The sequence below is a fragment of the Aotus nancymaae genome, unplaced genomic scaffold (genome assembly GCF_030222135.1).
Source record: "Aotus nancymaae isolate 86718 unplaced genomic scaffold, 86718_ANA_hifiasm-v0.15.2.pri h1tg000020l, whole genome shotgun sequence".
NCBI lineage: Eukaryota > Metazoa > Chordata > Mammalia > Primates > Aotidae > Aotus > Aotus nancymaae.
The window spans coordinates 35970015-36114193 of NW_026988432.1; positions in this window are offsets into that span (position 1 = coordinate 35970015).

Sequence of the window (144179 nt, forward strand, 5' to 3'; positions counted from 1 at the left end):
TACTGTAGATCCCAAAAAGTTTATCATCTCCGTCTGTGACTACCTCAGCCTGGATTTTATTGTCCATATCGCTTTGCAGCTTTGCAGGGTACAGCCTCCTACCCAGATGTTTTCAAGGGTTGGCATTGAGTCTCACCTGTGGCTTTTCCAGGTGCACGATGCAAGCTGTTGGTGGCTTTACCATTCTGGGGTCTGGAGAATGGTGGCCCTCTTCTCACAACTCAACTACGCAGTGCCCCTTTAGGGACTCTGTGTGGGGGCTCTGACCCCACATTTTCCTTCTGCACTGCTCTAGCAGAGGTTCTCCATGAGAGCCTCACCACTGTGGCAAACTTCTGCCTGGGAATCTAGGCATTTCCATACATCTTATGAAATCTAGGTGGAGGTTCTCAAACCTCAATTCTTGACTTCTGTGCACCTGCAGGCTCAACACCACATGGGAGCCACCAAGCCTTGGGATTTGCACCATTTGAAGCCATGGCCCAAGCTCTACATTGGTCTTTTTCAGCCATGGCTGGAGTGACTGGGACATAGGGCACCAAGTCCCTAGACTGGATATAGCTCAGGGACCCTAGGCCTGGCCCATGAAACCACTTTTTCCTCCTAGGCCTTTGGGCCTGTGATGGGAGGGGCTACCTTGAAGACCTCTGACATGGTCTGGAGACATTTATTTTCCCCATTGTCTTGGGGATTAACATTTGGCTTCTCATTACTTATGCAAATTTCTGCAGCTGGCTTCAATTTCTCCTCAGAAAATGGGATTTTCTTTTCCATCACATATTCAGTGTGTAAATTTTCCAAGCTTTTATGCTCTGCTTCCCTTTAAAAACTGAATGTTTTTAACAGCACTCAAATTACTTTTTGAATGCTTTACTGATTAGAAATTTCTTCTGCAAAATGCTCTAAATCATCTCTCTCAAGTTCAAAGTTCCAGAAATCTCTAGGGCAGGGTCAAAATGCTACCAGTCTCTTTGCTAAAGCATAATAAGAGTCTCCTTACCTCCAGTTCCTAACAAGCATCTCATCTCCATCTGAGACCACCTCAGCCTGGACCTTATTGTCCATATCACTATCAGCATTTTGGTCAAAGCCATTCAGAAAGTCTCTAAGAAGTTACAAACATTCCCACATTTTCCTATCTTCTTCTGAGCCCTCAGAACTGTTCCAACCTCGCCTGTTACCCAGTTCCAAAGTCACTTTCACTTTTCCGGTGTCTTTTATGCAATGCTCTACTCTACTGGTACCAATTTACTGTATTAGTCCATTTTCACACTGCTAAGAAAGACATACCCAAGACTGGGCAATTTACAAAAGAAAGAGGTTTAATTGGACTTAGAGTTTCATGTGGCTGGGGAAGGTCACAATCATAGCAGAAGGCAAGAAGGAGCAAATTTCATCTTACATGAATGGCAGCAGACAAAGAGATAATGAGAAACAGAAGTAGAAACCCCTGATAAACACATCAGATCTCATGATACTTGTTCACTATCACAAGAACAATGTGGAGGAAACCACCTCCATGATTTGATTATCTCCCACTGGGTCCCTCCCACAGCATGTGGGAATTATGGGAGTACAATTCAGGATGAGATTTGGGTACAAACACAGAGCCAAACAGCATCAGGTGGTGAGGTGGAATTTCAAAGTACAGATCATCTATGTCTACCTGAAATAGACTTGATACCTGCTACGTAGAATTGTACCCATCATGTTCATCACATTTTGCCCCATTCAAACCCATCTCCTGCAAAAGCAGTCTCTGATCACACTAATTACCTACATTTTCTCTGCATTTTATAAACTCCCAAGTAAATAATTTAAGATAATAAGCAATGGCAGTGAGTGTGTTCCTAGTAAAAATAGTAATAATTAACATTTATGAGCATGTACTACATTTCAGATACTGCATTAAGTATGCATTATTTCATCTAATCTTCCTCACAATTCTATGGGATAGGCATTATTATTTTCTTTATTTTTTAAAACTAACAAAAAATCTTAAGGAGTATATTTAAGGAGATTTTGTAACCTCTCCAGGGTCACAGATCTACAAAATCATAGCACTAGGAATTTAGGGTTGTTATATTTAATTCTAGACCACAAATCTTCTTGCTATAGAATTATATAAAAATATGATCATTGGATTCTTAACGTGTTGGAATTTCTTTAAGCTAGTATTCACAGTCTGCCTTAGTCTATTTCACCTAACATTCGATGCTTTTTGAGTCACAGAACACAATCAAACTCTTCTATTTATCAACTCCAGAACATAACCTTATTGCATATTCCAATATACATTTGTTTTCAGATGCTGTTTTCCTTACTTGAGATTTTCTTGCTCACCTTGCCTATTTACCTTACGTTTACCTGCTCCTCAATATTTAACTCTGTTTTCATATCCACATGGAAACTTCCTCTGACTTCTTAAGCCCAGAATGACCAGTTTATCAGAAGTAGCTTTAAATCTGCCCATCTGCCACGATCTCTCCAGCAACAGCCACAGTCCATGTTGCCAACATTTCTTATCTAGACCACTTTAAAATTCCTTAATTGGATACACTGTTCACAGTGTCTCCTCTCATTCTGATATATCTGGATTTTTTTTTTCCTGAAGTGATATTTTCAAACTGCATCGCCCAAACTGCATCCATATTCTAACGGTCTTTCGGAAAAAGATTTGTATCATTAACATAGGCTATATCATTTGGTTCCTGATGAACCTACTGGGTTCAGCTGTGCTAGCCTTAACCTCTCACTTTTAGTTCCTTCCTTCTTTGAATCTTCCCTGTCCTTCTCTCTCTTGTTTCCCCCCAGACACTCCACAGACCATTCCTTCTCCCTGTGGCCACCTCACGTCTGCCAAGTTTACTCTTGTGCATCCTTCAAATTCAGAAGTCATTGAATATAAAAATAAATTCAACAACCTCCAAGTCACATACTAAATTTTGGCCAAACTAAAGCCTGTGGTAACACTGAATTTTTTTTCTAATGTGTGTTAAATTAATCATCACTTTGAGTAAACTGCTCAATATTTAAGAGAGAGAACAGAGTATTGGCAGCTTTCTTCCTCCCTGGATGGATTCATAGACCAGAGCTCTTAAGACTTAGGGTACATTGCCCAGTTTCTTATTCTCCATGCCTACACACCTAGGATATGTTGCCTACCACCATAAGACCATCGAATATGCTCTTCTTACCTTGGCATTCCTCCCATTTGATAGATACACTTCATTGATCACAGGCACAGTTATGTGACTGCTTTGACCAATTGAGTATGGTGGAAGTGAAAGTGATGTTCTGTGACATTAAATCAATCAAACATCTCTGTTTATTAGCTTCAAAACATGACCTTAGCACACAAGTAAATGACACACACCTTCCTTATGCTCTTTTAGGATGCTCACTCCTGGAATCCAGTTGTCATTGCTATGAATAGGCCGATAGAAATGTTATATGGAGAAGCCATAGTAGGAGTTCCAGCTTTCAGTCCAGCTTATGTTCCTGCTAACAGTCAATCAACTGCCACATTTATAAGTAAGAATGTACCAAGTGATTCCAGCCTCAAGTTATTGAGTAACCTACCAACATAATCGGGCAGAGATAGGCAAGTGAGCTCTGCCTGAATTTATGAGCATAACAAGATGGTGGTTTTACATCAATAATTTTTGGACAGGCTTGTTATGTAACAATAACAACTAGAATGACATCTTAAATTTTAATGGTAATCCTTGAATGCACTGCTCTCTTTCAAACAGAAAAAATCCCCAAGACTTCTAAAAAGCACCTTACTGATCCAAAGAAATGTCTGCTTCCAGTTCCATACTCTCCTTTAAAATATATACATATATATTCCTTTTTCTAATCTGTAGAGTATTTTCTATGTAGCCTGCTATTAGTAGAGACCTAAGGCCAAGGTCCGTTTTGAAAGTCTTGGCAGGCTCATGCTGGGGTCCAGGAAAAAGCAGCATAGCTTTGGTGTCTTAAAAAAGCTTAGCTTTAGAGAAGAAAGTTAATTTTTTTTGGACATTTTCTTTCCTTCTATTTACCATAAAAATGATTATTTTTAAATTCAGCTTTTTGTTAGTTAAGTGACTATAGTTAGCCTGCTTAGAAGTTTCAGAGAGAATTGTTAGCCAATATTCAGGCTAGGATTAGAATGTTTATTTGTCTGGAATATTGTTTCTTATATAAACTCCTCTGAAACCTGCAATCAAGATGGGCAGATAGACCTTACCTGATTAAGGATCTAGAGAATCTGTTTTCTTTTTTCTTAAAGACATGTTTAAAATTATCCTGTTCTTTTTCTTTGCTTTTGCACACAGCTACTACCCTTGTTTAAGTCTTATTTAAGCTTTCTCTCCAGGATACTGGAAACAAAAAAACAAACCAAACAGGTTCCAATCTCTACTCACCTCATTACATTCTGCTCTATGATATAATTCAAACCCATTAATGAAATAATTAAAAGATTAGGAGTAAGGATACCCAAGGTAAAGTCCCAAAGCAGGTAAAATCATCTATCCCTTATAAGGTAGATAACTTAATTTCTTAACTACACTAAGCCTAAGCTTTATTATTTGTAATAAGGGGTTAAAAATAGTGCTAACCTATAGAGTTGTTGGGAGGATTATATAAACCAATGCATGTAAGTCACTTAGAAAACTACTTAATATGCAGTAAAAGAGGATGAGTTATATAGTAAAACTAAGATGTGTGGAGGTCAAGCCATGAGAATACAAGAGGGACATTTGTAAAAGAGTAAGAATTAGGTCAATATACATAAAACACCTGCTCTAATCCAGGAACTATGGTAGAAATATATAAAAAAAAAAATGTATAATGATCCTATCCATTAAGCCTCAAAAGTTGCAATCCTCAGACAGAGTCAATGGTGTACATGCAGGAGTTCATTCCAGGGAAAGATGACTTTAGGTTTGAACATTTTGACTTGAGGTCTGATTGTTTCATCTACACAGAATTGTGAAGAATTGGAAATTTCCTATTACTGATTGCTGGAGTTTCCCTGCTTCTTGTCACTGGAAAATTAATTGTTTATTTAACTATTAAATATGCATTGCACTAATTAAAAAATTATGTTGTTCTGTGCTTGATTCTTGTTTTACTTTACAAACTAGATTGAGAATGCCTTGAGGACTATGCTTTCTTTGGTGCATCTGCTATATAATCTTTTCTTTTTTTTTAATTTGGTAAATTCTTGTGTCAAGAAAAGTTTTCCAAAGCTTAGAATTAAAGCAACAAAGAAAAGAATCTGTTGTTTCAACATCATACTGGGGCATCATTTAAACGGCTCACACAGGACCATTTAATTCTCTTGGAGAATGCAGCTGTATTTAGCTTTGCTTTAATTAAAGCCCAAACATTTTGAAGTAATATATTTACTTATAACTTCCATATAAATAGAAAAGGCAATTTCAAAGATTATTACCTTTGAGGACATTAACCAATTTTGTACTTAATCTAGCAATTTTATTCCTAACACTCATATCATAAAATGCTTATATTACTCAGTTTATCAAATGCTCTTGGAGCCATCTATATGAGATTATTGGTTTCCTCATTAACAACATAGGAAATCTTTGGCATATATTCATTATATATTTTCATTGAAGTGATATTTTTAATTTTTGAAAACGATATTCTGACTCTTGTTAGCTCTGTGTGAACCAAAAATTAGAAAGTTATTGTGGATCTTTGAATACAGCCTTATACTTATGGCAATAAGTTTCCCTGTAAGCACATTTTTAGATGTATCCCGGATATCTGAGTTACAGAATTTTCATTATCATTCATATGCAAATATATTCTATTTTTCATTTTGATTTATTCAATAAAACTGTGGGTTTAAGAGCACATTTTTAGGTTTCTGAACATATAATAATTTTCTAGTTGTTTTTATTATTAATATCTAACTAAACTGCATTGTGTCAGCTCTGCAAGATGTCACGTATTTTAATTTTGATGAGATTGGCTTTATGGCCTAGGACACATTTTAATTTTAGAATTAGTTCATGTATACATAAAATGTAAACTCTATAGTTACAGATTATAAATTTAAATTGCATCTGTATTTTAAACTTGAAAGTAATGATTATTATTGCTTTCTGCAGTAAATATTTATTACAAGTCAGTAGTTTCCTTGTTCTTGCATTTCCAACACTCTACTTGGGATGATTTTTTTTTTTTTTGTCTAAAGAATACTCTTCAGCATTTCTTTTAGTGCAAATCTGATGATCATCTTTTATTTTTGCTTTTTAGCATTTTCCTCCTTGTTTTCATTTTTTTCTGGAAAAGTGAGTTTTTCTAGATTTAGAAATCTAAGTTGGAAATTGGTTTAGTCTTCTAATGGCATTTCATTATATTTTGCCTTCTACTATATTTGTGTTGAGTTCAATTGCCAGTTTAATTGACACTGTGTGGAAAGTGTTTTTTCTTGTTTCCAAATGGTTCTAATATTTTTATTTGTTTTTAGTTTTTGCCAATTGAAATATAATGGGCTTGGATATGAACTGATATCTTTGTTAGGATTTTCAGAGCATTTTTTGTGTGTGGCTTATTGATTTTCATTAGTTTAGAAATTAAAGCTGTTACATCCTTAATTATTTCTTTTGCCCCCTTTATCTCTCTCCTTTTCTTATAGAATTCCAAGCACAAATAAGTAAGACTTTCTGCTGTATTCTCTATTTATTTTGTATTATAATATTGATTTTTTCTCTATATACTTTATTTTAGATATTATCTTCTAGTTTACTAATTATTCCCTTCAGCTACTTTCAATATGTTGTTAAACTCATTCAGTAGGTTTCTGTTTTAAGTCATTGCATTTGTAAGTTCTAGGATTTCAATTTTTTAATTGCATTTTCAATTCTCTAAAAAAAAAAAAACTCTATCTTCCTAATGGTAGAAACAGATATTTTAAAGGCCATGACTAACTATTCTAATATGTGCAGACTTGGGAGATATTTTATATAGTGTTTCTTTTAGGAATTTTTTATAAATATAAAAAGTTTTCATCCTATTTTTAAATATCCAAGTGAGTACTATTATTGTATATTATATGTTGAATATGGCAAGAGGAAAATTTGCTCCATTGTTCCAAAGACGATTTACCTTTGTTCCTACTAGGCACCTGGATGTGCTAGAATTTTAGATAGTCTTTGCTCATTTGGGGAGGTGATATGTATGAAGCTGGGCTGCAGGCTTCACCAGCCTTTCTATTTTCTGAGTTCACCCTTATTGCTCTGATGCTGCTATTCTGGAGGGTCCTGATTCAAAAGAGGCTTTATCACCGTCCTTGAAGTGCCTTGATATCAATATTTATATCGCTAGCATTTCTGGAATATTAAAAGTGCTCACCTACCTCCCAGGTTCCGCCTTCTGGATTTGACAGTCTCCCATTATAAAAGCAGTCACAAATGCTAAAATAAAATTCCTAAGCCACTTCCATTCTCCTGTGGTACCAGGTTAGGAATGTCTCATGATTTTGTTAGCTCTCCACTGCTACACACACACACACACACACACACACACACACACACACACAGAGCATTTCTAGTTTCCAGTTACAGGTAGTTGGAATATTGGCCTGAGTTACTTAGTCTACTCTCACCAGAAAATAAAATCTCTCCTCCTATCTTTCCCACGTATCTCTTATATGATCAATTGAAGTTTTTAAAAATCAGAAACTGAATACTAATGTCTTTAAGAATCCAGAGTAAATATCACAAAGTGTACGTACTCATTTCTTTGATTCATAGTAGATTAACCTAGGACAATGATTCAAAGATTATTTACTCTAATTTAATTACACACCTCTGTAACAAATTTTCAATCTGATTTTCTATTCTATGAAACATTGCAACAATGAATTCTGCGAGGGGGTAGGAATAAGAAGTAAAGTGACTTTGTTGGAGGTAAGCATATTAACTACAGCCAAAGTAATAGTTGTCAAGGCAGAGTTCGTCAAAATGTGAAATAACAGATAAATTCAAAAGAATATAGCAATGAAAGGAAAAACAGTCCCGTCTACCTCAATACCATCTAAGAGCATTAACATGTAGTAATGAATATTTATAATGATGGCTCCATGCCCTGCATAAAAATACCAAATGTAGCATAGTGAGCTCTACCTTTAAAAGGTATTGAGGTTGGTGATATATTTTAGTGTGAATTTCTTTATTAATTCTTAAGCTTAGATTTGTAAATTTCAATTGTATCTTTTATAAGCAGCTCCTTTTATGATTGCCACTGCAAGAGTTTTCTTTTAGGAAAAAGAAATAAGTAAAAATTACCTTCTTATATGGCCAATAGTAACTAATCTTTTAAATCAATCCTTGTTTCTGTATTGATTGTAAAAAATTATTTTCTATTTTCAGAAAGAATGTATCTTAAATCTTTAACTGTTCTTGAACTTGGAATACACTTTTCAAGGCCATTTTTTTTTTTAACTTTATACCAAATAGCACTGGGCTGTTTTAAGTACAGAAAGAAGAAACAAAATATTGCTAGTACAGCAAATTTCTTTTTTTTTGCTGAGTCTTATCCATTTTGGCCAGTGGTACATATTGGAGTCTTTAAATTATGATTTTTCTGTTTATATAACTATGATGTATAATAAATTGAACATCAAGCTGAGTAGACACACTTTATTTATTTATTTACTTTGATCATGAAACTAAACCAATCTAGCACCTTATCTGACCTCAGCTAAATTCCCAGGGAACTGGATGTATTTCCAAAGAGATGGGAATTTGGCCAAGAAACATTCTTTGATCTGTTCTGCCAAGCAAATTGTATGCACTTATATATAAAAATGTAAAAGAGAAAAAGAAAGCAAGAATAATATTTGCAAGCCCAGCATATTTTGCTAACATAGCCCACTAGTCATCCATGCCTCAAGGAGTTGGTCTTAGCAGTGGTGCGTCACCTTTTCTTCCTATTAGGAAAGGTCATCTTTTTATTGTGATTGACTAGACACTGTTGCTGGAAATAATAGTGTGTAATACAGCTGTAGTTACCTTGAAAAGACCCTTGAGATTTATATCTTTCGCTTATATTTTATTGAGTATAGAAACACAAGTATTTGAGAAACTTAAGTGAGCCTATTCTCCTAGTTAAAATGCTAAGTGTTTAAAAAAGGCTATTAAATATATCTAACCCCCATTCCCAATACCTAAATACTATATATTATCTTAAAATACATATATATTTGAAGTCAGAAAGGTAGACAATTTCAAAGTATCTACTATGAGAAATGACTGATAATTCCTCCTGGTCTTTAATATCCAGGTGTCGAAGATGTTGATCATTCCACAATGTGCATGACAGTCACTCTTAGGAAAAAAAAAAAAACAATTGAATAAACCCAGAAATGCCAAGTGATGGAACACAGTTTTTGATAAAAATAATTCAGGAGGAAGAAAATTCAAGAACTTTAAATCATGGAATCTATGGGGGAAAAGTGTGAACATCAAAATATCTTGAACACTCAGGAGACAAAGCAAGGGCCCTGAGTTTCTGGAGGTTTAAATATTGAGAAAAAGGAAGAGATATGAACCTTGAGGGTGAAGACAAGATAATCTGTCCCAGGCTGATTTTGCTTCCTGGAAATTGAAAAGAGACTAACAAGTTGGAATTTAAAAGGTTTTCTGCCAAACAACAAAATTAAAATGAGAAACTGCATGAAGTCTAAGTAAAATTACTACTTACGGACAATGGCTCTGAGAGTGTGGTACACTCTAATTTTGGATAAACTCTTGGGGAAATTTGTGCCTACAGATAATTCAGTGTTTTCTCCTACGTCATTAATTTATTATATGGTCCCTTAAACAAGATATCCTTATCCTAAGGGATTGAGTCTGGTTCCTGGAACTCCTAGCATCAGAATTCTATGAAACTCAGTGTCTTATAAATGTAATCTAGGGAACGCCTCTTCCAGCAATAGCAGACCAGATTATTTTGAACTACGTTTCTCACTGAGGATGATTAGAGATACTGAACAAAATATTAAAAGTAGAAGTGTAAGAAAATATTAAAGTTCGAACATCCAAGAGAGTAACAATCTGGGGAGCCAATATCTTGGAAAAAGTAAAACCCAGAAAGACAAGCTCAGTTATTAGCATTGCTTTTCTCCTTCAGCCATTTCCTTATTCCTAAAGTGAGTGGATCAGGAAGCCGAACAGTCTTTTCTGCCGTCTTGCAAGGAAAAAAACTGTAATTCAGGCACTTTCAAGGTGTCACTTTTTAAAATAATCTGTCATATTTTCTGACTATTTGATTGTTTTCAGTTGGATTGGAAGCATGTAAAATTATGCAATTTCAGAAAGTTTCTTCTTGTTTAATCCTGTGTTAAGAAATAGCAAAGAGAGCCAAACTGTTTCCATGTAAGTTCTCACACTACAACCTCTTTCTGAAACTGATTAAGCCTATTTCTCCTCATGTTTTCACTCTTCTGTTGTTAACCAGTTTTTTTTTTTTTTCACTTAATTCCCACTATAATTAATGGGAACGAACATCTGACCTAGTACCTTCACAATATTCCTAAATTTCTTCATTAAATTTCACTAAATGTTAAGCTAATAGAGGCCTATGATTTTTATGGTAGGGTTTTTTGTTTGTTTGTTTTTGTTTTTGTTTTTGTTTTGAGACAGAGTTTCACTCTTTTCACAAGGCTGGAGTGCAATGGTATGTTCTTGGCTCACTGCGACCTCTGCCTTCCGGGTTCAAGTGATACTCCTGCCTCAGCCTCCTGAGTAGCTGGGATTATAGGTACCCATCACCACACCTGCCTAACTTTTTCATATTTTTAGTAGAGACGGGGTTTCACCACATTGGCCAGGCTGGTCTCGAACTCCTGACCTCAGGTAATCTGCCTGCTGTGGCTTCCCAAAGTGCTGGGACTACAGGAATGAGCCACTGCGCCCAGTTAGTAGTGTTTTTAATAGGCCTAGTGACTTATACACGGCTGAGTGCCACATAAGTCATGAATAAATGTTTCTTTAATTTTTAATTAGTTGACCCTATACAACTTACCGTCTATATCATTTATTCCAGCATCAGATCACATGGTTCCTTAAATTTTCTTATTCAACACACACTTCATGAACTCCTCCTGCATTCCAGGCACTGTGCCATGATCTGGATGTACAAAATACAAAAGACAAACAGTCTTCAAGAAGCTGATAGCCTAGGGAAGAAGGAAAACATACAAATATCATCTAGGCATACTTAAATTACTTAAATTACCCTGAAGAAATGAATATAAAAATGCCCACAAAATATAGTAAGGTAGTTCTTTTAGAAGCAGAACGTTAAAAATAGAAAATGGAAAACATTAGTGGTAGACACATGGTATCCATAATAGATCCAAACAGCATAAATCATCAAATCATCAAAGTTAATGTATACCGAATATGCTATTCTTTAAATTGCTAAAAGGATTGAACAATGTGGAACTGAGAAATAACCTGTTTGCCCCCATGAAAACCCCCAAAATACTGACAACAAACATATAAAGTAAATGTTTTGTGGGTAGCAAAGTGTAGGATTTGGAACACAGGGCTGAGAAATATTTCACACAGTTTACCTGGGCTTACAATTTTTTTTTAGGAGAAATACAGATAGTTATTTAGAAATGGCATACCACATCATAGCCCTTCCACGGTCTTACTTCTGAATTTCCCCATCCGTCACATCCACTTTAGAATAGTTGTCAATAACAAGTCTCTAGAAGTTGCTTGAATAGGACATTCTCTTATGTTACATGATTTTGCATCTTCTTTTGTGTAGAATCTTTTCTCCTCATCTTCATTCCACTGTCAATCCCCTCTCTCAGCTCGCTCCATGTTATCAGTCAAAACTCAGCATCTCCAGGAATTTTTTCTTTATTCACCCGTCCTGGACACATATCTAATAGTTTCCTTTGTTTGGATGATAGAGAGTGGATGAGAGTGTGCTAAAAGATAAACCTGGAGGGACAGGACGCACCTGGATGATGGATAGCTTTTTAAGTCATTTTAACAATTTGAACTCTACCTTTAAGCAATGGGAAGACATGAGTTTTAGGCAAGTAGTGAATACTATAGTTAATTGTTCTCCACCCTCCTGTTAAATTATCCTGATCAAATTCATATTTGCCTAAAATGCTAGTGAGAATATTTCGAAGGCTGGAATTCAAAGCCTATTTAAGTTCAATTACATATTCTTTATTGCTAATCTCTCATCTGAGTTTTAATCTCTCATTTATATTTGTTTGTGGGCAATTTCCAATTAAATATTTTTCACATAAAAATACACCCATGTAATGTAAGCTCATTAGCAATGTCTTTGTATGACCTTATTTTAGTTAAAAAGGATTTCCTATTTCTACTATTCTAGAATTAAATTTGTTGTTGTTGTTGAAGTGTAGAAAAATTGTGAGCTAATGTAGAATTGTTGTCTTGCTATGCAGGCAAATTGTTTAGACCTCTGAACCTCACTACTTTATTTATTATTTTTTTTAGATGGAATTTTGCTCTTATTGCCCTGGCTGGAGTGCAATGGTGCGATCTCAGCTCACTGCAACCTTTGCTTCCTGGTTCAAGTGATTCTCCTGGATCAGCCTCCTGAGTAGCTGGGATTACAGGTGTACGCCACCATGCCCAGCTAATTTTGTATTTTCAGTAGAGACAGGGTTTCTTCATGTTGGTCAGGCTGGTCTCAAACTCTTGATCTCAGGTGATCTGCCCGCCTTGGCTTCCCAGAGTGCTGGGATTACAGGTGTGAGCCACTGTGCCCGGCCTAAACCTCACTATTATCATCTACATAACAAAAAATTGAAATAAAAGACATACCATGACTACATTCAGTGCAAAATTTTTCATTTTTTAATTAGTTTTTTCACCCTAATTCAATCCCCTTAGCTTTTTTTTTTTTTTTAATCAGTTCAATGAATATCTAATACATGCTTGTTTTTTCATTCTCATTGCTACTGGTCCCTGCCTACAACCCTGACTTCCCATGATTCTACCCTCTGTTAAAATTAACACTATTTTATCACATCTTTGAGTAATCATACAAGGTTCTACACCGGATTCTCTTAGCCTCTGTCTTCTTAGCCTCTGTCTCTTTCAAACCAGCTGTGTACCGTACGTTACTGCTCTTGTCAAAAAGTTTACCTTGCTTATATGATAAAATTAAGACCTATAAATTAGCATCCAAGTCCTTCTAAGGTGTATTGTTCTCCATACTTTTCCTAATGTTTGTATATAAACCTTTGGTCTAACCCCAAAGAAACCCAGATGCTTTTCTTACGTTTTATAAAAATATTACCTCCCTCTCCCTGCAAAATTGTTCTTTCCATTGCTTAAAGGGTAATCCCTAAATATCTGGGGAAATCGTCACTGATGAAGAACTCCATCCAGGAAGGCTATTTGTGTCCCTTGAACACTTAAGGCAGTGTTTCTATCTTCCCCTAGCCCCACATTGTTTTGTTAATCTACAGAAAAAAACTCATATCTAGTATGATCTCCAAACACGTAACGCTGATGATGTGGGTTTTGAGAGTTGACAAAGGCAAAATAAGGAGTCGACCATTAATGTCTCAATAGCTCCCAACTACATACTGGACTATAGATTACAACAGTGTAGATTTTGTTTATACAATATACTTTACTTAATGTATTACCCTATTTTTGTGATGGGGAAGATGCTGTTATTTCTATTATTTAAAAACAAGACAAAACTGTGCTTTAGAGAGTTTATGTGGCTTGCCTGAGGATTTACAGCTGGAATAGTTGAGCCAGTGCTTGGACAGATCTCCTGACATGTAAGTTCAGGACTTTCATGGTAATCAGTCTGTATGTGCATAAAGTAACTTGTCACATTGTATGCAAGTAATTTTTAAGGTCAGAGAATATACCTTAATCATTATATGCCAGACTGTATCAACAATGTTGTAATGTCAAGAGACATTTCCACTAGCTGTTGGAATTCTTTGTCTTATATTAGTGCCACTTCCCTGAGTCCCAATGCTTTCTTTAAATGACCAGAATTATAAAGCTGAACCCAAGCTATCACTTGTCTCAAACATCTCATTACCTTCTCCCTTCCATCCACACTCTACCTGTGGAATTTCTTTCTGAGGAAGCTGGTATTAGCTAGTTCTGTTGGAAAGAACTGAACTTCAATCACATAAAGTATTAATTGCTGATTAGGCTTACAGTGTTTCAGTTTTCAGAGAAATTTCCAATTTAACTAGAAACAGTCCTGTAACCTGAAGGGACAAATTTCTAATGGAATGAGACCAGATAATTTGGTAAAGAGAGAGGGAAGATGTTTATGAGTGAGAATTTCTTTAAACTACATGCATAGTGATTGCCTAGTTGGCCTCAATCTAAAGTCAGACATGGTTTCAATGTTACCTGTTTTTTTTCCTGTTTGCTAACAGTTGTCTCTACATTGTGCACAATGATAAAGTAGTTGGAATTTTAAAAGCTTTCAGAAAGAGACAGGCTGGTTATATTCTTAGATGGTTTTGGACATTCTTGAATAATTTTGTTTCAGCAGAAGCAGTCAGTAAATACCCATTAATCCAACATTTGCAGAGGGTGAGGGAGTATTTTCCCCTTGTTCAACTTTGCCTGCTACCAGAGCATCATTCTTTTTCTTTCTTTGTTGTTCACTCTTAAAATATATAGCTATTTGGGAATAGTTGAATGCATATTTGTAAACAGATGTAGGTAGAGAGTATTCACATGTTAAGTGGAGCTTATGAATTATTTAAAGGTAAATACAAATGAGTTTATTAGATCTCTTTATTACAGCAAGTTTTGAAGGAGCAGCTACAAAGCACCAGAACAGGCAGAAGGGGGTGGTTTAATGAAATAGAATAAAGAATTTAGGAAGGAAGATAAAATGGGAAATGCTAGAAGAGAATCTTTGCTTTAGCCTTGAGCTGGCAAAATTTCACCACTGACAATACAAAATGGTACCATGAAACCATGAAATCGAGAGGGTGACCCAGACAAATCTTCTTGTCAAATGGTATGTTTTTCCTGTTCAATAGATCATCTCTGGTTCTTTATTTTTTCTGAAATAAATTCTCTCGGAGAAAACACACATTCTAGAAAATAAAATGTTCAAGCTACAAAATGACATCTCAATTACTTGCACATTCAATCATTCTTACAAGTAAAATAAAATTGATCAATAATGTTTGCTGTAGTGTGCCCCATTAAGCAGCTTTTCTTCCTACTATATCTCCATAAAGCTTTCTATTCTCAGAAGGACAAGGATTGAAAGAATAACAACAAATATATCATGAGGAAGAAAAGTATACGGCATGTTATATCTGTTTATGCTAATTCTAATTTATCACCTCCAAAATGAGTAACACTGAATTCTGAAATCATCCACTTCTCATTCATGAACTTGCTTCGTACTCTAGAAGTTGTCTTTCCTGAAGTACATTTGTAAGAAACCATAGTTATTGACCTGATTCCCTAAATGTTCAATTTGCTTTTGATTTCTGTGGCCTTATTCTATTAATTTTGACTTGTCATCTTGACTGTTTCTTAATCTACATAATTTAAAGTTTCCCATTCCCTTGCCCCTCCTTCGTAATATATTTTGCTGCAGTTTTAGCAATGGTTTTGCATGTGTATCAGGAAATGAATTTAAACAACCTGGCAAACTAAAAATAATGTTATTATCCTTTCCCTTTTTCCTTCCCTTTGCCATTTAGGTTTAAACATATTCTTTTATACAATGGCAAATAGACAACAAAATAGCAATGGATAACCTTTTAATTGATTTTTGTAACTCTGATGAATAGGAAGAGAAAGTAATATTATCATATATTTATTCTCATTTCATCATTACCTTTTGGTTCTTTTTCTCTTCCATTCTCTTTCTCATCTCCTCTGGGACTATAGACTTCTAAAGCCTCTGATGGCAGTGCCAGACCTGTAGAACCCGGGAAAACTTTGTATTTTTATGTTTAAATTCTATGAAGAGTGGACAGTTGTGTAGAAGTATGATGGGGCAAAAAGGGCACAATTAAATGGTAATTAACTGGAAGTTGTAGGGTGTGTTAGCAAGAAATTACTGTTGAATCAAGAAATAAGCTATATACTATAACACCTCATCTTCTCCATGAGCATTGGTTCATAACCAGTATTAGCCTTTTTCTATGTCTTATAAATTTGCTAATCTCTGTGACATTATATTCAATACGATTTATATTTATTGGGCACAAATTATGTGCCAGGTACTGAGCATAATTAACAAAACAATTAATAATCTTAGTTATTTTAGTGCTTTCATTCCAGTGAGAAAAGAGAGCAAGTAATTAAAATTAACAAATACAATACACTTTATGTACATTGAATATAAATGTGGATGAGAAAAGCAAGGGAAATCAATAGGGACACTGAAGGGGGCTTCAATTTAGAGATAGTGAAATCCTCACTAACAAGGCACTATTTGCAAAATGGCTTGAAGTAGATGAAGGAATGAACTATGTCTGTAATGAGGAATACAGCAAACTCAAAGGTGCCTGAAGCATTCAAGGAAGACCAAAAGCACTGACATGGCTGGAGTAAAGAAAGCACAGGAGAATGTAGTTGATGACTGGATCATGCCATTATCTTTTTCTCAGTGACAAAGCCTTTCTTGGTCTGCTTGGGCTGCCATAACAAAATACCCTGTACTGGAGTTCTGGATGCTGGGAAGTTTAAGATCAAGGTGCTGGCAGATTCACTTGCTGGTGTGGGCTCTCTTCCTGGTTTGCAGACAGCCTCCTTCTCACTGTGTCCTCACATGACAGAGAGATTGAGAGGGAGCTCACTGGTGTTTATTCTTACCAGCCTTCCAGTTTATTATACCAGGATCTTACTCTTTGAACTCAGTTAGCTTTAATAACCTCCTTATAGACTTTGTCTCTAAATGTAATCAAATTGGCTGTTAGAGCTTCAACATATAAATTTGGCAGGGAGGGGTTGGGGGGGTGGGGCACATTTCATGCATAGAAAAGCCCAAAGGAGGAATGAAAAGCCACTCTGAGAGACTCTGGAGTCCTATCCCTTGAAGTTTTCTGTGCACTAGGCAAATAGCTACTGAATTGTACCTGTTGCCCCAAAGACCAAGAGGCTGGAGGGCACTTGGTGTCTGTCCTCAGTAATTTATAAGGAGTTATTTGTACATCTGTGTATTCACTCACAAATCTTCTACTCTCTATTACTTATTACAATGTTTGTATTGCTCTATCTAGGATGTACTTGTGTATATCTTGATCCTCCCTGTGAAAGAGCATATAAAGGAAAGAAAGTAATACCCTTTTCTCACCCATTTCAGGGGTCATATAATAAGACAGATTAACAAAAGAAAAGTATAACAAATTAATTTAAGCAAATTTTTACGTGACATGGGAGACTTAGAAATAAAGACTTTGAATCTTTGACAAAGATTCAAACCATAGCACTGCCATAACAAGGACCTTCAGGAGTGGTTCTCTCTTTCCCACTCTTCTACTATGTGTAAATGCAACAATCTCCTCCTCTCCAAATGAGGCAGTGGTCAAGTTGCTATCTTGGAAGTAGAGAAACTGGGTCATCATCTGCAGTAAACATAAAAATCTGCATAAACATAAAAAAAGTTGTATTTTTATGTTTAAAATCTACGAAGGGTGGACAGTTGTGTAGAAGTATGATGGGGCAAAAAGGGCATGATTTAATGGTAATTAGCTGGAAGTTGTAAGGTGTGTCAACAAGGTTTGTGTGTTCAGATATTTCTTGTCTTCCAGATGGAGGTTAAGATCCAACCGACCTATGATCTACTTTAAGCTAAGTTAGTCAGATAACTGCTTTATGGCCAGCTCTCACACAGAAAGGCAGAGGAAGGTAAGACTGATCTTCTTGTTTCTATGGTTTTCTCGATTGTCAATTTGCCCGTATTTGAGAGTATTATATTGTGAGCCCTAACACGCGCAATCTTGAAGAATCATCTTTTCTACTTTTCCTAACCACAGTGCCCAGATCAGGGCTGAGGTCACTGTGGAAAGTCGATTAATACCTTTATTACAGTGATTTTTTTTTCTTTTTCATTAGGAAAGCTTTCATAGCCATGGTATAGTAAAATATTCATAAAATACAATTAGAGCTCTAAATATGTTTTTAATCTCATATATGCATATTCATATGTGTATTTGTGTGCACGTATAACACAACAGCTATGACAGAAGCAAACATTTATATATAAGATCATTTTGCTGTCCAAGATAACATGGTGATCATTCCAAAATTGTGTTTTCCCAAGGATAAGTTTGGATAAATAAAAACGCTCCATGAATATTCAGCTGTGGTTTTGGATTGAGATTTCTACTGTTCTGAATAAATTCCAAGAGCATTTCTACATTTAAGGTTCTATTACTTCTTGAAAGGCTAGCTCACTGTAGAAAAGAGAGTTTCATTTGCTGATGCTTTTAAGGAAGGCTTCTGAGCTCAGTCAAAGGTATCAGCTACAGAAATGGTTGTGTTGTAGGTATGTTTTATGCCTTTAGGCATTTCTACACAGTTAAAACTTTTTACTTTTAAAATATGAGATAATCATTCTTATCAATTTTGCAATCAATTAAATATAGCATACAAACATAAATATGTTTTATCATTTATGAAATACATATCATTTGCTAGCTTTCAACTTTAAAATATTTTTGAAAAACCCAATAATGAAACTATCAAACTGGTTCTCAAAAGAAAATGATAATAAATGACTGCTCATTAACATAAGCAAAGATGTAAGAGATCATTTGCTTTGAATATAGGACGTATATCTGTGTTCTATTTCTATCACAGTCCAGTTTAGTGACTTTGGTAAAGTCATTTTTTTTGTTTCCTTGAAATGTTTATTTGGAAAGAAAATGAGAATTACTATCAATTTGATGATGTTTTGGAGAAGATTCAATAACATAATGCAATGTGTGAAATAATGTTAGGAAGCTGAACAACACTATTCAAATCTAAGGTAGTTTTTAAACCATCTAAAGTAGAAATCTTACCTTCAATGACTTTGGAAAAGTTTCTCCTCTTACTGTGGAAAAGATAGATAATTCAAATGTGTTATTTAAATATAGATCCTGAAAATGAAAGGCTGCACATACTAGAATATGAGAGGTTCAAATTGCTCTTTCTCTCTTTCAAAATTGGCTACCAGTAGAGGAAGTCATCACGCATCAAAAATTTTTACCTAAAATTTCCTTTTTTAGTTTCAGAATGTCCCTTGGGCACGACGATTGGGACCAGACAGACATCTGGAATCACCCATTATCCTGGCTATGATTTGGCATCCCCCAGGAGGGTCCATATTAACATATCCCTGGATAGCAGAAGTTATCATATGCCTTCATAGCATAACTTGTGCATTTTGGAAAGCATTTCTGAGAACAGATTTTTTCGACAATGAACACGCCAAAGGCTTGACATGAAAAGTACTTATGCCTAATGTCTGTCATTCTCTCTCTGCCAGTTCATCTTTCCTGGGCTGGCCCTCTGCCACACTGGCACCTGAAATGTAGCAAACAATGTTGCTGGATGCTGAAGGTGTGACTGTAAGTTGCTGTTACCTTCCAAGCAATTACCATATGGTGTGCAATTCAGCTCTTCATCTCCCTGTTCGTTGAGAGAATAATAACAATGACAATAATTCTATTTAATAATGTATTTTATCTTTACGGCCTATTTCATTCCAATATTTCTGTGCCTTTGAATAAATTGATGCAGGGAACCTTTGGTAACATTAAAGTTGAGTCACCTCTGCAGAGTAGAAGGCTATTGTATATAAAACAATTCTAAAGCAGGCTTGATGAAGGAATGAGGAGGATTAGCATATTGAAACAGGATTAGGGTAAAATTTTTTTTGGAAATTACCAAGTGAAGCATGCCTTTATACAAAGCAGGCGCCATGTTCTTGTTTCTGCTTCTCAATATTATTCCTAAGAAATATTCTGTTATGTGTCTACATTAACTTATTTGTTTTGGAGATATCTTTTGCAAAATGTACCATGCTTTCCTAACTATTCCTTGGGTTTTCTACTAGGCCTTTATGAGAGTTTCTATAATGCTGTCATAAATATTACTTGGGTTTTCTACTAGGCCTCAGATTCAAGGTATGTGACTATTGATTTTACAAAACTGAACCACAGACTTTACAAAATTACAAACTAGAAGATTACTATTTTAAACTTTATAAGAAATTGGGTAATAACTGAGATATGCTTTAAAGTTTATTCAGCCAATCAATATTTACTGAATAATACTGTGTAAAAGATTCAATGATTGTCTAAGTTTTAATCCTGGCAAACAAAGTCTTTGCATCATCATAATGGAGACTGAAAATTAAATCAAAGATCGTGATCTAGGTTGAGAGGGGCTATGGTAGATCATAGAGTAAGTTTGAGTATCTGTGAAATATTTCTGGAGAAGATGCTCACTGTGCCTTATTTTATAGGGGAAAGTAGAATTAATATAAAAGAGAAGAATGTGTCTCACGTCAGAAACCATGCACACACTTATGGAGGCCTAACCTCTACTACTTATTCAGGAAACTAAAAAACATAGATGAGGTTAATGTATGATGTGTTTTTAAATATATCATCCCTTTTGATTTTCAAAATAATCATATCAAATTGAAAGCACAGGCATTCTTTTTTCCCATTTTATGGAAGAGGACATGACTCTTCCACAGTTGAACTTAGACCACTATGTTACTTGACCAAATTTTAAACTATAATGACAAAAAACATATAGCCTTGAGATTTTTCATTTTGTACACTGTATCATGCACTACCTTGCCCTAATTGATATTCCATGAGGAAGATGGACTGTAATAAAGAGACACAGGATGAGTAATCCACAGAATGGGAAGAGACTTTTGAGAAATCTCCAGAGGACAATGTGCAGCCACTTTTCTTACTGCAATCTACCGAGAGTTTCTTTCTGGCCCCATAGCCACTGTTTATTTGTATTTTTCGATTTGCTACATAGAATTAATCAATGAAACCTTTCACATATTTAAGTACTCAATAGCCTTTTCTTCCAAGTGATACAAATATAACATTGAATATAATTTCAGAAATTATTGTTGGATAACTTCCATGTACAAAATACTTTGGAATTCCTAAGAAAGTATGTGGAAGGTTAGAAATATGAGTGTGAAACTTTCCATTCCTGTAGTAGACACCAGTATAATAAGGGATACTGACTGGAAGAGCTCTAATTGAATAGGTACAAACAGCACAAATATACACTGGGAATTTGAAAAAAAAAATTCTAAATTCATTGTGAGATTACATGGAAGATTTATTGGAGGAGGGAGAGTTGGACTGAAATTTAGAGAAAGCCATGACTTCAGTAGATGTTATGAGATCAGAGTGGTTACAGAGACAGGGTACAACATGAAGGGAGAAAGGGATCAAAAAATCCTAGGACACATTTTATAAATAGAGTAATTAAGACTGTTATTATGGTGAAAGATATAATTGGAAAGCTTAGAAACTATAGACCTATTTATATTGCAGATAATTAGTAGGAATTAAAAATTGTAGTTGTATTAAAATTGATTTATTTTCCTCTGAATATATAGATTATTTATGTGTATTTGTAGGTAGATCTATGACATAATGATATAGATATATGGTATAATTATATATAGTCATAAATATCAAACATTGAAAGCATTTTAATCTCAATTTCATCATTTATAGATAAAAAAACTGGTGTCTGAAAAATTATGAGGCTTATACAAAGTTATGAAGATAATTAGCAACGAAAACAGGCTATAAACCAAGTGTGAATTATCAAGCCTCTAGGATGACATTGTGCGCACACACACACAAAAGTTTTTTAAATGGCATAGAAGAGCTTCCTAATCTATTCAGAATTTACATTTCTGGTTTCATTTCTGTCAGCATACTTCAACCAATTCTTACATGTAGTCACACTGTTCTTGAGCTCACAGCCTATTTTCCAAACCTTAAAGCATTGCAAATGCTGGTCTTTCTTCATAAAGTTCTTTTTTCATATGGATACTCACGTATATCTACCCAATTGTTTGAGGAAAAACAGCTGTGATATGAAGACAATGCTGACCCTAACTTCACACAATGGGATGGGATTGATATAGGCAACCTTGAACTAGATGATATCTGAATGCTACTATGAGACTTATTTATTTATGTAGTTATAATTTATAACCTGCTTACTTCCAGAAAGGATTTGCATCAGTTAGCTAAAAGTTAAAATACTTGGAAAAATCCTATTTTGAAGCTCTTTGATGTGAAAATTATCCTGCACGAGTTGGCACGCCGAGAGTTTCTCCTCTGATTTCTGCCTCCATGTCTGATCCATTTCAGCCCTGCAATTGCTTGATGAATTTTTTTTAAGGAAATTTAACTGAACAACTCACACTCTTGGAAATGCTTTGATTTTACTTTGGTTTGTGCTTAGGGCAAAGATTTTGGCTCTGCCTTTCCCATCCACAATTGTGAATTCACTTTAAATAAAATGCAAAAGGAAATCAATGTCCAGCGTCTTGGCTGAAAAATAAATGAAAACAAACATACAGGATAAACTAATTATCCAGGCTTCTGTAACTAACCTCATTCCAAAAAAAACAAAACAAATGTGATGAACATAGAGGACTCTATGTCTCTCTGTTTGCAAATGCTCAAGGGCTACCAGTTAGCGAGCTAAGATACTCTTCCTCTTCTTGCTGGTCCTAACATTTTGTGCATGAGGTAGTAGAACTTAAATTTTTCTTTAAGCATTTATCTGCCTATTGGTTGTTTTGTGATACCTTAAAGCTCTCTCTTCATACTCCCCTCTCCCTTCTTTTCTCCTTTCTTACTCTTGAATTTGGGTTAAGGTTATTGAAAGGCCCTCTTGATATAATATGCTGTTACAGCAATGGGACTTATAATGCATTATAATGAAGCAAATTAAAACATAGACCCATTTTCATACTAAATTCTGTAACAGTTTAGTGATTCAACTTAAAATGTTTTCTTTTTTTGTGAAATCATAAGCAGAAAGCATAGTTTTGAGGTACATCCAAAAGCTGCAATAATAAGTAAGTAATCTGTGGCTGTCGTATTTAAAAAGAAAAACATTCAGATGGAAAGAAGAGCTTAAGAATGATTCCCTTCTAACATGCTCACAAGGGCAATAAAAATAACCAACCTCAGTTGAAAAATTAAATATCAATTTGGAATTTTAGAGCTTGTCAAAGGAAGAGGTGAGAACTCTATAAGACATCTGAGAGAAAGATACAAGAGTAAGAGATGAAACCTCAGAAGACTAAAATGAGCCGTAAAAGAATCACTTGAATCTGAACGTGACTTGAAATAATGAATCCTGCTAATCATTCTTTGGTTCTTGATTTCTGGTTTTTTTAAAATATAAAATATTCTTCTGAGTTCCTGCCTAATTTAATCATATACTCTGGCTTTCCCTGGGACAGGCAGTGGGTTCTAATTCACTTCCAAATGTCCAAGCCAGACTAGCAAAAATATACCATTACTGAACAAAACTTATGCCTTTAAATTTTCACTTATTTGACAATTTGTTTCATATATGTCTGTGTATTCACAGCTTTTCTTCTTCCAACTTCTAAGAATTCTGAAAAAACAAATAGAAAATGCTTAGAAAAGCTGTGTTGGTTTAGATGAGAAAGAATCAGGAGAATAAAAAGGCCTTAGACTGGAATAGAAAATAAATAAGAGATTTAGAAAAAGTCAATTGTAATAGGGTGTAAGAGAACGATGAAAAGGGTTTTGGAGTATTGATAAAGTCAAAGAATTTGACTCCCTTTTATATGCCTTCAAGAGACCGCCACAAAAATTTACATTGTATTTTGGCATTGTTGGAAGTCATATTTTGTGTTTTATTACTACGTTACCATACAGGTCTAATAAGGCTGAGGAGATGACACACAGTACCTGCACTCGTGAAATTTGAGGTGCAAATGGTAAGGACCACCCCCGCCACAATATTGACAAAGTGTCATTAAATTTATATTTATTATCTCATTGAATATTTTTTGTGACTTATCTTATTATCGTATAGACTTGTACAGAGGCTCCTTGACTTACAACACTTTAATTTATGATTTTGAGGGTTTACAATGGTACTCATACAATAATTCCCTTTCAGTACAGTAGTCAATAAATTATATGAGATATGTAACACTACTATAAAATAGGCTTTGGGTTAGATGATTTTGCTCTACTGTTGCCCAATGTAAGTGGTTCTAAGCACTTTTAAGGGAGGTTAGGTTAAGCTATGATGTTCTGGAGGTTAGGTATATTAAATGCATTTTCAACTTACGTTAGGTTTATCAGGTTGTAACCCCATTATAAATAGAGGAATAGCTGTGTTGTCTTTAAGGCTTTGACTAACCAGAGGGAAGTACTCATGGACAGGGTTAGGGAGGGTCAATCCTCTCTATCTCCATCACACTTTGCCCTGTATCATGTCTGTGTTCCATGAAAATAAAAAGATTTGAAAATTTGAAGACAAACCATCTTGATTTCAACTTTTGAATTTTTATCTTAACTTCCAGGGTTAAGACACCTACTTTAGTGCATGACATTAATTATTATTTAGATTTGTCCACAGCTGTTAAGTAAATTATCCATAGCGTTAGAAAACCACATAAAAATATAAAGAATTACTCTTCCTGGTCATATAGCATGGATTTTACAAACTATATTTGACTGTTACATTAGGCATGACCTGATTCTCAACAGCCATGGCTTCAAACAAATGTCATGTGCTTCCTAACGCTTGCTAATTGATAGTGATAACTGACTAGACTAGAATACTTAGTATGTGCCAAGCCTCAGTATGAGTATCATCAATATATTAACACATTGAATCCTCCATAAATCCCTGAGGAAGGTGCTATTATTACCACCATTTTACAGATGAGAAAAGGAAAGCAAAGAAAGCCTAATTAATGTGCATGTAGTCTTACTGCTAATGGCAAAACCAGGATTAAAACCCAGTCTTTGTGGCTTGCAATTGGTTTCTATGATTAAATCCACTCCCATATTAATGCATCTGTTGAGCTTAGGACTATCATCACTTCTATTCTAAGGGGCCAACAGTGAGTTGGATAAATACATGCTAATGTCTTTAAGGAGATACTTGGTGATGTCTAGTTCCTTTGTCCGAGACACTTCTCTGCTCTTTATATTTCAACCATGGCCTTTTAGAGGTCATTTATATTAGGTTCAGAGTTGGTAAGAGTACCTTCATGTAATTTTCTCATTTGAATCCTCCTAACAATAAGATAGTGAGATGAGTACCATTACCCCTTTCTATCAGCTATGTGGCCTAAATATCAGAAAGCTTACATTACCTGCTAAGCCAGAGAGCTGGTCTGTATTATAGTCCAGAATCAGATGACATTAAATAACTATATATATATTTATAGATTCTAGGGCTATTTCCACACTATCACTATCATATTGACTCTCCTGACTTCATATCCTTCAACAACATGCAGTCTGAAAAATATACTAATTAAAACCTATTATAAGACAAGAATAATAATTAAATGTGAAGCAAATGTTATAAGGAAAATTTAACTGCTTTAACCTTGCAGAGCCCCAAATATTTGTCCTCAAAATTAGGAACAGTCTCATGTTTGACCATGGGTTTTTGTTACTATTTTTTTCATAAAGGAATTTTGATATAATAATGAATTGAAGTATACATTATTTCAATGATTGACTGAATCAAATTACAAAGCAATTTTGTGACGACAATGAGTTGCTAGGACTGAAAAAAAAATGTTTACCAAGAACACCAAAAGAAACATTTGGAGGCCTGGCTACTAAAATATAAGCAGTCTTCTTCAGGGGACAAGTCAAACTAACATTTAAGTATATAGAACCTTCTTCTGTGACACACCTCTAACAGAACAAAGATTTTCAACTAAGAATGTAATCTTGACCCTAAACAAAGTGTGATAAGACTTTTTCAATTCTTTATTATTTGAGTAACTTATCAAATAAGTATTTGTATCTGTCTAGCAATTTTGAGAAATAGAGGCTGTAATAAATTATACCTCCTTTGTCAACTCCCCCGCCACCCCACACTGTATTTTGGTTCTGGAAATCAAGAAATTAAACTTATTCCTATACTGTCAAAATTGGTAAACTTAACAAAACTTGAGATGTGAAAGGTATGTTACATTGAATACATTGGACTAAAAGAAATATGAGATTAAATTAATTCTCCATTTGGTTTTGAGGGTATATGTGTATATCTGTATGGCTATGAAAATAACAATGTAATTCAACTGGTGGTTTGGCATTTTCAAGTGATCTTATTTGATTGATAGAAACACACATACATACATATATATGAAAGGTATTTTGTATAAATAAGGGCAAAAGAAAATCATATTAACTGAGGCACGTAAATGCATTTAAGCACTTATGATAAAAGTTAAAATTAAATAAATGAATTTCTTGTAAGAAACAGGTCTATTCACTAACAGAAATCATAACTTTCTTATTAATTATTGACTGATTTATCCCACAAACTGATGTTGTGATTTAATGTTCTGAGTAAATGAGGAAGAATCATAGATTCAAGTGATTACCTTAGAATGTATAGCAGTTTGAATCAGATATTGATTTTTGAGATTGAAAGACAGGATGGGTTAGAGATAGGGTGAGAGTAATACAACTTAAAAGAAATAAAGAGAGTAAGAGAAGACAAAAAGTATAGTAAGTTAAATCTGCATAGTAGAAGCTGCTGGGTAATTTTACTTAAAATATCAGATGTTGTATCAATAATACTCAGAGACACTGAGTAACTGACACATCTTCACTTCGTCTCACATTGGGTGCCTGGCTTCAAAAGCAATAACATTGGTTAAATGCAGCTTGATGTAAGAATATAAAAATGACTGAAGCTATTATTTGGAGTTTCAACAATAAAGGAACAGAAAGATAATTCCCTAGTTTGATTTTCTCTAATCTCTCTGAATGCTAAACAAAAGCTACATTCACCTGCTCTTATATGTGACTATGTTGCAGCTATGTGGACTCTGCTGTCTCTCTCTGTTGCTATCCTTCTATTGTCCCCCCCTCATTATTAATCACACTTAAATTTTATTCCAAGATCTTGCTTTTCAACCACTTAAACATTTCATTCTGATTAGACTGAAAAATTTAATGCAAGATTTGTGTGTGTATGTTTCCATGTGAGTATGGGTATATGTGTGTAAATGTGTGCCCTGAAAGAAGGTACCATGGGTAGAACTGATCACAAAGATGGATGGAGAAGTGATCCAAAGGAAAAAAATAAAAGAAAAGATAAAAAGAGAATAGGATAAATAGCCTCTGTTGCCAGCATAGAGATAGAAACAGTATTTCATGTCTTCTGTAATATTTCAAGCAGCCCTAGTAGCGGGGTGGAAAGAAAAGGTGGAACTCAAACTGGTTGAAAAGGAATTTGGAGTAAATGGTGTTGTCACCAAAGGCATCTTTACCAGGTTCCCTTCTTTACCCTGAGACGCATCGAATGACCTCACCAACTTTGGCATCACAAAGGATTGTTAGATTAACCGTTTTGATGATATTGAAAAGAAATTCACTACGATACTGGCTTATCTGATTTTTAACACCTACCTCATTTAATCAACAATATTTTAGCTGTAATAACTGCTAACTCCCATTAAAATCGCTAAACCAGCATAAATGGTGAAATTTCTCCAAATGATTTGAAAGAGGTGTGGATAACTCAATGTGACAAATTTGTGTTATACCTAAGCCTTGTTAAAGAGGTGAGAGTATTTTTACCTTACTCTATTTATAAAAATCTATTAAAATTAATTTTTTAGTGAGTAAGACTTCTTCATAAAGATAATTGCAGTGTTCATGAGAAATATCCAGGTTTGGGGTCAACCACTTTAGATCAGACTACTTCCGAAAACACAGTCTGACTTGCTGGAGAAGTGGAGTGTTACTAGATCATTTTCACACTGCTAGAAAGAAATACCAGAAAGAAAAAGAAAAAAATAAAAGAAATATCTGAAACCAAGTAATTTATAAAGAAAAGAGGTTTTATTGGTTCACGGTTCCATAGGCTCTACAAGATGCATGGCTAGGGAGGCCTCAGGAAACTTACAGTCATGGTGGAAAGTGAAGGGAAATCAGGCACATCTTACTCCAGCTGGAGCAGGAGGAAGAGAGAGAATGGGGAGTTGCCACACAGTTTTAAATAATCAGATCTCCTGAGAACTCACTCACAGTCAGGAGAAAAGCAAGGGGGACATCCATCCCCATGATCCATTCACCTCCCACCAGGTACCTCCTCCAAACTGGGGATTACAATTCAATGAGATTTGGGTGGAGACACAAAAATCCAAGCCATATCATGGAGTTACATGATAAACTATAATATTTGAAAGGAAAATTTACTTGGGCTGTACACTATTTACAAATAACAATCAAAGTCATTTTTCAGGAATTCATAATGTGGACTTCAATCAAAAATAAGAAATTTTCTATTGAAATTTTATTCAAATATAGCAAGGATGGTTTGTGGACTCACATAGGAACTTATTTCAACAGGGCCTTACATATGGTTTAATGTTTTACTGTTGTCATCTTGAAATTGTTAATTTTTGAACAAGGGACTATATAATTTTATTTTGCACTGGGCCCTTCAAGTTTTATAAGCAGGTTTACAGGATTGGATGGGATGCAGGGAGAAGGTGCTACTGGAAGTGTAGAAAAAGAGGATCTAGATATTGAAGCTGTGTTTGATTTCCAATTATAATTTCTTAAACAATAGAATCAGCTCAAAATCTATACCATTCCCTCCCAGGACTGACAACTTATGTATGCATATCAATGTAAGGAATCTCTGGGCTTACTTTGCTATGATCTTCTGATACTTGTGAAGAGGAAAAAATGAAACAGAGATTATGAGTGTATGATTTCATTAAAATCTTCCTCCTAAACTTTATACAGTAGCAGTTTATATAGTAGCAAATTGTTTGGCAGAATACCAGAGATAAAGTTGTACAACCTGGACAGTTCACAGTCACTTTCCTTGTACCTAGCAGGGAAACTGGTTATTGCATTTTCCAGAAGATTGAATTGTTATAATTACATTATGTGTTATAATAATATTCAAATAGCTCCCAGTGTTTGGCGGACACTTATCTGTATATTCTCAAGGGTTTCTTTCTTTTTTTTTTCTGTCTCCGAATACTTTAAGTAGCCATATGTGGGTATATTGGAGAGTCCTTGGAAAGGGCAGTTTCTTGATCTATTAGACACATAACATTAAATTAAGATAACAAATGGAAAGACTGTCCTTATATGTATGACCCTAAGAAAACCACTTTCATTGTCAACCGAGTTACATTTTTATCAAATTAGGAGAGATTAATTATCAACATTTTTCTCAGTGATTAAGGGCAAAACTAGAATATGACTTTTCAAGTGTAAGAGTTGAAATTTACTTTTTTCTTTATGTGCAGATAAAAAGAACTTTTTTTCATCCCCACATTTAGAAATAAAATCAAAAAAAGCAAAAAAAACCCTCAGTTATATTCTAGCGATTTTATTTCTGAAATATCTCCCGATTTTTTCATTTCTTTTTATTACAACTGTCATCATCTTAGTATAAGCCAAAGTCATATCTAACCTAAGCTACTGGCTAAAATTGATGTCTTTTCCCCTCAGTGTCACTTCACTCAGGGTTATTTTTTACATTGTAGCCAATAGGATCCTCCTAAGACACAAATCTGATGAAATAAAATTACTTTTCTACTAAAGACAGAGTTCCACTGTTTTTTTTTTTTTTTTGTAATAAAGTTCTTGTAATAAAGTTCAAACTCCCTAGTTCTATTTCTGATCACTGTCTAACACAGATCTCATTTTTATTAGTATTTCCAAATTCCTGACTTAAGGAAATTATTTATTCTAAGGCCTTTAGAGCCACTGATTTTATAGTGTGGAACCAAAAAGCAAATTTCTTGTTTTATGGAGTTTATACTTTACCAATTAAAATATTAATATCATAAGAGAATTAATATAAGCTGTTGAGTAATCCTTAGTGCTATGACAAAAACTACAGCAATCAATATAGAAGATGCTGATGTCAGTAAAATAGTGGACTAAGGCATTCTCAGCAAGACTGGAAGAAAGACCATTCCTTTCAATGCACAGACACCAGCTCGAGAATATAAGGATTAAAAAAAAATCAGACAAATGTGACATCACCAAAGTAAACTAATAAAGCTCTGGTAATCAATTCTAAAGAAATAGAAATTCATAGACTGTTTTACAAATAATCCAAAATGATAAACTCAAAGTAGCTCAATGAGCTACAAGAGAACAGAGATAGACAACTAAACGAAATCAAGAAAACAATGTATGAATGAAATTTGATATTCAATAAAGATACAGAATGAAATAAAGAATGAACTGAATATTATGGAGCTGAAGAACATAATAAATGAACTGAGAAACTAAATAGAGTAACTTCAACAGTAGTTGTAATTAAGGAGGAAAAATAATCAATAAACTCAAAGATAGCTGATATGAAATTATTTGTTTAGAGGAATAAAAAGAGAAAAGAATGAAAAAGATGAAGAAATCTTGTGTTACTTATGAGACACTAAAAATAAACCAATGTATGCATTGTAGGAGTTCAAGAGGGAGAAGAGAAGGAGGAAGACACAGAAAATATGTTGTATAAACCATGTTTGAAAACCTTCCAAATATAGGGAGAGAAATAAATATTCAGATTTATGATATCTACAGGTTGCCAAATATCTTCAATGCAAAAATGTCTACATTAAAATACATTATAATTAAATTGTCAAAAGTCCAAGAAAATAAAAGAGATTCATAGCAACAAGAGAAAAGTGGCACTTTACATACAAGATTATCTTCATAAGACTATCAGTGAATTTCTCAACAAATACTTCCCAGGCCAATAGACAATTAGATAATATATTCAAAGTACTTAGTGAAAACAAATCAAAATAAAACTCTCAACCAATAATACTATCTTAGTTTGTTTTTTGCTATACAAGAATACCTGAGGCTGGGTAATTTATACAGAAAAGTGTAATTTGGCTTTTATTTGGCTCATGGCTCTGCAGGCTGTACAAGAGCATGGCATTAACATTCATCTTATTGGCCTCTGGAAAGGGCTTCATGCTGCTTCCACTCATGGTGGAAGGTAAAGAAGGGTCCACATTACACTGCAAGAGAGAAAGAGAAGCAAGTGTCAGGCTCTTTTCAATGACCAATTCTTGAGGTATCTAAGAGTAAGAACTCTGTCTCATAAGACTGTCTCCTTCTACTAGGCCCAATTTCTAAGATTAGAGATCAAATTTTAACATGACACTCAACAGGACCACACAAACCATATCCAAATTATAGCAAATGCTTTACATAACAAAATTGTCCTTTAAAAAAAAAGGAGAGAAAAAGAGGTTAAAACAAACAAAAACTGTGAGATTACTTTAGCACTAGATCTGCCTTACAAAAACTAAAAGTAATTTTTCAAGATAAAGTGAAAAGATTGTAAACAACAACATGAAAGCATATGAAAGTATAAATCTCATTTCTGAAAGTAAATATAAAGACAAACAAAAAATATCATTATACTGTAATGATGGAATGCAAATGATTTTATACATTAATTAATAAATTAGAAGAAAATAGTAGTAAGAATAATTGTAACCAAAGATGTTTCTAAGTGAAAACACAATATAGAAAGTAAAATCTGACCTTAATTATATAAACTGTTTGTTTGTGTGTGTGTGTGTTTAGAGGTAAAGTGTATAGTTTCTTTAAACAATTGAAGATAAGTTGTTATCAGCTTAAAATAGGTTACTGTAACTACAAAATTGTCCTATGTGTATTATGAGACATACACACAAATACATGATGTACAGTAGTTACACAAAAGATTAAGGAGAAAACAATTAAAGCATACTACTATAAAGTATTGCCACAGATAAGAGATTAAGAGAGACACATGAGAAGTATAAAACAAAAAACAAATAGCAAAATTGCAATATTGTGGTCAATCCTATCAATAATTATCTTATATATAAATCAAGTAAACTTCTCAATCAAAAGACATAGAGTGGATAAAATTTATATATTTTAAAAATGAGCCCAACGGAAATCTTGCTGTTAAAAACACAAGCACTGAACTAGAATATTCCATAGAAAGCTTTAATAACAGACTCAATAAAACTGAAGGAAAAATCAGTGAGCTCAAAGATTAGTCATTCAAAATCATCCAGTCTGTGGCACAACAAGAACAATCAAAAGGAGTGAGAAAGTCAACAGGTCTATGTGACACCATCAAGCAAACCAATTCACACATTATCCTAGTTCCAGAAGTAGCAGACAAGGAGAAAGGGGAAGAAAGCTTATTTAAAGAAAAATGACAGAAAACTTCCCAAATATGAAGAAGGAAATTACTAGATCCATGAAGCTCAAATAATAGTAAATAGAATCTATATACACACTTCTTTTCTGAGATACATTGTAAGCAAATTGTCAAAAGTTAAATACAAAAAGAATTTTGAAAGCTATAAGAAAAAAGCAACTGAACACATGCAAGGAAAACTCTGTAAGACTATCAGCAGATTTCTCAGCAGAAACCTTGTAGGTGAGGAGAGGGTGGAATAATATATTCAAAGCTCTGAAAGAAAAGGAAAAATAAAACCTGCCAACCAAGAAAACTATAGCTCTCGAAAATATCTTTCAGAAATGAAGACAAGATAAGTACGTTCACTTTCTCAGGTAAACAAAAGCTGTGTAAGTTCAAGACCACTAGACTTTCCTTACGAGAAATACTTATGGGAGTTTTTCCAGCTGAAAAACAAGGCCACTTACAACATAAAAAAATGTAGGGAAGTGTAGAATTCACTGTAAAGCTAAGAATATAGTGTAATTCAGAATACTATAATACTGTAATGGTGGTGATTAAATCATTTTTAGCTCTAGCATGAAAGTTAAAAGACAAAAGTATTAAAAATGAGTATAGGCACAAAAATTTGGTAATGGACACATGATACATAAAAGGTGTATATTGGGGTATATACAACACAAAATGTGGATTGAGGAGAAATTAAATATAGGATTTTTGTACGTCGTTGATGTTCAGTTGTTATCACTTTACAATAGATTGTTACAAGATATTTTATTTAAGCCTCATTAATTAAAAAAGGACAAGCCTGTAGTACATTCACAAAGGCAAAGGTAAACAAATCAAAGCATAGCACTGCAGATATCAAGTTGCCTCCTTAGCAGAGTAAGTAGAGCATCAGTCTCACAATCAAAGCATAGCACTGCAAAAATATAAAATCCTAAATTAGGACAGCAAGCAAGAAAGAAGAGAGCAAAGGTACTACAAAACTATCAGAAAAAAAATTAACAGAATGGCAGTAATGAGTTCTAACCTATCAATAATTACTTTAGATGTAAGTGGATTAAATTTTCAATTAAAAGACAGCATGAATGGATAAAAAAACAAGATCTAACTATGTGCTATCTACAAAAGATTCACTTGAGCTTTAAGAAAATACACAGTCTGAAAGTGAAGGTATAAATAAAGATATTACATTCAAATTATAATGAAAAGAAAGCAACAGTGGACATTACATCAAAATGATCACAAAGGATAATTAAAGTCATCATGTAATAATAAAGGAACCAATTCATGAAGGTGACATAACAATTGTAAATATATATGCACTGAACTTTGGAACACCTAAATATAACTCAAATGTTAATAGAACTAAAGGGAAAAGTAGACAGCAATGCAAAGTCCCGTTAGTAAGGAACTATGATATCCCATTTTTGACAATGGATACATTACTTAGAAACAAAATTTCTGGAATAGAAAACAGAGAAGAAACCCAGAGAAAAACCTAAAGAAAATTTTGTGTGGCTGGAGCAGCACGAACACAGGCAAGATGGGTTAAGTGCTGGAAATCAGATCATGCAGACAACATAAGGCATGAGAAGAACATTGCATTTAGTCTTAAGTATGATTGGAAGCTACTGAAATTGAAAGTGGAATCGTCACATTACCTTATTAGGTTTTAGAAAGTGCATCTGGGTTACTTCAGGGGATATACTGTAGGGGAAACAGTGGTATCAGAAAGTCCAGCTGGGAATCAGGAGTTCATCTGCATAGTCCAGGAAAGAGATTCATACAGTTTGTGCAAGCCGAGGGTAGTTTGATTTGTGACAGAATTCAATGACAGATTTTAAGTGTAATAAAGCCAGGTATCATGGGTACCCACAAGGGTTTTGCCCAGTAAGTACGTAAATGACTGTAGTATTTACTGAGGAAGACATGGAGGAAAAAGAAGATTTGTAAGCTATGGAAGGAGGTACTATACGGTTTATTTTTAACATAAAAATTTTCACATGTTTTTTAGAGATTTTTAGATGCTCTCCAAACACATTCCTGCTTCAGAAATACAAGAACACTACATTATTCTGCCTTATTTATAGCTTGTTTGGAACTCTAAAATATGGGAAGAAGTAATATAAGCCACTTCTGAGCTGTCTATCTCTGTATATCTCTGTCTCTTTGTCTCCTTTCTTAATATCTACCAGTAACATGCTTGACATAGTATTGACACACAAAGGAAGGGATCCTCTTGGAGGAGAGTTACTCAGAAAGGCCACTTCTGTTAATATTAAATTGTATTACTCAGAGTCAATAACTAGACAACAACCACAAAGTAATATGAAGAGGAAAAATATAAGAATTATTAAGTAAAACAAAGAGAGTAAGAAGAGCTTAGCTAGAAAGAATTGTGAGAATTCTAAGGAATAGAGATATAGCAAAATACAAGAAGTAGCCTTTATCTTTAGGGCTGAAAAAACACTTAAGAAGAAAAACCCTCACCCCAGGACTGAGATTCTTAACTTACAGAGCAGGTCCTGCCCTTGACTCACTGAATATAAAATTTACTGTAGTGACACCCTAGTACAGCTTGATGGAATGCCACTATCTGGATCTTGCCAGAAATTTGGCCTCTAAGGTGCCAAGAGGGGAAAATTACCTCATTTAAGGCACTTTGCTATTAAACTACTTAAGGAGATTGATGACTCCAGGTGAGTGGGTGCTGATAACTGCTATTCACATCTGTAGCCATACCCTGAATAAGCCTTCCACATGCAGGAGATAACACTGAAGAAGTTATAGGTACTGCAGGAGATTGACAAGAAAGCCCTCAAATTACTGCCTTCTGCATTGAAGCCCTCAAATTACTGCCTTCTGCAATGTCTCCCTCTTGCCTTCTGCTGACAAAGCTCAGCATCCTATGAACAAGCAAACTAAAAAAGTTTAAATAACTCAGTTTTACTTTTTACAGATCTGGAAATCAAGGGCCAAGTTGGAATTGAAAGAAGATACATTGATAACTGTAAAATTACTCTATTGTCTTCTGTCTTGCTTGATGTTTGATTTCGAAAAAGTTATTTATAAATTTTCCTAAATAGATGTTTATTTTTTCCTCCCTGAGATTGTCTTCAATATATTCCTGTTTTTATTTACTTACTGAGTAAGAGATCCCTTGGTGTTTTTTATTTTGTCTTGTTTTGTTTTTTGAGGCTGGGATAATATTTATTCTGCTTGGTGTTCTCTGAGCTACCAAGACCTGTGATTTGGTGTCAATCATTGATTCTGAAAATTTATCAGTTATTATATCTTCAAATATGTTTTCTAACCTAGTCTCTCTCTTTTCTCCTTGAACTCTAGTAATGTGAATAGAAGTTTTGGTAATGTCCTATAACTCTTATATGCTCTTTTTTTCTTTTTAATTTTTTTCTTTTTTTCCTTTGTGTTTCAATTTGAATAATTTCTGTAGACCTGTCTTCAAGTTAATTGATTCTTTCCTCAGTTATAGTCTGTCTAGTAATGATCCCATAGAAGACATTTTCTATGATAGTGTTTTCTCAGTCCAGCACTTCCTTTTTTTCTTGTACATCTTATCTCCTCTATTGAAATTCTCTCTCTGATTTGCATGTTTTACATTATTTCCACTAAGTTCCTTAACATATTAGTCATAATTACTTTAAATTTCCATCAGCCAGGCATGATAGCTCATGCCTGTAATCCCAACAACTTGGGAGGCTGAGACAGGTGGATCTCTTGAGGCCAGAGATAAGAGACTAGGCTGGGCAGCATAGTGTAACCCCACCTGTAAAAGAATTATAATTTAAAAAAACAGCTGAGCATGGGGGCATATGCCTATAGTTCCAGCTGTTTGGGAGGCTGAGGCAGTAGGATTGCTTGAGCTGAAGGGTTTAAGGCTACAGTGAACTGTATTTTGTTACAATGGCTCTTGCCTTTAATCCCAGCTCTTTGGGAGGCTGAGGTGAGAAGACTCCTTAAGAAAAGAAGTTCGAGACCAGCTTGGACAATGTAGTGAGACCTTGTCTCTACAAAAAAAAAAAAAAAAATTAAAATTAGCCAGGTGTGGTGCACACTTGTAATTTGCAGCTACTTGAGAGGCTGAAGCTGAAGATGGAGGATTGCTTGGACCCAGCAGATCAAGGCTGCTGTAAGCTATGGTCATGCCACAGCACTCCAGCCAGTCAACAGAGCAACAACCTCTTTAATTTAAAACCAAACATTTTAAAAATTAAAATAAATAAATAACTTTTTAGTCAGGTAGTTTCAACATCTTAGTGAAACCCAAGTTTAGTTCTAATAATTGCTTCATCTGAATATATATTTTTTCTTTCCATTTTTGTGCTCTGTGTGTGTGTGTGTGCACATGTGTGTGTGTGTGTTTGAAAGTTGAACATGCTATGTAAAGCACTGGAGACTGTAGTAAAATAATTTTTATGCTCAAAATGGCCACAACCTCTAATGGTATTTTGAGGTAGGCTTTGAGTTAGTCTGAATAGGAATTGGGCTGGGTTTGAGATTTGTTGCTGCTTTGGTTCTCCTTTGTATACCATGACAGACTTCAATTAGAGTAAGTATTGGTTTATCAGAACAATGTCTATTCAGTTTTGAATGTTAGGTCTTTCTTGTGTACTATGCTGCAGAGTGGGTCCCCTCGCTCATTCTTTTTTCTCTATCATCTCTCCTCTATTGTATTGTGATGTCACTTGCTTTTGAAGCTCGTTAGCTTGGTGGGAGAAGGAGTGTTTTTTCTGTTATTCTAATTACTCCTCTATCAGGGAAACATTCTTTTCCCTTGATTTTGCTGGTGGCCTTTCTCTGTTTTCCTGCCCAGTCCTTCAACTGCAGTTTTGGGTCCCACTTACTGCTGTCCCCCTCCCTTCCTTACTTACAGTTGTCTCCACTTACAATTGTTCCCCCCCAATTTGTTTCCTTTTTTTTTCTCTCAGATACAATGATTTTTTAAAACCACATCCTAAAGGTAGCAGCCATTATAATCTGTTTTCTCACATTTTAAGGCTGTTGATCTATAGTAGAGGTAGGGGAGAAGAACCCAGGCAGAATTTCTTGCCTCTCCTTCATGGCTGATACTCCCTTATTCCAGTTCTATGCCACAATGATTATTTTTATTTTTTTAAATTTTATTATTATTTTTTAGAATTTTTATAAACTTTCTCTCTGGTGGGATTTGTAAAAAAAGAGACTAAATGTGGATATAGACCCTTCAATTTCTTTGGCTTTCAGGAGTTTCACACAGTGATGGAGACTCACACTTAGCCTTCTCCAAACTGTCACCTCTTCCAGCTGAACTCTGGACTGGTATCTATTGTTTCTGCCCAGCTTGAGAACATGTTGACATCACTGATGTCCCTGATGACACCAATTATTTTTAGATTTTGAGACCATTGTTTGATCCCTGATTTTGTTTCTCCAAAGGTATTAAAAAAATGGTTGATCTTTGAAGTTAGTCTTGTGCTTTTTCTTTGTAAGAATTAGAGCAAGCCTTCTTGCATTTCTAATACATGGTTCAGATGGCAGATTTTAAAACAAATACCAAATATATACCTATGAACACAGATAGGATTGATCTCTAAATGTTATTAAGCAAAAAATAAATTTGCTAACACATTATACTGAAAATTATATCATTTAGAAAACACACAAAGCAATATGAGATCATATTTATGTATATATTCATATTTTTAAAGTATAAAAATCAACTGGAAGGCTACACAGCAAATTTATGATAGTAATTACTCCTGGGGAGAAGGTAATAAAAGAAATTTCAACTTTATCTGCAATGTTCCATTTATTTTATAAAAAATTACTTTAATGTCTGACTAGCACATCAAATCAAGTATCCTCAAGGCCAAAAACTTCATGTATTCCTTACGATGTGCTACTATGAGCTTAATTGGTGACAGTTATGGCAGCCATTCTGAAAGCAGACAATAGACAGTTGTCTTTAACACTCCTTAGTATTGGAGTTATTCCAAATTTATACATTATATACGTACCATATGTGAATTTCATATATTTTCTTTCCTTCCAGCTACATCAATGTCATGTGCTTTCTGGGGATGCATTTTTCCCACTTTGAAGCACACCTGACATACACTTGGAGAGATTCTATTCCTCCAGGAAGTATAACATGTGAATGCTTTCATAAGAAATTACTATCCCCATTCTTAATTTTGACTGCATGTAAACGTATCACTTTTATTAAATTAATGATTAAATACATTACATTTATCCACCTCCTAACATTGGGGGTAACTGCATAAACCTCTTTAATGTGATAATGAAGAGCAACATACCCAATATTTACTCACTGTTGGGAGTCTACATTCTTACTGGGAAGATAAAGGCTATACAGTTGTAGTGGACCAAATCAGTATATTGGAAGAACCATATGGCCAAATATATATACATAACATTAATCAGTAAATAGTAAAAGTATCACCATTTTAGTCTACGACAAGTTCCAGAAATCATGAGTGGGAAGCATGTCATCAAGCAAAGCTATTAGAAGCTCTTCAAAAAATTAAATCCAGCACCAGTAGACATTCCCAGGATATCCTCAAAGGAAAGCTATGAAACCTTTCTTCATTATTATCTTCAATTACTCTCTTTCAGCAGTATATAAAGATATTTAGGGAGTGATTAATGATTAAGAAAGTAAGCAATTGTTGGTAGGAAATTTTAAAAACTAACTTACATAATCATTTTATTTGTATCTAAAGTATAACAGAATGAAATCACTATAGTATAAAAATATAAATTATTAAAATTTGATAAAATAATCAGTTTTATTCAGATAAGCTAGATACATTTAGTGATTGATTTACACTGAATACTCTCTCTTTGAGTGGTATAAAAGGCAGTGCAGACTGTAGCTATAATAAATTAAGCAAATTAGTGTAAAGTATTTTGAATGTTTTTAAAACAATTCAAGTACCTGTGACAATAACTCTACTTTTCTCTGTGGCGAAGCAGATACCAAATGCTTAGAAATTGAGAGAATGAACCAAGTCAATGAAGGAAAGTCAAAGGAACTTTGGGTTCTTAACTTTTAGTAAACACACACACACACACACACACACACACACACACACACACACACACAGAGGCAGATTTATATCACAGAAGGCTTTGCTATCTTTTTTCCTATTGTCCTTTCTTATACAGGACTATATGGGTCACAAGAGGATTTAGATATCCACTTTTATACTCTTTAAATATCTTGTTTTAGAACTTAATCTTTATTATCACTATCAAGCACCCAAAATAATGGCAGTAAGTAAAAAGAAAAAACAAAGAAAACTCAGCAAAAATCTATTTGTCTCTCTTTGCTGAGCTCCTAGGAGGGCATTTGTATTCAGCCCATCCATGTTCCTTCTTAACTCTCTTCCATGCAGGAGTGCTTGCTATGCCCCTGTGCCCAAGGGGCAGTAAATTAAGCACTGAAATGGAAGATACCTCACATCTCAGATGAGTCTCATGTCATTATTACTAGAAAACATAGGCAATAAAAATCAAATATGAATAATCTCACCTTTTTCCCCACAAGTCTGCCTTGCCCTCTGCCTAAAGAGATTTAGTCCAGCATGCTTCCTGCAGTTCCTGCCTTTAACACATCAGTGCTGAGAGTGACAAGTCTTGTGCCAAGCCTGCTGTAAGGGGTGAATGCCTGTCTACAATCAAGACCAGTAACATATCACAAGGGTTTTATTTTCCTGAAGAGCAAAGGATAAAATGTAATTAGAGAATCATTTTACAGTGATCCTGAAATCCATTCTACATTCCATGGAGGAAATATACAATTAGGTTGAAGTAAAAGAAAAAGAGAAGAAACAAGACAAACTTATTTTTCTTTAAATATGTTAAACTAACAACAAAAAACTAAAAGTGTTTAGAAAATTCCATTGATTATCTATGATATAATGAGAAGATTTCTAACTGGCCATAGCAGAATACGTCTACCTTCTCTAGTGACCAAGTAAGCCAAAAGGAAGGATATTTCATGATCAGCATAAAGTTATTGTTGTTGAACAATATAGATAAAAGATAATTTAGGGCCAATTAAATATAATATCTTCATCCTTGTCACAATTAGTCAGGTAAGAGTGATGAGATATCAATTTGATTTACATTGTAATTATGTTTGTAGGAGACATGATATAGATAACAGCTTTGATGACTCCCAATAAAATTATTACTTGGATTTGTCACATTAGTAATTAAAATGTTTTCTATCAAAATCAGAACCTTCACTTCCTATCAAAATGGAGTAATAGGGACCAAGTTTATACTCCCACCTGAAATAACAAAACTGAATTTTAAAGAAAGAAATCACAGTTCTCAAGATATTAGACAGTAGGTGATGAAAGGATGTGATCTTTAAAGATGAGGGAAAAAGTTGAGTTCTATATTTACTTCAGTTTACTGCCTAAGAAAAAGAATATCTAGGCTATAGTGCAAGCAGGAAGAGCACAGGAAGTGACTAACTCTCCCCCTGAACTGAGAAAACAGACTGGAGAATCCAAAGAGGCCAACATGGCTAGAGTTTGAAGGGCAGAGAGGAGAAAGCTTAACAGAGAGATAAATCTGAAGATCTGAAGAGAATTCTTTCTGATTATTCAATAGAGTCCTGGTCACAGCTAATTTGTAAGGAAATTACAGGAGGTCAGAGAAATAACTACAGAAAAGACAAAATGGAAAAGTCATCCAGGCACACACAGAGCTGGCCATAGTGTCTGCACGGGTGGTAAATGTTTCAAATCATGATACCTCTTAGAGTAGTAAGAAAGTCTTATCACAAAAGTTGAGGAGAATAAGTCCATAGGAAATCCTGCTCTGATCTTGCCCAATACAACTTTAAAAGTATGACCAAAAAGAATCACGCTGTTCAAATAACTGCATGGCCTGTAAAAATTTGTATTTACAAAAGTACAAAAATATCCACACCCAACATGGTAATGTCACGATGCCTAACATTTAATCAAAAAAATTACTGGGCTTGCAAATAAGCAGTAAAATAGAATCCATAAGAAAAAAATAGGTTCATCAAAACTGAGCAAAATTAAACAGGTGACAACTGGTGGACAATAACATTTAAAAAATTATAATTTGATTCCATGTGTTCAAAAAGCTAGAAAAACATGAGCATACAAAGTACAGACATGAAAAATATAAAAAGACGTAAATTGAACCTAAAAAATACAATGATTGACTGCTACAAAATATACAATGAATGGAATTACTCAGAAGATTAAATGATGTAGAAAAAAATGGTAAATTTGAAGACATAGCAATAGAAATTATGCAAAGTTAAAGGAAAAGAGTTTAAAAAGAAACTGAAAAAAACAAGTCCAGCAGCAGTGAGCAGTGAAATAACTTCAAGTTGCCAATTAGTAAGGATACAGGAAACTTGAACAACATTGTCAATCAACTTGACATAATTGAGGTTTATAGAACACTTCATCCAAACAGCAGACTTCTTTGCAAGAGTACATACAACATTTACTAAAAGACTCTTTTTTTGTTTGTTTGTTTTTGTTTTTGTTTTTTTTTTGTATAAAATAATTGGCCGGGCATGGTGGCTCATGCCTGTGATCCCAGCACATTGTGAGGCTAAGGCAGGGAGATCACCTGAGGTCAGGAGTTTGAGACTAGCATGACCAACATGGTGAAACACCGTCTCTACTAAAAATACAAAACCTAGCTGGGCTTGGTGGCAAGTTCCTGTAATGCTAGCTATTTGGGAGGCTGAGGCACAAGAATTGCTTGAATCCGGAAGGCAGAGGCTGCAGTGAGCCAAGACTGCACCACTGCACTTCAGCCTGGGTGACAGAGTGAGACTTTGTCTCAAAATAGTAATAGTAGTAATCAATGAATTAAAAAATTCAAATTATACAAAGTATATTCGCAGGTCACAATACAATTAAATTAGATATGAATAACAGAAAGATAATGGAAATATATTAAGCAATTGAAAACTAAACTACACATTTACAAACAACTCAAGGATCAAAAGGAAAATCAAAAGGAAAAATAGAATGTATTTTGAAATTATAAGAAGTAAAATCTCAACATGCCAAGTTTGTAGAATGTAACTAAAGAAATACTTATAGGGAAATTTATAGCATTAAGTAGCTATTTTAGAAAAGAAAAATATCTCAAAGGAATAACTTCAACTGCTACCTTTAAAAACTAAAAAAAAAGCAAATAAAGCCCCAAACAAGCAGATTAAAAACCACATTATAAAAACTACAATGGAAATCAATAAGCCAGAAAAAGAACAGTAGAAAAACTCAATAGAACAATAGATTGTTCTTTGAGATGATAAATGAAACTGATAAAACTTAGCTAGATTGATTAAGAAAAAAGAGAGTAGATATGAATTGTCAATATTAGATATGGAAGAACAAAGATTATAAAAGATTGTGTAGACATTAAAATGACAACAATAGAATTTCGTGACCAATTTTCTGATAATAAATTCAACAACTTGCAAAAAATGTACAAATTTCTTGATAGGCACAAACTAGCAACTCTTAGATGAAGAAAATAATGCTATATCTATTAAATAAATAAATTTTAGTTGAAAACTTTCCCACAACGTAAATGCCAAGCCTGAGTGATTTTTAAAGAAACTCTGTCAAATATTTAAGGAAGAAAAATTTTACATTTTGCAAAATACCTCCAAATAATTGAAAAGAAGAAAATATTTTCAAACTCATTTTATAGGGCCAGATTACCCTGATATAAAAAGTAGACAAAATCAGTGTAAGAAAATAAAACTATGAACCAATATCTCTTATGAAAATACATAATTATTTTTCACAAAATATTTGCAATTCTAATCTAACAATAAGTCAGAAGGATAATATATCTCAAGAAAATGGTATTTATAACAAAATTTCTAGACTGTTTTATCATTCCAAAATAAATCAATGTGGTTTACTGTATTAGCAGACTAAAAAGGAAAAACCAGGTGATAATATCAATACACAAATAAAAACTTTTGATAAATTCTACCATGATTTGTAATAAAAGTCCTCATCAAACTACTAGCAAAAGAAAACTTCCTCAGCCTAGTAAAGTGTATCAGAGAGAAGACATACATCATCATTTTTTATGGTGAAAGACCAAGCACTTCATCCTCTTAAGATCAAGAACAAAACAAACATGCCTGCTGTCATCATTTCTATTGAACATTGTAATGGAGGTTCTTGTCAATAGAAAAAAATATAAGAAATATATATCAGTTGTCTAAATTACAAAACGATAATTAAAACTGCCTTATTTTCAGATTACATGATCATCTACATAAAAATTCCTGTTGAATCTATTTAAAGAAAACCCTACTAGAACTAATAAGTAAGTTTAAAAAGATTGCAACATTCAAGAACAATATACAAAGATGAATGATTATCTGTATACTAGCGAGAAACATTCACAAATAAAATTTAAAATAATATTCACCATAGCATGAAATGTAAAATATTTAGTAATATATCTTATAAAATATACTATACACTGAAAAAAAAAAAAAAAAACATTGCCAAGTGAAACTAAGAGGACCTAAAATAAGATAGATAAATCATACTCATTTTTTGAAAGATTCAATATTATTAAGCTATCAATTATCTGGAACTTCTTCTGTAGATGCAATACAATCTACATTATATTTCCAGCAACTATTGGTGAACATTTCCAACCTGATACTAAAATTCATATGACAATATAAATGTCTTAATATAACCAAAAAAACTGAAAAAGAAGTTAAAAGCTGACTAGACATAACTATCTGCTTACAAGAGGTATTATAAAAGTTCAGCAACCAAGAGAGTATGGTGTTAGCATTAAGATTGACAAATGTGGCCAGGCGCAGTGGCTCACGCCTGTAATCTCAGCACTTTGAGGCCGAGGTGGGTGGATCACGAGGTCAAGAGATCGAGTTCATCCTGGTCAACATGGTGAAACCCTGTCTCTACTAAAAATACAAAAAAATTAGCTGGGCGTGGTGGCATGTGCCTGTAATCCCAGCTACTCAGGAGGCTGAGGCAGGAGAATTGCCTGAACCCAGGAGGCAGAGGTTGCGGTGAGCCGAGATCGCGCCATTGCACTCCAGCCTGGGTAACGAGTGAAACTCCGTCTCAAAAAAAAAAAAAAAAAAGATTGACAAATGTATATGTGAGAGAGGATACAAGGAAAAAAAGATTGACAAGTAAACAGAATTAGATCCACACATACATGATCAATTGATTCTCAACAAACAATAATCAATTTAATAAATAAATAATATTCCTTTTCATAAAATGAATAAATAAATAATAGAATCTGACATGTCAAAAGAACCCAGGAATCAACCTGAGAGAGCTTCCAATGCCTAAATCTCAGTTTGAGGCAATACCAAACCACATAAAACAACTTTGCATTGCATTATAACCCAAATTATAAAATAATCTACATGAAACTGTGCTCATATAATTAAATGATTAAATTAGTAAATGAAGAAGAAATTAGTCTTCCTAACAAATGAACTTCAAATGATCTGTATAGACATTTCTCTCTCTAGGAAGTAGAGCTTCATCCTCCCTATCCTCTTTGGATGTGGGAAAGGTTTGATGTCTTCTTTCCAGAGAACAGGGTATTAAAAGCAGTGGAAGCAAAAGGGAAGGGTTAATTTTCGCTGGAGAAACCTGACAACAAAATCTTAAGCAAATGGTGGAGTAGTCATCAGTAGTGACGGCATATGGTTATTATATACTACCTGATGTGATGCGATGGGAAGGGCACTTCACCTCTGTCATATTCTTTCTGGAAACCCATAACTTAAGTCTAATCATTAAAAAATAAATCAAACAGATCCAAATGGAGGAAAATTCTGTAAAATACGTGACGAGTACCCCTCAAAGTCATCAAAGTCATGAAAAACAAAGAAAAACATTAAAACTATTACCAACCAGAGGAAATGAAGAAGACACAGCAACTAAATGCAATGTAGCATCTGCACTGGGTGGTGGAACAGAAAAAGGACATTAGCAGAAAATTGGTGATACTCAAATAAAAGCTGGAATTTAGAAACAGCAATGCATATTGATTCTTAGTTTTGACAAAATGTACCATAATAACTCAGATCATAAATTGAGAGAATATTTGGGAACTTTTTGTACTATCTTTGCAACATTTGTGTAAACCTAAAATTATTTCATATAAAAACTTTATTTAAAAATAAAGCAAAGCAGTAATAACTTTCATGAGCTGTAGTTTTGTGACTTGCATGCTTTTCTAAATGTATATTATTCTTCAATTAAGCATCTATTTGTAATTTATAAAGCAACTTTTTCAAAAAGAAATAGACATGAATGCCTTGATTTGGCAAGGGTTCTATACCACAAATAAATAGCAAAATATTAAAAGAATATTAAATTTACTATCTTAAGATTAGGAACAATATATAGATAATGCTAGCTTGTTAGCTGGAAAGTTGTTTTATGTATTTGTATGTTTAACAACTACTGTTGTTAAATATAATATAATATGTCTCTGCTATAATGATGGACTAAGCAGAAGTCAGCATACAAAATTTAATTTTTGTAATAGCAACATGATTTATCAAGTACTTAACAATTTATCCTAATCAAAAATATATAATAATTTCTATGAAAAAAATTAATATTGTAGTACAAAAGCAGAAAATAAAAAATTGATTCCATGCTCTTGGATTAGATGATTTAGTTTTTAAAGATGTTATTTCTAACATATTGTGTATATATTAAAAGCAATACCAGTCAAAAGTTAAACTGAATTTTTAAAAGGATCTTGATAAATGTATTCTGAAATTTATATGAAATAATAAAGTCAATCTTGAAAAAGTGTGACTTGAGATGGGGAGACTGCCTGTCAGAAATGATGACATTGTCTAATAGGCTACTATATCAAAAGTTTAAAAATGATGACATACTACAGTGACATAGTGATACAAATGAATATGATATTAGCACAAAAACAGACAAATAGACTAATGGGGACACAGAACAGGGTTTAGAGACAGACAAATTAAATACGGTGAGTTTGAGAACTTAATGCATAATAAAATTGATACTTAAATCAGTGAGGAAAATAAAAGATGTTTCTATGCCTTGGAATATGGAGATAAATACATTTAGATAACTAAAAGACCATTTACAAATGGACCTCCAAAAGATTAAAAGTTAAAACTGTTAAATTAATGGGGCAGATATAAGAAAACATCTTTACAATCTTGTGGTTAAATATTTACTAAGAAATTCCCAAATTATAAACTTTAAAATTAAAAATGTGAATTTTTACCCAATGGAAAATATCATTGACAAAGTTTAGAAAGGCATAGCAAATGGGGAGAAGATATTTTTTATTTCTAAAAATGACAAAGATCTAACATCTTGAATATAAAAGATTTCCTGAAAATAAATACAAAAAAGACAATAACTAAAATACAGAAATAGGCAGATGAAAAAAAGAAACCTCAAATGCTAGCAGCATATGAAGGAATGCTCCAACTCATCCATAACCAGACAAATGCAATTGAAATGTCACTTTGCATCTGTGTACAGGTATTAGATTAGAGAATGTCGAGTGTGGTCAGAGATGAGGTGATTTAAGTGTGGAAGTGTACACAGGTCTAATTGTTCTAGACAGCATTCTGGCAGATATTCATTGATTGATCAGTCTATGAGCTAGCAGTTCACCATTTAGATATATACTCCAAAGGAATGTTCACATGTTTCAAAAGGCAGCATGCAAGCAGATGCTTACCACATTCTTGTGGTGTGTAGCAGTGGACATTTGGAGTGCATCCATGACCTGCAGAGTGACCAGGTCAAACATGGTGGATACACTCCATAGAGAACTCTGCAGTTTGCTGCCAGGAACTAGAAATTCACAAAGCAGCATGAATTCTGGGGACATGAGTAACAGATCTACATCTATGGAAAAGTGTAGTATACACAAAATTGAAACTTATATTCACATATCAACAATGCACATTTTGCAAGAAAATTTATTTTTAAAAAAGGTGTATATCATATATTTAAGTGAATGCCCTTAGGGAAAAAAATGGGAGGAAGGAGTGCTAATAACAGAGAAAAGTAAACTTAAAAATCTGTATCTGAGGAGGAAAAGGCCAGTAAAATGAGAAGCTTCCTTTAAGAGTTCAGTTAGATAGTTAGTAGTTGATCCTTCCCATTTTACTGCAGTACATAACAATGCTTGTGTTATTTTGACTCCCATGGAACTGTGTGATGGTTAATGAGATATCATGCTATGTATTTACTTCCATCATCCTTAAATCCTTGAAAACCCCTGACTCACTTCAGGAGTCATGATGCAGCTCCTCATTAAGCAGTTTAAGAAAGAAAGAACTTTTAATTAGGTAGTTTGATAAAAATTCTAACTAATAATGGATTATGTAAGCTTTCTGCTCTGCAATAATTTCTACTACTAAGTGAATCCTTTGAGATTAGCCCTTTCTGATAGCCTAATAAATAAATGCATGTATCAGAGAAGCTGTGTGGGGGAGCATTCTTCCTTTTATCCACTTCTCTAATTCATTTACTCAAATGTAACAATGAGATGAACAGTTTTGCAAAAGCTTGACAAGTGCTGATTTATCTCCCTTTGATATTATTTTATGAACATAATAGGTATTTTCCTATCTTTCTATTTGTGAAAGTTTGAAATTACTAATTAGGTTTGCTGTTCCCGTTGTATCCACTGGCATTGTCTTTCATATAATATTAATGTTTATGAAAGAGATATGTACTTATTATAGAAAACTTGGTATATATGTGTAAGAGGCATAACTTGGACAGCTGTAAATGAGAGTCGGAAAATGTTTCCTTAATTTTCTTTAATGTATCTAATCTTGTTCTTTAGTAGCCAACACATTCTATTCTATTTCAGGATATTCATTTTGCCCCAGAAATACTTTTATCAGCAAAACCTAAATATGATCCTAATCATGGACAAGTTCAAAACTTAGTCACTTTGGTTTAAGTACTAAGCTCTGTCTTTCAGAATGTATCACTCCCACTCCCATCTCAAATCTTAACTATTCTCTTTGCTATACTTTCCCTTGTATGCTGTTAGGCTGGCTTCTCCAACATAGACTTGGTCATTTTCATTCAGGGTAAGTGTCATAATCCATATTCTTCTTGTCCCACTACCTGCACGCCATGTCTTTCACTACTTTTTCCACATTATACGTCAATGTGCAAAACCCTGTAGTTGTGTAATATCACTTAATGAGTAGTAAAGTTTCTTTCCATTACATTCTTCTTTCCAAGACATTCTTACCCATTTATTCTTACACCCATATTTTATAATCACCTTGTTAATTTTCAAAATGATCCTGCTTGGATCATTATTGAAATTGCATTCTACTTTTAAACTCATTAGAGAGAAATGACATTTTTACAATATTGTGTTTAACATTTACTTAGGATAGATTTATATCCTTCAGAAAAGTTAATATTTTTTAGATAACTTCCAGTTGATTACTTGTTTATTTCTTTGTTAGGTTTTTTTGTGTGCACTCAAAAATATAATTTTATTATATTTTATAATTGGTTATTCTAATTTATATAAATTTAATAATTTGTGTGTATTTTCCATATTCGTCTACTTAATTATGGTACTTCAATAGTTCTATTTTCAGTAGACATTCTAGCTTTATTAAAAATAATTGTATCATCTAAAATTTGTTAATTTTTCTCCTCTTCAATTATTACCCACCAGTATTTTTCCTTGTCATATCTGTTAGAATTTTTTTAAAAAAAAGAAGACAAATAGATTGATCCTAAATATTAATGTAATTGGCTCTAGAAACTTAAAATTACATACAATATTGGCTGTTAGGTTTAAGTGGTAGTTCTGAAGTCTGTTATATTACAGAATTACTACTGGTATCTGATTTTAATTTCTCCAAAGCCCGAGGAATCTCGGGATTTGAGGGGAGCTGTGAATATAGGAAAAGCAAAATCAGGGAATGGAGAATACATACATAATCCTTTTTTCATTAGAGTGAAGCTCTGGCCAAATCTGTGCTTTAGAAATTTTAGTAAACTGCCAAGAGGAGATGTTTGGGTTGGTGACTAAGAATAGTTTGATAGATAAACAATGAGGCTTTCTAGACCAACACAAAACCTTCATTGGCTATGGAAAGATAAAACGTAAATATATATTAAAGATTGACTAGGGGTCAGACATTATAGTAAACAACATAACTGTCATCAAATATTTAAAAGGTAATGTTGGTATTTTTTCTTATCAGTCTCTCTGTCTGACTCTCTCCCTCTGTCTCTCTAACACACACACACACACACACACACACACACACACGTGAGAGATCGATCTTATTTTTTATTTAGGAAACTGAGACAAGACCACATAGAGTAAGTTGTACAAGTTTACATAGTATTAACATTGGCACTGGGATTGAAAACATTTTTGGTTTTAGCGTAAGATAAGATTTCTGACACTGCACCACATTTGATTTATATGATAACTGAAATACACATACCGTACTATGGAACTGTGTAGGAGAAAGAGAAGAATTTCAGCTGAAGAAATTTTTCTGTGTATAGTTTTTTTTTAACAGTACATAACAGTGGAAACAAATAATTTTTCTTTTTGAATCATTTTAATTTTTGCATCCTATTAACATACATTTAGATCAAGGCAACAAGATTGTACTTGAGAGGTCTACATGGCATATGTAAAATCTGATAAACCTGGCCTGATGAGTACCATAGATCTCTGTAACCTCACTGCCCTTCCCTTATAAATTTCTAAAACACTTAGGCTGATTTGTTTCAAATGCTGTTATACTCAGTAGTAAACCTGATACAATTGTTTAGTAGATTCAAGACATTAGCTGCTGTGACTGTGAGTCTGTAGGGGCAAATATATGTATTTGTGATATATATGTATATATAAATGTATTTTCTACTCATAACCTCAGATTGTATAGATATTATATTATTTCATTATATACATGTAAATGTGTGTATATATTCACACATTATGTATGTCAGTATAATATAATATATGTTGCCCTGATTTACAGTCAGTTTTAATTATTGAATACCCATTTTAGGTCTAAATAAATTCTTAGAAACACTCTCTAAAGCCATAGGCTGTGCATATTGTTCCTGTCCCTTTGCTGATGTGTGTGTGAGTGTGTGTTTGTGTGTATGTGTGTGTATATGTGTGTGTGACTGTGTGTATGTGTGTGTGTGGTGTATCTCATATGAGCGAAGTGATAACAGATATGTGTGGAGGAATATAAGATGCATAAATAGAAAGAAAATATATGAGAAAAAGGTTGCATTTATTCAATTATTTTAGCTGGTGGCACAACATATAGATTATTTAATTTTAAATGACAAAGTTCAAAAGCAGTATGAACAAATATTGGTGCAAAGAAAGGGTTTCTTTGATATAACACTTCCCATATGAGTAATTTAAGGAATGTAGCATTTCATACTTGGAGAATTTGAGAACCAGAGAGATGGCATAACTATCCTCGAACATTTAAAATGTTGTCATGTAGCAGAGAAAAAAAAGAGACATGGATTCTATTTGACCAAGCAAGTAAAAGCCAAATGATAGGAGTTACAGTGGAAAAGAGTTCAAGGCTATAACCACTATTTTTTTCTGAAAAAAAAAAATTCATCTTAGCAGGCACTGAGTTTCTTGTTATCATAGGTATTCAAGCTGAGTTATGACAATAACATGTGAATCAATTACAGAGGGGATTCAATCTCTCAGTGGAGGATGGGATTAGGTAATCCATGTTTTAGTTCATTTTGTGTTGTTGTAACAGAGTACCTGAGACTGAATAATTTATAAAGAAAAGAGGTTTATTTAGCTCACAATTCTGTTGTCCAGAAAGTTAAAGTTTGGGCAGCTGCATCTGGCAGCTTTGGGTGAGGTCCTCACGCTGTCTCAAAATGGAAAGGGAGCCACATGTGCAAAAAGAGCGAAACACTAGAGACAATCTCGATATAACAACCTACTCTATGGGCATTAATTCATTCCCATGAGAACTAACCAGTGCTGCAAAATAAATAGATAGATAGATAGATAGATAGATAGATAGATAGATAGATAGAAGACAGTAACCTGTCTTAAGGACTGAATCACCTTTTAAAGGCTCCTCCTCCAAATGCCACCACATTGGAGATCAAGCCACAATATGAGTTTTCGTAAGGACAAATCATATTCAAACTATAATAATTTGTGATCTTTTCTGACACTGCATCTATCATTATATTAAAAATCCACACACAAATCAGTTTTCTGTTTTCTTTGATGATAATTTCACTCATGTTCAGCACCGATTCAAACCTCAAGGCTTTTGCAATCAGAACCAATACTCTTTTCAACATTCAAGGGTTTTCTCCTTTTTAAAAAAATCCCTTTGGCTAACATAACTTCCTGTTTTGAAGAAGGGGGAAAAAAGCCCAAAGGTACCATACACATCAAAAAGCTCTTGAAATATAACATTTTGATGAGTTAAGAAGTAAAGCAGTAAGAAATAAGTATGGATTAAATGTCTCTTAAAAAAATGGGCGTTAAAAATTGATGTAACAGCACCTGGCAAACCTCACTGAGGATTTTGCCAAGCCCCCAGTATTTGAAATATTCTTTGTTACACTTGACAAAGTCAACCCCGCTGAGTGTCTCAAAAGATATTGCCACTATAGGTTGGCAAAGCAACCCATAAATACACAGTCCAAGTTTTCAAACAGTTTCTTTAGTTCAGAAAAAAAAAATACACTCAAATTCCTTCTAAATGAATGAGGGCTTCTGGACATCTTCCAGTTGGGGGAAATAAATTTGGAAAAACACAGCTATTGAAAATAACATCCGTGATATAATTATTGTCCTTCTAATCAATGAAAACTTACACTTCAGTTTTATATAGCATATTATTGTCTATCTGTTGAGTTTTGATTTTATTGTTGTTTTATCCCAAGGGAATATATTTCTTTATAAGTATTACTCTTTATAAAATCACAAAATTACTGTCACTAGCTTGCTCCCTCCTTGGCTGATTACCTTCTTTTATCTCTCTTTTCTTGAACTTTCTATGCTCTCCTCTCCCCATCAATTGACTCTCCTCCTTTAAACCACATTATCTAAGCCCAGAGATGAACTCATTTTCACTTTAATCTTTTCCCTTTTCTGTTGCCTGGACCACTGGCATGAGGGTTGGATCCTTAGCAGTCACACTATAGTAAGAAATTAATTCTTTTTATTCTGATAAACATTCATATTTCTACATTTAAGCTACTGTTGAGTATTTGGTTATACACAGACAAATTTCCCTTCTAATTGACATATCAATGGGAACAGAAGTCAAGCTTCAAATGAGCCCTACTTATCCGTCAAACTCAACCCAAATAACTTCTGCTCCAGAAAACATTAATTGATCCCCTCAAACAAATAATGTTTTCCCTTCTCTGTTCTCTCATATCATTTCTGTGACAACATTTACAGTAGTCCTGTGATTATTAGATTATTAGTGTTTGTCTCTTTACCTTGCTTACTCTATGGGAATGGTGTACCCAGAGAACAAAGAAAGTGCCAGAGGGCCTGGAATGCAGGAGGCAATCAATATATGCTGAATTAATTTATGAATAGAAAGTTTCAGGAAGGTAGGCAAGCAAATGATCCACAACAGAAAAATGTGGCAGTGAATAATGTGACTCAGAATGCCAGCAAAACAGTGTCAGTGTTAAAAACAAGGATCTGTGAGGGAGGACCACACAGGTGGTTACAAAGGCATCACCTGGACACTGGGTCTGACACATGGATGGACACCTAGTTACAGAACCAAGGTAGCAGTACCTTATAGCAATTGGTGTCAAAGGTTATAGAGGACTGATGCAGCCTAAATTAGGGATTCTTTAATTCCTTCTTGGGCTAGATATGTACTGTCAAATACAGTAATCCTTAGCCACATAGGGCTATTGAGCACTTGAAATGTGGCTAATCTATATTGAAATGTGCTATAAGTAAATTACCAAAATATTTTTTGAATATATAATACAAAAAATATAGCTTATTAATAGTTTAATATTGATAACAAGTTGAAATCTATGTGGATAAGATAATATTAAACTTAATTTTACTTTTTAAAATCTTTTTAATAACATAGCTACCAGAAAATTTAAATGTATACTTATGGCTTGTATTTGTGGCTAGAGTTGTATTTTTATTGGATAGTACTGCCTTAGACTAAAAATATGATGGTCTCAGATGAGAGAATGTTGGGATATTGTTGATGCAAAAGAAAATAATTAAAAATAAGAAGCATCAAAACATTTTCTTAGGATTTTGGTCTCTGCTTGCCCTAACCTCACTCAGTTTGCAGCAATGATAAAATGATAACAAAAGACTACTTCCTTGTCCATTCCCTAAATTATTAGAAAGTAGCATTTGTCTTTATGTTTCTAAGATATCGAAGGTACTTCAGAATGCTTCCCTAACTGCTTTTCAGTTTTACTCTACACACATGCCTCATATGATGTCATATATTCTATGATATCAATTAACATCTAGATCAGGCTAGATTAATGCTACAAATACGCTTCCATTCCCACTTCTACGTGAATATCAAACTCTACTATTCAGTTAATACCTTTTTTTCCCACTATGAAAGAATATGTTTCAAAGTCCTTTTTTCAACTCAGCACTCCAGGGATGTTACAATTTTCAGAGTAGAAATGCAAGATTAAACTTTTTGCCATTTCTAAGACATATATTGAATGTCCCCAAATCTGCATCTCTACCCTAGAGCTCTTTCCTGAGCTCCAAATACAAAATCAACTCTTTGTGCACCCAAAATTAATGTTGAGATTGAATTTAGTCTTCCTCCTCTCACCCCCAACTCCCTCCTTCTATGTTTTCTCTCTTGAATGAATGGAACCACCTGCGATATATTTCTCCGGGGGAGAGGGCTTGGATTGACCCAGTTCTTCCCCATTTCTCACATATATTTCTCAAGAATAATTAGAATTTGCTGGGAACGGAACATCCTGAGATTGAGAGAGACTGTCCAGAAAAGGCTGCACTCTGTTCCAGGGCTCCTCTAGGAACAGTGTGTTCTCCTAACTTGAGCCCAGTGGTCACATTATCCTGGGTCATAAAATCTGAGGTAGAGCTGCTTTTTGAGGTCCTTCAGCTAGATAAGTGAGTTAAGTGCAAATGAGATGTCATCCGCCAAGGCCAACTTTCCTGAGCCTTAGAAGATCAGCTCTCAATGAATGCTACACTTTTGTGGTCCCCTGCTATCTGCAAGTAATCAATCGGCTGCACGTAACTTGTGTGTTGTTATTTTGTTTCACCAGACTCAGATGAGTTGGGAACCGGTGCACAGTGAAACTGCTTCCCACCATATCCCTTCAGTTGTTAATGCACATCTTAACATCAACCTTGACTTGTCTTTTTCTCTCATCCCAACCTGTAATCAATTATAAATCCTTGCCAGATTTACTTTCTAAGTATATACGTTCAAATACTATTTATTGCTACTCTGATTCAGGGTTCTGTGACTGCTTGCCTAGGTTACTGAAGTGAACTCAAGTTTTGGCCATTTTCAATTCATCTCCAATTTTGAAGCCAGAGTGATCTTTCTAAAACTTATTGTTCTAATTTTAATTTTTGTTCTGGAAAATGTTTCCATTGACCTTAGAGTAAAGTCTAACTCCATTATAATTGTTATAAGTGTCTCAAGATACCTCTCTGTGTTTTTACTCTGCCTTCCCATCCTCTTCAAAATCTATGCTTCAGTTAGGGACTTCCAATATTTTTTGCATGCTTTAGCTTCCACCTACTAATTCCTCCTCATCTTTTTGGTGTTCAGTTTATATTTTATAAAACTCTTTGGGGATCTATGTGGTCTTCATTATTTCATTCAACAAACACACTTTGTGCATATATCATCTGCCTGTATATTATGCGGGTTAACATTAATACTGCTGTTCCTACATGCACACAACTATTAATCTACTGGAAAGACAGTCATCAATAATTGCACAAATAGCTATCTAAATATTATAATAACTACAAGATAAAATGTAATTATTAAACATTATACAAGCAATCTTTGTATCTATTCACCTTGGAGCAGATTTTTTTTCTAGGAGGGAAAAATACAGCAAGACGCATACACACACTTACGTGGCCTTCTATAAATATATAAAGCCAACATTTAACAGGCAATCTATTGCATGTAGAAAAAGTATAACTGGATCTTGAGTGTGTGTACGCATGTGTGTTGCTAAAATGACCACTGATTTTGGCATACAAAGCTCAAGAGAAGAGATGAAACAATTTTTCTAAGGCACCAAGACACTTATGGAAAAAATTATAACTAGATTTCATTTCCTCTTTAGGAGTTAAAATTCAAGAAACTTGTCAGAGTTGACTGAATGAATCTGGCTCATGTTCACTAGCAAAGAAAGATCGTTTAAGGTAAGTAAGTCACTGTGAGGAAACAGAGTACCAGCTGTTGACCTGGCCACTAAGTAAGGACTCAGAATTCAAGAAGCAGAACTAATTCTCAAAAATATATACCTGAAACTTGAAGCTTCTGGATGGTCAGTCTTATGTTCATAAAAACTGGGCTTTGGAGGACATGAGTGTAATCTTTTAGCACAAATATGGGCTAAAAGTCATCTGGATCGAAGGGGCAGAACCATAGTCCCTTGTGTAGGACCTACATTTAACTGGGATACCCGCTGGCAAAAAGAAACCCAGGCCTTGTGAAGGTATTACTTGGGTATCCCAGTTGTCTCTCCTTTTATGCCTAGCATTTGAAATTACTCTTTTTAACAGAATAATCCTTGGGAGACTTGGGGAATTCAGAACCAAGAGGTATCAGGAGACGGACAGGGAACTTGCTACTAAGAAGAGCATATGAGAAAAATAATTGTGACACATTGGTCTTTGTATTCCAAGTTACTAAAGTAAATTATACCAATTGCATTAGAAATTGTGGAAATTTCTGTAAAAGAAAGGTAGAAAGAGTCAAAGTGAGTATAGAGCTTTCTCTCGGAAACGGGGAGACAGAGACATGCTTGAGCAGGGAATTGTCATGGTTAGACCTGCATGTGAGGTGCAATTCTGTGCATAAGAGGATGGATTTTAGAAGAATGAAACATTGAGGGATACCTAGTGTTGAAATGAATTAGGGGAGGGTTATTTATGTAGTTCCAATATAGGATGATTTGTAATAGTCTACTCTCCTACCAAGAAAATTACCTTCTGTTCTCTCTGTAACATCTAATAGGTAAGGTATTCATAGAAAACAAAACAGAATAAAGCAAACAAGCAAGAAAACAAAACACCACAGAATCAAAACAAACCTTGTACAACTTATATATGAGACTCATCCTAGGATTTTTCTCTGTAGTTCTTCCCTCTGCTCGTATGTACTCACAAAAAGAACAGTTATAAAGAAGCTTGCCCACACTTCTCAGATATAATTGGGGAATACAAATTTAAAAGCCAATGGAGTTTTAAAAATACCCCAAGATCAACTGTTTCAAGTCTCTTATTTACAAATTAAAAGACTCAAACTTGGGAAGAAAACGTGGCAAATCGGGAATCACAGCCCAAGGCTTCTGATTCTCAATAAAACAATCTTGTCAGATTTTTTTTTTTTTTTTTTTTTTTTTTTTTTTTTTTGAGGAGCTAACCTATCTGGGACAGAGTGAACCTTTGCAGACCATGAAAGGAGAAAGTGCTGATCATTTGCTTTCTCCGGGCCAGGCTCCATAAACTGTAATTGGACAGATCTGGAACAGCTCTCAATTTCTCTGCTGCTACCAAAGGCGTGCAAGGCTACTCTGTTGACACTGATGATCAGAATACTAGCAAAGGGTAGCAAGAGGCGCTTCTCTATGCATCTCCTGAGACAAAGCATAGCATGCCTTTCTGGGTACAGGAAAGAAATCCAGCTCATTAAAAAAAAAGAAAGTTTCTCTGACATTTCACTCCCCTCTTTGCACATTTCGTCTCTTGTCTTCATTTCTCAGCCTGACCCTTTCATCTCACCTTTGCCCGGAGGGTCAACATAACTTCATTGGTGACACTGATTTTTCTAACAGCAGCAATTTTAACCCAGTAAAAAGTATACCCAAAGCACAAAAGGTATCAAATTAAAGTGCCTCTCCAACAACTTGATGTTGTAGCTAATTCACAAAGGCATAAAATGAAAAAAACGTGTTGTTTTGTTTTTGGCTTTTGCAAACAAGTGAATGCTCATCTGCCCTTGTCTCACCTCTTGTCTTTTATGAATGATCACTTTTCAAACGAGATGTTTCTGAATTAAAAATGTACAGCCATGCATTTGTTCTGCAGTCTAATATATGTCTTCACACTTTTGCCACTGTAATTATCTTTTCGATAACTCTGTATAAGCTCAAAGGCACTCAAGGAGCCAGATCTCTGCTTTAATTTATTTACTATTCCTTAAGTTTACCATGGAAAGTTTCAAACCTATCAAAAGTACAGAGAATATTATAATTAACCACCATGAACACTTCACCTATGGTAAACTTTTCTTAACTCTTACCCAATCCTGTTTCATCTGTATTACTCTCCTTCATTCCCCTCATCTTATATTTTAAGGCAAATCCCAGACATCATATATTATTTGACCTGTAAATATTTCAATATAAATATCTGAAAGTTAAGGAAACAAAAAATATAAAATCATCATACCTCTGTGCTGCCTGGAAGAAAAAAATCCTTCCTATCGTTATACATGTAAATTATATTTAAAAATGTTTAAAATTTTATTTAATCAATATTCAAAAATGGTCTATTCATTGTGATGGTTGATATTTCTATATTAACTTTGAATCTATACATTGTTCCCTCACTTTTTCCCTTTTTGGAAAATTATTTGTTTTGTAAAAATTCAAATCTTTGGCATGTTGAGTTGCTCACAGTCTGACTTTTTCTGATCACATTTCTCACAGTGTGGTTTCATATTTTCTCTGCCTTCTTAATTTTATAAATTTGACCAAGTTTTGATCAGGAGAGTTAATCAGATTCAGTTTTGATCCATTTGATAATAAGACTTATCTCACACCAGTTAGAAAGGCGATCATTAAAAAATCTGGAGACAACAGATGCTGGAGAGGATGTGGAGAAATAGGGACACTTCTTCACTGTTGGTGGGAGTGTAAATCAGTTCAACCATTGTGGAAGACAGTGTGGTGATTCCTCAAGGATCTAGAAATAGAAATACCATTTGACCCAGCAATCCCATTATTGGGTATATACCCAAAGGATTATAAATTGTTCTATTATAAAGATACATGCACATGTATGTTCACTGTGGCACTGTTTACAATAGCAAAGACTTGGAACCAACTCAAATGCCCATCAGTGATAGACTGGGTAAAGAAAATGTGACATATATACATCATGAAATACTATGCAGCCATAAAAAAGAATAAGTTCATGTCCTTTGCAGAGACATGGATGAAGCTGGAAACCATCATTCTCAGCAAACTGACACAAGAACAGAAAACCAAACCCTGAATCTTCTCACTCATAAGTGAGTGTTGAACAATGAGAACACATGGACGTAGGGAGGGGAACATCACACACTGGGGCCTATTGGGGGGTGGGGGACCAAGGGGAGGGATAACAGGGGGTGGGGGGATTGGGGAGGGATAACATTAGGAGAAATACCTAATGTAGGTGACAGAGGGATGAATGCAGCAAACCATCATGGCATGTGTATACCTATGTAACAATCCTGCACAATCTGCACATGTACCCAGAACTTAAAGTATAATTAAAAGAAAAAAAGAAAGAAAATTAGACTTGTAGTTGGTGCAATGTACCTCCATCATAAAGCACTTAATATCTGGCTGTCTTTCTTTCTACTACTGAACTTTCTTCCCCCAAATTGATTTTTGTCCATGACCTAGATAATTTAAAATTATATTAACATTAAGTGTTCTTATGAAAAAATCTTAACTGTTCCGTTTACATAATGACTTATATTTATATGCCTAAAATGTCTATCTTATTTTTTTTTCTTTTTTTTCTCCGAGACAGAGTTTTGCTCTGTCACCCAGGTTGGAGTGCAGTGGTGTGGTCTCGGCTCACTGCAATCTCTGCCTCCCGTGTTCAAGAGATTCTCGTTCCTCAGCCTCGTGAGTAACTGGGATTACAGGCACCCACCATCACATCAGGCTAATTTTTATACTTTTAGTAGAGGCAGGGTTTCACCATATTGGCCAATTTGGACTCAAACTCCTGATCTCAGGTGATCCACCAACTTTGGTCTCCCGAAGTGCTGAGATTACAGGCATGAGTCACTGTGCCCGGCCAAAAGCTGTCTCCTTTGCAACAATCAAAGAGATATAAATGAGGGAGAATAGATAAGCAAAACTGATAAGAAGGCAGTGAAGTAAGTGCCTTCAAGAAATGATTTTAAAAAATAAATATGCAACTGTAAAAGATATTAATAATTCTGGTGTTGGCATTGGAAGTACCTTTATGGACAATACTCATTGATCTAATCATAGCTCAGCTCACACTTGAATCGCTCCCAAAGAAAAAATGGCTGTGTTGATGTTGAAGACGCACATTTCCAATTATGTATAATTTTGGATTCCTGTAGAAAACCATGAACTCACACACCTGCATACATGTCTGCACACACACACATGAATGTGTCTATTTTTGAAGTAGACACATATGGACAAAGTATACAAGTTATATCCAGCTGGATGAATTTTCTCAATTTTAATATGCCATGTAACCAGTACCCAAACTAAAAACCAGAATGTAATCATTAATCAAAGTGATTTCTTTTTTTTTTTTTTGAGACGGAGTTTCGCTCTTGTTACCCAGGCTGGAGTGCAATGGCGCGATCTCGGCTCACCGCAACCTCCGCCTCCTGAGTTCAGGCAATTCTCCTGCCTCAGCCTCCCGAGTAGCTGGGATTACAGGCATGCACCACCATGCCCAGCTAATTTTTTGTATTTTTAGTAGAGATGGGGTTTCACCATGTTGACCAGGATGGTCTTGATCTCTTGACCTCGTGATTCACCTGCCTCGGCCTCCCAAAGTGCTGGGATTACAGGCTTGAGCCACCGTGCCCGGCCCAAAATGATTTCTTATGCCTGTTCCAGTCACTATTTTTGTTTCAAGGGTAACCATTATTCTGACTGCTAACACATTAGTTTTGCTTGTTTCTAACCTTCATATGAATGGAATCATGCAATATATGTTTTGTGTGTATGGCTTCTTTTGTTCAATATTTTGTCCATTAAAAATATTTATGAGGTTATATAGATTTCTCTAGTATAGCGATATATATTGTATTTTGTTGTATAAATATACCACAATTTATTTATCTATTGTATTATTGATGCATAATTGAGTTGTTTCTAGTTTTTCACTATTATAAATAAGACTGTTATAACCAATCTTTTATTTGTCATTTGGAGAACATACTCATAGATTTTTTAAAATATATAAATTTAAATATTTAAATTTATGACCTGTATTATATGCATGCCAGTTTTACCAGATATTTCCAGAATTTTCCAAAGTAGTTGTACCAGTTTATACTTTCAACAGCAGTGAATGAAGGTGCCAGTTGTTTGACATCTTTATCTATATTTGATAGTTTAATTTTACACTCTAGGCAATCTGACATATTTTTAGTGGTATCACAGTATAGTTTTATTTTTCTTTTCTTTGATGTCCAGTAAAGTTAAATCCTTATTTTTCTTGGCAATTGAAATATCCCCTTTTGTGAATAGCATGTTCATGTCTAATGCTCATTTTTCTATTGGGTTATTTGCTCTTATTTTTTTTTAAGGCCTTGTTTTTATGTTTGGAATTACTTATTATAAAATCTGAGGGTAAAGAAATATAAAGTGTCAAAAGAAAGAATAGAAAGGTAACTTCTATAAATTTCATCAGTTTTTACACAGCCAATTATAGCTGTGCATGTTAGCTACTATTCTAAAATTTTCTTAAAACATCTTTCTTCAGTGACAAAAAGGGTTTTACTTAATTCTTCATGCATAATTAAATTTTTTTGTATATGATTTTCTTACTAGCACTTTAATGATTCTGCTTTCTTTTTAGTCACACACTGTTGAACAGAAAATGACCATCAGAAGCTGGGATTCCTTCTTAACCCTCGTTATCAATCTTGTTGCTGTTGTTTTTGTTCATTTGCATCTTCAATTAAACACTAGAGATCCTAGTTAGGTCTAGTGCATAAAATTAGTTGATTACTAATTTAAAACTATGAATTGCATAAAAATCATTAGTTTACTCCATTAAGTAAATTTATGGAACCTTATGCTCTGGTATATAAAAGTAATTAGACAAAAATCAGAGAGAGGAAAAGATAGAGGATTATATTTGCTGCAATCACAAGGTAGTTGTGTGCCTGAACCATTCATTTCACTTTCCTGGACCAATGCCTTTGTATTAAAAATAACAATTATCTTCCTTCATATATCATATAGAAAAATGTTTTAATGAAAGTGACATTAAATTTTAGGTGGCATCATTAGTCTGAAAATTTGTAGGTTTACTGAATGTTGCAACTAGAATATATGTTAGCTGCAGACTATTTTAAAGATGAGCAAATTCAAGTTTAAATTAAATCAGTCATCCAAAGTCTTATTGCTAGATTCTGAATTGAAAATCTTGTCTTTTTCCACCTATAATTTTCAAATGTTGAATTGAAACTATGTCCCCATAACCTAAAGCATCACACGAAACTATTTATTATTCGCTATGATTTGCACACAGAAAACTGAAAGAAAAAAACAGTTAAAAATTTTAAGTTGCTAAAGCTTCCATTTTGAGGAAAACACGAGTCATTTAAATATCAACCAACAAAATTATAAATGAAATACACTTTTTGTATTCATTACTCCAGGTCCAAGAAAGAGAAAACAGTTGTTGAGAAGAAAAATAAGAAAAGACCGAGAGAGAGTTTTATCTTTATTTGTTTGAGTGTCCAGAAGTTATTTATATAAGAAGTTTGAGTTGTATAAGATCTTGGAGGTTCTCCAATCTATTACTTTTATTTTATGGATGAGGCAAGCAAGGCACTGATAAATAAAGATATGTTTCTTAATCATAACTTTAAGGGAGGAACCCCAAAACCTCCTAAATGGTACCCAGTGCTCTTCTTTATGAGGAAGAGACATTGAGTTAGAGAACTGGAATTGGAGAACTCTGCTTTGGAATACACTGGAGTGAGACGAGTATCTGTGATACAGCACTACAGTCTTCATGGTACCATCTTCTGAGATACCATTAAGTGCCTGACTATATGATTCAACAGTTAGAGTCTTAGGAAACGTAATATTAAAGAAATCAAAACAACTTAGTAATTAATCAAGGCACAGAAATAAAAAAATAAAAGAGTGAAGTTTTGTCCTGCTTTAGAGGTAGGACACACAAAAGCAAATGACACCAATGACTGATGAAAAGATTAGCATAAGTGGGAATAACCCAGTGATTTAGATAGCATATAAAAATTAGATCAAGTTCTAATTAACTCAGTGAATCATACAAGTAAAAAGATGAAAGAAGAATCACAATTTTTCTCAAAACTCAGAATGTATCTTCTCAACAATATGATACATAATACCAATGTGCAACTGTAAAGAGTTTGATAAAAAATAATAGCTACAGAGTAATAGCAACAGTGGCAAGATTAGTTAAGACATGCCAGGCATGGTGGCTCACACTTGTAATCTTAGCACTTTGGGAGGCTGAGGCCGGTGGATCTGGAGGTCAGGAGTTCAAGATCAGCCTGACCAACATACTGAAACCCCGTCTCTACTAAAAATACAAAAAATTAGCCAGGCATAGTGGCATGCACCTGTAATCCCAGCTACTTGGGAGGTTGAGGCAGGAGAATTGCTTGAACCCGGGAGGTGGAGGTTGCAGGGAGCTGAGATCTTGCCACTGTACTCTAGCCTGGGCTACAAAGTAAGACTGTCTCAAAAAAAAAAAATAGTTAAGACAGAGAAAGTTTTACTTAATAGAAAAATTCTTTATATAAATATTGGGAAATTCTGGAGAACTCTTACCAGCAGAATACATATTGAGACTTCCATCTCTCAAAATAACCTCCATGACCATCAGCAAGGCTGAAAATGTAGAAGGTAAATTGATACAACGATGAAAATGTCTATGTTCATCCATGGAAATACCTAAGTGAGAAAGAGGAATTATATGGGAACTGGTCCTGTGATATATATGTTCCATCAATCGCATGCAGAACTATTCTGCTATCATTTATGTATGTGTTTATTTGACTTTTAAGTAGCTAGCATATTGCTTTCTTTTTTGTGTGTGTTTGTTTTTGACTTTGCCTTTTTGTCTAGCTCCTTCGGTTTACATTTCTGAGATAAATTGTTCCATTCAAAATTTGATGAAGTTCTCATATATTGGTTATCTAAGTGTCTGCCAAGAAACAAATTATGTGAATGCTGGCTCTAAAATTCATATCCAAAATGGTCAGCTGTTTTCAATATTACAAAGTAGTTACCCCCTAGCCTTTCTCCCTAAAACATAGCTCTCAATGGGTGAGTCAAGTCCTATATTAGTACATTACAATCATTTCTTAATGGGATATAAATCTTTTGGTTTTGAAATACCATTTTAAAGTTGTCATTAAAGCATGATAGATTACCAGTTCTTAAGACATTTAATGACTCAGTGTGAAATTGACCCAGTTGCTGGGTTGATAAGGGAGCAACCTATTTATATCTCCTTAATGAACATTAAATGTCTTTCTGGAGTGATGAAGTATGGTTTAGTAACACAAGAGGTCTGGGCATGGCAGAGGAAACTGGACATTCCTGTAGGATTCACCCCTCCTCTAGGCCCCCACAGCCCACTGTATGTGCCACAAGAGGGGCCAAGTGCCTTGGTTGTCTCTGCAAGAAAGCTTAGTATATGCCAGAGAACCAGTAAAGTATCCCTAATTTTAATTAAGTTACACCAGCCTCCCATCACCACAATTTGAAACCTAGGCAATGTTTTAAATGTTTTATTTCCCTTACCACTATATCCAATAAGCCATTAAGTGCCATCCATGCTACTGCCATGATGTTACTACTTTTTTTCTCCCCTTTTCTTTTAATTGCCACTGCCCCATCACAATGCAGACATTTAGCTCTTCCTTATACCATTACTGCAATCTTCTTTTTAACTGATCTGTGTCATTCATGCCTCTCCCATGTCCCACTCATTTTAAATAAAGCAGACTGGCAAATGTAATGTGTGGCATTGATCAATTAATCCACTTTTAAAGGCTTAACATTAACTCTTCATTGTCTGAATGATAAAATTTAATATCTTGAGGTGACTGACTTTATACCTGTCTAGCCTTATTGTTCTTCATTCCTCACTTACTCCAAGATCCAGGCCAGTTTATCTAACTTTTTGTTGTTGCTGCTTAAACATGCATGTGAAAAATATGCAACTCCCGTTTATAAAGGTGGCTCACCAAGTTAATGATACACTAACAGAGAGTGATGGGCAAATAAGATCAGATCACGAATTCCAGAGAGGTGTATCCTCTCTATCCATCTTGTAAGTCCCTTTATTCTTTTCCTCCTACCTTTCTCACTATCTTTTCTCCCCCTTCTCACTTTCTTTAAGATTTCTCTATTCCTTCAGCCTACAATGACCTCCCCGCTACTTCTATTCATCCAAATTGAGACTCACCTTAAATTCTGAATTAATTGACAAAATAGAAAATCTCAAAATAACAAAAATGTAATTTTACAAATTGTGTTATAAATAATATTATTGAAAATTTTGGTAGAGACTACTTTGACAGAGAAAAACTAGATTTTGTTCACCAAAATCTGTTCTCTATTTTGAGACGCATCTAGGTGCCATTTCCCAGCTTTTCTAGCAATTAGGCTTAGCCTGGTCTCTCACAAAGAATGTAAACAGATAATGCTGTGTGCTACTTCCAGATCTATAAAATCTTTCAAGTGAGTTCCTCTCTGTGTGCTTTTTTTGTGATGTTTCTTATCTGCTGGCTAAAAGAGGAAGATAACAGTGGCAGAATTAGCAGATAGAAAGTTTGGAGTTGTGGTGGAGTTGTGTTCCTTTAATAGGGTTTTCAGAGAAACAATCAAGATTTGACAATATATGCACACACAAACATACACACATATGTAATATGTATACCTAAATATGAAAAAATAAAATTATTTCGAGGAATTGGCTTATGCAATTGTGGAGGCTAGTGTGTCTACAATTCGTAGGGCAGGCCAGCAGGCTGAAACTTGAGGCAGGTGCAGATGCTGTGGTCTTGAGGCAGAGTTTCTTCTTCCTCAGAGAAGTCACAATTCTGCCCTGATTGTCTTTAACTGATTGGGTGAAGCCTGGCCACATAATGGAGGGTAAACTTCTTTATTTAGTCAATTGATTGCAAATGTTAATCACATGTACAAAGTATCTTCCTAGCAGCACCTTGATTAATGCTTGGTTGTATAACTGGGCACCATAGCCCAGCCAAACCGATGCATAAAACTAACCACTACAGGGTCTCTACATGACAGTGGAAGTGAGCTCCCTTAGTAATCTGGCATCCACATAGTAATGTTATATAAGCATGAACTAATAAGTTTATTGTTTTAAACCATTGGAATTTTGAGAGTTGTTACCTTAGCCAAACCTATCTCAAATAATATGCAAAATATTGCTAGATAGAAATCTTTCTAGCCCTGCTTCAAAGAATAGATAAAAGTAGCTTGTAATTAAGCATTAAGTGTTGATATGCTAGTAAATTTTACTCTGAGGTTCAAGTTGGTTTATTATCTTTAGCAAGTTAATCATTTTCTAAAATGTGGATGGTGCTTCAATTTGCCCAAGATGAACACATTTTTCATGGTCCTATTTAAAGGTGAACATTCACTAAGCTTCATTTTGGATTATCACCTCTTTGAAATTAGTGGAGTGAATTTTACTGAGGTTTTAAAAATGTTGTGATTTTGAATTACATGTTTCCAGAAGGGAGATAGCTATTAGCTTGGCTAAACTTGATGTAGTTATCAAGAAGTTAAAGGGGCAAAGATGCAGCAGTCACATGGTTTTAGGATGTAAACTTCAAAATTGCAAAGGCAATTGCTTGCTTGATTTGGTTGATATTCAGCCAAAATCTATGAGCTCATATTCACCGGTATTAACTATATTTACTACTACCAGAATGAAATTCAAATCATTCAGTGTGTAGCCCTAATAATAATCCTATATGACTAGGGGCTGCTTCTTCAACATTATTTCCACCTAATTTATAATCAAGATTTTCAATTAATAATTTCAGCACTTTACGCAGTGTTAAGTCAGCTGAAAAATATGTGATTTTTCCACTTTTCATTTTTCACAATGCTGAGGAATGCATAATAACCTGACAAAATGGAGATGCCAGGAAAGCAACGATTACTAACAGACTAATGAGAAAAGGAAAGGATTTTAAGAGAAAAGCTGAGAAGTTGATGGAGTTCTGTAAAAATGTGAAGGCACAAAACTGTTGCAAAAATAAGGCAGCCATGTCTACAACACCGTTTTAGTTATTAAAGATTCCTTTGGAAAGGAAAATGGATTCAGAAAGAGGATAAATGGTCACCTCTTTAGATGCTTTTTGCATGGAATCTGCTAGGGATCTGTCGAATTTGCTTGGATTTACTAATTTTTATTTGGAATATTATTTCTTTCTTGATTCCCCATGTCTAGTATTATTTTCTATATGTTAAGCTAATCAGTTGAAAAATATTAATTAGGTTAATTCAATTTCTTATTAATTTGACTAATAGTTATATAAAATTTTTCTTTCAGTGCTAAAAGAATAAAAGAAGATACAATAAGTCATGCAATAATAATTACCATTTATTATCGTTGTCACCATGTTAGGTGCTTTACATGCATTATTTTATTGAATTCTCACAATCTCATGAGGTAGCTACATGCAAAGTTCTATGAAAGAAGAAATCCTGAAAAGTTAAATTCAAGCTGCATTTAAAATCCTATGTAGATTGGGGAACTTACTTTGTAAATGGAGATAATAGCTGTTACTTGGAGTTGTGACTAATTTAGATTGACTTAAGGTACAAGTAGCATAGAGTCGTAAGAGGAAAACATAGAAAAGAACTTGAGAGCTGTATTCCACATATGCTTCTACAATAAACCCATACAAATAAGCATTTGGCTCAAAAAAAAAAAAAAAAGGACAATGACCACGTTGTAGGTATTTTAACTACTGAATCACTTGAGCCAACATGATATATAGCTGACACTTTAGCATTTAAGGGAGAGTGAATAAAATAGGACTTATTTAAATATTCACCATTTGTATCACGTAGGGAATAATATCCTCACTTGGCTAGTATAACTGCTCAGGGTCCTTGCGTGAATGGAACCTAGCACAGTGAGGCAACTCCCTTGAGGGAACCATTCACATCGTGGGTGGCAGGTCTCAATGAAGCCCTAATTTGCGGGTGGGCACCTAGAGCTGCAGTAGGGGTTGGAGGGGCCTGGAGGGTGCTAGGGACTTGGGACATAGGTGTTTATTAAAGGATAAAGGTCATTGGAAAAGAGAAGCATGACATAACAAATTTACCCTGTCACAATTTATCTATCCAGGCTTTGTTCTGTTTTCTTGTATATATCAAGGTCTGTATGAGAAGGAGACCACATTTAAAAAATGACTAAATTAGGACCAGTATGTTTGATACTTCACAGCTCAGCTCTAGCTTTACCTGGGAGGTTCAGAAATGATTTTATTTTTCCTGATCTAGGCTTAGAGCAGTATTACATTAAATAAACTGCTTCTGGGAACAGCTACTACTTGAACAATAGCAAGCAAATAAGAGAATTAGACATGATCATCAGAGCTAAAGTTTCTTTTTCTCCTTTTTTTTTCTGGAGGGAAAATTGTTAGAACTCTATTGTTCAGAGAAGTGATATAACCAGGTAGAGAGAAGAATATTTTGGAGAGCATTTAGCCTAACTCTCCATTTATTTTCAAAAGGAAAAAACTTTATATTTATAAATGAGGAAACTGAAGCTTAGGGAAGCTTAGCCATGTGTCTAAGGTGACGGCAAATTAGTAACACTTACTTTCAAACAAATACCCCACTATGCCTCACTGCCTCTAAAGTAAGTCTAGGGAGAGAAGTTTTTTTTCTAAAAATACAACAGCAATATGAGGATTCTACATTAAAGATATTAAATTTTCTGTTGATGCAGCATCAACCTTGTACATGATTGGCTCTTACTGATGAAGCAGGAAATTCATGATGGAAATTAATTCCCTTGATATCTAAGAAGCCAGAAACTCTTTGAAAGGTAAAATAAGAGATAAAGAACACTGACTGTTGAATATATTTCAATACCTACAGTACTGAAATATGTTTAAACATTTGACTGAACAGGGAATTTTATAGTTTATCTTTATTAAAAAGAAAAAAATATATTTTTAATAGACATCTTCAGAGGTGGAAATTACTGTTTACGTAAATTTAGTTGAACTATTTAGAATTCGCTACTGAAGGGTAGTCTTAATCATTTCCAAGGTAAAGTGAAAACAAAATATTGTTTCTCAAATCTTAATAATTTCTAGTTAGCAACAGACTGTCTAGATACTCATAAGGTACAACTTGAGGGGTGCCTAATGTTTGCAGTGTTCCCTAATCTTTTCTGCACCAGTGTCACCAATGCTTAAGATATAATCTCTATACATTTCCTCTTTGGATCTCAGTGTTTAGTCTTCCTGAATTCATTTTTGAAATACAAATACCCTCTATGAGCTAATACTTTAAGTTCTTATCAGTGAAAAATCCCCTGGAATTACTTACAAGTTAATTGGGAGTACATAGCAACTTAAGAGTTAAAAAAAAAAAAAAAAGGAAAAAAATAGCACCAAAGTTAGGAAGGAATATAGTGAAAACTGGGAGCTGAGGGTAACAAAAGTGAAACTTCAGGGCAGCATAATTTTGCCTGAAGCTCCTTCTGATCTAAGAAAGGACAATAGAGGTTGATGGGTGTATCAGAGAGTTACAATGTGTTCACAATTGTCCTAAATAACATTGAACATCAGAAATGCTTTAAATTAACTTTTTTCCCTACAAAATATTTGATAATTGCTTATGTGATAAATGCCTTGACCTATTGAAGAATTATTCAAAATCTTTTTGTATTTAGAATAATGACTTTCAAAGTACTTCTCATCTTGTGTCAGTGAAATACACTGTTCATCATTGTAGGGATATTAGCTATTCAACATGTAAAAATCATAGGAAAGTGGTGACACGAAATGAGGAAAAGCATACTGTTTGAAATTTAAGAAACCCAGTCTTAGTCTCTAATGACTAAGGAAGAAGGATAGATGTCCTGAACTCTGCTAACCTACCCTGTGTTAGCCTTAGCCTGACAGACTCCATCTTAACCTCCGCCTCACCCCTCCTGCCATTTCTCCCTTAGGTGCATACCTGGGTCATGCTACTGTGCTGGGTCATGCTGTGCTTAGAACTATAGAGGCATATAAACATTGTAACCATATCCTGCTTGGCAAGCCCACTTGCTATTGCGAATACCCGCCTTGATTGGTCATATGACAAGGACTGAATTACCCCCTTGGTAACCAGCAATCATGGGAATCACTTGTGTATACACTCCTTGGTAATCAACAATCACGGGAACCTCCTGCCTCCTAGTTACCAGCCTCCTTATCTAACTCGCTTGTTCTGCGTCTGTAAATTCCACTACAGCTAGACCCCCCCAACTCCCTATCTTAAGCAATGCATAAAAAGGAATCAAGCCTCTTCCTCCGGGCCGAGAGATTTTTGAGCATAAGCTGACTCTCTGTCGCTGGCAATAAAGGACTCTCAATTGGAACTCAGAGTGTGGCGCTTTCCTTCTAACTCGCTCAGGTATAACAGAACTTTAAGTGAAATTCTATATCTTTCTTAGTATATATATATATATTTGAATCATGCTTTAAACACCTTCAATATTTATCTATTTTAGAAAGATTAATGACTATTTATTTGGATTTTGAAGACTTCTATAGTTTCTTTCCAAGATACTTCTCTAATCTTACCACTTATTTTTCTTTCTGTAACATCCGCATTGTCATTCATTATCATTAGACTTTGCTATTATTCCTTGTCCCTCAGATGTGCCGCATGGAATTTTTTCTCTAAAATTATTGTTACTAGTTCGCCTTTTCTGTCCTGTATCTAAAACTCCTGCCTCTTCCACGGAGGTCCACCTCACACCTTTGTACCACCTTGAACTTTTTCCCAGTAAGTCTTCCTTGCCCTGTCCCCATGCCTGACCCCAACACTGAGCTTCTTTTTTGTTTTTCCTTTAACAAGCCACCATTTAAAACAAGCTTGTCCAACACACAGCCCACAAGCTGCATGCTGCCAAGGATGGCTTTGAATGCAGCCCAATACAATACAAATTCATAAACTTTCTTAAACATTATAATTTTTCTTTAAAGCTCATCAGCTATCCTTAGTGTTAGTGTTTTGTATGTGTGGCCCAAGACAATTCTTTCATTGTGGCCCAAGGAAGCCAAAAGATTGGACAACTTGATTTTATAAATCTATCTATCTATATATTATTTACCTCATTTATGTTATATTTCCCTATTAGAATGTGAGCTCTAGAAGGGTAGGGCAGGGATTTTTGTCCATTTTGCCCACTGCTAATCATCTATGCCTGGAATGGCTTTTATCACATATCAGACATTCAATAAATTATTTTAGAATTCATAAATGGATTAATTAATTCAATCTTTCAGATCTTTGATTTTCTAATCTGAAAAAGGAAGACAATAATTAAAAACAAAATTATTTTGGCAAAGAACATAAAATCTAAAGAGATTTACCCATAAAAGATATTATCTCATTTATTAATTTTACTTGTTATATATGTCATGTAGGGATACCTTCACTGTGGAATTAATCACCTATCATTAAACTAAAATGGACTCTAATTGGCCAAAATTTATTACCTAGTACCTTGCCTATAGAATCTCAAAGAGAAAAGACTAGGAATAAAATGTCTCTTAAATCAGAGGATCAAGGGTTACCTTAGATTAGGAACTTTCAGTCTGTTTGTGTGTGTTTCTTTTCTTTTTCCCAACAGTTGACCCCCTAAGGAGATTGTCTAGGTTTTTTTTCTATTGGCCTTCCTCATGAAATTGTAATATCACAGGTATACTATATGCCTGGTTTTGTTTTGCAGCCTTTGGAAGACCACTAACTATTGTGATGTCTAAGAAATTTTTCTGGCTCCCTCTCCCCCACAAAGTAATTTTTGCCTCTTGGGAAAGATATTACTTATACTGAGAATGTATGTCTTATTTAGTACAACAAATAGATTAACAAAGTCTCTGTTTGGCCTAACAGTATTTAGCCCAGATTAGAATACATGGGTTTTTACTGGCATGAACATCTTTTAAAAGCAAGACAATGTATAATTTTTTAAATAGAGCTTCAATGCCTAAATAACAAAGCAAACAGAAAGCCCCTTTAATTTGGCTACTTTTCTATTTTATTATTTTTTAAAGAAAACAAATAAGCATAAGTCAGCTCCCGTGTTTTCCAAGGACTCCATGCTGTTGCCCGGTGGATCTCATACCTGAGAGAGACTCATAATCACATGGACATTTTGCGAACACACAGATTTCTGGGCTTACTCTCTGAGTTCTTGATTTTCTAGGTCTACATTGGGGCCCAAGAGCTCAAATTTTGCACAGGTTTCTAATTGATGCTGTTGCTACTTAAGTCACTCTATGAGAACTGATGCAGTACTTATTGGTGGCCAGAAAAAAAAGTTAATAAATATTATGTTTAGACTATTCTCCTGTTACAATAACTAAGGTATTTTTGAAGATTCAAATAGATTACTGAAAGTCATGACCAAATCTCTTCCTTGAAGACATTTAAATGTTACACTAATGATTACACAGTGCATATAGCAGATCAGAGGTCAGAATGGAGTCTGGCTCTTCCTAGCCCAGTGACTTAATAAATGAGACTTTCTTCTAGTGGAATCTCAGGCCAAGAACTTCTTTCTGGAGATCTTCCATTTTTTATTTCAAAGATAGCAACTTCTTTTGTACATATAATTGCTACTCTGTTTCCCTTTACCTCCTAATGTGAACTAATTATTATCTCTCAAAGAAGATTTAGAGGAGTCTGTGTAAAGAAATGTAAAGTTTCACGTGGACACATGAAGGGGAACATCACATTCTGGGGCCCGTTGTGGGGTGGAGGGCTAGGGAAGGGATAGCAGCGGGGTGGGAGAGGGATAGCATTCGGAGAAATACTTAATGTAGATGATGCGGGGATGGATGCAGCAAACCACCATGGCCCTTGTATACCCATGTAACAACCCTGCATGTTCTTCACATGTACCCCAGAACGTAAAGTATAATAAAAATAAAAATAAAAAAGTAAAGTGAACTATTTTTGCTTTTTGATTATCTGTATTTTATCTTTATACAGCCATTTTTAATTTATGTAATAAAATGAGAAAAAAACATTAAAAAGAAATGTAAAGTTTCATGATTTCTTCTAAACCAGGATTCTAACTGCTTTGTTGTTTGAATCCCAGAAATGCAAACAATTGACTATAGATCAAAGTTGTTTGGTTAACCTTGATATAGCCACAAAGAAACTAGAAAACGATATGAATTTTAAGGTGAGAGATGTAAAGAAACACATAAAGTGAGTCACACTTTTTTTTTCTTCCAGTTGGATTCTGTCAGTGCTGAATGGGACAAAGTCCACACTAAAACTTGCTTAGTCTAGACGAATTCAATCAGTCTGTTGGAGGGTAAGTGCATGATATCATGATATAAATACAGTTCTTCTTTTCAGGGTGGAACCCAAAAGAGAGGCGGATTAGTCTTGAAGTTAAAATAGAAATATTTTCAAAGTACAAACACATTTCTAAAGAATACGAAAAAAGAAATCAGTTCCTATTTGATACTTAACAAGTGCTGTACAACTCAGTGTATCTCAAACTGTGCCTTTGTGTCTAAAACAGCCAGGCTGCAAATTAGCACTGACTTGCCTTTATTAGGCCCAGGGGTACTTAACCCAGACTAGAATGCATGGTCTTTTACCTGCATGAACACCTTTAAGAAGCAAGACAAAGTGAAATTTTTAAAATAGAGCTTCAAAGCCTAAATAACAAAGCAAACAGAAAATCCATTTGATTTGGCCACTTCTCTATCTTAAGGATCATGCTATTGATCCATTGCACATAGATTAACTCTGATGCACTACTACTCATTGTCTGAGATAATCTTGTATTTGCTTGCACTCCACTCTGCCTGGCTTCTTGGATAAGAATAGCCAGGAAATGAGGGAGGCTGTGGCAAAGCCCTGGATAAAGAGAGACACTGCTCTTTGTTTCATTTCTCATACCTCACTGTCTTCTCAGCTTTTCCTCCTCCCTCTGCCTTTCATTTCTATGTTTGCCAAAGAAAAGAATTAATAGAGTAGAAGTTTTAGATCTGAAGCTGGTTTCATTGGCATTGATATTTTTTGCCAACCTATTCTCAGCTAAGTAGCAGGTCACTGGGAGACTGTCTATATGCTAAGTTGCTCTTTTGCTAAAGGTTTTCTTGGTGGGGAGGGGGACGATTATTATTTTTCCACTGCTGAAAAGCAGACATTTTATGTGTCCTCATTTTAGAAACCCTTTAAAGTTGGCTATTCCCATCTTGAGATTGAATAACAATTTAAAACGATCAGAAAAATAAGTCACATTCTGAATGTATACAGCAAGTGTGCTTCATTGTATGCACCAATCTACGTTATTTCCAGTCTGGCCCTTCTTGTCCCTGTAGAATGGGCATCACTTCACAGCTTGTTTAGGAGGAAGACATATTATGATTTTAATACATTTTATTAATCTTTAGTGTGTTAATTCTTTATCATTCTACTCTATGTATAGTTAGGCATTCTCATCAGTAAACCCTGAATCTCCTTAGTACTACAACTTTTACACATTTTAAGTAAGTAGTTAGCTATGTGAGCAAATATACACAATTATGTTCATATTTCATTTTTTATTTTTATTTATTTTTTTATGTTCATATTTTAAAGCAATTTCAGCACATACAGTAGCTAAAAATCAGAGATTTTTTTTTTTTATGTCCGGTTACTCACTGTTCAGGAAGCAACCATGACAAGACCTGCTGGCCTTATTGGGGATTGCCTGAAAGGTTCCTCTCTATGGAAGACTGGTGCCGAGCCATCATGTAGCTCCAGATTCTTCTTCCTTATTAGGAGAAAATGTTCTCCTGCTCTGGGAAGGCCCTGACTTCTATGTTCTGCCTAAGCATGTAAGTCATATGGCATCTGGCCAGCCTCACTGATATATTTCTCCCCTTCAGAAGAGATGGAGTCCTTTTCCTACGGCACAAGAAGCATGCAAGAAGTCCATTGCTTTGCACTGGTTATCAGCAGGGACCTGTTGGCCATGGGAAACTGCAACTACAGAATCTCATCTTGCCGAACTCTTTTTGTGTGTGAATAAACACTTTTCAGATCAGTGTCTTGTGGATTGTCTTCCTTGGCGACTGTGAACCTGCAGCATATGCAGTGGCCTGAGGTCTCTTGGGTCTTCCTTGTAGTGATTGATTGGTCTTTGCTATCCTTCATGCAGTAGGAATGTTACTTGGGACTGGTAACTGGGTCTTCCTGTTCAATGTTTGTAAGACAGAGTTTAACATTTTTCAATACAGTTGTCTCCTCTTAACCACAGAGTATATGTTCCAAGATGGCCATTGAATACCTGGAACCACTGATAGTACTGAACCCAATTGCCTTCAGTTGGGACACATTTTTATTCATATCTTCCACCCCCAAATTTAATTCCTTTTCTGTCTTCACTAAGCACTTATCATGCACTGTGGCTGACATTTTTGTAGTTTGAGGTGTAACTAGCACAAATTTCTTTTTCCTTCTTCACGATTTCACAAGGATAACATTTGTTGTCATTGTAGATCTTAGCAACCTCAGTATACCATTTTCTTTTTTTTTTTTAATTAAGTTGAGATTTTCATCTTTTATTTAAAGGAAGCACTGATAGCCTCTCTTTGGTTTATCTGAATTGCTAGCATTCCCAGTCTTGTGCTTTGAAGCCATTTTATTAAATAAAATAGGGGTTACTTGAACACAAGCACTGTGATACCACAACAGTTGATCTGATCACCGAGAAGGATAGTAAGTAACTAATAGGCACGTAACATTGCCTGCATGGATACACTGGACAAAGGGATGATTCATGTCCCATGTGGGACAGGCAGGACTGTACAGATTTCATCATGCTACTCAGAGCAACATGCAATTAAAAGCTTACAAATTGTTTATTTCTGAAATTGCCCATTTAATATTTTTAGACTGCAGTTGACCATGGGTAACTGAAACCATGGAAAGCAAAACTGCAGATAATTGGCAACTACTATAATCTAAGGCCAGCTTTTAATGCTTGTCATTGTACAATACTTAGCATCTCCAGACTTCTGTCCCCCAACAGTTTCCAAATGTCATACCTTAATTCTCCCATCAGACTAGTTCATTTAGAGTTAAACTGTGTAATCTTACCTACCTATTTGAAAAAAGCACATTTTTCCCCATCTCATTCAAAATTATACTTTTAAACATTTTGAATGGAAAAAAATGTTTTCTTCAATATGTCTTTCATTTAGTCTGCCTATATGTATTTTTTTGTCATATAAATCTTCTGTATTTATGAATAAACATATTTGCATGGATTAATACATTTATATCAATGAATAGATACATATAGATGATGTGCATATCATATATATACACACACATAAACATGTATGTAGAATATGTTGTATGCACCTATATTTGTACATTTTCCATTTTTTTTGAATTTTTAAATAATTGGAATCTTGTGCTGAATCACTTTCAGTTCTTAGAAAAATATTTTAAACTAAAGTTTAGTCAAGTGAATAATGACTCAAAGTCATAGTTTCAGCTTGAGATTTGGAAATATCTTCAACTTTGTGACCTTATCTAACATCTATTAGATTCACAGGATTATAAATCAAGAATCATTATGATCTGGGGATAATAAAACATTAAACTCAAATGGAATATTTTGCATCTCAAACAAAGACCCTGAAGTAAAGGCAGATCTCCCATTCTCTTAATCCCTGCCTCCCTTCAGATCTCTTTCACTCCATTCTGGACCACAGACAAAGCCTTCTAACTGGTCTCCAGATTTTCCAAGTGTAGTGTTTCCTCTGACTCCTCTTCCAGTTATCCTTATTACGTTTAACTTTTGTCACAACACCACTCTATGTAAAAGTTGTTCTTGCTTCTCAGTATTTGAGGAAAAGTGAAAATACTTTAGTATGTCACACAGTGACTTTACAAACTGGGTTCACATTTTTCCAGGCCAATCTATTCCACTCTATTTTCTGCATTACCTCTTTAGACCACACAGTAACGCTTGCTTTTCCACAGAGTATGTGAGACTTTCACATCTCCCTGACTAGTCACCTCTGTATCATTTGCCACATTTTCTCATTTCCCAGCCTAGATGTCACCTTCTTTGTGAGCATCCTCTGTTTTCTTAATTATATACATTTTTCCATTCATTTTCTCGGTCCATATAAATTAGGTTCTTTTCTTAACCTAGAGGTGGAGTAGTAGAAAAGGCAAATTTCATGCCAAGAAGGAGTTTTTACTCTAGTTAGAGAAGACAGGAGATAAATTCAAATAGCGATAAGAAATAAGGAAAGTGTAGAGCAACTAGGATGGTGTTGGCCACCTGAGATCAGCTAAAAGTGTCTTTACCAAAGGTAATGCCTAATCCAAGGGTGACTAAAATTAGAGTTAGGAGAATGCAGCAAACATGCAAAGAGTCAGCGGAAGAAAAATTTTAGGTGGGGAAGGGAACAGTAAATGAAAATATCATAACATTTGTTTTAGGAATAAAAGGAAAGCCTGATGGAGAATAGAAAACAAGGAAAGTAGATGATCAAGTGACATAGGAGGGCATTTTCTAGATCGTGTGGGACATTATGTACTGTGTAATCTATGAAAGAAATATCTTTATTTTATTCTAACTGAAATAGTAAGTTAAGGAGATTTTTAAGTGTGTGTATATATATATATTGGTGGGGTTGGATGGGTACTTGATGTATTCAATTACATAATTTCAAACAATTATTCTGGCTTTTGTGTAAAATCACTGAAGAATGGAGAAGTAAAAAGAAGCAAGAGGAACTGGATGGGAAGCAATTTTAGTAGTCCAGACAGCAGGTTGCATCAGCTTGGATTAGAGTTATAATAATGCAGATGGTAAGAAATGAACAGATTCTGAATGTATTCTAGGATTGATAAGACATTGATGGATTTGTGAGAGAAAGACTCCAATAATAATTCTTAGCAGCAGACTGGATGGCAGACCACATTCTGAGTTAAGGAACACTGACAGATTAAAAAAAAAATAGTTTAGGAGTAAAATTTAAGAATTGTGAATGAGATACATCAATGAATGTTGATATGTTCCTATATATTCAAAATGAGATATTATGTAGTTTGTAAGTTTGAAGCTCAAATAAACAATTGAGCTGGAAATATATTCTTGAGGATTCAACATTATGGAAACAATATTTACATTTATGAGGTTAGATTATTTCACTAAGGGATAAACTATGGATGAGAAGAAAGACAAAACCCAAGTCAGGATGTTCTAAGATTTAGGTGTTGAGTAAAAAAAAAAAAAAAAAAATTAACTTCTGACATAGGAGAAAAAATCATATAGCATCTCATAAGCTTACAAAAAAGTGTTTTTAAGAAGGACAGAATAATCATCTATGTGAATTGCAATTATAAGTTCATTTTGATGTGGACAGATTATCTTGTGAACAGATCTCAAGAGGGGCATCATTTGTGATCTTGCAAAGGGCTATTTGTAGAATGGTGGGGATTTAGTCAAATGAGTGTGTTGAGAAAAAATAGGAGGTGACAAAATGGAAACCATGAGTACTGAAAACAATTTAATATTTTTTCTTTTAAGGGAAACAGAGATGTGGCGTAGAGAAGAAAAGAATTACATCAAAGGAGGATTTTACAACACAGATGATATTAAGCTGTGGCTTTATAATTAATAAAAACATCTTCTATTGACAGAGTAACAGCTAATTTAGGAAAGATGAGTGAAGGAAGAATTTTTAGTCAATGTTTGACCTGGAGTAGTAGGACAGTGGCAAAGCTTCATGGCCCATCTGGAAGGGTTGGCTTTAGATACAGGCAGGAACATTTGCTGCATTATAACAAAGGAAAAAGGAAAATAATCTGAGCAGAGATGCATGTAAGATGATTGGCCACTTGATGGATGGATGAGGCCATTTTTCCTTTGTCTATTTTCTTAATAAAAAACAAGATGGTACGAGCTGTGAGTGAGAGATTAATGAGTGAAATCTGGATGTTTGAGAAGAAAGCAGAATGTATAAAATAGTTTTCTACAGCAAAAAAAGAATTTACTGGGAAGGTGTAGTAAGATTATCTTCACGTGTTGATCAGTTTAAAGTATATCAATCAGTAGAGTTATGTGATCTTCTTTAATTGTATACAAATTCTCAGGCATACACATAGAGTAAGCAGTCAGTTAGGCTTAACAAAGGATTGGACTTCTTAAACATGAGCACCTCCTTCTTTGAAGTTGCCTTGAAAGCCAAGGAAAATATTTATGTTACGTGTAAAACAAAAGCAAAAGAAATCAAAACACGCAAACATAAAACTTCAGTAATTACTAATAACTAAGAATGAATACATGAATGAATGAAAATCCTTAGATTTTAAAAATTAAAGGAGAGGAACATACTTTTTAATTCACTTATTTTATGGCTAAAATAACTGAAATCCAGAAGACAAATTACTCAAGATTATATGGCTTATTAGTGCATGAAATGAGATGAGATTCAGATACTAACACCAATGCATTTTTAAGAGAAATTTCTTGACTACGTGGTATGTGATTAAATTTCAACATCATCAAAAATAGATAAAGGGGCAAGAATAGAGTTTGAGTAAAAATTTTAATATTGTTCATGAGACAGATCTCATCTTGCAAACTTGGAGCAAAGCACAAGCTTTTTCCCTATCTTTTGAAACATCACAATCCTACTGTAGTCCTGCCTATCCCCTTGTTTATTTGCAAAGCAAAAATTGTGTTGAAGTATCATATAACTCCGCGATTGCTCTAAGTAAACTGTAGGCTAGGGAATCTAAAAATGGAATCGAAGTGGTATTTTCACAATGGGATATGAAAAACCCTGTCCATATGTAGTTGCTGTCGGAAGTGGGGAAGAAATGATGCACATCAATAAAACATGACAACAATTTAAGAGCCATAGTAAAATAGTTTATGGTGTCAAGATCTAGGGGATTTTATCAGTGGAAGGATGAAGCCAGTAGAGAGTGGGTGGGGGGTGGTGCATATTCTTAAAATTCTTAATTTTTCCCCATTCTATGATGTTGTTTCCCCTTGTTTTTCACTTGTCAGTATCAGAGTATCTACCTGCATCATAACAAGCTTCAAACTCCTAGTTCACAATTCTATTTCCAATGATTACACTAACGTCTTGGTCTTAGTTCATTTTTCAATGTGAAAGATGTGTAAATTAACTTTACTGCTTTTCCACTGCTCCTCAGCTAGAGTTCTAAAGTGTTGTCTACATTCTGGAATTTAAAGGGTTACTCATTTATTGTCAATAAACATTGCATAGTTTAGTCTCCTTTTTACATGTTATATTTTCTTATTGAGAAATAATTCAGGTGGTTGATGAATCAGAAAAAAATGGTAAAAAATAAAGCAAATAAAGAGACTGAGGCAGAGCAATTGAAATGAACTTCATTTCCCATTTTCGTTTCTTTCTTTCTTCTCCTGTGGTATAAATTCTACCTTAGGGTTTCTAGTGAGTGCATTAATGTGCTGTTTGTCCACTTGTGTGTATATATGTGTATGTGTATGTTGAAAAGGAGAAAGACAGTAGCATATTAGTTTTATAGTTAGCCATGGCAATGGACTTCCACTGGAAAAACAAATAAATCTAGGCAAAATTATGTCAAGAAATTTTATTTCTGAATGTCTTTAATGGAAAATATGTGTGTCTACTGGATTCAGACATTTGGGGGCCTGGGAGGTGGTACATTCTGGATCTAGCACTTCTTCTGCTTTCTTGTTTTCTTTTCTGTAAAAGGTTAATATGTTATCCATTTCCAGGTATGTCCACCACAGTAAAGAGTAAATAAATGTTGATTCCTTTTTTCTATTCTCTGTACCCTATATTATTATTATACAATCAGGTTTCTATTAAGTTGAGTAAATGGATGTATTCATAAGTCATAGCACTGGAAAAAATATAAAAGATGTGTGATATTAAACCTATCCCTAAAATACTTAAAATATAAATGAAAAAGTAAGATATTCATAACAATAATAATTGCAATTGTTTTAAATAATAGATGTTCCAAATAATTAGCATTTCAGATACTTCATCTGAAATGGTAAGATTTCTATGCAAGATTGATGAAAATAAGGATTGAATTATACTTACAAATTCTTAGAGTAGGAGGGAGTTGTAGTAGTGACTGTTTAGTTTAACCTCCTATTTTAAAGGGAGGAGGTCAAGACTCAGAAAATGATGTTATTTGTCCAAGGTGTCATTAGTGTCAGAGCAATTAAACAAGGTAAGCACAGAAGTAGGAGCTACAGAAGTAATGTCACCACATTACATTCAGTAGAAGAGTATGTGTTCCGACTCTGTTTAACTCAAATATGTCCCTTTGGCTCAAGGAAATTACCTTTCAGACTTAGTCCATTTGATTGTAATATGAACATTACAACAATTTAAACATACAAGGTAATGTGGTTTTGGTGTTGTATGAGATAAAATAAGTCATCTTCAAAGCTACGTAATAAGACATATTCGCAGCCATCACCCTTTCAGCTGGGATAGTCCACAGACACAAAGGTTCAAAGACAACGATCAGGAGCTTCAAAAGCAACTTCTAAATTGATGATTGATTTAAACCACAAGGGCTCAGTGTTTAACATCAAAGTCTGGCTTGTGTGGCTGCTGTTAATCAAAACTTTTTTAGAAACAGGACAAAAAGTTGACACATTAGATGATCTACAAAATGGGTGTCCTAGTTATCAAGATGAATTAGAAACCAACTTCTATATTTTTAGGAATAGCAAAAGCTAATCTTATGTGCTACTAAGGAAGAAACAAGATAAGAATGGACATTTTCCAGTAAGCATCATTTATGTTTCTTAGAAACACAAAGAAATCTCAGAAGAAACATTTCATTGAAGTCATTTTTTTTTTCCCAAGCAATTCCTACATTGGTGAGTTATTTCTCTTCCTGGCTTCTACCCCAGATCCCCACTCCCTGATAAAATAGAGACTCCCATTTTTAGTCCAAAAAACATATATAGGTAAAACAGGAGGCATTCTTACTCACAATGGTATATAATAAACATATGTACCTCATAATATATGAAATGAAATTGGCAAAAAATATTAACAGATTCCAAATGGGCTAGAAAAGTTAAAATGAATTCATTGTTGACAATGAAATCTAGGAAAGCTACAATACTTCCAGTCTTTAGTAGTTATATCAGGCAGCTCCTTATCATATACACACATACATACACACACCCCCCCACACACACACACCCATACATATACCCACTTTTATTTATAATCAAATACAATGCCAAATCCAATATTCAGATATTTTCCAAGCTTATGTTTTAGGGCTATTTTTAAACACCGAATGCTTAGTTGAATAAGTTCTGACTCTCATTTGGGGCAACATCATCTTCTTTCTGAAGCTCTCACATGGTGCTTAAGTACAATTTAGTACTTAAATATATAGTATCTTATAATCACTTGTTATTGAACCCCTGGGGCTAATCCTGTCACTTTAACTGGATTTTAAGCTTCTTAATGACAGAGCTTATGCTCTATTTTCCTTCTTATTTTGTGTCCTTCACAGTGACTGGTTTGGGCCTTGGAGATATGGCAGGGGCCTGAGGAGCACCCTATGCTTTCAATTAAATAAATAGTCTTGCTTATACCTCTTTAATCCGAAAGGAGAGAGTCAACTGACATTTTAAAGAATAGAAGACCCTTAAAAACATATTATAAATAGAAGCAAAAAAGTATTTTTAAAAGACACAAAACAAAATAATGTGCCCTCTTACTTTATCAGTGGCCTGCAATTTGCCAGAGGGTTGGGTAGAATTTGACAACACTTTCCTTACCTTGCCCACAGACGTATCTGGTGACTCCTCTGAGTTTATGCCTTCATCTTTGTATAATTCTTAATATTCTAAATGAATTTTATGTTTCCACATTGAAGTGGCATTATTGTTATAGTCCATAATCTGCCCACATAGTGATAAATGTAATGGTCGCTATACTAATTGTCTACTATTTGCTTCCTTCTAGAATAACTCCAAGTTACACTAGAAAAGAGGTAGTTCTACAATTTTTACATCTCCACAAGTCAGCACATAATAAAATCCCCACTATACCTTCTTCTAATTGCACCTAGAAAACATGAAGAGTGCCTCCATGAAAGAGAGCCTTTAAACTTGTCAGGTCTTAGAGATGGAAAATATTTTGGAGCACTGGGTGGCCTAGAAATGAAATATGACTTGACCAAGGACACGTAGTCAATTCTTCAAAATCTCATGGGTTTATCAGTAATTGTGTAGTATCAGTTGGGTTACCCTCAGACAGTGCTTCTCAATAGGGGATGACTTTTGCCTGTTGGGGGGCGTTTGGCAATGTCTGGAGACATTATTGTTTCACAACTTGTGGGGAGATTTCTACTGGCAGCTAGTGACTAGAAGCCAAGGCTGCTCATAACTGTCCTGCAATACACAGAAAGGGCACTCCCAAGAAATACTAAGACCCCATACCTCAACAGTGTTAAGATTAAAAATCCTATCCTGGAGAAAAAAAAAAGCAGAAGCAAAAGCAAAATTCTATGTTTCATATAATATTTCTCTCTTGACAAACTTTTGTCCTTCTTTATTCTCTGCCTATGTCCAGGTGTGTGTCCATCGTGTCCAGGAAACTCCTATTGCCTTAGAATTCATTCCCACACTTCTTAAGTCTGGGGCAGTGGCGAATAGGGTTGAGATTTACTGCAAGGAAGAGGAAGGTTGAATGTCATGAAAGTATCCAAATTCTATTACCTAAAGCACATTCAAAGATGCCCAAGATTCTATTCATCACTATGGTATTCCTTAGAAGTCATAGGTACATAGACAACTCAGTCCAGAAAACTACTTTAGGGATATTAGGGATTTTTTTCTAGTTATGTATAACACTCATAAAGTCTAAAGCTTGTGTAGAAACTTCATCTTGCCTGCTCAGGCTTCACTCTGACCTATTCAATTTTCTAAGCCTTTGTATATTCAGTCTTCATATCATGTCAGTTGTTGATTGCTAAGGATACTATTTGACCCTAAGTAAGAATTCTGTACTCTCACCAAGTTTAACATTTGACAGATCATGAACCAAATCTGGATATCTTGTGATAGTCATTCATGGGGGTCCAAATTAAATGTATATGTTTTATCTCTATATGATATCCATATAATTAGGTCCTGTAACTATGTTTACATTTGTAACAGGAGGTAAAGATTCAAGATAGAAATCTGGATGCTGTGTTTTAATACACATAAGCATTGGAAAGTTGGTCATTCTTCCCCAAACACTGTGTTATGTTTTTTTATCCTTACTCCCTGTCTCTCTTAGGTGTACTAATGTTCTAGATTTTCTCTAAAACTAAGCTTGCCTTTAATGAAAGATCTCTCATGAGGTATTGATACATTCATATTAATGTAATTTGAATTGTTGTTTATCCTAGGGATATATGTGTTTTAAGTGATGAGCAAGAAGCACTAGGAAGCAGATAGAAAAGTATTTTTTGTGTTAGTTGATAGTTCACCTTAACTATAGACTTAGCAAGTTCATCTGGGGTAGAGGTTAAGTTTAGGAAAACTGTAGAAGAGAAGTTTTCATAAATATGGTAAGGCCAGATTTTGAAAACTTGTGGATTTCAGACAGAGGAAATTAAACTTTGAAGGGAAGTGGGAGGAGCATGACTAGATAAGCATGTTGTGAAGTTGAATTAATTGTTAGATGACACATTGAATTAGATGAGAAAAAGATTTTAGACAGAACAATCATGTGTTAAGATATTTTCTGTCTCTGTTCTTTATTGTATTCTGCATTTTCTCAAAAGTCCTTTCTCTTTTTCTTCCATTTCTGACTCCTTCTCTTAAACGCTCTAGACTTCTAGAACTGTAATGTAGAGTATATGCTCAGTGAGGATTGTTTTATTTGCTTGTTATTTCTTATTTCACCTTCATTTCAGCATTAAACTTCCTAACAAAAAAAGAACAGCTACATTTACATAAGGAAACCCTGGATGATTCTGAGACATTTTAATTGAGTCAACTTTCCAAATGATTGCTGTCATCAGTAAACATGAAACAGGCAGACCAGAATCCAAATTCACATGTCTGTTTTGGAAGTCAAGAGTCACAGCTAGTACAAGGAAGAAGAAGGGAAAGTGGGAACGAGAAAAAATATGACTTTGAACTTCAGTTTTACTCATATCATCCCTCAGATAAGATCCCACACAATCTTATTTCTTTAATACTTTGATCCTTTTTCACTCAATACGCAATCACTCTAAATGAAATTTTCCTTTTTCATATGGCATTCAACCTTTAATCCTTTCTTCTCTAACTCTTTAGTAGCAGGCTTGATATTTCAGGGTTTTTTTTTATCAGTTTTTTCATCCTGAACAAAAAGGAGGTACTTTAACAGAATGTAAATGATTAAAAATAAAGGGAAATAAAAGGGATATGGTAAAATGCAATTTCTGCTAACAGTATATATTTCTATTAATTAGATGAAAAAGAAAATGATAAAGTATTGCAAACATATAAAACAAAATTCAAATAATTTTTTTCTTCATGCTGCCAGTTCTTTATAGTACATTACATCAGCTAATGACAATTTGTATAATTTGTGTAATGACATAAATTGCCACAAACTCTCACTCGGTGAAGTGCTGTCAGAGTCATAAATCAGGACTCAGAGAATTAGCTTTGGGAAGCATAGTCTGTCTGCCTTAGGGTGAAAGAGGAACAGGTCAGAGTGGCAATCATTCAGTGAGAAATGTACAGAGTTGGGGAGGAAAATGAATGGAATGGTGTGAGGAAAGCGTGACTGAGCTAGACCTTGATGAGCTAATCCTCCACATCAAATGGAATCATGCTTCATGGCTACATGTTGTTTTGCTCAACTTTTAAAATTACAATCCTTGATTTGTGATTACTTCTCTTCAGGGGTCTAAGGACAATTTTGAGAATAAATCTCAAATCCTTTCAGAGACTTTCCAATACAAGGTATCTAATTTTTAATGAAAAAAATATATACACACAAACACACTTTTTTCCTTCCATCATATGTTGTCTTTTCTGTACTGATGCACCTTACCAGACAGGGCCATGTTTGTAGTTCTAGTTAATTACAGATTTTGGCCTTCTTCAGGTACACATGGTAATTTGTTTGTGGGCATATGGTACCTACACTTAAAAATACTAGAACAATTTATTTTGGGTGTTTCAGAATCTCTCCCTCTCCCTCTCCTTCCCCAGAAATGTCTGTCTGTCTGTCTGTCTGTCTGTCTGTCTCTCTCTCTCACACACACACACTATGAAATTTTTATTGAGTGTGGAATTTTTATTGAGTGTGAAATTTAACATCTGTATAGTGCTTTAATGAATATGTGTTTTTAAAGGTAAGGTTAAAAAATATTTCTGTAGAAGAGTGTTCCATATAAACTGTTACCACCTTCCTCTGTGTGTGTGTGCATGTGTGTGTGCATGTATGTGTGTGTAAAGAGCTCTCAAGAGTTTGAGATTTTACCCTACTGTCAAGGTAACATTTAACCTGACACCATTTCAGAGATGCTAGGAGAAGATATGAGACCTCTGGGTCAGACACAGAGGACTTTATTACTTAAGGAAGTAGCAGTAGCCAGATTGCATCAGTTCCATAAGCTTCAACTTCTACAGCATGACATAGAACTAGATAATACAAATAGGGCAAAGTGAGTTACATTACAGGAGAAGAACCCTAAGCATAAAATATCCAAATGTTTTTTAATAGGAAATAAACATGCCTTCCATTTGTTCCAGAAGAAGACAGTATTTTCATCTTCGAAGACTGCAAGCAAACCTGCTCTTGGCTTTAGAAGGAGGCAAAAATCTTTACCTTTGGAAGCAATTCAGTACATAAGCACACTTAGAAGGAAAATCCCAAACAAAGGCAATCAGTGCCTCTGCTCGCAAGAAGTAAAGAAGCATGAGACACTCATGGAAAATTGTCTCCCAAAACTTTGTGAGTAGAGAAATGCTCTAATAAGTCCAATGACTTTGACTCCCCTTGGGATGTGAATCTATGTTCTCTTTCTCCTGGAGAAATATTTCTCACCTCCTACTGCCCCCATTCTTGGAGCTAATGAACTTGAGCTACCTAGACAGTAGAAAACGAAACAAAACATTAACTTTGGTCTTTTAGCATTGGCAGAGGGTCTAAAGCAATAATCCTTGACATTTATCTCTTTACCTTTTATTGTCTAAGCACTTTGTGAAATTATCTAGTTAGTTAATCTTCCTAACACCTTTGTGAGTGAGGTTAAATGATGCAGTTTCTAAAATAGATATATACAAATTATAACTTGATAGGCCTAGTTATATAAGTTTGCACTATAATTGTTCTTGGTATTTGATGGGATTATGGCCATTTTATGGGCCACTGGCTGTAGTTTCCTCTACACGTCATCTGTTTTATGGTCTAGCATTTGAAGGAACAATCCAAAAAGACTCAATGAAACCACTATCCCTTCTGAGTATCTTATAGCACGTAATATCTTATCTATCTTATAACACATACTCATTTAAACACTTGTTTGTTTCCTACTTTAACTGGCTTCAGTTATAACTCTAATTCTAGAGCAATAATCTGAACAAATATTATAAAACCTTAAGATTAGATAAGAACTTGAAAGATCATGTGGGTAAGTTTTCTATCTTCAATGAGTAAATTCTACAGAACTGATATTTCTTATTTTTTCTAATCATTATTCTTTTCAAATAAAAGTACAGATTAAGTAGCTTTTTTGTAAGAGAAGTAATAATACAATTTATGTTTAATGTTGTTGATACAATCTAATGATCTCCAGACTTAACAAGATTATTAGTACAAAAAAGTCATAGTACATCAAAATTTCACAGGCTCATGGGGTTTTTTGTATGGTTTACTTTTCATTGAGGAATCTCTAATAACTAAAACAAGAGGGCAAATAGCATGCACTATAAATATTTGTTGAGTGACTGATTGTGTAAGCTTTTAAATTTCTACCAAGTCTCCCCACTATGCCAACCAAGTTTACCTAGAAACCCATATATGCAAAGGAGGCTGCCATTATGAGTGACATTTCTTGATCAAGCATTATCATTGTTTTCTTCTGTTTCTACCCTACACAGTTGCCGCTTTCAGGAATTCACGTAGACGTCCCAGACCTCTCATGTTGCCCAGCACGTGCAGTGTTCTGTATGGAACAATGAAGACCAAGGGTTTTTCTTCCCTACACAGTAACATACCTTGCTACTTATGGGCTCCAGAAAAATTATTTGAATCTTTGTCACATAAATATTTATGAGTTCAATTTTTCAGCTCTAGTCTAAAAGTATACTCTCCAATGCCTTAGTTCTTATTCCTGCGGTCAAAATTAGCAAAGGACTACTCACTGTCCCATTACACCATCTCTTCTTCCTCCTCTCTGTCTTGATGTCTCCGCACAAAACTGTCCCCATTCAGCTTGCCTGTTGTACCCATATACAAATTAACTTTTGCTTTAGGGACCCTAGTTCCTCATATTCAGTCACATCTGAATCTTTGTTTAGCTTTGCTGCAATATCAACTTAGTAATAATTTACATTACAAAGAAATGCTTTCTCTTTTGAAGTGAAAAAAAAGCAGTGTTTTGGACAAACAAAGCATTTATTTCAACTGTGCAATGGTCAAAATCTCTCTGAAGACATTTTTCTGAATCTCAAAAAAAAAAGACACAATTGAGTTTTCTGGTGTAAATCTAAATTTTCATAATTTATCAGGTCTGACATGGAATGTTGTTGATTATGGCACATGATACAATAATTTCTGTATTCTCTCTTCTCTTAATAAGACATCTTACAATCTCTATTTTTTAAAAAAAAAAATGCTAAAATCCCATGTTTTCTAGTTGAATGTGAATGACTGAATCTACACAGCATTTATTTTATTTCCTTTCAACTCAGTGATCACATTATCTGTTTTATGTAGATTTTCAAAAAATTCATATCCATTTTTTCATGTTTGCAGTTTCTTTCCCGCTTCCAAATCCATGCAAATGATGATAAATTGTGATCAGTCTCATCAGCTAAACACAGATTACCATGAAAAAAAAGCCTGTTTCCTAAGAAATAAAAGTTCAACCTGTTTTTGACACAAGTGTCAAGATGAACCAAGAGTTGCCCTTGCGACAGAGAATTAGGGAAAGCTGTCAAGCCTGCAGCTTAATCCTGTGTACATCTGCTCAAAGTCAGCTCTGAAAACTGTGGGATCTGGGAAGACAATCTTTTGTAATTAGCCAAGGCCACTATAATCCATAAAAACATCTGATCAAATTGATTTCCAGTCCATCAAGTGGTATCTGTCAACAGCAAACTTACCGATCATCCCGAAGCTGTGACTACCTCATGTAAACCTCTAAGGTCATTTAAAGGTTCTTTGCCTTGTAAATATAAAATCATTTTCACTTTTTGACAGGCTGCCTTTTCATGTAGGGTGGTAGGAAAAAGGAGAGGTAAGAAAAAAATGGAATGTCAAAATCATTTACAAACCATTAACATCGAGAAGACAGAAATCCACAATCCACAAATGTCTTTTGTAAGATCAGTGTTCTGCTAAGGAGTAGCCAACAGTATGCAGAGTTTGTGAAGAGAGAAAATGGCACCACTTGTTTCTGAACCTGAAGTCTTGACTTCAGGTCAAGAATATTCCGCCCATGTCTGTCTCTCAACTTGGATGTACTGCTTCCATCATCCTGTCCCACCCTTGTTTCTTTCTTCAGACTCTAATCTCTCATAATTCTCAAATATAGGGGCTAAAATAATCTTCCTCAATCTCAATTTTGAAAAACAGATCGAGTCAGATTGCTTGTCTGCCTCGTTCTTGCCTGCCATGTCCATTCTAATCGTTTTCCTAGCCTGGTGTCTTATGCAGTTAATTTGAACCTTTCTAACCCTTACTTTCCCCGTGACCACAAGTATTTCCTCCCTTAGATAAAATTATTCTCACTCATTTCAAAATTCTGGTCTCTAATTAAGGTTAATATATTCCTCACCTCTGGATATCAATTGGACACACTCTTATCCCTCAGTGTGTGTGTATTTATTAAAATGGTCTAATCATTTGCTTCGGTTAGCTTTATTTTTCCCAGTCTCTCCACAGCTCCTCTGTGCTGGCCACCAGTTCTTGAAACTCCCTTCTCTTAGACTCTGTGCAAAGGCATTTTTCTGCTCTCTTCATTTTCTCTTTTCTGAGATCCCACTTTTGAGACCATCTCATAAGTGAAGGATACTCCCACAAAACTCCAGTTCTGAATTTTCTGTTTTTCTTTCTGCATCGTCTCTATGAAATTTTTTGCTTCCTCTGAGTTTATGTTATTTATTTTTGTGTCTCCAGCAGCTCGAACACTTGTCCTCAAAGTTCAGATGCCTAAAGACACCTCAACTTACAAAAACCTTGTATTTGTACAAATCTCAACTTTTCAAAACAGAATTAATCTTCTGCCCACAACTGGATTCTTTTTTCACATTAATAGTTTTCAATCAGGGAATTGTCCCTGGTTGGTTTCCTTCCCTTGTCTATATTCAATTTGTCACCATGTCATCTCGTTTCTTGCTTCAGGTTTTGTCATTGTCATATAATCATAATTGTACCTCTTTTCTTAACCATCAACCTAGTAAAGGTTGCTGTCCTCCTCCTCGAATTAATAACAGATGTGTTATATTTCTTGATTGAGATATAATTCACATACCACAAAATTCAACATGTAAAAGAGAACTATTTTGTGGTTTTTAGTACCCCATAAAGTTGTGCAACCATCACCACTATCTAGAGCCACTACTGTAGGACATTTGTATCACCCCCAAAAGAAACCTCATGCTGATTGCCAGTCACTCCTGATTCTCTTCCCTCTCTTCCCATCCCTTAGCCTCTCATAAGCACTAATCAATAATTTTGTCTATAGGGACTTCCTTATTTTTGATATTTTGTGTCACTGGAATCATACAGTATGTGATCTTTTGTGTCTGGCTTCTTTCACCTAGCATAATGTTTTCAAGGGTTATGGATATTATAACATATATCACTACTTCATTTATTTTTATTGCTAATATTCCACAGCATGGATATACCATATTTTGTTTGTCCATTCATCACTTGATGAACATTTGGGTTGTCACAAGTTCTTGGCTGTTCTAAGAAAATATATCACTTACAGTAACAAGTAAAAAGACATGAAAATGTATATTATAAAAATGTAAAACTAAAAATGGAGGTAAGTGTGTAGACTTGGCATCCAATTTCTGAAGTAGAATCAACTGAATTTGTTGGTGGATTGAGTGAGAGGGATGAGAGAGAGAAAGTAATCAAAGATCAATTCATAAACTTATGGGTCTATGGCCCTCCTTTCCTAGGTATTTTATTTCATGACAAAGAGAAACTCGTGCCTATGAAGAATGCCTGGAATAAGTCCAAAAGTTTCATATATATGTGTGTGTATATATATGAAGTCTACTGAATATTTTTATGTGAATGTAAAATACTACAGAGCTAATGCTAAACTTATAATTATGCCTCCTAAAGACACTCTTTCTGAATGTGGCTTTTGTTTTTAGTTATATATTTCACCATTCACCGTGTCACACACACTGACAACTTAAGACTCTTGGCTTTTATCCTAAATCTACTCAGGCCCCTAACCATGCTGTTGCCACAATCAGTCATCAGGTGCTGCCGATTTCACCACTGAACTGCTTTGTATGATCCACTTCACTAGTTCCCTTGACCTCATTCCTTTTATTTTTTTTACATATACTCAAGTCTTTGCTATATCTCTCTGCCTCTGGACTTGTACCCTTAAATTTATCATCAGCACAACTTCCAGCATTATCCAGATAGAATATAATTCTGACCTATCTTTATACTTGGAAATTTTTGGTGATGTACCACAGAAACACTTGCACCCTGGGTTAGTACCCTTCACTTCCCTAAATACACTGCATAATACAATGTGGTACATATAGCACCTTGTATGTACAATATATGATCTCTTCTTATATAGTCTTCTTTTTTCTTTTTCTAAGATAAAACAGAAATTCTCGACTACTACTTAGAAACTGACTCACTATAGGTCTCAATTAATGCTATTTAAATAAATACATCACACAGATTAGGCTAGACTGGTATAAAATAGATTATCAAAAGCATTATTCCTACTCCAAACAAAAATTAAATTAATAAAATTGTCTGTGGTGCAGGAGAAAGGTACTTCATGTACAGATTGAACATCTGAACTCCAGTATCTTAAATGTCAGCCTAGTAATACCTGTTGGACTGTTGTATAGCACAAAATTATAATACAGGAAATTAAAAATATTTAATAATTTAGTACTTAAAGTGAAAATGTTTACATTTTTAAAAATCTTCATAGTGGTTATAAGAAAGTAAAAACAAGGAAAATATTTTCATGGTGAATTGTCTGCTTCAACAACAACAACAAAATACACACACACACACACATACACACACACACACACAAAGCATAAATATTGCTAGGAGAAATACATATTTAACAGAGTTCCAAATCACCTTTCAATGAAGCAAGCAACCTTTCCAAAGACAAATTAACCCCCAGTCATTCAGAAACCTGGTTATTACATTATAATTAATGTATTATTTAATTTCTTTCAGGTTGAAAGTAAACACTGCCAGCCTCAAGGCTTATGGATTCAAGACTATGAGATTTTTTTGCGTTTTTGAGAACATTTAGAATATAGCAGGATTCCCCATGCAAAGTGTTGTAAAATAGAGCAAAATCCTTAAAGATTCAGTGCTTAAAATGTAGACTAATTTTGTGGTTCTTTTCAGTTTTGGGACTTTATAATCTTGTTCATTTGGGTTAAGGTGTTACTTGGTTTTCATACTCCAGGACCGGGTATTTATAAAGGTCTTAACAATCCACTAAATTCTTCCTTTCTCTCCAAATTAGTGTGATGTATACTAGATCAGTATACTGATATTCATCTTTCCACTTCTACTATTCAACCAAGACTCTGTTAATTTATGCTAGGACCTTTAAGAGTTGATCAAATCCTACCTGTCTCAGGAAGCCCTTTGTAATTAATTTGATCATCTTACTAACTATCATGATCCTTTCTGTTCTCTATAGATTTGAATTTTTGGTTTCTCTTTTATCTGTTTGTATCTGTTTGAACTTATATTATCACTCTTCTCCCATTATTTCTTCCAGAGTCTAAACGCGAGATTTGTGATATCTTGGACATAGCTGCTATGGACCCCATCTTTGAGTTCATCTGCAGTGAGGCTTGACAAGTCTCACCACACTGAGAGTTTCCCATTTATTTTTTCTTATCTCTTTAGGAAATTTGGTACCACAGGAGCTTGCTTAACCACATAGTCATAATCTGGAAGTTCAGGGAAATAAATGGTAGTCAGTAGAAACATGACCCAATAATTCAGAAGCATTATTCAGTTTCTCAGAGGGCCCCCTGGAGTACTGAAACTCAGTTAATTTGCTTATTAATGTGTATTTAAAAATATTATTTCTGTCCTTGTTATTCTCACCAACTTTCTTATCTGTGATTTTTGAGGTCAACTCCCACGTAAATTAGCTGTCCTTAATTCTTTGTCATAAAGTCAATTTTTGAGTGAATCTAATTGAAAACAGTAACTTCCCACAGGTCCTTGTTGAATGAAACAGCAGAGTGCTGTTAAGTGACTCAGAGACAATATAAATACCAAAGATCTATGTCAGAACCAAGGAAGTCTGGCAGTGATATTGTAATGGAGGCTACATTGTATTTAGAGTTGTCCCACCTCCTTGTTCTGAATTATATTCCCTGCTTTTAGAATCCCCTTTTCAGAGCCCTGGTGTCATCATACTTATTCCACATTTCTGGCCCCCCCAATGCTGTTCTTTACCTAACTTTTCTCATGGGATCACTTCCAAAGTTTCTGATCGCTCTTTTATAATTTCCTTCCCTCAAAAATGTCTTATGGTACAATTCATTTTCTTCCAGATTTACTCTGTATAACCACATCCATGTCCAGATGCAAGACATAGCGTGTTATCTCTCCAGAGTAATTTGGTTTTTCATAGAGGTCTTCGGAAGATTAATTGCCATACCAAGGACATGAATTAATATACAAACATAAATTCTAATTGAAGAAACTCCAGTCACTCTGTTGGAGTACTAGAAGAAATAATTATTTGAAAGAAGGGATACATTTTACATTATACCTAACATATGTGGCTTATTCTAACTGCTTACTGGGCTGGATTTGCTTATAGACAACATTCTGTTTATTTTCACATCTTCTTTATGATAGAAACAGAAATTTTCTCCAAATATGACTAATTTATCCTCTTTGTTTCTTTTGCTGCTCTTCATTGCAGGTGTGGAGCAAGACTGGATGAGGTACAGGATGGAAGAAAGTAGCAGGAGAGAGTCAACAAGTTCAATATTCTTTCCATATTTTGAAGTTAAACTGAATGGGAGTTATACTCAACTAAAGTGCAGGAATTGTTGTATTTTTACTGCTGGAAAATTTTCAGTGCTTGTGCTTTCATCATTATGATTTGCAAATTCAGTTATGATTATAGATTCATATGATTCCTCAAATTTTCATGAAGATGTTTATGTAAGGAAACTTTAACACAAATTTGAACTTCAGTTTAAAAGTATCTTTGCATTTCTTTTGTCATTAAAATTATTGGATTTTCCTATGAGATGATCTAGAAAGACATTCAATCATCTTCCACTTTAAATGTGGAATATAAATACCTATAATTAATCTATTAGTTGTACCTGACTATAAATATAGAGTATTTGAATTTTTAATACCTCACTTGTGAGCTAGTTTTATGGGTCAGTGTGAAACAACAGGTTTGTGGCCCCATTTCAGCACTTGCTACAGCATACCATAACCAATATTCCTAATAAAACAATTAATCAATATTCTGTTCTTGTCAACATCTAGACTAAAACATTTTAACATGATGATGCACTCCTTTCTACTGTTTGACATTGATCATAAATCAGAACTCTTGAGTACAATCACTCAAGCCATTAGGAAGACAACAAGTTGGACACTTATTCAACTCAAAATGGCTTAATATTATCTATAAATATATTTCCTTATAGCATTATTTAGTACCCTCTTTTACAAGATGTTCTGATTTAATATTGGCCTTATCCCTTTATGGTTCGCAGATTTTACCTCTACCCTAGGAATTTGTCATTATTTGTGATTTTTGAAAGCTCATCTGTTTTGAAAACATCTTAAAAACTTCACGTGATATCTCAATCTAATTTTATGACTTGGGCAATTTGAGCACATTAAAACAGCCAGGAAGCTGGATGAATGGGGGCCATGTGTCAGACAGTTTGCTAAGAACTTTATACCATGTTGTTTAACTTTTATAATGCCCAGAGTGTTTTTTTTGTTTCCCAGATGAAGAAGCTGCAGATCCAAGTTTCAGTGATCTGTATAAAGTAGCATTGGGGAAGGGAAGTAACAATAGGGAAGAGTAAACGTGTCTGCCTCACCCAGGCCTGTGCTTTAATATTGAAGTAGTTAGCCTTTTAACTCTAGAATTCAGTTCTCTCTTTCTATGTCTGAGGTATCTCTCTGTTTCTCTCTCTCTCCACACACACACACACACACACACACACACACACACACACACACACCTTTTCAGTCATCTGATGTGAGAAAGAACATGTTTTACTTTTTATTATGTATTAATACAACATCAGTGGCCTCAAGTGTTTAAGCAATCTCTTGTATGATTTGGGAAGAGAAAAATATATACAATTAAAAAAATAAAGTTTATTTTATTTAAAATGGGAAGGACATACATATCTCTCCCATATTTATTTATTTTTATTTATTTTTCATTAGTGTTTTTCTCAAATCTTGATTAATTCTGGACATCATCAGCCTTCCAGGCACAACTCACAGATCTGAGACATGTTTTTATGTTTGTTCTTTGCTGATAGTCTTGTCCTTTCGTCCAAGTTAACTCTCTCTTATCCAAGCTCAATTCAAGGTCCTTGTACATTGTCATTATTATTTTTAATTATTTTAATTATATTTAAAACAGATTAGGCCAGCTGCAGTAGTTCATGCCTGTAATCCCGGCACTTTGGAAGGCTGAGTTAGGTGAATAACTTGAGGTTAAGAGTTCGAGACCACCCCACCCAATATGGTGAAACCCTGTCTCTACTGCAAATACCAAAGTTAGCCAGACATGTTGGCATGTACCTGTAATCCCAGCTACTCTGGAGGTTGAGGTGAGAGAATCACTTGAACCGAGTAAGCAGAGATTGCAGTGAGCCGAGATTGCGCCAATGCACTCCAGCCTGGGTGACAGAGTGATACTCCATCTCAAAAAAAAAAAAAAAAAAAAAAAGATTAATTGTTCAATTGGTAGTCAATAAACTACACATATTTAAACGGTAAGTTTTATAAGTTTTGATACACATAAGCACCTGCAAAACCATCACTGCAATTAAGATAATGAACCTTCCTCATGCCCTTTTGTAATTCATCCCTCACAATTTCCTCCCTCTGTATCCCAGGCAAAGACTGATGTGTTTCCTGTCATTATAAATTAATTTTCATTTTCTAGAATTTTATACAAATATAATTATACAATGTGTACTTTTTTGTTTATTCTCAGTGTTATCATTTTGAAATCCATTCATTTTATCATATATATCAATACTTCATTTATTTTTACAATTATCGTTTCATTGTATGAATATACCCCAACTTTTTTATCCATTTACTCTTAATGGACATTTGTGTTGTGGCCCATTTGGGGGCTGATGCAAATAAAGCCACCACGACTACCCATGTTCAAATCTTAGCATGGCCATTTATTTTTCTTGAGTCACTATCTAGGAGTAGAATTGCTAGGCCATATAGTAGATGCATATTTTAATTTTTAAGACACAGACAAACTGCTTCCAAATGAGTTATACCCCTTTACATTCCACCAGTGGTGCATAAGAGCTCTGATTTTTCTATATCTTAGCCAACACTTTTGATTGTAGCCATTGTAACACATATATTGTAGTATCTCGTTCTTACAATTTGAATGTCTCTAATGACTACTGATGTTGACTATCTTTATATGTGTTTATTTGCCATCAATATATCTTCTTTTGTCAAGTAAAATTAACTGCCATTTTGTATATTTTAAAAAATTGGGATCTTTTCATTTTAAGTTTTGAGAGTTCTTTATTTACTTTTGATACAAGTCCATTATTAGATATATAAATAGTAAATATTTTCTCTGTGGTGCTTACCTTTTGGTTTTCACTATCTTTTGAAGAAAACTTTCATAGCCTGGAAAGTCTCTCAAAGTAGTGAGCTGGGACAATTGTAGGGCTCACCTCATTTAGTTCCTGTCTCTTAGGCATGCCCTTGTGCTTAACAGACAGTGTCTTGGAAACCAGTATTTCAGATACTTTGTCTGCTCCTTTGGTTATTTCAGTTGGACGGGTAAATCCAATCTCTGTTTCTCCTTCTTGGGTGAAAGTGGGTGTTTTAGAGATTTCTTTCTTTCTTTTTCATTGGTAGGATTGACAATTACATTTTCAGAATTTAATCTCTGTGAAACACCTAATACTTTGCAATGTGTCATTCTTTTTAGTTTTGAATTTTTTTAAAAAAAATGTTTTACCTGAAACCTCACCTCTAACTTAGAGCGAGACCAAAAGTCCAAAGTCACATTATGATTCAAGTAATATATTTCTCTCTTCCATGTAACCACTCAGCACCTTGAGTTTATTGCTCAGCCTCCAAAGAATATGATACAGTTGGCCTCTCTTAAAATGATATATTTTTATCCACCTATCTATGTCTAAGACTCTGAAGAGTTCAGACTTAAAAAAAAGTCAGACTCCTACACTTTCTACAAAAATCTCTTCCTAAGTTTATTAAGACCATCTGTATTAGTTTATGTTCACATTGCTATAAAGACATACCTGAGACTAGGTATTTTTATAGAGAAGAGAGGTTTAATTGGCTCACACTTTCATAGGCGGTTCAGGAGGCATCTCTGGAGAGGCCTCAGGAAACTTACAATCATGGTGGAAGGTGAAGGGGAAGCCAGAGCAATCTTCATATGGGGCATCAGGAGAGAGAGCAAAGGGAGAAGTGCTACACACTTTCCAACAAATAAATCTCATGAGAACTCACCCACTATCATGAGAACAAGGGGGAAATCTGTCCCCATGATTTAATCACCTCCCACTAAGCCCCTTCTCCAATACTGAAAATCACAATTCAACATGAGATTTGGGTAGGGACACAGAGTCCATATCACCATCTCTGTGTAGATACTCTGAAACTATTTCTCTCCTTTCCTCTCACCCCTAGAATTAGATTTGCATATCTAAATGCCAATTCAGCTTCTCCATTCATCTCTCTAATAGGCATTTCAATTCGATCAAAATTTATGCTTCATCCACAGCATTTCTCTTTTCTCTCATCCTCTGTGCAATCAATTAGCAAAATTTCTGGGCTCTACCTTGAAAATAAATCAACAATCTGACCATTTCTCTCTTTCTCACAAAGTCCAATTTTATCCTAAGCCACTACCAATTCTCACATGGATTACCGAATCTACTTGCCTACTCATCCTTCTTTTTCTATCTTTACCTACCCTTGTATTTGTACAATAGCCTTTCTGCTTTCACTTTTGCCAGGTGTAATAAATACATTTGCCTCATAGTGGCCAAAGTTTCCATTCAAAACATCAGATCACAGAGCTACATTGACTATGTTATTTAACAGCTTCTTGTTACACATAGAATAGAATTCAACAGTCTTACTTGACTTATAAGACTGCCTGTTCTGGCCCGCCTCCTTCTCTGACTTGCTCAGTAATCTATAGTCTCACAAGCCCTTTTCTTTCTTACCAATGAGCTGAGCTCTTTCTTTTCTCAGTAACTTGGTGTCAGCTGATTTCTGCTCTTCCTCCATTTGTTCACAAGGCTTCCCCATTCTTGCCATCTAACTCTATTCATGTCACTTCCTTAAAGAGAACTATCCTGATTCCTTTAGCTAAAGTAGCCCCACTCACACTGCAAGCCTAGCATCTACCACTCTATTGCCCGCTTTGACTTTCTTTCTAGCACTTAGCACTATCTAAAATCATCTCAACTATAATTATTTATGTCTTTATTGACCCTTTCCCCAAAAGAAAATGAGGAAAAATCTTTTTTTCTTTGTATATCCAGTGTTTAAAACATTGCCTGACTCAATAAACACTGTCAACTAGAATCATGAATGCATATTTTCTTACTTCCTATAATCTAGTTTCCAAATTCTAAAGTATGTTATTGATTGATCATCATTATACTTCTCTCTTTACTACTCTTTGAAGACATACCTACTTCCTCCTAGTGTTTTTGTCATTTTTTCTTCTTTCCAAAGTTTCGATAAGGAGTAAATTTATTGCAAATATGTCTCTAATTCTCGACCCTTTTCTCTGAACCTGTCTTTTTCTGACTGGCTTTGTAGTTCCTTTCACCATGATATAGTTTTTGTTTCCATGCTTTTAATCTGAACTGAAGTTGTACGGCTTTGGCCAACAGAAAGCAGCAGAAGTGACACTGCTGGTTCTGAGCAAGAGAATAAAGACCGCTTGTGTGCTTTCACTCTTCCTGTCTCAAATTCTGTCCTTGTCATGTAAGCAGGATTGGGCTAGCCTGCTGGAAGGTGAGAAATCCAAGAGAGAATCTAGTTCTTCAGCTGAGCCACCCTGAGCCAGAACAGAGCTAGGTGATTGCCAGACATATGTGTTCTTTCAAGATTAAGATAAATGCTTACCTGAACCACAAATGATGACAGATAAATATGAATGAGCCAGCTAACCACACCCAGAAAAATCACCCATCCCACCCATAGATTTGCAAGCACTAAGTAATGCTTATTGTTTTACACCATTGAGTTTTGGGGAGATGTGTTACTTAGCAATAGCTAGTTGATACATTCTTATTTTCACTACTTCCTTCCTGTTAAAATTAAGAATCAAGCAGTAATTCATCTATAAGTAGGTTGGTGGATTTCTACATAAAGTTATACTTTTTGAATGTACAAGTTTTTAACAAATTGTACATAGTTATGCATATTAGAGTCACAAATTCATTTTGTTTATTCCCATGCTTTGTGTAGTTTCTTCATATATTCCATGGTAGCAAAACTGACACATGGTTCACCGCTTGTAACATTAGGGATATTTGACAATTTTTGTAAAAGGAATCAACAAATGTAACAAATCAGTATGTGTTCATAGTCCTCTCCTAAATTATTTTTGCAAATAATCATTCATATTTTAATGGCATATATGATGCTTTTCAATTCATGTAATTTGAATTTTTTACTATCTGAATTTGCTTATTTTAAAATGTTTATTTATTTACAAAATGTAAATCTTGTATATCAGGTACAGGGATTAGTACTGGGCTTCATCAATGAACAATACAAGCAAAGTTCCAGCCCTCAGGAAATTTAGAGTGGATTATAGAAAATAAATTTATAATAGGTTATAACAGATAGATTTTAAAAATATGTGAAGAAAGTTATTGTAAGAACACATTATCTCTTTATTTTCCTGCATCATCTTTTTCCCTTGTGGAATGCTATTGCATGTATTAATTTAAACAAAGTTCTATTGTTTTGTAAACACAATGGTTGGTAGTACTTTTAGATTACCTTCTGTTGTTCTCCTCAGTTTTATATTCCAATGTGATACATCCTTCTGCCCATTTGTTCACAAATTTAACTTTACCACCAAAAAAGACAAAAGCATATGCTGTACTGTGTGCTAAATGCAGTCAGATTATACTGACAGATAAACTTTCCCCTCAATAATAAATTCTCAGTTTTCATCATATCCATGTATTTTTTCTGCCTTGAGCCACCTTGAGCTGCAATCATGAATTTCAGAAAAGACAAGCTGCAGTAATCTCAGGAAATCATGATCACGGAATATCCTGCCTATGTGTGAGTTTTGTGGGGAGGAGGCTGGGAATGGCAAGTGGGAATGTCTTTCCTACCCCTAGTGTTTTTTCAGCATCTGGGCCAAGACAGCAGTTTTATTTCTTCCCGTTAGAGAATTTCACTGGCCAGCTCTGGCAAACCCTGGTGCTGGGGAGCTCTTAAGAATGGAACATTATTAATTATTGCTAGTGCCACAAGGGAATTCTGTCATAGAGAAATAATCTGGAAAGAGGAGCTGAATAAGGATAACTTGGGAACAGATTAATGACTGAAATCCTTTTTGACCTTGACATTCAGAGCAGAAAAATCCTCCTAAACTCAGTTTGACTCAATTGTTGAGCATTCCAAGGTGACTTCTCTTCTAACAGTGCATCTGACTTTAATCTCAGGGAAAGTAAAATGAGCACAAATCCTTTTCTTATTGTCTTGAAATCCTGCTGATATATTGGCATTTATCAAAAGTGGATTGGAACTTCCTTCATTTAAGAAATGGGAGGAAATATTATGATGTGAGGTTTTCCTATACACTTAGAAATCTATGTGCTTTATTAAAAAAAAAAAAAATCAAGGACCTGATATTAGAATTGGTCTCTTTTCTTATAAAGTAACTCCTACCTAGGTCCACTTGCATGGTCTACCCTATTACCTCAATAGTAATTTTTATAAGATTATAGTTCTCACTTTAACAAATATGCTCTAGAAAGTTTTGTTGTTGTGGTTGAGGGATCTTAATTTGCAGTTACAGATTTAAGATAAGATTTACTCTCCAGTAGATTTATGGGATAAAAATACAATGGTTGCTTTTTATTTTTATTATACCTTCTCCTTACTTCACCTTTGATTTCTATCCAAATGTAATTTACTTGCCTTCCTTCCTCCCTCCCTCCTTTCCTTCCTTCCTTCCTTCCTTCCTTCCTTCCTTCCTTCCTTCCTTCCTTCCTTCCTTCCTTCCTGTCTTTCTTTCATTTTCTCTCATCTCTTCTCCTCTGGCTCTCTTTCTTTCTCTCTTGGTATACACCAAGCTCTGTGCTAAGTATCAGCAGAGTATACTAGTTATACCTAGGTGTTGTCTGCCTTCTTTTGTAGCTGACAATTTGTTGGAACTTTAGTTTTATTAGGCCTAGTGATTCCTATCAAATCATATTGCACAAGGATCTACTACTTATGCTGATGGCTAGTTATGCTGAAGACACCACAACAACATAGGGGAAGCAATGACTAGCTTATTGTAAAGAGAAAACTTTGTGGACAAATACCTTTTTGTGTCTTCCTTTGGATTTTAATTTTTTCAACTTGATTTTTCATGTGCTTTCTTTGATCAACCCTGCAGTGTTCTGAATAGCCAGGATGTTCTGATGAATTTGCATTGTCATTACAACTACCTTTCCAAGACTTTCCTTCCCTGTATTTCTGGATTAATATAGAACCTGGGCAGCAGCCACTTTACTTTAACTATCAGAAGGCTTGTGCAGAAGCTCCAGTACTGTTTCAGAACATAAAAGTTCCTAATCTGTGGCCCACCTTGCTGGACAGGGAAACAGCCAGGTCTGCTGCTCTGTCAGCATCTGCTGGATCCTGTTTTATCTTTTCTGACTCCTAGGTCCAGTAAATATTTAGATCAAAAAAGGCACCAGCTTCTCCAGGAAGTAGCCAGCATTATCAAACTTGAAGAGCTGAAGGTTGCAGTGAGATGTCAACTTAGGGTCTACTGTATCCTGTGGCTCTCCATTTGTTCTTGCTCTCCCTCATTTTGTATTTTTGCTTCCCTAATGCTGACATCAGGCCCAGAATCACAGGCACAAGCATCAGCCTTACATAGACCGTTTATTGAACTCTCACAATCGTAAAGTGAATTTGTATACTAAACCCATTACTCTGTAGAAATCACAGTAGTTTTGCTTCTCTGACTGAACCTTAACCTACAGAGATCAATAGAGTAGTCACCCTCTTATCTTTCAAGAATGCATTTCAAGACCTAAAGTGGATGATGAAACTGTAAATATTACCAAAACCTAGTATTTTTTTGTTACTAAGTTGAGAATTTTTATGTTTTCGTCTAAATGAAATAGTTCACACTTTCTTTAAAATGTTGAAGGTGCCAGCATCACTACTCTTTTATCTTGGAGTCATTAGTAAGCAAAATAAAGGTAAATTGAAAACAAGCACTACAATAATATGACAGTCAATCTGTTAACCAAGATGGCTACTATATAATTAGTGAGAGGGTAACTATTAAGTGACTAAGGGGGAGGAAGTATCTACAGTGTGAATAGGCTGGACAAAGAAGTGATTCTGTTTCTCAGAGGGAAGGAGCAAGAAAGCATAAGATATCATACTACTCAAAATGATGTGCAATTGAAAACTTATGAATTATTTATTTCTGGAGTATTTTTTAAATATTTTTGGCCAGCACTTGACTGAAGGTGACTAAAACCATGGTAAGCAAAGCCATGGATAAGGACTGAACTCCTAAATTATTAGGGTACACTTACAGATGAGGAAATGGAGTCTCAGGGAAAATTACATAGGTAGTAAATGACAGACACACACATAACCCAGGTTGATATAAACCTACCCACTTTAATAATTCAATGAATTAAGAGACTGAGTGGGATAGAATAGACTGAGAACTTTGCTGGAGGTGTTGAAGTCATTAACTGCTCCAAAAAGTAGAATAAGAGGTCATCTACATAAAGAAGAAAAATGGGACCATGAATCAAATTCATGCTTTAGAGCTTCCATGTTTAGTATACCTAGTAAATTTTCTTTTCTTCTCTTGGATTGGTGCTACCATTCGTGCTTTCCAGTAACCATATTGCTGAGTTACATCTAGCATCTAGCAGGTCTTTCATTTCCACTGCTAACCAGCAAATCTTTGTTGTATTATCTTTTCAGAAACCACTCCACCCTCTACATTTACTTTTTGCTCAGATCCGTGATTGTTACCTACATAGTTTATCTTAATTTTAGATCACCATTTTGGATATAGCATTCAATATTAAACAATTTTATTAGATAAGCAAAACTAAAACACTGACTATACAATTTCTGTATTGAATGTTAGTCGGGAGAGTTTCTAATGGAAAATCTCATCTCATTAAAAAGAGAGAGAAAGAAAAGTAAATCTTATTTAAAGATAGAGCCTTGACTTTTCAATGTATTTCGTGTTAAATTTTATCTCAAATCATTGGCCCTGGATAATAAATGATTCTAAACATATTATTACAGTTGACTAAAATTTAGGATTACTGGTTTAATTTCTCACCTTATTCTACTGTTAAAGTAAATACTATAAATATTAAAAAGCACAGAACAATAACCAGTGTCTCTCATAAGAAAAAAAAAATTAACAAATGTATTATTCAGAGTTTGGTAACATAATTTTATAATGAGTAACCTCTTACTTTGATTATAGAACAGAAATGTATGGAATACGAATTTAAGATTGAGAAGAATGTCTCGTTTGGTTGAACAATACGCCTTCCTGAAAACAAATTTCACAATAGGCAAACGATTGGCATATGAAGGACAACTGGATGTAAGATCCGCACTCATTCACTTGACAAACATTTTGACATCATGTCCTGTATTAGGAATGTTCAAGGACCTGGGCATATAGTGATAGGACTTACATGGTCCCTTTTCCTTGCCCATAAAATAGGAGAAGACCAACAAAACACCTGTGTTGTGCAGTGTTTTGATTTGAGACACACACAGAAAAAGTGAAGAGCCCAAAGAAAGGCCAATCTACACCCCTTAAGTGGGCTGGGGAAGGTAAAGGAGGAAGAATTTGTGCTGGATCTTGAAGTACAAAGTCTAATCTGTGCTTTAGGTCAAGTGAGATTACATCATGAGAAAAGTCAGTCTAAAACAAAAGACAAATAACTGGAAGTCATTCAGTGTGTTTAGAACAGAGGAGTGCATAAGAAAGAAAATCAGAATGTAAATTTAAAGAAATGGGTAAGAGCACAAACACGATTTATTTTTTGTTTGTTCATTTATTTACTTTTTCGAGACAAGATCTCGCTCTGTTACCCAGGCTGGGGTGCAGTGATGCAATCTCGGCTCACTACAACCTCCACCTCCTGGCTTCAAGCCATTCTGCTTCAGCCTCCCGAGTAGATGGGACTACAGGCACGCACCACCAAACCTAGCTAATTTTTGTATTTTTAGTTGATATGAGGTTTTACCATGTTGGCCAGGCTGATACTCAAGTGATCCACCCACCCCTGCCTCCCAAAGTGCTAGGATTATAAGCATGAGCCACCATGCCTGGCAGATTTATTTTTTAAAATAGCCACTTTACAGTACTGTATTAGAAAGGTAAATGGTAGAAGAGCAGTCTGTCTTATTCCCAAATTAATTCAGATTCTTTTCTTAATTTTATTTTTATTGAATATACCAGAATGTATAGCTAAAAACGATTGCAGTATTTTCAGAAAACCATGTTTTTAAAATTATCATCCTCATTTTTTTAATTCAAAACATCAGATTCATTTTGTCTTTTGATTCATTTTGTCTTGAACCTAAGATCCTAATTTCGAAACCAGTATTTGAGAAATTACTACACTTTTATAATCAGATTCCTAGCCTCAGTCTCCTCAGAATTTAATGCCAAAAGTATTACAGTAGCATATGATTTCTAATAGTGGGAGGTGGTTCCTGAACTTCACACTTGGCAAGATATTCTTGTTGAATAAGAGCTCACATTCCTAGTTATTGCCACAAGCCAGTGCTAATTGAGATCCAAGTTACATGAAGCAGATCAGAGGGGAGTTGGAACATCCATCATCAAAGAAGAAAATGAGGCATATGTCTCAAAGGACTCTACCATTCTGGTGATATAGGTTGCAGAGAAGCAAATACTAAATAGTAAGGGTCTCTGGCACACATTGCTAATTGCAAAAAAAAAAAACAAAAATTTTACATTCCATGTCAGTGGCAGTAGCGTTAAGTGCACAGTAGTATATCATTTAGGATTCATTTTTCATCAGTGAGGATTTAGGCAACAGACACAGCATATATCTCTTCAAATGCAAGTTCTAATGCATACTTCTTTGCACTCCAACACACACACACATACACACACACACACACACAAAATGAACCACAGTTTAAATGAATTATGAGATTTTGATGGTAGAAATGACAGTACAATAGAGAGACAGTACAATAGAGAGAGAGAGAGAGAGAGAGAGAGTTTTGTGTTTCTCCCCCTCTTTCTGTTTGACCTTGGATAGTTGCAGAAGTTAAACGGAGCACAGGTTGGAAACATCTATTGTTCTCATCCCAGCTGCTCTGAGCTCATAGAGCACATTGTCAGTGAAATGGAAAAGAAATTAGCAGCTCATTTTGTGTAAAGTGAACTTTCTTTCTCTGTCTTATTCATGCTTGATGGGCACACTCTCTTAGATAAATCAGTTCTTATGCCTTATTGCCATGCAAGAACTGGAAGTAAGAAATGTCAACAGCACTGCTTCCCTTAGAAGTAGTCAAGTTTTTTCACTGCCAAGGGTAGTAGTTAACTTTTATTCAGATATCCTTTTTCAGGGATCAGGTTAAGACGGCAATTAGGACGATAATGAAGGACAGATCACTCAAGTATCCCAAACAACTAGGCATTAAAAGAGTTACGTCCTATATATGATAACAGTGACTGTGGTAATGGGCTTATTCTGTTGCTATTGGGAGGAGGCTGTACCTCACGGCACACTTTCAGACTCTTTTTCACCCATAGTTGAATTATCAGTTAAGAATGAGTTCAAATGAATTCCAAGAATTAGTCATTTTTGAGACTTTTATCAAGAACTTAACTTGGTTGTGCTTTCTGTCAGCCAAAAAGATAAAAAAAAAAAAAGAAAGAAAAAAAAAGGAAAGAAAAAGAAAGTCAGCGGGAACTAGCTGAATGTGCAGATGTGGCATCATTGGAGCATCTAGAGATGAGGGCAGACTCAGTATCTGCTGAGTAGCCAACAGTTCCAGGACAGTAAAGGCTGTTTTAAGGTCATAGAAATCACTGTCAGAACTCAGTACTTTGGCAATAGCAAATATTCAGGGAAAATTGTTGCTCAACAAAGACTGAAGGTCAGCATTTCTAAGAAAAAAATGTTTTAAGTGAGTATGTTTCTTTCTAAGTTTGCGCTTCACGAACAATGTCTTGGAATAGGTGACCTCCTCTGTCAATACTATATAAGGTCACTATTCTTAATCACTCTCTTCTGGGTCTCAAAGTACACAGCCTTTAAATGATAAGAAAATAAAAGTTTTATGTCAGTATGCCAAAATCTGTTTTGGGCTCATTGACAAGAAAGTCAGTGTTTGAGAGATAAATGAATGGTTGATTTGTTTGAATAGCTCTAGAACCTAAGAGAACTGGATGCCACTTATATTATTTCTGCTTTATTGAGTAAACCTATATAGGAGTTCATTTCTGTAGGTCACTTAAATTATTTCTCCTTTATTGGGGTAAACCTATATATGAGTTTATTCATCATCAAAAATATCATAGCTATCACTCATAACCATTAAAATTGCATTTGGATGCATGTAAGAGAGACCCAAATAGAAAATATAGAGTTCTTAACACTATGCCACTTCAGATACAAGCTCCTTACACCTTTATGCCCTATGTTCCTTACCACTCATAATTTTCTCTGTTTTCAAACTCATAAGATAATTAATGATGTCTCAGCCCTCACCTCCAGGTTTGAGCCAGAAAGCAGAGAAACAGGAAACAAGGAGATTTATATGTACTTTTAAAGCACCTGAGTTGAAGTTTACAGCTTCTGATTACATCTCATTAGCCATAATTTTGCCATGTTTATCAATAAAGGAGGTGAGGAAGTGCAGTCTTTTTACGAGGGTACATAGCTACCTCAATAAAATAAGAATTCTTGACACATTGGTTGTTGGTTAATCAAGTCACAACTTTTCTTATATTATGCTTTAAAAAATAAGAAAGCCTTAAACCAAACAAAAATGTGCTTTTTGCTAAGAACATACAATCTTACAAAGTGTTAACAATCTTATAGAGTGTTGATGGAAATATTCACCACAGTAAACGAATAAATATAGAAAAATATATGTAATGTAAATAAAAACACAAAATATCAGCAACAAGGCTGACGTTGAATAATAGTTAATATTCTAGCCCCTAGCATATTTCTCGGCAAACAGTAAGTGATAAATATTTATTGAATAATTATATTACAACAAGTATTTATGAAGTAACTCTTTGTAGAATACTTGCAAAATGCCAGTAGTAATGTGAGAACTTATTTTTTAAAATTTATTTTATTTTTAACTTTTGTTTTAGGTTCGGGGGTACACGTGAAGGTTTTTTACATAATTAAACTCACGTTGTGGGGGTTTAGTTTACAGATTATTTCAACACCCAGGTATTATGCCCAGTACCCAATAGTTCTCTTTTCTGCTCCTCTCCTTCTTTCCACCCTCCACCCTCAAGTAGACCCCAGTGTCTGTTGTTTCCATCTTTCTGTTCATAAGCTTTTTCTCATCATTAGGATTCCATTTTTAAGTGAGTACATGTGACGTTTGGTTTTCTGTTCCTGAATTAGTTTGCTAAGGATAATAGCCTCCAGCTCCACTCATGTTTCCACAAAAGACATGATCTCATTTTTTTGATGGTTGCATAGTTTTCCATGGTGTATATATACCACATTTTCTTTATCCAATCCGTCATTGATGGGTATTTAGGTTGATTCCATGTTTTTGCTATTGTGAATAGTGAAGCAATGAACACTCACATGGATGTGTCTTTATGGTAGAATGATTTATATTCTTCTGGCATATACCCAGTAATGGGATTGCTGGGTTGAATGGCAGTTCTGCTTTTAGCTCTTTGAGGAATCGCTATACTGTTTTTCACAATGGATGAACTAATTTATACTGCTAAGAAACTGTATAAGTGTTCCCTTTTCTCTACAACCTCACCAGCATCTGTTATTTTTGACGTTTTAATAATCGCCATTCTGACTGGTGTGAGATGCTATCTCATTGTGGTTTTGATTTGCATTTCTCTAATGATTGGTGATGTTAAGCTTTTTTATATATATGATTGTTGGCTGCAGCTAAGTCTTCTTTTGAAAAGTGTTTGTTCATGTCCTTTGTCCCTTTTTAATGGGTTGTCTTCCTCGTGTAAATTTGTTTAAGTTCCTTATAGATGATGGATATTAGACCTTCATCAGAAGCATAATCTTTAAGTATTTTCTCCCATTCTGTAGATTATCTGTTTACTCTGCTAATAGCTTCTTTTGTTGTGCAGAATCTCCTAAGTTTAATAACATCCCACTTGCCAGATTTGCTTCTGTTGTGAATGCTTTTGGTGTCTTTATCTTGAAATCTTTTCCAGTTCCTATGTCCAGGATGGTATTGCCTAGGTTTTTTCCATGTTTTTTAGAGTTTTGGGTTTTACCTTTAATTCTCTTATCCATATACAGTTGATTTTTTTAATGCAGTGTAAGGAAAGGACCCAGCTTCAATCTTTTGGATATGAGTAGCCAGTTTTCCCAGCACCCTATTTATTGAATAGGGTATCTTTTCTCCATTACTTGCCTTTCACAACTTTCTCAAAGAACAGATAGATGGTCATGGATGTGCACCCTTATTTCTGGGCTCTCCATTCTGTTCTATTGGTCTATGTGCCTGTTTTTGAACCATCACCATGCTCTTTTGATTACTATAGCCTTGTAGTATGGTTTGAAGTATGGTAACATGATGCCTCTGCCTTTGTTCTTTCTGCTTAGGATTGCCTTGGCTGTTTTGGGCTGTTTTTGGCTGTTTTTGAGTTCCATTTGAATTTTCAATAATTTTTTCTAGTTCTCTGAAGAATATTGTTAGTAGTTTGATAGGAATAGCATTGAATCCGTAAATTGTTTTGGGCACTATGGCCATTTTAATGATATTGATTCTTTCTATCCACGAGCATGGATATTTTTCCTTTTGTTTGTGTCATCTCTGACTACTTTGAACAGGCTTCTGTAATTCTCATTGTAGAGATTTTTTTCACCTTCCTGGCTGAATGTATTCCTAGGTATTTTATTATGTTTGTGGCAATTGTGACTGGGATTGTCTTTCTGATTTGGCTTTTGGCTTGGCTTTGTTGGTGTATAGGAATGCTAGTAATTTTTGTACATTGATTTTTCTTATCCTGAAACTTTGCTGAAATTGTTTATCAGCTGAACAAGCTTTTGGGATGAGACTATGGGGTTTTGTAGATATAGATTCATGTCATCTGGACACAGAGATAGACTGACTTTCTCTCTTCCAATTTGGATGCCCTTTGTTTCTTTCTCTTGCCTGATTACTCTGGCTAGGACTTCCAATACTACCTTGAATAGAAGTGATGAGAGAGAACATCCTTGTCTTGTGCAGTTTTTTTTAAGGGGAATGTTTCCAGCTTTTGCTCATTCAGTATAATGTTGGCTGTGTGTTTGCCATAGATGGCTCCTATTATTTGTAGGTATGTTTCTTCAATACCAAGTTTATTAATAATTTTTAACATTAAGGGGTGTTGAGTTTTATCTAAAACCCTTTTTTGCATCTATTGAGATAATCATGTTGTTCTTGTCTTTAGTTCTGTTTGTGTGATGAATCACATTTATTGATTTGAGTATGTTGAACCAATCTTTGCAAGGTTGGTTCCTTTAGAAGGTTGGGATGAAGCTTTCTTGATCATTGTGGATTACAGTTTTGATGTGCAGCTGGATTCCATTTGCAAGCATTTTGTTGAGGAGTTTTGCATCAATGTTCATCAAGAAAATTGCCCTGAAGTTTTCTTTTCTTGTTGTGCCTCTACCAGATTTTGGTATCAGGATAATACTTACCTCATAGAGTTGGGAAGGAGTCCCTCCTCCTCAATTTTTTGGAATAGTTTTGGTAGAAATGGTACCCACTTTCTTTGTACATCTGGTAGAATTTGGCTGTGAATCCATCAAGTCTTGACTTCTTTTTTGTTGATAGGCTATTTATTATTGATTTAATTTTGAATATCATTATTGGTCTGTTCAGAGAATCAATTTCTTCCTTCTTTAGTCTTGGTAGGGTATATATACCTAGAAATTTATCTATCTCTTCTAGGTTTTCTACTTTGTGTGCAATGAGTTGTTTATAGTAGTTTCTGATGGTGGGATTGGTGGTAACATTCCATTTATCATTTCCCATTTTGTTTATTTGGATCTTCTCTTTTTCTTCATTGTCTAGTTAGTGACCTAGCTATATTATTAATATTTTCAAAAACAAACAAACTCCTGAGTTTGTTGATCCCTTGATTAGTTTTTTGTGTCTCAATTTCTTTCATTTCAGTCCAGATTTTAGTTATTTCTTGTCTTCTGCTAGCTTTGAAGTTGATTTGTTCTTGCTTTCAGTTGTGTTGTTAGGTTGTTAATTTGAGATAGTTCTAACTTCCTGATGTGAAAATTTAGTGCTATGAATTTCCCTCTTTAGAATGCCTTAGCTATGCCCTAGATAATCTGGTATGCTGTATCCTTGTTATTAATAGTTTTTAAAAACATTTTCTTTGCCTTGATTTCATTTTTATTCAAAAGTCATTCAGGAGCATGTTGTTTAAAGTCCATGTAATTGCATGGTTCTGAGATATTTTCTTAAGTCTTTTATTTTTATTGCACTGTTGTCTAAGAGTGTATTTGGTTCCTTTGCAGGTCCTGTGGATTGTTTTATGTCCAATTATGTGGTCTATTTTATAGTATGTGCCATGTGACAATGAGAAGAATGTATATTCTGTTGTTTTGGGGTGCAGAGTTCTGGTACCAGTCTGTGACCTGTTAGAAACCAGGCCACACAGTAACAGGTGAGTGGTGGGTGAGCAAACAAAGCTTCATTTGTATTTATAGCCACTTCCCAACACTTGCATTACTGCCTGAGCTCCACCTCAGCAACAGAATTGAACAAGTAGAAGAAATAAATTCAGAAAGAAAGAAAACAATCAACAGACTAAGGAGACAATTTGTATAATGGAAGAAACTATTGGCCAACTATTCATCTGACAAGGAACTGGTATCCAAAACAGACAAAGTACCCAAAAAACTCAACAGCAAAAACCAAAAAATCAGATTAAAAAATGGAGAAAGTATTGTTTGTTTGTTGACGTTCTGTCTTGAGGACCTGTCTAGTGCTGTCAGTGGAGTATTGAAGTCCTTCACCATTATTGTGTTGCTGTCTATCTTATTTCCTAGGTTTATTAGTAATTTTTTCAAATAAATTTGGGAACTCCAGTGTTAAGTGCATATATGTTTAGGATTGTGATATTTTCCTGTTGGACAAGGCCTTTTACCATTATATAATGTCCCACTTTGTTTCTTTTAACTGATGTTGCTTTATAGTTTGTTATGTCTGATATATGTCCCATGGAGTGTTCCCTTGACATAATACCCTCCCCTCTTTTTTATGTGACTTCCTGTGAGCCAAACTGCAGTGATTGTTGTCTCTCTTCTGGGTCTAGCTACCCAGCAAGTCTACTCAGCTCCAGGTTGGTACTGGGGGTTGTCTGCACAGAATCCTGTGAAGTGAACTGTCTATGGGTGGCTCAGCCATGTATACCAGCACCTTTTCCGGTGGAGGTGGCCAGCAGTGTGGGGATAAAATTGATTCTGTGAGGGTTCTTATTAGCTCTGGTGGTTCAATGCCCTGTTTTTGTACTGGTTGGCCTCCTGCTTGGAGGTGGCATTTTCCAGAGATCATCAGCTGTGGTAGTATGGAGAAGAAACTGCAGCGAGTAGGGCCCTAGAACTGCCAAAATTATATGCCCTTTGTCTGCAGCTACTAGGGTGAATAGGGAAGGACCATCAGATGGGGGCAGGGCTAGGCTTGTCTGAGCTCAGACTCTCCTTGGGTGAGTCCTGCTGTGGTTGCTGTGGAGGATGGGGGTGAGGTTCCCAGGTCAATGAGTCCTGTACATAGGAGGATTATGGCTGCCTTTGCTGAGTCATGCAGGTTGTGAGGGAAGTGGGGGAAAACCAGGAGTAATAGGCCTCACCCAGTTCCCGTGCAAACTGAACTATACCTTGGAACAAATGAACTTAACAGATATGTAAGGAACATTTCATCCAACAACTGCATAATACACATTCTATTCAACAGTTCATAAAAATTTCTCCAAGATAGACCATATGATAGGCCATAAAATAAACCTCAATAAATTTAATAAAATTAAAATTATATCAAGCACTCTCTCAGACCATAGTATAATAAAACTGGAAATCAACTCCAAAAGGAACCTTCAAAACCATGCAGATACATGGAAATTAAATAACCTGCTCCTGAATGAGCATTGGTTAAAAAACAAAATCAAGATTAAAATTACAAAATTCCTTGAACTGAATGATGATAGTGACACAGCCTATCAAAACCTCTGGGATAGAGCAAAGGCAGAGCTAAGAGGAAAGTTCATAGCCCTACATGCCTACATCAAAAAGATTGAAAAAGCACAAACTAACATTCTAAGGTCACACCTCAAGGAACTAGAGAAATAACAAACCAAACTCAAACCCAGCATATGAAAGGAAATAACCAAGATCAGAGCAGAATTAAATGTAATTGAAACAACAACAACAAAAAAAATGATAAATAGAACAAAAAACTGGTTCTTTGAAAAGATAAATAAAATTGATAGACCCTTAGCAAGATTAATGAAGAAAAGAAGAGAAAAAATCCAAATACACTTATTAAGAAATAGAACAGGATATATTACAACTGACACCACTGAAATACAAAAGATCATTCACTATCAACTACTATCAACACCTTTGTGCACATAAACTAGAAAAACCAGAAGAGAAGCATAAATTTCTGGGAAAGCACAATGCTCCTACCTTAAATCAAGAAGAATTAGACACCTTGAACACAAATAACAAGCAGTGAGATTGAAATGGTAATTAAATCATTACTAACAAGGCAGCTGGGCACAGTGGCTCACACCTGTAATCCCAGAATGAGGTTGAGGTGGGCAGATTGCCTGAGGTTGGGAGTTTGAGACCAGCCTGACCAACATAGAGAAACTTTGTCTCTACTAACAATACAAAAATCAGCCAGGCATGGTGGCACATGTCTGTAATCCAAGCTACTCAGGAGGCCGAGGCATGAGAATCATTTGAACCCCGGAGGCAGATGTTGTGGTGAGCTGAGATGTGCCATTGTACTCCAGCCTAGGCAACAAGAGCAAAACTCGGTCTAAAGAAAAAAAAAAATCAACAAGAAAACGTCCAGGATCAGATGAGTTCACAGAATTTTTCCATTCAAAGAAGAATTGGAACCAATCCTTTTGACTTGATTCCACAAGATAAAGAAGGAACCCTTACTAATTCATTCTATGAAGCAAACATCACCCTAATAAAATACTAGCTAATCAAATACAAAACATATCAAAAAGATAATTTACCATGATCAGGTGGGTTTCATACCAGTGATGTAGGGATGGTTTAACATATACAAGTCAATAAATTTAATACATCACATAAACAGAATTAAAAGCAAAAATTTCATGACGAAGACTCAAAAGCAAATGCAATAGGAACAAAGATAGATAGTTGGGACTTATTTAAACTAAAGAACTTTTGCATGGCAGAAAGAATAGTCAGCAGAATAAACAGATAACCCACAGAGTGGGAGAAAATCTTCACAATCTATACATCTGACAAAGAACTAATATCCAGAATCTACAATGAACTCAAATCAGTAAGAAAAAAAGAAACAATTTCACCAAAAAGTGAGCTAAGGACATGAATTGATAATCTATATAAAATATTTCAAAGAATTTTTAAAAATAACAAAATTCTAGAATAAATGAATTAGCCAAGTTTATAGGATACAAGACTAAGATAGAAAAACGAATTTTATATCTATAAAGTACATATAAATCTACATACATTATCATTTTATATAAAAACTTATATATATTATATATTATATAAATCTGTAGGTATACATTTTATATTCATAGCAAAATAAATTTTATATGTAGCAATAAATGTATGGCAAATTAAAATAACAAAGTTCAACTTTCAATCACTTAAATACAAAACACTTAAGTATAAATTTAAGAAAAGATGATCAGAACTTGTATGATGAAATCTAAAAAATACAGATTAAAGAAATCAGATAAATGTAGCAATGCACAATAATTGGAAAACCGAAGTGTTCAGATAACAGTTCTCCATAAATTAGTATGTAGGCTCAATATAATTCCTGTGAAAATTCCAGCATACATTTTTGTATACACAAGATTATTCTAAAAAATGCAAGGAGTTATTGCAATATTGGAAGGGAGTCATTTCCTGGAAAGAAGTTTGGGATAAAAAAAGACCTCAAGTCATCAAGAAATAAAAGTCCTCGGAAACACACTTAAGAAACTGAATTAAATTTGAAGGTAATCAGCGATTTACTTTAGGTCCTAAGAAGGCAATCATTTAGTGAAAATGGAGACAAGAGCTTTAGTTGTGGTGCTGAGGAAATATTGAAGCAGATTATAAAAATTCCGTTGTATCTGTCCTTATACTTCATTTAAAATCAAGCTTAAAGATAACGACTCTAACCTTTTCTTGACCTTAGGTAGCACAATTAACTAAGCAATTAATTACTGACTGCAGGAAATCTTTGGTGACTTTTGGTTCTCTTTGTCCTATTCAAATTTATTTACTTCTGAATTATGTGACCAATTCATTCCCTCTTCTCTGATCCCATTACTACTCTTGTAATTTAAGCCCTCATCATTATCTGCTCGACTTAGCAATAACTTTTTAACATGTCCTTTCACTCTTGACTTGATACACCTTCCCCCAAAACTATCTTCATCTCTCCTTTTCCATTTCCAATCTATTCTGCGTTCTATTGGAAGAATAATGTGTCTCAAAATCTGCAATTGCCACCTGCTCTCCAATGCTCTTTTAGATATCCGTCTTCTACTAAACAAAGTGTATCATTACTTTCTTTAGCACTTAAAAAGCCCTATCAAAAACTGAAAAATATTTCAATTTTTCTACCATTTCTGTCACATTTTGATTTCCTAAGAACAAATAATACATTTTATTTCTACTACCTCCCTCATATTCTAGCACTGTATATTTTACATAGTAGTATTGCCTAAATCTATACATTGAAATAAATTATCTACTTGTCATTTATCTGTGTATTTTATCTTCCTACTTTTTCTTCCTTGAGATAAGAGATCAGACCATATTTTCTCATTCCCTCTACAATATCAAACAAAATGCTATGCAAAGGGAATCATTATATTGTTAGATTGAACTGAGTTCAACTGGAAATCTTAGGAAAGGGAAGAAGAAACAACAAAGATCATTTTCTTCAACTTTGTTACTTATTTGTTGCAAAGCCTTAGACTTTATTTCTCGCATTCCTTAATGTCAATAATATTATATTGACATTATTATAATAATAATATATTCCTTAAATATCAATAATAATACATTCCTCCATAGGAACATGTGGAAATAATTAATTTATTTTATAAGTAGTTGAACGCTAGCGAATAACACTGTAAATTATCATCAGTAGCAGCAGAAGAAAGGATTGTTAGGTATGGACATGTGCATGATTTTTAGTAGAGCAGGATATGTAGGCCCTCTGGGAGCTGACAATCAAAAATGTGGACAACACATTCGTAGTTAACATACTCAGAGAAAACATATACTCAAGGGTACACATAGACAAATGACAAAACAAAATTGTGGACCTGCTGAAGCATTAATACAAAATTGATTTATCATAGTAAATAAACAAACCACATCTTGAAGAAATCATTTTCATTGGCCTATATTAGGCAAACTTGGTGTTTACTTATAGTGATACATTAACAGAAAGGATCAAATGAAAATAAAATCCAGTCAGTGGAGGAAACACTAAATTCATCACAAATCCTGGATTGACTAGGTTGCTGGCCTGGAAACAGAATAGGGGGCGCATTTGTACCAACATGTCTGTATGAGCATGTGTGTGTGCTCAGTAAAGTAGTGATAGTGAAGGGAATGAAGGAGGCAAGATGTAGAAAAAGCAACAAGAAGAAATGGGGTTTCATTACCTAAATGTGGTCCATTAAAAGCTTTTAAAGCTCACTCCACTTGTTTAAGGAAAGAAGAATGTCCTGACAGGTGGCAAGTATTGGCAGCAGAAGTTCTGTGGCAATAATGGTAGCATAAATAATTCTGGTTTCAGCAAGATTACAGAGTTGAGATAATAGGTAATAGATTCTAATTTCGTACGAGCTAAACAGGGTGTCTGTCATCTCAGTGGAATGTCTTGAATAGATCTCTGGCCCTTTTCAGAGGATAAAGAACAATCAAGAAGCTGCATGTTTACCAAAATTATCACATAATTAATTGGGTGCACAGAAGAAAAACATCAATGAAAAACCACACTAAGCAGTTCTATAGAGTGTTCAGGTTTTGACCAGCTGTGCTGGCCATGTTGACATGTAGCCACTGCACTGTTCCCTATTAATCCTGGACTTAAGATGGTCTATAATGGCGTTAGTTCCAGAGAAAATTGAGTAGGACTACTTAGCCCCTGGCTGCAATGGGCAGCTCAGGTCCAAAGTGACTGCTTTTTGAGTCTGTATTCCAGGGGGCTTGCAGGACCCTGAACACTTCACAACTGAATCACTTTGACCCAAAGTCATTTGTTCAATCATGGTTGACAAAAGGTAACAGAGACTTTCCACTGCTAAGAAAACAAATGGATCTCTTGGCTGTTTTCATAAAGATCGACTGGGACTTAAAATAGCCTGAGGTTCATATTATAAATCTTTCTAAAAGAGATTTTCAGAACATATTCTTTATCCCAGCATTGGATCAATCTCACAAAATGACATATTTTCAAACTACAGTAAAGCAAAACAACTTATTCTCAAAAAAGTTGAAAATAGTAAGAAATATTTTCCTTTCCTGGCTTTTGTTTGTTTTGTTTTTTATTCTTGAACATCAACTAAAAAATAACTTGGAAAAAACTGTGTAATGAATATGGATTGACCTTTCTAATAGCTTTGTGCCTGTTTACCTAATCTGGACTGGCATTCAGAGAGTTACTTGAATACCCACAGCAGGTATAACCCTGTGGAAAGCTGGTGTGAGGTACAGGTTTTAAACACTGTATGGATGGGACAAACAAAAAGAAAAACAGAACAGGATAAAGAAATCCTATTTCTAGGAGTTCCAAGATGGCCAGTTAGACACAGCTCAGGATTGCAGCTGTGAGTGGAAGTGCAGAGGGTGAATGGATGCCTCATTTCCAGGCGGATTTTTATTGCCCACAGACCAGGAGATTCCCAGGCGGAGGAGCCCCACAGGTCACCAGGGCGACTGTTTTGGCCGGCATGGCTGTTTTGCCTGCGCTCCAGCTCAGCGGCTCCCAGTGCAGAGTAAACAGGACTGTGTTCCCACTTGGCCAGCAAGGGGAGCTGAAACAGGGAGCCAGACCAGGAGATTCCTGGGCATAAAAAGAGCCACGAGTTTCAGAGCTGCAGTTTCAGTGGCGCAGTGGGTCGCCGCACAGGAAATCACACAGATCCCGGCGCCTATTCAACAGGCGACCAGGACACCTGGGAGAGGGCCAACCGTTCAACTAGAAAATAAAAGCCTCTGAGGCAGAGAGCCAGGAGATCAGGCCCGGCTGGTCCCATCCCCACAAAAACAAAAACAAAAACAAAAAAACAGCAATTGGAAATGCTTTGGGTTGAGAGTTTCACAGCAAGCACAGCTGAACCCGGGACAGTCCTGCTCTGTCGGGGAGGGGCGTCTGCCATTACTGAGGCAGCCTGCCATTGCTGAGGCAAACTGCCGTTGCCAGGGCAACCCGCCATTACAGAGAGAGTCCGTCATTACAGAGGCGGGCTAACATCGCGGAAGCAGTTCTAACTACACCCATATAAACAGGACTGCAAAGAAGTTCACACGGCAGCTGGGCAGAGCCCATAGCAGCTCAGCGAAGCTTCTGCAGGCGGAGAGTGACTAGGCTGCCTCCTTGTGGGCAGGGCAACCCTGAAGAAAGAAAAAAGGCAGCAGCACAGCGGAAACTCATAAAGCCCTAACTCCCTGGGACAGAACACCTGGGGAAAAAAAAGGGGGTTTATGAGTCCTGCTGCTACAGAATTAAATTTACCGGCCCAGCAGCTCTGAATGAACAACAGGACTCACAGCTCAGCACCTGAGATAATATAAAGGACAGACTGTTTCCTCAAGCAGCTCCCTGACCCCCGTATATCCAAAGAGTCACCTCATAAAGGAGAGCTCAGACTGACATTTGGCAGGTATCCTTCTGGGACAAAGCAGAAGAAGAAATTGGTAGCAACCTTTATTGTTCGGCAGCTGCTGCAAGTGATCCCCAGGCAAGCAGGGCCTGGAGTGGACCTCAGCAGTCCTACAGCAGAGAGGCCAGACAGTTAAAAGGAAAACTAAGGAACAGAAATAACTTCATCAACAACAAACAGGACGTCCACTCAGAAACCCAATCAGAAAGTCAACAACTACAAAGCCGACAGGTGGATAAATCCACAAAGATGGGAAGAAATCAGCACAAAAAGGATGAAAACACCCGAAACCAGAACACCTCTCCTCCTAAAAGGGATCACAACTCCTCACCAGCAAGGGAACAAGACTGGACGGAGAATGAGTGTGATGAAATGACAGAATCAGCCTTCAGAAAGAGGGTAATAAGAAACTTCCGTGAGCTAAAAGAACATGTTCTAACCCAATGCAAAGAAACTAAGAGCCTTGAAAAAAGATTTGATGAAATGCTAACGAGAATGGACAACTTAGAGAGGAATATAAGTGAATTGATGGAGCTAAAAAACACAACACGAGAACTTCGTGAAGCATGCACAAGTTTCAACAGCCGAATTGACCAAGCAGAAGAAAGGATATCAGAGGTCGAAGATCAACTCAATGAAATAAAACGAGAAGGCAAGATTAGAGAAAACAGGGTAAAAAGGAATGAACAAAGTCAACGAGAAATATGGGACTATGTGAAAAGACCTAATCTACGTTTGATAGGTGTACCTGAATGTGATGAAGAGAATGAATCCAAGCTGGAAAATACTCTTCAGGATATTATCCAGGAAAACTTCCCCAACCTAGCAAGGCAGGCCAATATTCAAGTCCAGGAAATACAGGAATCCTATTTCTAACCCATTTAATCATGAAAACCTGCTACAAAATTAAAATTCACTAGGAACATTGACTAGTAAACATTTTTGTCATGGTGATACATGATGATTAAATAAAAAGAGAGTTAGTAATAAAAGTTAACTTTGATCTTTGGAGGCAAGTATATTTTCAGGAGACATGACAGAGTATAAATTAAAATTGAAACAGTAAGTATAGATACAAGGACTTCAGAGCAAGAATACTGTAGACAAATACAACAGACTACATCATATTTATACCAGTGGCTGACAGATATTACTAGTTCTATTTTATAAAATACTAAAAACTTGCTCTTGTATTTTCACCTGAATTTCTTATTCAAAATTTATTGATGTCTCCTCTTTCATTGGAATTTTTTTTGGAAGAATGACCTGACTTTCAGTTTAAGCATATCATTTACTTGTATAAGCACAAGGTAAGAAGATTCAGATGGTCCTCTGAGTATCTGTCAGCCATGTTTATACCTTGACTCTGCCCTCCTCCTTACAATGCTCACAGTCTCAAGTTGCTTATAATTCCCATACGTGTGTGTGAATGTGTGTTTGTGTTCAGAAAAGATGGTGAGAATTGCCCCTATCTCATCTGCATCTGAGTTGTAAGTTGGATTGGAAGCAAGGCTCGACCTCATTTCCTTTGGGGTTTAAAGACACCATAATTACTACAAAGACTGGTTGTTTTGGAATGTTTTGTCTTTTTAGCTACATTGTCTAGCTAGGGAACTGCATCATGAAAAAAGCAAGTGTATCTGTATCAACCACTACAACCTGGCCAGAAGAACTTTGGTAGGGAAGATAATCTCTTGTTTTCCTTGTTTTGAAAAAGAGAGTTTGGTCAAGAAAGCTCTATATAAAACAGATAACACTAAAATTAAGCTATTTTTAGTAATAGTAGTGAAGACGGAATGAAGAGGTCTACTAAAATGGTGATTCTCATCCAGAAATTATAAAGTTTGTAAATAATAACACCTCACATCAAATTTGATCATATTTTAGATTTCCAATACAAAATAAATTAATCACATATACACAGGTATGTGTGTGTGTATATATATATATGTTTGTATACAAAAACAACTTGATTAGTGGAAAAATTCATATCAAGTAAGAGGTGAATGTTTCACAAATTTGGAAAGTCAATTTACCTGGAGTACTAAGGATATGTATAGGAGACTGTTGGATCTCAATAACACTAATTTAAGAGAATTTTTTTTGATGACATTAGTGTTATATTTACAGCAGTCGTTGAGGATGTGAAGGGGTTATTTGGATCCATAATGGTTTACGGCCTTTTATGGGGAAAATTATATAAGAGTAACATCCAATTTGAAGATTAAAGACAGATTCTTCTTTCCAAATATCTGTAGGGGTTTTTCTTTCTTTTCTTGCTATTACTGTCTACATTTCTATACTGTCTATTGCAGCACCAACTAAATTAGTTTTTCGTCAAACTGTCATTGACTTTAACACAGCTGAGAGGAAGCCACTGTGACCCTCCTTCATTTATTTGGGATCGAGGCTGTCATGAGGTATGTTAGATTTTAGTTTTCAATTCTGGCTTTATTCTGCAAGTTTCTAGCTTTTTAAACTTGAGGAGCCTTTCTGAGTCTCAATTTTCTCATCTGTAAAATGAGATAATTGGGTTCACTGGTCTTCAAAATCATTCTTAATATATAAAGAGAAAACAAAAGAGAGAACAAAAAGGTGAAAAAGTAGGATACTGAAGAATATCTGAATAACCGTGCTTCCTGGTTTGGTAGGGAGAGACACCATTTGTCACTCACAGATCATACACTGCAGGAAATGCAGTGGCAAGGTGGGGAGTGCAACTCAGAGCTTCAAGGCCAATGCACACTCTTTGTTTGTAATTTTTCTTTGGTGCCAGGTGGGTGCACTGTTTGCCAGGAATTCATACTTCAGAAGTACAACAGTGCACACCCAGACAAAGGGCTTGGTTGGGATGTCTTTGTTCAGAGAACAATTAAAATGTACTTGTACTGAGTGATAAAAACCTTCCCTGGATGTAAGGCACTGCGGCAAAGCACAACGTATGGTTGCGCATTTCAGGTAACAATGCAATGCTAGTCCTCTTTAATTGCCAGTGGGACTAAGGCATGGAAAAAAAGGACTGAAAAAGTATTAGAAGGACAGCCTAAGTCTTCATCAGGTGCTCAAATGTTAAATATATTGCACTTTCTAACTACACATGAAATTCAGGATTTATGCAATTTTATGGGATAAGAGAAAGGAACATAAGATTGATAACTGGAGAAAATGTTGCTGATCCCAGAATTCTTGGGCAATTTGAGGGAGGAGAAACTCTATTTCTTAGTCCATTTCAAAAGTTGCTTTCTCAAAAACCACAGTCTCTGGACCAAGATGACTATTTTTAGCCATTTATTTTGTTTCCTTTGGCAACTTGAGTCCTGAAGCAGGAATGCTCAGCCTCAGATCCCAGACCCCAGGCCCCAGGCCCCTAAAGCTATTGAGACTAGAGGAAAGGATTGCATTTTCTGTAGATGTGTCATCCTGCTAACAGTAAACTACGTTTTCTTTACCATAGACCTCAGGCACCACAGTAAATTTTATCTTACGTGGTTCTAAAGTATAGCGTCAGAAACAGAAGGGTTTTAGAAGAACTTTCTTGGACTCATTAGGCAAACCCTTCCAAGGCAATTTTTGTTTGTCAGAAAACTGGCCCCATTTCTGTCTTGAGCTTTGTTCAGTGCTTGAAAAAAATATCTCAACCACAGCCACATTTGTTTTCTTCAGAGCCAATTTTTCAGCATAATTTGTGATAGAAGCTACTCTGTGCTCACTCAAGCCAGATCATCTCTCATCCAGAAAAGGAAAATCAATTTTCATTCTTCAAAGAAGAACAGCAAGTGGTATTTGTTATACAATATTTAAAGAAGGGTCATTAAGCACTTTTCTCCTTTTCTTCCCCTCTTTCTATCTGTGGTATTAAAGGGGGAATTTATGGAAAATGAAGAGAAGTGGATGAGACCATGCAAATGCCTTGACACTCTGAGACTAGTCCTAAGCTAAGGTTTAAAAAAAGAGAGATTCTATCTGGATATCTATTGTTGGTTTAGTGGTAAAATCAGTAGGTTACACGATTTATCTGAAATCTGTATTCTGGCTTATATTTTTATGTTATAAGGTTTAGCTTTCACATAGGTAAAAATTTTGTTCATAAAGGTGTCTTGGAAATGTCATTTTCAGCAATGAAAGTTCATGTATGTTAGCTACTAGTTACGTTCTGTCACAAAAAATAGTAAGAGGTAAGCACTCAATATATATTTATTTCTTTGAATGAATGATTATACAATGTGTGTTCTGGGGAATATGGAATAATAGATCCCTTCTGCTATGCTAAAAAAAGTACATCTTATTTTTCAGCTTTAGTTGACCTTCTGTCCTTAAACTCATCTTTTCTTTTCTTGAAGAGACTATTTAATTCTTCATCCAGTGAACATATAATACTAAAAAATATAAAATATGAAGGCATGCACTTATGGAACTAGGAGGCATTAAAGATACTAAGGTAGTCTATGCCCCTGTTCTAGGTCAGGAATTCCTGAGCATCTCCCAGAAACAAAAAGAAAACTTCACATAAATGGGTTTTGTTCTTGTCAAGAACTAAAATGAATGATAAACAAGCAGAACAACAATACAGAAAAGAATATTAACATTATCTACAAGTAGCAAAGAACATGATTAGTAAATCAATAATTAGACAAATAGATGTTGATGTTGAGTACCTAGCATAAAGTTGGCACATATTAGGAGCATAATAAATACTTGCGCAAAAACGTAGACTTATTTAGATAAATAGATTGATAGACAATCAGACAGCATAACACTAATGTAAGAACATACTTTAGTGTCCAACAGACTAAAGATTAATTCTAAGCTCAAGGACTTTGTACCTTGGCAATCTAGGACAAGTAACCTAAACTTCACAAGGCTCCCTTGCTTCATCTATAAAGTGAGGTAACAGTAATAATGTTTATCATCTGGGAGTATAGTGAAAGATTATATATACTGTATATGTACGTCTGTATTTGCGTGTGTGTATTTACATACATAATGCTTAGGAAAAGGCTGAGCAGGTAAGATATGATCAAAGAATATTTTTTGTTCATGTTAATTTTGTTTGTGTTATTTCTAATAATTGTAACAACTACTAACTATAAGAGAGTCAATTTTCAGTTTCTAGCTTAAAATATAAAGCCTATTTATGAAGAAAAAGCTATATCTTAGACAAATACAAATGTATTGACTACTTTTGGTCAATAAACCAAAATAGCAATTGAGCATGATTGATCCATTAACTTTGTTTCTACTTACAGTTAGCATTTTCTAAGAACCCAGTCCTCACCTACAGACTCAATAGGTGTTGAAGAACCCAATTTATTTGGGGCTGTAATACTTAAATACACTAAATCACTCTTAATTTGGAGTCCACAAACCTCCCAAGAGATTAACATATAGATTTAAATGGTTTGTGAATCTGGATGGAGAAAAATTGCATTTCTCTTCACTAACCTCTAACTAAAATTTAAAATTAAAAATAAAATTTCAATTATGAATAGAGGCTACCATTCACAGTATGATTAGCAGTACCTAAGGCTGTCAACAATAGACACTGCAGATATTTTCATGTTGCATTACTGTTGTCACAGATACCTTGAAATAGCCTTCAAAATTATAGTATATATCAAGACATGCTACTGAATCTTGTTACATGTGTGATAATCATACATAATACTTCACAAATTTGCTTTTATAATATATAGTATTTTTATATCATTGATTTTTTGTATAATATTCAAGATTTAATTTTATCACTTAAAATCATTATTCTGAGGAAGAAACATAGCCTTCATGAGACTACTACTGGGGTTCATGGAACAAAAAAGATGAAAATTTTCAGGAATAAAGGCATGAGTTGAAGAAAAAGAAACATGATTATTGTTTAATAATTAAATTACATCATCCAAATGAGTATATTAGGTAGCTCCAGAAAGAAACCAGACTTCTTGAATTAAACAAAAAAAAAATTCAATCTAAAATTTTAAGAGTGCATGGAAGGCAATGTAATAACCTTATAATAATTGGTAATTATTATAATATGTTGTATTGTAATTGTAATTGGTAATTACTGGTAATGTGTTCTGGCAAGTGGATCTTCATACTAGTTTGGTGGTTTCTAAATTTTTCTTTGTAAATGTAAATAGCTAAAATGAGTGTAAATTCTGGTGTATTATAAATAATAATACTTTAACATAAAACTGTTACATCACTTTCAAAACATTTCAAATGAAAATAAATACAAAGGTGATTTAATACTCACTGATGTTTATTTAACAAGGAATATAATTTTTTTACATTTGAATATTTTATATCCATTTTTATCTTTTCAAAATCAGATTTCTGTTCCTCTTTATTCACAGACTTGTATGTCTTTCAGAAACAGTACAGATGGCACTATTCATTCATATTTTATTGATAAACTTGTCATGTTTTTGAAAAATATGTACATAAGTTAAATTATACAAATTGTCTTTAACCAAGGAGATCTCTATGTGTATAGAAAAATACTTTTTGAGTATATGATTATTATAGTGATTATTATTAGGCAATTGATAAAAGTATAAATTTAATAAATTTTTAAATAAATAATTGTTATCTATTAAAAAAAGTAGTACACTGTTTGGAATGCATCATCCAGTGAGATGGTTGGAGGAATATGGTAGTTTGAAAAAATGATCATGACCTTCCCTCCCATGCTGCAGTCTCTGTTCAGTGTGACTTTGTATCTTCTCCCATCAGTTGGAGTCTATTTTTCCTACTGCTGAATATGGGCTGGTCTTCTTTCTTGCTTGACTACCAAAGGTAGCTGCAACGTCTGGGGCTAAATCTTAAAAGGCCTTAAAGCTCCTACCATTACCCTATTCAAACACTCTCATCAACAAGTAAAGAAGCCTGGAATAGACTTCTGAATGTTAGGAGACTATGGGGAAAGAGATATCCTGAAACCACAATGAAACAGGGAGCCTAGCCCTGTCAATATCTCAGTTGAGTCCTAATTCCAGCCAACTCATCAGCTGAAGGTAGCCCTGTGTGTGAGGCTAAGTGAGAGCGGCAGAACAATGTATGGAATCATGAGAAATAATAAATTATTGCTATTTTAAACCACTAGGCTTTGGGATAATTTGTGACACAATTATATGGCACTAGACACCTAAAACTTGGAAATTGTATTTTATTAAGAAAACTAGCTAGTGGTCCTTTGTTTAGGGGCCCTTTGTTTAAGAACCTGGTGGTTTTATTTTTGGGACAGTGAGTCAGGTAGTGGCTGTGAAAGTAGAGGTTGGAAAGGAGAGGCTATCCCACAAGGATTCTCTCAGGCAGATCAGTTTTAGAGGTACAGATAGAAGATGAAAGTGTAGAAATTGTTTCTCTTAAATCTATCCATGTGCTTGTACCTCCTGGAAATTTTTGACACATATCCCAGTTGAGGCCACTGTTTCAACCTGAAGGGCATGATAAAACAGTTCCTAGAAGAGTGATAAAGTATTCCTGAAACAGGAATAATAGAAAAACAGCAGGGTCTCACTCTGTTCATTTGTTAAGGTACACTGAACTATTCCAGAGGGAGGTCAGCAGTATGAACTTCACTTGGGCGAAGTATTAAGGTTGGTGCAACAGTAATTGTGATTTTCATCATTACTTTCAGTGGCAGAAAACACAATTATGTTTGCACCAACCCAACACAATCTGAAACCAGAGGGTGGAAGCATCATAATATTTGGTTTTATCTAGAGATTTACTTTCTGTTTTCTCCAGCTCAAATTGGCAACACTCTGAGCGCAATGAGGGAATGTCACTGGTACTATGGGGCCTCCAATTGTAAGTGTATTAACATGAGATGGTGTCACTTCTTGGTCAACTACTTGAGCATAACACATATATTATTTCTATATTTCAAGGAAATTTTATACTATGGTATTATTTCCATTTCAAAAGTTAGAAGAATTAGAAAGTTTAAAATAATTTATCCATAAAAGCAGCCAGTGACCAAGATGGACTTTACAGGTGGTTTCACATGATGCCAATGTCAGCTCATGCCACTGTGCATGGAAAATTCAATTCATGCACCTCTAAGACCTTTCCAAGTAGAATTTGTTTCCCAAGGCAGGTAATTGCTTTGTTTTGCTAAGGAGATCATCATGAGCATATGGTGCGGTGTGAGGTCAGTTAAGGACAAATGACTGTGGTCTGGGTACATTGGAGAAGGTGTGTGGAGGATGCAGGGCCTGAAATGTGTGTTGTCTGGGTAAATGAAAAGCGATAAAGACCATTCAGACAAAGTAACAGAGTAAAGAAAGGCATAAAGCAGAAATTAGCCTTGCTTCTAGAAGCTTTACTGAGAATACTGGCTGAGAAGAGGGAGCACATAAGGGAGAGTGCCAAGCATATGACAGGCCAAAAACAGATTACAGAAAGTCTGGAAAGCAGACACATGTAATAATGTAAATAGAGGGAGATTTTACAATGGAAACATCAATGATAATTGCTCAACAGATACTGAAAAAAGTATATATTTTTTTCTAAAAACCTCAAGGAATATTTTATTTTGTTTTCATATTGACTCTAAGAATAGTACATAGTCTGTGACTTCATCAGTTTTCAACACTTTACACACACACACACATACAATTTTATGTTCTTGAAGCAGTGGGCTTGTTACTGTACCTTTGTGCAATAAACATTTGAGATCAGCCAAGGGAATTTAAGGTAAAATAAAAATAGAATGTCTACCATCCAAAAGAAATCATGGATTGAAGGGAAAACAGCTAAGTAAGACTGTAGGAGGTCTCTGACAAACTCCAGGAGTTGGAAAAGGAGGAACTACAACAAAAGGCAAGAAAGAGCCAACAAGTAGCAATGCTGAGAGCAGCTAAGGAAGGAGAACCCAGGAAAATGCCAAAATGATTACTGCTCCAAAGCAAAGAGATATATTGATGCCTTTTTATTTTTATTTTTTTTTAAGTCTGAATCTTTCAAGATTAATACCAGGAGAAACAGCACTACGGTCTGACTTTTGTGGATGAAACTCTAGTCTTAAAAGTGGACAATATTGACTTACGTTGCTTTATATTTTGAAAGTTAGAAAATATTCTTATTTGAAAGTATTCAATACTTCACATCTGCAAAGGGAAAAATAGATTCCTTTTGGAGTATCTTTCTGAAAAACAAAAGATCACAGAATAAAAGTATACTGAAAAGATTATTTTCTCTCCTATCAAAGCAACACCCAAGGCTTTCTGTACACTAGACATTCCTTCTATGGTATAGTAGCCTGGATTAATTGAACAACTAATCTGTTCCAAGCACTGTGTATATCATTTAATTCTTACCCTTGCATTGCAAAGTAAGTGTATTGTTCTCATTTAACTTTAGAGAATTAATAAGGCCAAATAAATAGCCACAGTTTGTAGCAGAACTAAGATTGAAGTCAAGGCCAGCAAGCTTTCCACCTGTCACAGGGTGTCCCATCTCTTTTGGTGGTCCTCCAAACTAATGTCCTCATGTTCTGCCATTCCAATCCTCCCCAACCCAATGCCCTCTCCAACAGGATTCAGTGAATATAAATTATGTGGTTACCTCTGTGAATGTGATGTATGTTTAATACTATGAAACGGAATACTTGACCCTTTGTTGGTTGGAACTTTAAACTTTATTCTTAAAATTTCTTAAAGGACAGATTTGCTGTGAACTCTTTTGGTTATCTTTCCGGGTTTAATCACTCTTCAGTCCAAAGAGACAAAGCTGTTTTCAACTGTAACCATCAAACCTACCAGGGTAGGTAGGGTAAGCCACTCCTGTAGGGTAAGCCACTCCTTGAAATGCCGTTGTCAGCTGAACCATCTAGGGGAAAACATCTTCAAGCTTGTACAATTTTTGTATCAGCTTTCTTTCCAACCAAATTTTTTTATATTTTCAGAGTTGACTTAGGAAATTGGGGGTATTCTTTCTGTGAGTATTTAGAGCAAAACTTTGTTATGAAACCCCCTCCAACCACCTTCTATTCACCAAGCTATAAGTACACAGCACATATATTTTGCTTCGTATTGGAGGAACAGTTAGTTCTTTGTTGATTCATTTTTTTACATGCTTTCCAACACTATCTTCCCTCTTGTGATGCCCGGATCCTGCCTCATTTAGGGAATAGTATTCTTTCAATCCCAAACCGTGAGCTATGAAGATTCCCACCATTTCACAAATTTTGGGGGTATCATGGGCCTACCATTTTCTTTCACTCTCATTTCTGTTTTTGATGAACTCTTTTCACATAAGCCACCATTTCTCACAGCAGTGCATTTAGTTTGTTTCTTCTTTTTAAAGGTTAACTGAAAGCATCAACACAAGACACTTCGTTATACTCAGCTCAATCTTTCTGAACGTTGACACTCAGAGAAAGGAAGTTAAATCCCTGACTAGCACAGTATATAGCAGAACATTATTTAGGCTGAATCCTGGTTTTAAAGCCTCAACCTCTGCCACATTGGGATTTCTTCCTTGCCGTCTTCTCTGAGAATCCTCCATTTCTGTCAAATTGTAAGTGTTTAAACTCAGCCGCCTTCTTGAGCTGTTTCTTCTTAATCTTTATTCCCAGACAAAAATTACTTTTTCTATTCCAGTGCATGTTTCTCAAAAAAAGATCAAATTTTATAAACTGACAATAAAAAGTAATCAATAAATTTAAAAATTGACAGACATAATAGCATAGAGTAAATTTCTTTCTCTTTTGTTTCTGTTTTCTGCCTTCCCTGCCCCTTCTCTGCCTGGCCTCCTACAAATAAAACAGTTCATCAAGGTGTTATAGAATTATGCCCAGCTTTTAAAATATCATTTGTTTTCTCCTTGCTTAGCATTATTATGATGACGAAATTTTGGAATCAAACTATGCAACACAAAGTTATACTTAAATAAATTTTAATATACTCATATTTTAAATACTATGCAGCTAATAAAAATATGTTTTTGTAAGTAATACTTATTATAGTCATCTCTCAGAATCCATAGGGAATTGGTTCCAAGATCCCTTCCAATACCAAAATCCATAGATGTTCAAGTTCTGCAATTGGCCCAGTGGAACAAAGATATGAAAATCAGCCCTCTGTGTCCCTGGGTCCTGCAAAGTCCACTAATACTATATATTTTTTTTCAGTTTATTGAATTTGCAGATAGGAACCTATGAATACAAAGGGCCAACTCTATATTATAAAGATTCTGTTATGTGTATCATACATGTATCTCACATACGTATAGAAAGATAATTTTGATGTTTTAATGAATTAAATATTTAAGTAAACATTTAAACTATTAATAGAAGAAAATGTACAAATAACAAAATGAAAATCACTATTCATCAGAATATATCTACCAATTTATGTGCATCCATATCACTTAAAAGTATCATTTGTCTAAACACTTGCCAAAGTTGTTTTTGTAACTTAAAAATAGAGATATTTCCAAATTAATTGGTGAAAATGGTTTGTTCTTGTAACTTAATTTACATTTCTTTGATTACGAGATAATATCCTGAAGATTGAATAATCTTTCAAAAATATCGAGAGCTTATACTCTTTCCTTTGTGTCTACTCTTTTTCTTTAACCATCTGAAGTAGATGTTCAAAAATTTTAATTGATTGCTAAGAGTGTCTTCTATGATAAGAATATTAACTCACTGGCAACAATGCATATTTATGAATTATTTTCATGTTAGTTCCCTCCGTATGGGCATGCCATCAAATATAGTCCCTTTTTTTCTTCATAAATATAATGGTAATGATATTTACAGAGTGCTTGAAATAAGAAAAGCACTATGCTAAATGCTTTATATTCATTATCTCCTTCATTCTTAGTAACAAGTAGAAGACAAAGGTCCTATTTTTCCCCCTTTTACAGATGGGTGAATTATAGCTTAGAGAGGTTAAATACCTTGCCTAACATTACACAGTTTGTTAACAATAGAGACAGAATTAGAATGGTTTGACATCTGAGAGTATATTAAGCACAATACAATACCATCTTTATGATATCTATTTTTGTGTCTTTTCATTTCTTCCTAGATTTCTATGGCTTTCATTTTATATATCTGGACATTTAAGCTATTTTCATGTTGATATAAGTTGTAAGATGTATATCCAACTTTATTCAATAAACTTTATTCAATAAAGTTGGATGTGTATCCAACTTTATTCAATATTTTGGGAAAACCAACTAATTTTCAAAAGATAAAATAATCTATCCTTTGTGAGTTGAAGATATGGAAATTGAGTAGAGATGTAAATATTGCATTAAAATGGGGATAGACAGAATAGTGGGAAAAACATTTTGCAATATTGGTTTGGCATAAGCTGAAACACATGATAAAAATGGTACTAATAGAAAAAGAAAAAAAAACCTTCAGAAGCCCATTCAAGTGATATATGACAATGAAAATTAACTTTGGTAGTTAAATTGGGGCCTGGTCTTAAATACAGTCTTTTCTGTGGCACTGATTAACCCAAACATGTTACCTGAAAACCGTAAAATAACAATTATTATTTCATGCTAATACCAAATTCCCAGAGCAAAGTTAAAGGTAAATATAAAATATCTCTGGTATCTCCTCTCTCCATCTCTCTGAGGAGTGCCTGTTCCTATCCGACTAATCTTAAGTAGAGAATAGGCTAATGAATGACTTTCTTTTTTTTCCTTTCTTGAGACAGAGTCTGTTGCCCAGGCTGGAGTGCAGTGGCACGATCTCAGCTCACTGGAACCTCTGCCTCCCGGGTTCAAGCAATTCTCTCCCTCAGCCACCTGAGTAACTGGAATTACAGGCACCCACCACCACACCTGGCTAATTTTGTATTTTTAATAAAGACAGAGTTTCACCATCTTAGCCAGGCTGGTCTTGAACTCCTGACCTTGTGATCCACCTGCCTCGGCCTCACAAAGTGCTAGGATTACAGCAGTGAGCCATTGTAAATGAACGACTTTCGATGGAAAACAAAATTATCTGGTAACATGAAACAACAAAAAGAACTATAGATTGAACCAAAAAATGCATAGTACTTATTTGGGGAGATTAAAAATGTCATTTTAATTTCGGCTTAGTGAAATAAGGTAAGAAGCTTCTCCACCTCTTTCTACTCTTTGTCTTCTTTGCTAGCCAAAGAAGTAAGGGGTGATCTCACCATTGGGAACCTGCAAAGTTTGGTTGCTGCTTTAGGTTCCAGGCATATGTCTCTGTCAGAAACTAATTATCCCACTAAGTCTACAGGTATTCTTGGCTTTAGACATTTTTCAAATTTGATCTTTCAGTGTCTCAGTTGGGCAATGTCTCAGTTGGCCCTTCCCAATGCAGTGACAGCATAAAAGTACATAATAACCGTAAGAAACATAGATCTGTATTAATGGCTTTACAGACCAAGGAAAAGGACCCATCTGTTTCTAAAACAAAATGACTGCATAAGGAAATTTTCATGGAAATGGACAAAAGAAGAATACATATCTGTTAGTCACAATCTCTTAAGAAATTTTTTATTTCACCTGCATAATTGTATTGTTGATAGTTTTTATACGGTTATTTTTAATTCATTCTGGATATAAATGCAATGAGTATTAAACATAAAAATACTTCTAAAAAACTTACCTGTGATTTATGGTTTCAGAAAACCTAAGATGTCATCTTTCAGCTGTCAAAGTGCTATTTACATAACTCTCAGTGAGAACACACTTTTTAGCAACAGTGGAAATGTTGTAATGTGTGATAGAACACAGGTTAAAAAGTGAAGTATTTATACTGAGACAGAAGAAATAAAAAAAAAAACATGAGGAAAATATTTACCCTACTGTAGTAGGTAGCTTCTCACTCTTTAAAATTTTTGGCACAAAAATTTAAACTTGAAGCTGACATGGCAATAGAGCAGAACTCCCACATCTTATGATATCTGCTTGGACTACCTTAAACTATGTTTCTGTGAAAAGGGGCAACAGGAAGCCCAGCATGCATGTATCTTATTTTTATGTGTTTGTCAATGTACTGTTCAATAATATGAAAACAATAGATAATCCTGAAGTGTTAATTTCCTCAGTTCTCAGTAGTCATAGTGCCAATTTGTTTTTGTTTTTAGGAAAATACACTATTTGCATGTCATTTTGGCTTTAAGTGCAAGAATATTTTTTCTATAGAATCAAAATTCTAAGAAGAAATTCCAGATGTTACTTTATACACAGAAATTTAAGACATGGGACAATGATGAAGAACTAAAGAGACTGTTGAAATAAATAGATGGATGACTGAGTGATCGATGGATGGATTGATAGATGGGTGTTTCCATAAAGGTGGCTGGGTTTGGATGATAATTTTCACAGTATCATACACAACTTTTATCTTGACAAACATTTACAGACAGTTAATTTCTGGGTGGAAATTAACTTTAGATCCAGAAAATTCTACTAAAATAAAAAATATATATATTTAGACTTCAGGCTTTTACTATGAATAAAATGAAAAGAGCCAACATTCCAATATTGCTATTATTCATAGGTATAAGAATCACCACAAAGATGATCACAAGATTAGAACTACTTTAATTGTCTCAGAATGTGCAGAGTAGTCAAACAGACCTGGGTTTAGCTTCTGCCCCTCTCGCTTGTTTACTGTATGAATTAGGACATGGTACTTTATCTTCCTGTTGCTCGGTTTTCTCCAGTGTAATAAGACAATAAAATATCTCATAGAGATCCAAAGCAAGTGAGTGAGATAACAAATATAGAACACTGAGTACACTGCCTAATCCAGAGCAGGTACTTCGCAAATAGTGATTATGTAGTTTGTAATAGGTACTATAAAAATACATATTAGAAAGTAAAAAGATGTGTTTTTGCCGACTACAAATTAGATAAACAACCACAAAGACATCCATTCCTTTATGAAGCTCTACTCTGATTGTGTGTTGATGTATTTCCTTTCAGTTCACTTTGCTTGGAGTTTAGTTTAGTGGAGTTTTAATAGGAGCACTAGACTGGCACTAAACTGAAAGTTTAATATAATTATAGAATTTCCAGAAATCAAGGCTGATATGCTGGTTATCCTCATTCAGATCAACTGTATGATTTAATTTAGTGCAGTCCCTGTGATACTTAATTTCATATTGTCTATTTTTTTCCCTCATTACATCATACATCTACCCTCTGCCCTTACACCCTATCCATGGCTCTGTCTCATATCTCTTGAGTAATGGAACAGAGTTGATCATATAGTGACTAGTCAATACAAATTGACTGAATAATTGATGGCATTGGTCCTTCTCTCTTCTCCCAGGAAAGAACTCCCCACTCTCTTGCACCCAAGGGAAAGTATTGCATATTCATTGTAACACAGGATATGTTAGAACATCTTTTTGTTCTGTTATTATCATCCTACCTCTTAACTGTCTTCAAACACATACACATTCTTAAACAAGTTTCCCAATGTCGTCACATTGTAATGTGAAAAGGAGTTCTAGCTCTCAGGACTTCTGTTCTGAAGTTAAAAAACTAAACACCTTCCTCCTTCCCCAAAACGATAACAAATGCAATAACGATAAGGGAGCTCAGATGTAATCATGAGTCTCTTACAGTTTGCAGGATGTGCTTATAAACCCCTTGTAGATATCTTTCTTTGTAACCCAAATTAGATTGTTAGAAATTCGAATCTCAGAGTTTGCCTTCAGTAAATGTATTAGATGAAATCAACTGTGCCTAATCCTCAATTTTCTAGAGCTGGAATGGAGGATGCTCTTATATTTAACTTTCATCTAGTCCTTTGTACAAACATTACTTCCCAGTTTATCATGTGAAAGAGGCTAATTTCCAGCAAGATATCTAATTTTTGTCACCCACATATTGTTAAACAACAGTGAGGGAAACATAAACACACTTAACAGCTCGGAACTTTTTCTTTCAGTGATTGTCTTTAAATGTCTGGAATCGCACTGAAACAAAATCAACAAATAAATTTAGGCTACTGTAATAAACAGAAATACAATTACAATCATAAAACTGATGGGGTTCTAGAATAAAGGAGAAATTTGTGTTTTTTTTTTATCTTGAAGATTATTTCTACGTGAGAAACAAAGATTATAAACTCCATTTGTTATCTCAGTATAAAATGGAGATAACTGGCAAGTTTGAAACTCAGAAGCTGGCAAACCAGCATAGAGGACATTCTGATAAGTTATGGGGAAGTGTTTTGTGGTGGCAATTTGGTATTTTTCTTCTAAAGTTTTCTTCTAAAGTCTGTAGGTTGACTTGCAGTTAACTTATACTTAAGTAGTCTAAGGCATTGAGTGAATAATGAAAAATGGCCTGCTTATACTGCAGGAATAAGAATGAGATTTTTGTGTGTGTCTTTTGGAGCCAGAAAAGAACTAGGATGACTAAGGAAAACATCTGAACCCAATGAACAAAATTAATACATATTTTTATCACCCTCGATTTCTAGCAGATTGAAAGAAATGATTGTATGAAAAGTCAGCGCATCTCTAAAGAACAGAGAAAAGCAATAGTAGGCCCAAGTGAATTATTAGATACGGTTGAGTAGAACAGATTTTATACAGCCCTTAATATATATTCTTATATGGCAGAATTTGTAGCAGATTTTATAAATGTAATGCATGAAGTGAGCCAAGAAGATTTGTCCAAAATAAGATAAGGTACAGGGTGAAGAATAATTAGATTTATTTGAAAATGAATCTAGATCAAACATTTATTGTCTGGCCTCAAATTTTAAAAAGTCTGGAGAACACTATTTTGCTGATAAAACTCCGTAGGTAATATTATAATCTATCCATATCATAGCGCATTACCAAGTAAGTCTATCTTCTGTTAATTTCCTTACAAACATTTCATCCTTATGTCTTCGCTTGACTTCTGAGAGTTTAGTATTTGTTATTAATAAGAACGGATATTAATTATATTATTGACTTTGAATCTTAAAACCTATGTGTTTCTAACTGCTACCTCCATGCTTGCTTGCTGCCCCTGCCTCTGTCTTTAAATCAAATTCTAAAAACTGCTTGGGTGTGACACATTCTCATGGCACCTAATTTTTTTTTTTTTTTCGTCTTTGCCAGCATTTTTCAACTGGCTATTGAGACCACAGATGTGCCACTTTTTAAAAGTGGAATATGTAAATAATTTTAGATAATTGATATCCTAAATAATAAACATTCCTGTTGAGCTGCTAATTTTTATCCAAAACACATCATCTTTCTCCATTTAATCTATTGCATACATTTCCCTGCCAGCCTGAAATAATCTTTCAACTCTCTTCATTTATTAACATAGAACTTCCTTATCTTCTCTGTCATCTTTTCTGCCCACTCCTTTCTTCCTTACTTTATTCTTCCCTACAACCTTTTAAAAAACTGTTACTTAGAAGTTTTGAAGGCTTACTCTTTCATATCACCTTCTACCTCTTCAGTGCATATGTATCACCTACAGCTACAGAAATATCTGATAAATAAGAGGAAGCAGTCATGGAGTCAAGCAAGTAAACAATGACAGAACTACAGAAAGAATTTGAGTCCCTGATGATATTCTAGGTCCATGATTCGTTCTCATAATAGGAGAATAACAACAATAACAACAAAAAAAATTATTTTATTTAATCTTAGGTTCTTAATTAATTTCAGCCAAATTTAAGTAATAAGATAATAAACATCGTTAAATGGATGAATAAACAAATGAATATAGCATTGCCCATTGCTAACTTTAGCTCCCAATAGTCTTTCTCCTTTTAATTTTTGTACATTTTGCTTGGTAACATTCTATATAGAATTATTACTAGGTCTTCTATGCATATGTGCAATTTCATCAGAATGAATTATAGACCTTTCAGAAACAGAAGATGAGATTTATTCTTCTTTAAATCTCCACCAGTTTCAGGATCAGTATGTAGTAGGAACTTGATCATTCTGATGATAATGAAGATGATGATGCTGTTAAAGATAATGGTAATAAAACACCTGTGGTGAAAAGAATTTAATTCTACTGTCAATGGCTCACTCATTTCAAGCCATGTCTGGTTATTTTATTATTTTCAAAGAAAGCCACCATGATAAATATCAGAGTTCATTGGAGCTGTAAAAACATTAGTTGTCCTTAAATTTGCCACTGCTTCTATCTCATGTAGAAGAGGCCTTGACAAGGTCTCAATGAGTAACAGCAATGACGTGAGCCTGAAACTCGCAAATGTGCCCATACTAGTTTACGGACAATTCAATGATTCTTAGGAAGAACAACAGCTTGTGCTAAATTTATTATCAGCACTGCCTGTTCTTCCACAATTAAAGGATTTTTACTCTTAGTTTTGCTAGTAAAAATATGGTGCTCTTTTTTCAGTCTATTTCAGGTCATCCTGCCAACGGTAGAACACAAATGAGTAAAGATGGATCCGAAAACAGGAAAATGAGAGGACTTCTTCCCTGAAATGTGCCAGAATATCCAGAAGTATTTCAGATAGTCAATATCTGATCTTAACCAAGTTAGGTTAGAAAGTTAACACAGCTTTCAATGGGCATCCTTAAGGCTGGAGGTTTTTCATGAAACCCCTTTACAAATACCAATTTAATAAAAATAAAACCTGCTGAAGTCAGTACTTAAAAAACATTTAGAGGGAAGGATTGTGGGTTATTGATTCCCCTCTCACCTTTTCTGCTATTTGTTTTTGAAAAGTATACATTAGGCCTTATTTACTCTGGACTAGACAAAGTTACTATAGCTCTTGCTCCTGCCCAGATAATTTTATCCCAAGTGACTATTAAACTCTAGAAACAAAGCTATTTAAGGACGAGGGGTTGTTGGGTTGATTAGAAAAGTCTCAGGATGAGGTTTTGAAAGTCTGTCAATTTGGACAACTTGGTTTTATCTCCCTTATCAACTGAAGCTAATATCTTAAGCATGAAGCCGAGATTTCTCTTTGCAGTTACTACTTTATCACCTTCACATAGTTCAAACACAAGGCAGTTTTTCTCCAGCAGTCAGAAGAACTCTTTTCTATCTCATCTTATTTATATTTTCTTGTGAACTCTTAAGGGTTATGCCTTTTTCCAGTTGCTGAAAATAAGCAATTTCTAAGCCATTGTAAGCCTGATGTTGTATCTTTAACTTTTAAGATACTAAAAGACATACAAATGAACCTAAGATATATAAAGCAAAGCATATGTGCATTGATGGCTGTAATCCCTTACTTTGTTCTGACTTTAAATAAGGCAAAACAGACAAAACATAAAACACACTTTTTTGATTCTCAAAACAATTTTGGATGATAAGTTGAGAGGAAAAGCTATTCTAAGATTTCAGATGAGGAAACATAGGTTTACAGAAAGACTTTTTCAAAGCCTGCAAATGACAAATGGTGGAGCTAGAACATCACTGTGCACCTTCTGATATTAAAAAAGTTTTCTGTCCCACACAGAGCTGCCACTCAACCTCCATGAAAAACTGGGCTGACTACTCCCAAACACCTCGCAAACACCAGTGCATTTTTAAGTAAGCATCCAGGTTTACAAAAGCCAAGAATAGTTCTTTTTTATTCTTTCACAAACAGCAGCTGTTGATAGTCTACAACACATCCAAATACTCAGCAAGACACTTTTATTAGAGTAGTTTGAATATTTAAGATTGTGCTCCATAGAATTTGAATTTATTCCCAAGCTTCTGTTGCCAAATCATATAGGTTTGCTATTGCTTCTTTTTGTGTTTCTTCGGTATTTTCACCAGACAGGATAAAACGTCACAATAACAAAGAATTGCCAACGTGATTACTTCTAGAGTGATAAACCGATTAGCTAAAAGGATAGACCTAAGTACATATTTGTAACAGTCAATCTTTTCTATCATATTTGTGGCTATATGTAGATAATGTATTGTATGTAAATAGCTATTACTATTTATGTAGATGGTACTAATGATAATCAAGGAGTTCATTACATTATTTTAGACATTTTAATAAATTAATGAATGATGGTAGAGGTCAATTTTTTAAAAAAAGAGTGCAGTAACTCTCAATGCAATTCTTATTTATGTATAAATGGTTTAGTCAATGAATATTATCTAAAATTAATTACTTAAACTATAGATAGTTTTGTTTAAAAATACCACAGTGTGTTGGAAAGAGTACATTAAAAGTGTCACAAAAGTTTTCAGGACAGAGGCCAATATTCCTTTTTTGTTTGTTTGTTTGTATCTGAGGTGCCTCCTCAGTACCTGTAGACAATAGTCATGCACTGTATTCATATGAGTTCAATTCTTGGGTATGAACATGTAATTTTGAATTAAGAAAGGCCATTGGAGTCTTCTTATACAACCTCTCATCCAAAATTTCCTCATAACTTTTTTTTTCTTATAAATAGCTCTCTTTGCTGGAGTATTTTAGTAAGAGGAGTTCTATGTTGTAAGATAAAAGACAAGTTCTTCAACTGTTGAAAACTTTCTCATTTAAATCAAAACCAGAATCCTTGTAACTCCCTTGCAATGGTTTAATTTAAGTCATTTGTAAAAGGAGAGATAAAATCTGTTGCATTTCTATTTCTCACTGTTTTTAACATTTAAAACCCTTAGTTTTGTCTTAAGGCAAAATACAGCTAGTTTCTTTGATAGTTCTTAGAGAAATACAATTTCTAGACCCTTTGCAATATTAGGGAACTTCCTTTGACCCCCCCAACCCCCATTTTGTCAATGCTTCCCTAAAAATGAAGACCCATTAGTAAAGTCTGCTTCAGAGGTGATTTGTCCTATCTAAAATGCCACAGAGCTATGTTCATTATGTCAACAAAATCTATACATTAATGAAGTCTAAATCTATTTGTATTACATTATGGCTTTCTATTCATTACACATAGAAGTTTTTAAGCCAGGCTTTTCTGATTCCAAACTCATTAAATTAATCTCTTTTGGAACTAAATTCAAAACTATAACGTTTGCTCAGTTATTTTAATGCTATTGATGAAGAAGTATTATTTTAGGAGGATGATTTTGAATTTAAAGTCAGCTATGGTATTATTTATTTTCTTAGTTTTGTAGGATCATAATTTTGATAAACAAGCTTTTGATAATATCATGTAAATCTGATAAATCTCTGAGTTTTGCAAAAATCAAAGGCGGAATCGTGGAAACACCATAGAGAGGACTATTTTAAGTTAATGAAGAGCTGCTATATGACATTTTAAGTGAGAAAGGCTGTCAGAGTAATTTTTCTTCCAATTGTGAATCTATAGGTTATCATATAACTCATATCCTTCCATTTAACAATAAGAATGTTATACCAGATTTTGAAAGAAGTTAAACAAAAACAAAGCAACCTGGATCTAAGGAATTTACTTGTTTCAACTACCTTACACAATGTTTTCAATGACAAAGCAAACGAAAACATCAAGTGGGGGAAGGACACCCTATTCAACAAATGGTGCTGGGAAAATTGGCAAGCCACATGTAAGAGAATAAAACTGGGTTCTCATCTCTTACCTTATACAAAAATCAACTCAAGGTGGATCAAGCACTTAAATCTAAGACCTGAAACTTTAAAAACTGTGGAGGATAACGTCATAAAAACTCTTCTAGACATTGGCTTAGGCAAAGATTTTATGACCAAGAACGCAAAAGCAAATGCAACACAAACAAAGATAAGTAGTTGGGACTTAATTAAACTAAAGAGCTTTTGCACTGCAAAAGGAACAGTCAGCAGGGTAAACAGACAACCCACAGAGTGGGTAAAATTTTCACAATCTATTCATCCAGAATCTACAAGAAACTCAAAAAAATTAGCAAGAAAACACCAAATAACCCCATCAAGAAGTAGACTAAGGACATGGATAGACAATAATTCCCAAAAGAAGATGTACAAGTGACCATCAAACATGAAAAAATGCCCAACATTACTAATGATCAGGGAAATGCAAATGAAAACCACAATGTGATACCACCTTACTCACACAAGAATGGCCATAATCAAAAAATAATAGATGTTGGTGTGGCTGCAGTGAAAAGGGAACACTTCTATACTGTTGGTGGGAATGTAAACTAGTACAACCACTATGGGAAACATAGTTTGGAGATTCCTTAAAAAACTAAAAGAACTACCACTTGATTCAGCAATGCCACTACTATCTACCAGAGGAAAATAATTCACTATACATAAAAGATACTTGCACACATATATTTATAGCAGCATAATTCACGATTGTAAAAATGTGTAACCAGTTCAAATGCCCATCAGTCATCGAGTGGATAAAGAAACTGTGGAATATACATATGATGGAATACTACTCAGCCATAAAAAGGAATGAATTAATGGTATTCACAGCAACCTGGATGGTATTGGAGACTATTATTCTAAGTGAAATTACTAAAGAATGGAAAACCAAATATTATATATTCTCACTTATAAGTGGAAGCTAACTTACAAGGATGAAAAGGCATAAGAATGATACAATGGACTCAAGGAGGAAGGGTAGGAAGGGGGTGAAAGATAGAAGACTACAAATTGGGTTCAGCATATATTGCTCAGGAGATGGGTACACCAAAGTCTCACAAATCACCACTAAAGAACTGATTCATGTAACCAAATACCACTGGTTCCCCAAAAACCTATGGAAATAAAAAACAAAAATAAATAAATAAAATGTTTGCAGTGACAGTTTTGGCATGACAAATCCAAACTGACTCATCAATTATCTGTTTAACAGAACACTATAAAATTTAAATATAATAAAACAACAAAATAGTCTTCTAATTCTCAATGTCTACTTTTTTGTTTCTTAATATTTTGGTTTGGGAGAAGGTAGGCTAACATAGGTTGAAAGTATGTGAAACAGTTTTGTTTATTGTTTGCCATATTCTGTTTTTAATTTGATAACCATTTTTGGAGAAAATTTTCTTTTTCTTCAAGAATTTAAATAATTTGGATAAATGAATCAATAGTATATGGTATAGTATTTTTAGAAAGTTTAAAAAAATTTGTTTAGACTTCTTAAATTTTATTTTTTTAATGACAAGTAAAAATTGTATATATTTATGGGATGCATAGTGATGTTTTGATACATATAGTATACATAGTGATTAGATCAAGGTAATTAGCATATTCATCATCTCAAACTTTGATCACTTCTTTATGCTGGAAACTTTTAATATTCTCCTTCTAGCTGTTGGAAATATATATTATTGTTAACAATTGCCACCTTAAAATGGTATAAAACACTAGAACCTGTTTTATTAAATTTGAAGATTTTAAATTGATTAGATGCTGAAAAACATTTTATATCTTGGCCTCAATTATTTTCCATAGTGTAAAATATTAACAAAGACACCCTTGTGGGAGAGAGCCATATGATTTTGCACCTTTTTTTTTTTAGCATGTTTCAAAGTTTTCCTGTTTTTTATTCAATTATTAGCAAGAGTCCTTTGGATTATTTTCTTTTCTTCCCCATACTAAAGGCTTATTTGGTGTTTGCCAATAAACCAAGCAATCAACCAACCAACCAACCAGAAAAAACAATAAAATGTCAGCATTTCTGTAAGTTCATTGATGGAGCATTTTGTGAGTTCATTTATGAGGCATTTTAATCCTATTCTGTTTCCTGATATTGTGATGAAGTGAAGGTATATAAAAAGGTGAAGATGACCATGAAGGAAAGAAACAGAAGAGGAGTATCAGTAATGTGTTTATGGGTCTTCATGTATCCAATCATTACTCATTCTAAGGTTATGTTCCAGGGACCTCAGACTAAGCCTTGGGAGACCAAACTCTAAACTATCCTTTCAATATTTAGGACTGCCTCCAAAAAGAATGTAAATGACTTGCCTCATAGAGTTACTACCTGTAATATGCAGCAGGAAAAGAAGGCAGGCAATGAATCAAAAGGCTGGGAAGAGTGGAAAAAGACATATGGTGAAAAGGAAGAAGAAGAAAGACTGCATGGATCTAATTAAAAAGCAGAATTTGATAAATGCTTGAGAAACTGGATATTCCAGTTACACAGATTTTTATTACTACACATGCTATGCTTATATCAAAATATCACATACCTCCCACAAATATGTCCTATCATTATGTATCTGTAAAAATTTTTTAAAAGAAGCAAAATTGAGTTCATCTATTGAATATACTGTAGATCTATGTAACACTTCAAATACTTCTGGACTAGATTCCTTTGGGGATAGAGATTCTTAGGTTTATATGAGACTTGGCTTCTTATGCTGGCATTGCAAATGGATTTGTCTGTGTTATCATCTTTATTTAAACTCACTCATTCTTCTTCTTTCACTGTGCTCCCCATTTTGCCAAGAAGATTCACTTTCAATTACACATACATCATAACACTAAAACATTAGTTTCACTTGTCTTTGGTTAATAACTCAACTTATATTAAACATCCATCAACATAAAATCAGCATAACAACTTTTATGGATCTCTTTATCATCAGCACATTCTAAATGCTTATACAATTCACTCCCTGGATTCATATAGGAACTTGTTTAATAGCCCTTAAAGTTACTATATACTGTGGTTGCTTTCAATCATAGGAATATTATTCATGTTTTCAGAGTGAGCACATTTTTGGTAATTGCTAAAGTTTAAAACCACTATAGGTGGTGGATATAGGTGTAGTTATCTCTATAATCCAAAAAAATATTTTTTTCAAATAGTCATGGAATCTTCAGAATTTTCAGCTTCCTTCCATTCTTTTCTTCTTATTCATCTTGAAATACAGGTTTGAATGAGAAGACAGATAAACATAGTGAGGGTTTTCAATGAAGAAAATTTCTAAG